The sequence below is a fragment of the Triticum aestivum genome, chromosome 4D (genome assembly GCF_018294505.1).
Source record: "Triticum aestivum cultivar Chinese Spring chromosome 4D, IWGSC CS RefSeq v2.1, whole genome shotgun sequence".
NCBI classification, from domain to species: Eukaryota; Viridiplantae; Streptophyta; class Magnoliopsida; order Poales; family Poaceae; genus Triticum; species Triticum aestivum.
This window is the reverse complement of record NC_057805.1, coordinates 330,619,759-330,763,937: the sequence shown is the minus strand read 5'-3', so window position 1 is coordinate 330,763,937 and position 144,179 is coordinate 330,619,759.

The window sequence follows — 144,179 nt, the reverse complement described above, 5'->3', positions numbered from 1 at the left end:
CTTCACCATTATTTGGGCCTAGGGGAAGGCATTGGGAAGTAATAAGTAGATGATGGGTTGCTAGAGTGACAGAAGCTTAAACCCTAGTTTATGCGTTGCTTCATAAGGGGCTGATTTGGATCCATATGTTTCATGCTATGGTTAGGTTTACCTTAATTCTTCTTTCGTAGTTGCGGATGCTTGCGAGACTAGGTAATAATAAGTGGGATGCTTGTCCAATGAAGTGCAGCACGCAAGCACCGGTTCACCCACATATCAAATTATCAAAGTAACGAATGTGAATCATATGAGCGTGATGAAAACTAGCTTGACAATAAGAGTTTGTCCAGGCTTGTCCTTTGTTAAAAAAAGGATTGGGCCACCTTGCTGCACCTTGTTTACTTTTGTTGCTTGTTACCCGTTACAAATTACCTTATCACAAAACTATCTGTTACCGATAATTTCAGTGCTTACAGAGAATACCTTACTGAAAACCGCTTGTCATTTCCTTCTGCTCCTCGTTGGGTTCGACACTCTTACTTATCGAAAGGACTACGATAGATCCCCTATACTTGTGGGTCATAAGTTCTCCTAAAGTGATATCCATAAAAGTGCCTCCCGCGGCCGAATCTAAAAGATTTCTAGAAGCAAAATTCAATCCGGCATAAAATTTCTGTATAATCATCCACAAATTTAAACCATGTGTAGGGCAATTACGTATCATTAATTTCATCCTCTCCAAGCTTGTGCAACATGCTCATGATCAAGTTGCTTAAAATTCATAATATCGTTCCTAAGGGACATGATCTTAGCGGGATGATAATACTTAGAGATAAAAGCATCTTTGCACTTATTCTATGAATCAATACTATTTTTAGGCAAAGATGAGAACCAAGTTTTAGCACGATCCCTAAGAGAAAATGGAAATAGCTTCAATTTAACAATATAATTATCCACATCTTTATTCTTTTGCATATACACAAATCAATGAAGTTGTTTAGATGGGATGCGGCATCTTCACTAGGAAGGCCCGAAAATTGATCTTTCATAACAAGATTCAACAAAGCGGCATTAATTTCACAAGATTCAGCATCGGTAGTAGGAGCAACCGGAGTGCTAATAAAGTCATCGTTGTTGGTGTTTGAAAAGTCACACAATTTAGTATTATCTTGGCAATCATGACAAGCAATTAATCCAACACACAAGCCCACAAGAAGCAAGCGAAAAGAGACGAGCGAAAGAGGGGCGAAGAAAAGGCAAAGATTTTCGACAATCGTTTTAGAAGTGGGGGAGAGGAAAACAAGAGGCGAATGGTGAATAATGTAATGCAAGGGAGAAGAGTTTACGATGGGTACTTGGTATGGCTTGACTTGTCGTAGATCTCCCCGGCAACGGCGCCAAAGATCCTTCTTGCTACCTCTTGAGCTTGCGTTGGTTTTCCCTTGAAAAGGAAAGGGTGATGCGGGAAAGTAGCGTAAGTATTTCCCTTAGTTTTGAGAACCAAGGTATCAATCCAGTAGGAGACGACGCACAAGTCACCGAATGCCTGCACAAACAATCAAGAACTTGCAACCAACGCGATAAAGGGGTTGTCAATCCCTTCATGGTCACTCGCAAAAGTGAGATCTGATAGAGATAATAAAGTAAATATTTTTGGTTTATAGATTGGAAAGTAAAGATTGCAGAATAGTAGATCAGAAACTAGCAAGATGTAAACGAGATTCAATAATATGGAAAAGAGACCCGGGGGCCATAAGTTTCACTAGTGGCTTCTCTCGAGATAGCATATATTACGGTGGGAGAACTAATTACTGCCGAACAATTGATAGAAAAGCGCATAATTATGATGACATCTAAGGCAATGATCATGAACATAGGCATCACGTCCCTGTCAAATAGATCGACTCCTGCCTGCATCTACCACTATTACTCCACACATCGACCGCTATCCAGCATGCATCTAGAGTATTAAGTTCATAAAGAACGGATTAACGCATTAAGAAAGATGACATGATCTAGAGAAATTAACTCAAGCAATATGATGAAAACCCCATCTTTTTATCCTCGATGGCAACAATACAATACGTGGCTTGCTGCCCCTACTGTCACTGGGAAAGGACACCACAAGATTGAACCCAAAGCTAAGCACTTCTCTCATGGCAAGAAAGATCAATCTAGTAGGCCAAACTAAACCGATAATTCGAAGAGACTTGCAAAGATATCAAACCAAGCATTTAAGAATTCAGAGAAGAACCAAATAATATTCATAGATAATCTTGATCATAAATCCACAATTCATCGGATATCGGCAAACACACCGCAAAATAGTATTACATCGAATAGATCTCCAAGAACATCGAGGAGAACTTCGTATTGAGAATCAAAGAGAGAGAAGAAGCCATCTAGCTAATAACTATGGACCCGAAGGTCTGTGGTAAACTACTCACGCTTCATCAGAGAGGTAATGGTGTTGATGTAGAAGCCCTCCGTGATCGAATCCCCCTCTGGCAGATCACCGGAAATGGCCCCAAGATGGGAACTCACGGGTACAGAAGGTTGCGGCGGTGGAAAAGTGGTTTCGTGGCTCCCCCTGATGTTTTTAGGGTATAAGAGTATATATAGCCGAAAGAACTAGGTCGGTGGAGCTACGAGGGGCCCACGAGGGTGAGGGGCGCGCCTACCCCCTGGGCGCGCCCTCCTGCCTCGTGTCCTCCTCGTTACGTCTCCGACTTCATCTCCAAGTCTTCTGGTTTGCTTTCAGTCCAAGAAAGATCATCGCGAAGGTTTCATTCCGTTTGGACTCCGTTTTGTATTCCTTTTCTGCAAAACTCTAAAATAGGCAAAAAAACAGAAACTGGCACTGGGCCCTCGGTTAATAGGTTAGTCCCAAAAATAATATAAAAGAGCATATTAAATCCCATTAAACATCCAAAAAGAAAATGTAATAGCATGGAACAATAAAAAGTTATAGATACAATGGAGACGTATCACGTCGCTTTGCGAGTTTTCATCTGTTTGTGCGAGAAGCGGGGAGAAGTTTCAAACATTTCGGCCGCGAGGTGCGGCCACTGACGTAGGCCTAGTTGATATTTTAAATTCGGGAAATTTAGATGGAGTCCGGACATCATCAAAATCGATGTGTGCCCGTGGCATGCTCTCACGACCCCGTGGAAAAATATTGGTAAAGTTCGACAAAAGTTTTGATGATCGCTCCTTCTAAACTGGAGCATCTCACATGAAGGATCATGGTTTCCAAAAGGAGACGTGTCAATTCAAACTCTAGTGGCCGGTGACTTCAACATTTGGCCTCATAAAAATTTCCATGGTACGCAATCACCATTATACCACGGGTTTGATTTCTGGCGCATTTCAGGTATCGTTAGCTATATTTAAGACATTTTTTGAGTTAAACGTGCATTTTGTGCATAAAAATAAAATTACAACCGGAACTGCATGTGCTGTCGAAAGGGATGAGGATCGTCGTTCGATCTGGGAGCATCCAACGATGTAGACATACGATCCGTGGGGTTTGGGTTCTGGCCAATCAGAAAGCACGACTCAGATCGCGAGCGGGGTTTGGTCGGCACACGGCTTTCATCAACGAACCGTGTGCTATTCGCAAACCAGATTGCATATTTTTGTTCATGCATACTGTAGTGAGATCAATTGAGTGTGCCACCTCTATGATATAATAATAATAATAATAAAAAACTGTTCATATTCATTGCCTGAGCTGACTGCATATCAAGGTCGACATATTAACGGTTCTTACATCAACAGAAAACCAGGCATAACTCACAAATTCAGTACACGCGACAGTTCTAAATTGAACGAATTAAGTTGCATGGTAGGTATAAAGACTTGTCTTACGGCTTAATTCCCATGTACATGGGGGAGCTGGGATCATTATGTTGACCCCGAATGAACTTGGGTTTTCTGATGATTTTCCGCTTCTCTGTTACACGGGTACGTGATCCCTTGGCTGGCAACTCAGCAAATTCATCGCACTCGTCCTCATCGGCAACATCATTGACTCCCAGTACCCTCCTCTTGCCATGCATCACTACATGGCAGTTCTTACGCAAGGGGTCTTCCGCAAAGAAAATCTGGGTAGCATCGCTAGCAAGAATGAACGGGTCCGCGTGATATGCCATCGTTGTCCTGTTAACACAAGTCTTCCTGTAATCATCGACCTTTACATGACCAAGAGGGATCCATGCGGACCTGAATAATGCCACCTTAACTTTCACATAGTCAAGCTCCCAAATCTCTTTGATGGTTCCATAGTATACCCTTTTATCAGCTTCATCTACAGTCATGCATTCTATTCGAATAGAGCTCTTCTGATATGAGGTCTTTGATGGTTCCATAGTATCCATTTATGTCATATGCTTGGTACGTCAACACCGTAGGTGATGGTTTTGTGCCAACCATGTAGCAATGTCATCGATGGATCCTTGTGCCAAACGATTCTCCAGCCATTCGGCGTAGTTCTTAGTGTGCTCCTTCATCTCCACATCTGATAAAGGCACCATTGGTAAGAAGCTTTGGCGTATCCCCACTAAGTATTCTTTGGCATAAGTGCTGAGAACCAGGCTGTTAAGTAGTACCATCAAATGGGCTTTCTCTGCCAATTCTTTGGGTGCAGCAATTTGCGTGCCAGCAAGGACCGGCTTACCTTTTAGCCTTCCCTCGTGGCGAGAGAGGGGAAAACCTATAGATCTTTGTTTCATGTATTTGGTGCAAAACTCAACCACCTCCTATACGGTATAACCTTATAGGATGCTTGCCTCTAGATGGTTTTGGTTCCGACAAAAGCTCTTTAGTATTCCCATGAACAACTCAAAGGGATACATGTTGCGACGAAACACAGGACCACAATACTTTATCTCGTCGACAAGGTGCACAGTGAGATGGACCATGACATGAAAGAATGACAGTGGGAGAAACATCTCTAGGTTGGACAATATTCTTGCATATGATCCAACTCTTCAGGATCTAGAACTTTCTGCCATAGTTGGTTGAACAAATCACAGAGCTCAATGAGTGTGTTTCTTATATCTTTGTCCATCAGATTCCTGATGGCCACCGGGAGGATTTGTGTCAACATTACATGGCAATCATGTGACTTCATGTGTCCCAACTTCATTTTACCTGAGCTCAAATCCACGAGACTTCTAATATTTGCGGAGTAGGAAGAGGGTGTCTTAACTGACAACAAATAGGTGAAGAACTGTGTTGCTTCTTATGTACTGAAAAAATTGTAACTCTGGCGAACTTTGATGAATTTGTCATCATCTTCTGCTTCACTCTTTCGTTTTGATTGATCAGCAAGCATATCGAGCCGTGAACCCTCACCATCCCTTCATTTACCTTTAATCTTGAGAAGAGTACCAAGGATTCTTTCACATATGTTCTTCTCTACGTGCATCACATCGATGCAGTGACGTACACGTAGAATCTCCCAGTAAGGTAATTTCCAGAACACCGATTTCTTATTAAACACTTGACACTTGGGTGTTTGTTTCACCGTCAAAGCATGATTCTTACCAAGAACAACATTAATTTGTTTAGCCATGTTGTGGACCACCTCCCTATCATAGGGTCTTGGGTCCACACCTACCTCTGACATACCATCAAATTCAGCTTTGATCTTTCGGTATGGGTGATTTTTCCGTAAGAACCTACAATGACACAAATACGCGGTTTTGCGTGAGTTCGAACGTCTTCTGCCTGGCTGTCCTATCCATGCATGTGACACACCCTACATCTCCCTTTGTTTTCTGCCCGGATGTGTTGCCTAATACCGGCATATCTTGAATGGTGTGCACCAGCATCGCATGTAGATCGAAAATCTCCTTTCTATAAGCATCATAACATTTTACAGTAGGTGCATCTATCCACACTGTCAGCAGTTCCTCTACAGTAGCTGAAAGTAAATGCGATGTCATTTCTAGGTTACTTCGGGCCTTGGATAATCAATGACATCATAATGTATTTTTTCTTCATACACAACCAAGGAGCTAGGTTATATATGCACAGAAGCACCGGCCATCTGTTGTGATTGGTGCTCATATCACCAAAAGGATTCATCCCGTCAGTACACTCCCCAAGCCTTATACTTCTAGGATCCTTAGCAAAGTCTTGAAACTTGTTGTCGACTAATTCCCACTGAGCCCCATCTTTCGGGTGCCTTATATACTTATCCGAAATTCGCTCATCATGATGCCACCGCAACCTCTTGGCCTCTCTAGGGTTTGCAAACAAATGCCTCAACCTTGGAATTAAAGGCAAGTACCAAACAACTTGAACGGGATTCCTGTCTTAATCTTGTCGTCCAATTTGTACTTGTCCTTTGCCCTCCTGCGCTTGTATCGTGCATGCTTGCATTTGGGACATGCACGCAAATCTTTGTACTCACCATGGTACAATATACAATCATTCACACAAGCTTGTATATATCTTCTGTACTTCAAGTTCCAACGGGCAAACAATTTCCTTCACTTCATTTGTGCTTCTCGGGAGCACATTTTCTTCTGGAAGAATTTCTTTGAAAAGACCTAACATCTCTGTGAAGCCCTTGTTTGATAGACCGTTTGCTACTTTAAATCTGAGAAGCGCCAGGGTGGCACTCAACTTGGAATATTTCTTTTTGCAACCAGGATACAATTATTTCTTGGAGTTCGCATCAATGGTTGGCAGATCCTTGTACCCAATCATATCCTTTTTTGGGCGCTCAAAATCTACAATCATAGCAAAAAAATATGGCATATCAAGATCATCTTCATCTGCGTTGATGTCTTGGTTTTCCAGTGGGCGTTTCGACTTTCCAGTGTTCCATTGGTAGCTTGACGCCTCCACCCCAATGTTAGATTCAACATCCATGTGACACTGATCGGGGTTTGTCATCTCGCAGCCTTGGGTATCTTCATCCATGACCTCCTCTTCACCATGTCTGGTCCAATGTGTATATCCATCCATGAATCCCCGAGACTAAGTGCCACTGCACATTTGCATCTTCTTGTGACAATGTATTGGCACAATCAGTACATGGACACAGGATGTAATCCGCATCACCAATTCTCCTCTTTGTACTTTCAGCCAAATTCATGAACTCTGTCACGCCACTGATAAAATCTGTGGTTTTCTGATTCTTCATCCATCGAGTTTGTTCCATCTGCACCACACGAATGGTAATTAAAAACAAAACAACAACATTAATACACAGATTAACTGCTGCCCAAAGATGCGTGCATAAATCACAAGGTTTTATTTTCATAATTAAATAACAAGGGCGCTCCATATTGTTATCCAGACGTGCAATGACAAAAATTAATGGCCAGTCAATTTACACGCAGAATACTAGTACAACACTAACCTTAGGAATTGAATACCTTAATTAAGCCACTCATGAAAAGAATACCTTAATTAATTAGCCGCGCGGCGACCTCCACCCAGCAGACAGAGAAGCGCGATGTGGCGGCACGTCGAGACAGCAGGTTCAAGGAGCAAAGCTTAGTGCGGCTGCCGCCTGAAGTTCGACCTCCACTATCCCGCCATTGACCGCGATGGATGTGCTCATATCACGCCGCCGCCGACCTCGATGGTTGAGCTCCTCCTATCTCCCACCGCAGACCGGGGATTGACCTCCTATGACACAGCCACTACCCATCGACCGAGGATTGACCTCTTCTCTGGTAGCCACTGCCTAGGCCGCCGCCGCCATCTCTATATGCGGGGCGGCTGTTTTTTACGGATATCCGCAGACCGGCTGTTTACATGGAATCACTTTAACTCAATTATATGTACAGGGTAGTATATCACATACGGTTATGTAACAGCAACCATGTCTCACCTACATTGTCTTCTCAGACGGTTTGGTGCGGAAATCGTGTGTGATGTTGTAATACCAAACACAAACGACATGTATAAACAATGTGCCGTATACAACATATAGTGCCATAAGTAGTTCCCAACCGTTAGGTTATCCCCACAGTTTCCCCATTTCCCCCAATCCCTAGATAGCCTCCAAATTCCCTCACGTGACACTGACATTGGGGGAATGTGGACGAGTGGTACTGATGGTTTCGGTGCGGCTATTCTTGCTCGTATCGCCGCCACGATGGCGGTCGCCACCGAGCACTTGCCTAAGGTGATCAGAAGGCAGGTGTACTACGGATCTGAATCGTCCTGTCAGGTTCCAATCTATCCCGATCTTTTTTATCATGTCTATTGTAGCTCCTTGCTGAATCTGTCCTGAATGACCCCCCAAGGAATGCGATATGTCGCCGGATCCAGAGCATGACTCCAGACTCCCGCAACACAAGTTCGACTCCGAGTTCGGCGCCATCGAGAAGTACCAAAAGCTGATTTGTCTGCACGGGCACACTCCCGCTCGACGTGTATGCATGGAGGGATTCGACATTGGCAGGCAGTTTCTCAGTTGCTCCTTAGAGGTTAGTGCTAAGTTCATCATTTTACTTGAGGTAATGCCACCGCTCATCCTGAATACTATTTAACAGGGATATGAGGCTTGTGCCTTTGTTAGCTGGCTGGATGAAGAATGGCATGGCAAGGCTCGGTGTGTTATCACCAAGCTCGCAAAAGATAACGTAAAACTGAAGAAGAAACTGGTTGATCTAGAATGTACAATCAGTACGATGAAGCAAGAAAGAATCAATCACAGGCAATAGATGAAAGCAAGAGACAAGAAGGAACTAGCATGTGTAGTTGTGGTTGTCGCATTAGCCATGTTCTATGCGCTGTTTGCAATGATGATTAGGGCTTTTATTTGACAGTTCTGCTAAAGCACATCTATATGTGCTCTAAGTAATGCACATCTAGGTCCTACGCCATTGTTGTTACGCGAAGATTCGTGCAGATATTTTCCTTTGTCTTTTTTTCTTTTCCTTTGTAGTTTGATTGTTACTGGCTTTATCAATAAGACGAGCTCAATGGTTTGCTTGCCAACTGTCCTAGTCCGTTCCGACCGGTACCGGTGCATAATCCCAAAACTCATTCCTTGTTTTTGTCCTGAAAAAAGATACCAGCCAAATAACCAATAGGAGGCCTGCACAACCCCGGAAATTTGGAGCGACTGGGTACAAATAATTGCGGTTGATTATATCAGCGGTTAGATAATACGTCAACCCCCCACTTGAATTGGCAGTTCCTCTTCTCTGCATACCCCGCTTAAGTGTCAACCATCTTCATCATCCCCGGCAGGCTGTGCTACACACTCGCACACACCCTGCAGCCATGTCGAGTCAGAGCGAGGACGACAGTTCGGCCAGCAATCTGGCGCCCGATGATAGGTCAATATCAGAATCATCCCGCTCGTCTTCCATGAGTCTGGCGTCGAGCCCAGACCTCGATTATATCCGGATCATGGAAGGGACGCCACCTCCAGAGTCTTCAGACAACAACCAGACGGACAAGGAGCCGTCAGAGGACGACGATGATGATTACGAGGAATGGTCGAACAAGGAGGAGGAGGACGACGACAGCAACAACGATGACAACAATGGCGGCGATGAAAAGCCAACGGTCAGCGGCAAGAAGCGTCCTCGCCAAGACGATGTCGCGGGGCCATCCAACAACAACAACAAGAAGAAGGTCTAAATTAAGTAGACTGTATATATATTTGTTTCCGTTCGCTCATATTAATTTGTTATCTCTGTTTATCCTGTCAATCTCATCACATACGGTTAGTAATACGTATTCGATAGAGATCTTCTACATTATCGCCCACAGGTTGGTTTGCTGAACTGTGTGCCCTGACAAGAACACAATTCACAAAAAAAAGTATGGGCTGTCTATAATGATGGCACACATTTCTGATTACCGACCTGTTTACCGGGTATCACACACATCTTGTTCTGCCGAATCATTTGTGTTCACCTCGATCATTGCAAACGGTTCATCGGAGCAAACTGTTGCCGTATATCGCACACACCTTGATCTGGCTACCCGTTTCTGTTGTTCTATCTCATCGCAAATAGTTCGTATGGATCAACCGTATGCCCCGCATCGCACACACAACTAAAATCTGAACTGTGTTTGATGTATCATTCATCGCAAATGTTTTGCGTCTTTTTTGACGGTTTTTTTACATCACTATTTCGATTAATTCATCGCACACAGTTTTGTCATAGGATCTCTGATCATAGAGTCGCGTTAGCATCATCCTGCAGTAGTGGTGGCTAACTGAACCCGAGCGATCGCACGTTACTGAACCCGAGCGATCGATCCCTTGGCTGTTAACTGAACCCGAGCGATTCATTCGTTGCTGACTGAACTTGAGCAATCGATCACTGCTACTGCTTACTGAATCGATCGAGCCCCCGTGTGAGACGTAGCCAGCCGGTGTTGGGTTGCCTCTCGATGAACAGTGACCGTTGCTACCTTGCGCGCGGTACGTAGAATGAGTCGAGAGGTGGTGAGTCAAGTCGGTTGGTTGGCTGTGGATGAACAGTTCCCGGTGGGTGTTGGATGAACAGGGCCCCGTGGTAGTAGGCCATTGCCGCTGGATGAACAGGACCCCGAGGAGGCCACTGCACCCCAACTGGTTGGGGGTGGATGAACAGGACCCCGTGGAGGCTGGATGAATAGTACCAGGTGGAGGCTGGATAATAGTAGCCCTGGATGAACAATAGTTGGTGGAGGCTGAAGGAAGTCGACGGTGGATGAACTGCAGCCCGTGGAGGCTGGAGCGAGGAAGTAAACGGTGGATGAACATGACCCCATTTTGACCATAGGCGCTCCAACAGAAGTCTGTTTCCTCCGTTTTGCGGTACGCCACACCCCTCCCTATCAACAAGACCCCGTTTCGACCGTAGGCACTCGAACAGAAGTCTGTTTCCTCTGTTTTGCGGTACGCCAGACCCTTCCCGATGAACGGGGCACCGTTTCGACCGTACGCGGTCGAACAGAAGGCCGTTTCCTCCATTATGTGGTATGCCAGACCTCGTTTCGGCTGTTCCGTCCAAGCCAGTTGGCTCCCGATGAACACGACTCTGTTGCTGCTGTCCGCTGCCTCTCCATGTACACGAGCCCTGGCCGTACGTATGCGTGAGTAGGCGTTCGAGACCCTGCCCGTATGTACGTGTGTGGCTGTATTTTATGGCATCTGGCTGTACGTATGTTTACCCAGTTTAGAAGGAACTGCCTGAACTGCTACGTCGGGGGCTCTACTACTACACATGCTGCTGCTTGATAACCCACAAGTATGGGGGATCAGTTGTAGCCTCTTTAGATAAGTAAGAGTGTCGAACCCAACGAGGAGCTAAAGGTAGAAAAAATATTCCCTCAAGTTCTATCGACCACCGATACAACTCTACGCACGCTTAACGTTCACTTTACCTAGAACAAGTATGAAACTAGATGTACTTTGTAGGTGTTGTAGGATAGGTTTGCAAGATAATAAAGAGCATGTAAATAGAAACTAGGGGCTGTTTAGATTAAGAAACAATTAAGTTAGTTTAACGAGTGTGGAAAAGTTGTGGTAGGAGCTAAGCAATTGACTACGTTACTAGACCGATAGCAAGTTTTATGTGGGAGAGGCCACAACTAGCATGTCATCCCTTACTTGGAATTCTATGCACTTATGATTGGAACTATTAGCAAGCATCTGCAACTACTAACGTTCATTAACGTAAAACCCAACCATAGCATTAAGATATATTGGTCCCCCTTCAATCTTGTATGCATCAATTTCTATGCTAGGCGGAAGCTGCCATCACCCTTGCCCTCCAATACATAGTCCTATCAACATACAGCTAACCCTATGGTGTGATCCACACGCGCGCTCATATGATGGGCATGAAAGGACAACAACATAACCACAAGCAAATTAAACCAATCATAGCAATTCACCAATCACCGACAGGACAACAAAAACCTACTCAGACATCATAGGATGGCAACACATCATTGGATAATAATATGAAGCATAAAGCACCATGTTCAAGTAGAGGGTACATCGTGTTGTGAGAGAGTGGACCGCTGTAGATAGATGGGGGAAGGTGATGGAGGTGTTGGTGAAGGTGATGGAGTTGTGGGAGTAGATCATCGTCATATGATGATTGCCCCAGTTGGGTTCCGATGCCACCGGGAGAGAGGGGGAGAGAGCCCCCTCCTTCTTCTTCTTCCTTGACCTTCCCCCTAGATGGGAGAAGGGTTTCCCCTCTGGTCCATGGCCTCCATGGCAGCGGAGGGGCGAGAGCCCCTCCGATATTGGATCTCTCTCTGTTTCCTTCTGTTTCTGCACTCTCAGATTCTGGCCTTTCACCTTTTCTTAAATCCCCGAAGATCCGTAACTCTGATTGGGCTGAAATTTTAACACGATTTTTATCTGAATATTAGCTTTCTTGCGGCCGAAGAAGGGCACCAACCGCTGTACGGAGTGGCCACAAGGGCCCAGGGCGCGCGCTACCCCCTGGGATGCACCCCCTGCCTTGCTGCCACCTCGGGCATCGTCTCGTGTTGATTCCACTTCCCAAAATTCACATATATTCCAAAAAAAATCTCTGTAAGTTTTTATCCCGTTTGGACTCCATTTCATATGGATTTTCTGCGAAACAAAAACATGCAACAAATAGGAACTGGCACTGGGCACTGGGTCAATATGTTAGTCCAAGAAAATCATATAAATTGTTGCCAAAAGTATGTAAAAGTTGTAGAATATTGGCGTGTAACAATCAAAAAAATTAGATACGACGGAGATGTATCATTGCTTGCTCGGCCACGGTTCATTGTTACAGAGAGACCGACCGACCATTATGTATGTACACGTTCGCGACAATGCTACGTATGCTTCGACCAGGTGGGTCCTAGCTGTCAGGGAGTATAAGGATGCACTTCCTTGTGTGCGAAGATATAGCTGGTGGGTCCCGGCTGTCACGGGGAGGAATCATTTTTATTTTGCGAGTAAAAAGGAGACACTTCCTTAGTTTCGAAGATGTAGCTGGTGGGTCTAGCTTTCAGGCTCGTAGACTAAAGTGCACTTCCGATGGCTGTCGTTCGTTGATGTCGTTGACCATGAGGAGCCGAGAGCATCAAGGCGATGGACGACAGCGAGGCCTAGGAAGGGAATGACGAGGATCCAGAGAAGATGAGGTGGGTGGATGCCCACACGGAGGGGAGTATGAGGGTTCACTGGTTCAGCTGCGTGGTAAAGGCCATCATCGCCGAAAAATAATAGGGGGTGTGGGTGAGTAGAGGGAAGGTCTGGCCATTCGTAGTATGGTCGGTCCGTGAGGCCTGCGCGGCGGCACAACCGGCCACGGGAGACTGGAGCAGGCGGTATGGCTGGCCTGGTTTGGGCGGCTGGAGCAAGAAGACCAGAGGTTGAAGACGTGGCATGGCCATTGATTTAACAGCCAATGGTCAGTGCAGCTAGAATCGTTTTGTCTAAGTTGACAAAGCCCGTACGCGTCAACTTAGTTGGCCCACAACTCAGCGTCCAAATCTGGTGGGTCCCAGATAGCAGGGGGAATCATTTTTTTGCTCGTAATAAGGTGGCACTTCCTTGCGTGCGAAGATGTTTTCTAGGTTTTTTAATTTCTTCTTTTTTGAGTTAGAATAAAAAGAAAACAATTTGGCATCTTTGGTCCATTATATCTTTTCACGAAATGGATCATAATAAAGCTGGTGGGTCCCAACTGTCAGGGAGAGCTAACTTTTTTCCATGTAATAAAGGAAACACTTCCCTGCGTGCGAAGATGTAGCTGGTGGCTCAAACCTGTCGGGGGGAGAAATCATTTGTTTTTGCATAATAAGGAGGGACTTGCTCGCGTGCGGCCATGGGCCATGCAGGTCCCTACTGTCAGCCACTCCACGTTCATGCCTCTTCTGATGGCGGTCGTTTGTTGACAAAGTTGACCACGCCGAACCGAGAGAACCAACGCGGTGGACGATGGCAAGGCCTAGGAAGGGAACGACCTGAAGTCGGCGAAGACAGAACTGTTGATGCCCACGTGGAGGGGAGTATGAGGGTTCACTCGTCCGGCCTCTGTCTGAGGCTCTCGTCGCCGGAGAAAAATAAGAGGTGTTGGTGAGTAGTGAATGGCCTGGACGGCGATGGGAGTAGGGCGGGCCGGTGAGGCCTGCGCGGCAGCCCAGCCGGCCAGAGGAGGTGCTAGCAGGCGGTACTACCGGCGGTGGTTTGGGCGGCTCAAGCATGAATATCTGAGATTAAAGAAGCACCACGGTCGTTAGATGGACATCCAACGGCCACTGCTACTAGAATCGTGTGTTGACTATAAGTTGACAAAGCCTTGCATACGCGTCAACTTAGTAGGCCCATAAGTGACCATCACATCTGTGGCAGAGTACATATAGCCCATTTGTGATTTGGTATAATGTAGAACCCACTTATAATTTTAATGGAATTTACTCAGCCCATTTATTGTTTGTTAAAATTAGAGCCCATTTTGTAGCCAGGACTACGGTTAATAATTTCAGCCAACCGCTTAAAAAAATCAACAAAATTTCCCACATTTTGATGGGATCCGAAATATTTTTTTAACCCGAAATTTGGAGTCGGATTAAATATAATTTCAAAATAAATTTGTATTAGGCAAAAATCCAACGTAATTTTGCGCGCGCAGCAAGTAACAAAATTAAAAAATGTACCCGTTCGGTGTTTTTTTATATTTACAACTAATTTTTTGAATTATAGCCCATTTGTTATTTCTTCAAGCCCATTTTCTTGGCAAGTCAAATGCGCGGCGGAGAATAACAAGTTGACCTGGGTTGGGTATTCCGCAAAAGAAGTATAGTTGGGCTAGCCATTTTCACATTGAAAAATTAATATCTGGGCTGGATATTTGGTCGACATAAAAGAATAGCCTGGGCCAGACGGGCCACAACCTGCCCAGTTGATACCCTGCTCCTCTGACCAACAACAAAAACATCGCTCAAGAAAAACTCTGCTCACACCTCTAAAACACAAATACTGCTTGAGCTGCTGGGTCCCAGCTGTCGGCCGCACCTTGTGCAATTCTCTCGTTTATTGACTATATAGATTGACAATGGTGTGGGACCGTGATGTCAGGAAACCAGGAGGAAGCAAAAAAAATATAGTCGTATATAATAAGGAGGCACTTGCGTAGGTGCGGCTATGGCCCTGGTGGGATCCACTATCATCATCTCCAACTAAAGTCATGTCCTAATTCCTCATGTTCGTTGACCATGTTGACAACGCGAGACGGCGGTGCCACAGCGAGCGCAACAACTCGAAGTAAGACGCAGAGGGCCTCGCGAGCCCTATGGATGGTCTGATATAGCACCCGCTGCTCATTCAGGAAGCCAGGATCATAGGGCCACATGTCTGCAACGGCATTGTCGTTTGCTCGTTCGCCGGCGATTCGTCCTTCCGCGAGCCGGTGCTCATTGAGGAGATGGAGGTTTCAACACAGGTCATCCTGTACTGGTAGGTCTTCCGCCATTAGGGCGTCGAAGTGCGGCCACAACTGCTCTATGGTGAACACGACATGAACCGGCTTGGGTGGTGATGACCCACAAGTATTGGGGTCAAGTGTAGCCTTTTCGATAAGTAAGAGTGTCGAACCCAACGAGGAGCAGAAGGAAATGACAAGTAGTTTTCAGCAAGGTAATTTCTGCAAGTGCTAAAATTGTATGTAGGGGAGTAGTTTGATAGCAAGATAATTTGTAGCGAGCAAGTAACAATAGTAGTAACAAAAGTGCAGCAAGGTAGCCCAATCCTTTTGAGGCAAAGGACAGGCAAAAACGGACTCTTATGATAAGCAAAGTGCTCTTGAGGGTACACGGGAATTTCATCTAGTCACTTTCATCATGTTGGCTTAATTCATGTTCACTACTTTGATAATTTGATATGTGGGTGGACCGGTGCTTAGGTCCTGTTCTTACTTGAACAAACCTCCTACTTATGATTAACCCTCTCGCAAGCATGCGCAACTACAAGAAAAGTATTAAGAATAAATTCTAACCATAGCATTAAACTTTTGGATCCAATTAGTCCCTTACGGAATAGCGCATAAAGTGGGGTTTAAGCTTCTGTCACTCTCGCAACCCACCATCTAATAACTACTCCACAATGCATTCCCTTAGGCCCAAATATGGTGAAGTGTCATGTAGTCAACGTTCACATGACACCACTAAGAGAATGACAACATACATATCATCAAAATACCAGACACATATCAAGTTCACATGATTCTTGCAACATGATTTCTCCCGTGACCTCAAGTACGAAAGTAACTACTCACAAATGATAATGATGCTCAAGATCAGAGGGGTATTAAATAGCATAATGGATCGGAAGATATAATCTTCCACCAAATAAACCATATAGTAATCAACTACAAGATGTAATCAACACTACTAGTCACCCACAAGCACCAATCTATACTTTTGGTACAAAGATTGAACACATGAGAAGAACTAGGGTTTGAGAGTAGTTGGTGTTGTTGAAGATGTTGATGAAGATAGCCCTCCCCAAGATGGTGATGAAGATAGCCCTCCCCAAGATGGTGATGATGATGATGATTTCCCCCTCCGGGAGGGAAGTTCCCCCGGTGAAATCGCTCCACCGGAGGGCAAAAGTGCTCCTGCCCAAGTTCCACCTCGTGGCAGTGGCGCTTCGTCCCAAAAGTCCTCTCCTGATTTTTTTCTAGGTCAAAATGACTTATATACCAGAAGATGGGCACTTGAGGTGGGTCGAGGAGGGCAGCACCCACTAGGGCGCGCCTGTGCCTCCTAGCGCGCCCAGGTGGGTTGTGCCCACCTGGTGGCCCCCCTCTGGTACTTGTTGGCTCCAATAATTCTTAAATATTCCATAAAAAATCCTCGGGAAGTTTCAGCTCATTTGCACTTGTCCAAAATAGGTAGCTTGCGTAGCTTTTTCAGGTCCAGATTTCCAGCTGCCAGAATTCTCCCCCTTTGTGTATACCTTGCATATTATGAGAGAAAAGGCATTAGAATTACTCCAAAAAGCATTATTATACAATAAAACATCAAAAATAACAGTAAGAAAGCATGATGCAAAATGGACGTATCAACTCCCCCAAGCTTATCGCTTGTCCTCAAGTGAAAACCGGAATCGAAAAACATGTCCACATGCTTAGAGAGAGAGGTGTCGATAAAAAAAATGTGGACATAGAAGCATCATGAGACTTATTATAACAGCAACAAACTTTAACATAAAACTTTTATCATAGACTTCTCATGAACAAGTGACAATTCATCACAGCATCGAAGTATGAAGCATAAACTCTATTGGAAACCAACAAACTATGTTCTTAGTCAACTTTGCAACTACAATTCATCATCTTTTCAGGAAGGGTCATGTATCGGAGCCTTTAGGCATGTCCACATACTCAACCATCATTTAGTCTTCTATAATTGCTAACACCCACCGCGTACACATGAGCAAAACGTTTAAACTGGACACATAGAAAGATAGGGTCTTATAGTTTCGCATCCCAACGCACTCACCTCAAGGGTGATGTCAACAATAATAACTCATGGTACCCATATTCAACTGGATATATGTGCCTAGATCTTTCCTCACCACATGATGCTTGCCAAAGTAGAAAAATAAAAGGAATAGAGAGAAAAACTTTGACTCTTGCATGAAAGTAAATACATGAAAGTAAAAGATAGGCCCTTTGCAGAGGGAAGCAGAGGTTGCCATGCGCTTTTTATTTGTATGCTCAACCCCTTAGTGCAAGAGAACGTCACGTTATATTGCCCCTTGTGATGGCAACCTTTATTATGCAATCTGTCGCTTTTATTCTTCACCATCACAAGTTCGTACAACGCTCAATTTTCCCTTACACTAAATGATCTCACACTTTTAGAAGCAATTTTTATTGCCCTTTTCTCACCGATGACAGCTTACTTGACGGATCTTACTAAATCCATAGGTAGGTATGGTGGACTCTCAAACAAGATTTGGGTTTAAGTGTTTTGGACGCACAAGTAGTATCTCTGCTTAGTGCGGAGTTTTTGGCTAGCAAAGATAGGGGCAAGCACCACATGTTGAAGGATCTATGAAAATATAACTTCTATCTGAATATGAACAAACATAAATCATTAAGTTGTCTTCCTTGTCCATCGTCAACAATTTTGGCATATAATATTTTGATTGGTGCTCACAATCACAAAACATTTCTAGGATAGTGTATTTGTATGTGAATCTTCTCTTCCCTTATTAACTTTTTCATGAGTTGCATCATTGACCAATGCTATGTTTGTCAATCTACAACAAAATTATCTACTTATACTTCTCCTTGTGTAATGTCATCACCTACCATAAGTTTAGCATATATCTTCTTCATTTATTTCCTTTGTTTTTTATTGCAACAAGAAAGTAAAGAAGGCAAAACTCAAACTAACCTTTATTATATATCTCGCACACGATTACAAAGATTGATCACTAAGCAAATTCATGAAAAGAAAGGATCGAACTAAACTTTTATTCATCTAATAGAAAAAGATAACCATGGATCGAACTAAGAAAGTAAAGGCAAAAGATAGTGGAGATGATACGATACCGGGGCACCTCCCCAAAGCTTGGCGAAAGACAAGGGGTGTGCCCATACCCGATACTCAGTTCTCTTTTGCTGATGAAGAAGAAGGCGGTGGTGGTGATGAAGTAGAAGCGAACCGGTCTTTATGGACCAAGAGACTCTCCAATCTTCGGATGACGCTCCACAGGGAAGCAATGTCCTCCATATGCAGAATATTTTCACAAGTGAGATACTTATTTTGTATACGAACCGTTTCAATGATCCTCAAAGGCTGCAATCTCTGTGGGGGTAAGATGAGCATAGTAAGGTTTAAGAATATCTTCCTCTTCCTCATCGGTGGGCAAGGCATGCTTGTCCATCGGCACTTGATCTCCGGTGGCCTCCTTGCTCTTGTCCTCTTTAATTAGCTGCTCCAACGGGGTCTTCTCTCTTCAGCTCGATCTTCATCAACCAAGCATCCTCTTACATATGATCAGAGGGAGAAGAAGACAAGATGCCTGGCTCAATAGATCTGACAGAAAACAGTAAGAAAAGAAAACAGGAGATTTCTCCACGATACGGAGGTCAACAGGTTCGGGAGGTATATAAAGATTTTTTTTATCTTGGAGAACAAGCAGAACAGAAGAAAAACGGAGTCCAGAAAGTACCCGATATGGGCACAACCCACCTCGGCGCGCTTGGCATGCTGTCACACCCTAGCTAGTTCATACATTAGAGTGCTTGCATCATGTCTATCTATCATCAGAAACTTGAAATGGGAATGACAGAACCCCCAGCACCCCCTGAAACTAACTAGGGTTTACTAAAAATATTTTCAATGAACCTGAAATGCCCTTCTAAAATGTTCATCATCTTTGCCTTGGTCCTAAACCTCTGACAAAAATGGTGCACAAATTTCTAGGTCATCCTAAGGTCACTGGATTAAATCATTAGTTATTTGAATTTGGGCATTTAAATACTATAAAATATTTCAGATGCCCAAATAATCCCAAACTAAAATGTTCCATGTTGGATATATTCCAAACATTGGCCATGTGCAGTTTGGTGATTTTTGAAGATGCCTAAGTATTTTTAGAAATACCACAAACTTACAGAAATAAAATAAAACAGAAATAAAAGGAAGAAGCCACTTACCTGGCCGAACCCACCATCCAGCCCACCTAGCGGCCCAGCACTGTGCTGGCCCATGCCAGTCAGCTGCTTCGTCCCCGCCAGGCAGGCAGGGAGGTGACGCCGACAAGCGCGAGCTCGCCACGACGCCACCTGCTTGCCGCTTCGCCCCTGGACGAGCTGGTCGACCTCCACGTCGCCCCCTCGACCCCCTGGACACGTCCATTCTTCCCCAACGCCTCTCCCTCGCTCCCCTCCGCCATGGCCGACGCAACCGCTGCCACCTCGCCGTCGTAGACGTGGCCACTGTCGTCTAAGCGTCGCCTCGCCGTGTCCAGCAGCTTCGCCGATGTCCTATCCATTGAGCAGGCCAAGCCCCTAGCGCTCGCTTGCCCCGAAGGCACTGCATCAACCTCGCCCAACTCCGCCACCGCCGGAGATCCCCTTCGCCGTCACCGCCGCAGCAGCTCGTCCCCGACCGCGCCGCCTAGCTCATCGAGTTCGCCGTGAGCTTCTGCCCCTTCCCATCCCTCTCGTTCTCACTGCCGTCCTCTGCTCCGACCTTAACGAGCTTCACCGCACGCGCCGCCGCCTGAGCTCGTCGCCGACAATGCTCCGGCCATCTAACAGGCACGCCACCATGTCCAACGAGTTCGCCGCATCATGTAGACCACGTGGGAGCTGGCCTTGAGCCTCCAAGATCACCACAGTAGCGAGTTCGACTTCACTCGAACTCCGGCAGCCGCACAACTCGTCGCCGGCGATATTTCCGGCAACCTGGAGCTCAACCACCGCCACCATTCGACGCGGCTCACTCCCAGCTACCCGTAGAAGGTCTCCACCGTCCATTTGGTCATCGGAGGACAAATCCCGCAGCCTCCGCCGCGTCTGGACGTCGCCGGCGGCTAAACGCCGTCGAGTCAGCGTAGTTTGACCATGTGTTTGACTCCCCTGAGTGTGACAAGTGGGCCCCGCCGATTGGTCAAACCTAGGTTAGCACTAAACTAATCCTAATTAAACTAGTTAATTAGCAGAGACACTGACCAGTGGGTCCCACTGGTCAGGTTTGACCTGGGCGCCCCTGTTGACCTGCTAATGCAATGCTGACGCAGTAACTCCTTTTTCTATTCAGGAAATTCCAGAAAATAGTGCAAACTTCAAAATTCATAGAAATTAATCTGTAACTCCAAATGCAAAGTGTTATATATGAAAGATGATCAGAAAAATCCAATCTATCCATCTGTACTGGCTTCATGCATGTTTGAACAAGTTAAATTCATGTTTAGTGCAAAACATGATAAAGCACTATTTAAGATCACATATGAGTTTGGAATTTGAATCTTTGGTTCAAAATGGCTCAAACTCATCTGGTCATAGTTGCATTAGCCCAATACACTCATTTTGCCATGTCTCATGCATGCATCATATTGTTGCACGTTGTTTGATATTGATTGTATATCGATGCTCTCTGCGATAGGTTCTGCCCCAGAAGAGTATCGCGAGTATCCAAACGAGGAGCAATATCAGACTACGGACCCACAAGGCAAGGAACCAACCATTTGATCATATCGATACAATCCCATGTTCTCGCTTCTGCTCTCCTTTACTGCATTTAAGAGAACGCATTTCAAACTGCTGTGTGCTACGGTAGTTGAACCCATTTCCTTTGCATGACCTGTCATTGCCACAGTAACTAGATGAAACCCACTAGCATGTGTAGTAGTTGTTTGAGCCATGTGTTTGTGTTCCTACCTTGCTATGCCTGCTATGCTTAGAGTTGTGTCAGGTCTGGTTCATCTGGGTGATGGGCTAGAGTGAAATGCTCATATCGGTAATGAGAGTGATGTGTTGAACACGATTTGGTAAAGGTATCCATGAGAGGCCATGTAGGAGTACATGGTGGGTTGTTTCAATGGAACCATCCTTATGCACTGAGATCTGTATGTGTGATTTAAGAATCAGCTACTACCATACATTGATCCTTAATTGACTCGCTCGACTTCTTATCCTTCCAAGTCCTCTGTCCAGGAGTTGCATGTAGTTTCTGGTGTTCGTAACTTAATGGAGGCCGTGGGCAGCGCTGACCCTCGGGGTGGGCTATGATGCGGTAGGTACGTGGCCGGGCATGCCGGGCACCCGCTAGGTGTCTCGGAACCCTGTACACATCGTTCGGGGCCATATGTGGAAACCTCGGCCGGACTCCCTGCGGATGGAACCTGAATAGGCGATAAACCTGGACTAGAGACTTAGGTGTTTAGGTTGGTCGTGGTCTACACCCACGTCGGCTATTCGAATAGCCGCGTCCGCGGTAAAGCACTACTTGGTTGCCTATACAGTTCATAGACAAGTAAATGGATACTACTAAAAGCCTCAAGATAAGCGTGAGTGCTGAGGATGGCTCTTCCGTAGGATGACGAAGGTGGATCCTCGGTAGTGTATTGAAGTGGTGTGTAGTGGACTCGAGTGCGCAAAACAATTACAAGTTGGTGTCTCGTAAGATACCTTAGCCAAGAGTCAAAGCTGGCTTGCTGCAATAACCCCACCATCCCTTCTTGATAATATGCATGTATGTAGGATCTGATGTAAGTCTTGCTGAGTACCTTTGTACTCATGTTTGCTCAATTTACGTTTTACAGAAGATGTTGCAACCCCTTATGATGGGTTCTTTATAGACGTTGATGTCGACGAGTAGGCTGGACCCCAGGTGGTGATCCTGAGCACACGATGGACCGTGTAGGATAACTAGGCTTCCTCAAGCCTCTTTTATTTTCTAGATGTCTGTACTCAGACATGTTACTGCCCCTGTTGGCTTGTATGTTTGTATGACTTGAATGCTGGGTCATGTGACCCGTACTTGTGTGTATGATATGTATGGCTCTCTGAGCCTTTAAATAAAGTACTTGAGTTGTAGAGTCATGTTGTGATGCCATGTTGTATTTGCACATATCGAGCATATTGTGTGTATGATTGAAATGCTTGGTATGTGTGGGGTCTGACTATCTAGTTGTTTATCCTTGGTAGCCTCTCTTACCGGGAAATGTCTCCTAGAGCTTCCACTGAGCCTCGGTAGCTTGCTACTGCTCCAGAACACTTAGGCTGGCCGGCATGTGTCCTTCTTCGTTCATGTGTGTGTCCCTACGGGGAAATGTCACGCGATGACTTCCGGAGTCCTGTTAGCCTGCTACAGCCCGGTTTACTAGAGTCCTACTAGCCCAGATGCTACAGCCCGGATTCACTCGTTGATGACAGACACGTTCGTTGCTGGGTCATGTATGCCTGTCCCTGTAAGTTAGTGCCACTTTGGGTTCACGACTAGCCATGTCAGTCCGGGCTCCTTGTCATATGGATGCTAGCAACACTATCATATACATGTGCCAAAAGGCGCAAACGGTCCCGGGCAAGGTAAGGCGACACCCGTGGGGATACCGTGTGTGAGGCCGCAAAGTGATATGAGGTGTTACGTGCTAGTTCGGTGTGGCATTGAGTCGGGGTCCTGACAGCGTGGGCATCAGAGCCGGACTGCCTGTAGGTTCTTCAAGCCAAACTGGTCGATGTTGAGTCTAGAAATGCTTTAGTTATATGTTGGGGAATTGATTGTGGGATGGAACGTAAGGTTCTTTTTACTCCTTTAACTCATGGCATTCTGATCTGAGTCAGTCTATTCTTCCATCGGGGGTTAAGGACTAGGATCTCTTCTCTCTATCAGGTTCACGTGTTACTAATCCGTAGTACCTTATAGGATTGATGGTTACAAGCCTAGTTCAGTTCTACTACTCGAATATGTTGTTAAGTTGGACCCAGAACCTTGATATGATGTTACTGAGTGTCTATGCAATATTTTGCAAAGTGTCTCAAAATCCTTTTTGAGCATTTACAGCCGTTATGCTGTCCAATTTCTGCTAGAAATTCTAATGTCTTTGAATTATTGGTGTTAAAGATGTCGTGTCACACTGTTCACCAGGTGGTTTGACTGACCCGCGGCATTGACGTGCCCGGGCATACAGCCATGTTAGTACGGGTGATGACTGGGACCGGCTACAGATGGTATCCTGAGTATACCATCGAGGAGCAGTTCCGTGACTTCAATCAGAGTTAGTTCATCTGTACTGTGCGGATTTTCCCATCCTATCCGAATTCTACCGAGCCTCTGCACTGGTCCTATGGGCTTGGTATCACCATAGAGATGTCCGCGCAGGACACTACCTACTCTATGATTTCCATCATCTGAGCTGGGTTTGCATCGCTTAATGATTCTGAGTTCCGCTATCTGCCGGTGGCACGCACTGGCTCAGAGGGCTACTGAACTGGACTATATGTTGATGTTGCTCATGAGGAGCCACTTCTTCGCACTACTACCGAGATGCTAGAGGAGAGAGATCGAGAGAACCGTGCTTTACGCATGGAGTTGTACAACACCCGCCAGGACCACTGGGCTACCCTGACGTGGCTTGGTCCAGCCGTTCGGACGGGCTACCTGGATATGCGTGACTTGTACCCTGTCCGCACACGTCTTCCGGCTCGCATGGATTATGCAGATGTTGGAGGTATCACGCCTCCGCGCGGGCGCCGTCTTCCACCCTTCGTGGGGTCGAGGCCTCATCTGAGTCCGTATGGTCCACAGTCCCGACGTGATCGAGAGTTCCCGGATCCACACGTCCCGCTTCCAGGCTATGCGGGGGATCTCTACGAGGACTACTACGGAGCTGGAGATGACTGAGTTAGATCTTGACACTAGTAGTTTGTCGTAGTCGTATTTCTACATTCCTGCGCGTCTGGTGGAATATGACGTAGTTTGTACTAGATTCTGGAGGTGTAGAAAAATAATGTATAGGATCTTGGGATGACTCCGATGAGATGTGATCTTCGTTTCACCGTAGTTGTACTTAGTTTGGTCTTGTACTAAACCATGTATGGTGTGTATGACGATGGAATAAATGTGGCATTTTTTGTATTACCATGTCATACGGATGATCATCTTGCATTCCGAGTTATCCCTTACATTCTGCGCTTCTATGTCAGAATTTTATCATCCTTGTCTAAACTGTTGTCTTGCTTTCCTAGGATGGTCAACACCCGCAACAACCCTGCTGCCCCAGAGCAGGCTGAAGGCAGTGGGGCTAGAGATGCAAACCTGCCTCATCCTCCTTCTCTGGATGAGGTCATGCTGGAGGCCAAGAGGAACAAACGGGAGACCAACCGTTTGCTGGAACGCATCGAGCAGAACACAGCACTGCACCAGAGGAACAACTTGGTGTCTCTCAGTGACTTCATCAAGTTACACCCACCCACCTTCCATCACTAAGTCGAGCCCCTCGACGCCGATGATTGGCTTCGCAGCATCAACCACAAGCTACGTTCTGCACATGTAGCCAAAGCTGACAAGGTCACATATGCTGCCTATCATCTTGAAGGCCCCGCCAGTCTTTGGTGGGAGAACTATGAGGCCATGCGCCCAGCTGGCCAGGTCACTACTTGGGCAGAGTTCAGTGAGGCCTTCCGTAAACATCACATCCCGGAAGGTCTTATGGATCGCAAGCGTGAGGAGTTCTGCAATTTCACCCAAGGTAGACTCACCGTGGATGCATACAGTAGGGAGTTCGGGAACCTAGCACGTTATGTAACTGAGGAAGTTTCCACCGATGCCAAGAAGCAGGCAAGGTTCCGCAAGGGACTTAGCCTCGAGCTTCGCCGTGATCTCAGTCTGCACGAGTGCACTTCCTTCCAGAAGCTTATGAACAAGGCTATCAGTGTTGCGACAGGTCAAACTGATTTTGATGCTTCACGCAAGCACGACCGTGACACTGGTTCCTCATCTGGTTCTGGTTCTCAGAAGCGCTGGGTGTGGGTGCCTAACACCGCTCTGCCACCCAGATTCACACCGAGGCCATCCTATCAGGCGCCTCGCCCAACCCAGTAGTATGCACCGGCCAAGTCCTATGCTAGATCAACCAACAATGCTTCCCCACGTACCAGCGCTGTGACATGTTTCAAGTGTGGAGAACCGGGCCACTACATGAGAGAGTGTCCCTAGATCAACCCCAACCCCAACCAGTTCGGAAAGGCTGTTGGCCGTGGCAAGCCAACAGGGAAGGTGTACTACGCCAAGCCGGCCACCGCTGCAAGTGGCCATGTGAACTGTGTCTCAGCTGAAGAGGCTCATGATGATCCCAACGTCGTTCTTGGTACACTCCTTGTTAGCTGCCATCCGGCATCTGTTCTTTTCGATACTGGAGCATCTCATTCATTTATATCCGAGAGCTATGCTCGTTTGCATAACACCGCATTTTTTGACATGCCCTCTACCATGGAAATTTCTACTCTTGGTTCTAGATGGCAAACTTCTAAAGTAATCCATGGGAATGAAATTCAGGTCGATAGACTTGTTTTCCTTGCGTCTCTGATAGCTCTCAAATCTTCGGACATCAATATCATCTTGGGTATGGACTGGATGTCAGCCCATCATGCCAAGATTGATTGCTTCTCTAGGACTATTCAACTTACACACCCATCCGGAGAGGTAGTTAATGTCTTGACCCCAGTAGCTAAGCGACAGCTATATTCTCTTAATGCCAGTCCTTTGCCAGACCTCGAAGACATTCCGGTAGTCCGTGACTTTCCGGATATTTTTCCAGAAGAACTGCCAGGTGTTCCACCTGACAGAGATGTCGAGTTCGTGATAGATCTTATCCCAGGAACTGTCCCAATCTCTAGAAGACCCTATAAGATGGCACCACTAGAACTAGCCGAGCTTAAGAAACAACTCGATGAGTCCTTGAAAAAGGGTTTCATCCGTCCTAGTTCGTCTCCATGGGCTTGCCCCGTCCTCTTCGTCAAGAAGAAGGATGGTACGGATCGGATGGTTGTAGATTATCGACCCGTCAACTTGGTCACAATAAAGAACAAGTATCCGCTCCCCAGGATCAACGATCTGTATGATCAGCTCGCTGGATCCTCAGTCTTTTCTAAGATGGACTTGAGGTTGGGCTACCATAAAATCAAAATCAAGAACAGGGACATTCCCAAAACGGCCTTTGTTACTCGTTATGGCCAATACGAGTACACCGTCATGTCCTTCGGTTTAACCAACGCCCCAGCCACTTTCTCTCGGTTAATGAACTCAATCTTCATGGAGTATTTGGATAAATTCATCATGGTTTACCTTGATGATATACTTATCTACTCCAAGAATGAGGAAGAACATGCCGAGCATCTAAGGCTAGTGTTGATGAAACTTCGAGAGCATCGCCTTTATGTCAAATACTCTAAATGTGAATTTTGGTTGCCAGAAGTGACCTATCTAGGCCATGTAATCTCTGGTAAGGGTATTGCTGTCAATCCCGAGCGAGTTCAAGCCGTTCTTAATTGGACTCCACCTGAATCGGTCAAGCAAGTTCGGAGTTTCCTTGGCTTAGCGAGCTATTGTCGCCGCTTTGTCGAGAACTTCTCCAAAGTTGCTAAACCTCTAACTGAACTCCTCAAGAAAGATAAAAAGTTCGAGTGGACCCCATAGTGCGAGCACAGTTTTCAGGAACTGAAAAGACGCCTGACATCTGCTCCCGTACTGGTACCACCAGATTTCTCCAAGGACTTTGTTATCTATTTCGACGCCTCGCGACAAGGACTAGGTTGCATATTCATGCAAGATCGTCACGTAATTGCCTATGCTTCACGACCATTGCACCCACATGAGGAAAGTTATCCTACACACGATCTAGAGCTTGCAGCTGTAGTCCATGCACTCAAGACCTGGCGACATTACCTTCTCGGTAATCGTTGCGAAATCTTCACCGATCACAAAAGTCTGAAGTATATATTCACCCAACCGGATTTGAATCTCAGGCAAAGACGTTGGGTCGAGTTGATCACAGATTTCGACTTAGGAATAACTTACACCCCGGGAAAAGCCAATGTCATGGCTGATGCACTAAGTTGTAAATCGTACTGTAACAACCTGATGTTACAACAAAGTCAACCACTTCTCCATGAGGAATTTCGGAAGCTTAACCTTCACATAGTTCCTCAAGGATTCCTTTCTACCTTGGTGGCGAAACCTACCGTTACGGATCATATCATAACCGCTCAGCGGTATGACAACGGAATATCCAGGATCAAGCAGAACATTGCTAGCGGAGATGCTAAATGTTTCTCTATAAATGATCAAGGTGTTGTATACTTTGAGAACCGTTTAGTGGTTCCTAAGAAGCGGCAACTACGACAACTGATCCTTAAGGAGGCTCATGAATCTCCTCTCACCATTCATCCCGGAAGTACCAAGATGTATCAGGACCTACGCCAGAGGTTCTGGTGGACTATGATGAAAAGAGACATTGCTTAGTTTGTTGCTAATTGCGACGTCTGTCATCGTGTTAAAGCAGAGCATCAACGGCCTGCTGGCACCATTCAATCTTTAGCCATTCCTGAATGGAAATGGGATAAAATTGGTATGGATTTCATCACCGGTTTTCCCAGGACTAAGAGAGGGAATAACGCTATCTTCGTCGTTATCGATCGTCTTTCCAAAGTGGCCCATTTCCTGCCTGTTCGTGAGAGTATAACCGCTAGTCAGCTAGCAAATCTATATGTCTCCCGAATAGTGTCCCTCCATGGTGTTCCTTTGGAAATTAACTCGGATCATGGAAGTCTCTTCACCTCTCGATTTTGGGAAAGTTTCCAAAATGCTATGGGAACTCGTCTTTCCTTTAGCACCGCCTTTCACCCTCAGTCAAGTGGTCAAGTAGAACGCGTCAATCAGATTCTAGAAGACATGCTTCGAGCTTCTGTTATCTCATTCGGAATGGATTGGGAGAAATGCCTTCCATTTGCCGAATTTGCTTATAATAATAGCTATCAATCTAGCTTGGCTAAAGCTCCTTTTGAAGTTCTCTATGGACGAAGGTGTCGAACGCCCCTTAACTGGTCAGAACCCGGGGAAAGACAATTCTTTGGCCCGGATATGATCCTGGAAGCAGGAGAGCAAGTTTTCATCATTCGTGAAAAGTTGAAAACAGCCCAATCTCGTCAAAAGAGCCAATATGATCGTAAAAGTAAGGCTAAGACTTTTGAGGTTGACGAGAAGGCTTACCTTCGGGTTACTCCTCTGAAGGGAACCCATTGCTTCGGTATCAAAGGCAAATTGGCTCCTCGCTACATTGGACCCTTTCGCATTCTTGCCAAACAAGGAGAAGTTGCCTACCAATTCGAACTACCTCCGCACATCTCCAGAGTCCACGATGTCTTCCATGTTTCTCAACTCAAGTGTTGCTTCTCGGATCCTATCCGTGGAGTGGACCACGAAACGCTTGATCTCCAAGATAATCTCACATATCAGGAATACCTCATTTGTATCCTCGATCAAGCCGAGCATACCACTCGACGCCATAACATCAAGTTTCTCAAGGTTCAATGGTCGCATCATTCCGAGATAGAAGCACCTTGGGAAAGGGAGGATCGTCTTTGACTTGAGTACCCCGCTTTCTTTCCGGAGGATCCTAAATCTCGGGACGAGATTTTTCTGAGTGGGCATGAGTTGTCACACCCTAGCTAGTTCATGCATTAGAGTGCTTGCATCATGTCTATGTATCATCAGAAACTTGAAATGGGAATGACAGAACCCCCATCACCCCCTGAAACTAACTAGGGTTTACTAAAAATATTTTCAATGAACCTGAAATGCCCTTCTAAAATATTCATCATCTTTGCCTTGGTCCTAAACCTCTGACTAAAATGGTGCACAAATTTCTAGGTCATCCTAAGGTCACTGGATTAAATCATTAGTTATTTGAATTTGGGCATTTAAATACTATAAAATATTTCAAATGCACAAATAATCCCAAACTAAAATGTTCCATGTTTGATATATTCCAAATAGTGGCCATGTGCTGTTTGGTGATTTTTGAAGATGCCTAAGTATTTTAGGAAATGCCACAGACTTACAGAAATAAAATAAAACAGAAATAAAAGGAAGAAGCCACTTACCTGGCCGAACCCACCACCCAGCCCACCTGGCGACCCACCACTGTGCTCGCCCATACAAACCAGCTGCTTCGTCCCCGCCAGGCAGGCAGGGAGGTTATGCCGACGAGCGCGAGCTCGCCACGGCGCCACCTGCTTGCCGCTTTGCCCCTGGACGAGCTGGTCGACCTCCACGTCGCCCCCTTGACCCCCTCAACACGTCCATTCTTCCCCAACGCCTCTCCCTCGCTCCCCTCCGCCATGGCCGACGCAGCCGCTCTCACCTCGCCGTCGTAGACGTGGCCACCGCCGTCTCTGCGTCGCCTCGCCGTGTCCATCAGCTCCGCCGACGTCCTCTCCATCGAGCAGGCCGAGCCCCGAGCGCACGCTTGCCCTGAAGCCACTGCATCAACCTCGCCCGACTCCACCAACGCCGGAGATCCCTTCGCCGTCACTACCGCAGCAGCTCGTCCCCAATCGCGCTACCTAGCTCATTGAGTTCGCCGTGAGCTTCTGCTCCTTCCCATCCCTCTCGTTCTCGCTGCCGTCCTATGCTCCGACCACAACGAGCTTCACCGCACGCGCCGCCTCCTGTGCTCGTCGCCGACGATGCTCCGGCCATCTAACAGCCACGCCACCATGTCCAGCGAGTTTTTCGCGTCACGTAGACCACGTAGGAGCTGGCCTTGAGCCACCAAGATCACCACAGCTACGAGTTCGACTTCAACAGAACTCCGTCAGCCGCACAGCTCATCGCCGGCGAAGTTTCCGGCGACCTGGAGCTCAACCATCGCCACCACTCGACAGGCCTCACTCCCAGCTACCCGTAGAAGGTCTCCGCCGTCCATTTGGTCACCGGAGGACAAATCCCGCAGCCTCCGCTGCGTCTGGACGTCACCGGCGGCTAAACGCCGGCGAGTCAGCATGGTTTGACCACGTGTTTGAGTCCCGTGAGTCACTGACAGGTGGGCCCGGCCGTTTGGTCAAACCTAGGTTAGCACTAAACTAATCCTAATTAAACTAGTTAATTAGCAGAGACACTGGCCAGTGGGTCCCACTGCTCAGGTTTGACCTGGGCACCCCTGTTGACCTGCTGATGCAATGCTCACGCAGTAACTCCTTTTTCTGGATTTATTCTTATTCAGGAAATTCCAGAAAATAGTGTAAACTTCAAAAATTCATAGAAATTACTTGTAACTCCAAATGCAAAGTGTTATATATGAAAAATGATCAGAAAAATCCAATATATCCATCTGTACTGGTTTCATGCATTTTTTAACAACTTAACTTGCTGTTTAGTGCAAAACATGATAAAGCACTATTTAAGATCACATATGAGTTTGGAATTTGAATCTTTGGTTCAAAATAGCTCAAACTCATCTGGTCATAGTTGCATTACCCAATACAGTCAATTTGCCATGTCTTATGCATGCATCATATTGTTGCACGCTATTTGATATTGATTGTATATCAATGCTCTCTGCGGTAGGTTCTGCCCAGGAAGAGTATCGCAAGTATCCAAACGACGAGCAATATCAGACTACGGACCCACAAGGCAAGCAACCAACCATTTGATCATATCGATACAATCCCATGTTCTCGCTTCTGCTCTCCTTTACTGCATTTAAGACAACGCGTTTCAAACTGATGTGTGCTATAGTAGTTGAACCCATTTCCTCTGCATGACTGTCATTGCCACAGTAACTAGATGAAACCCACTAGCATGTGTAGGAGTTGTTTGAGCCATGTGTTTGTGTTCCTACCTTGCTATGCCTGCAATGCTTAGAGTTGTGTCAGGTCTTGTTCATCTGGGTGATGGGCTAGAGTGAAATGATCATACCGGTAATGAGAGTGATGTGTTGAACACGATTTGGAAAAGGTAACGATGAGAGGCCATGTAGGAGTACATGGTGGGTTGTTTCATTGGAACTGTCCTTAAGCACTGAGATCTGTATGTGTGATTTAAGAATCAGCTACTACCATACATTGGGATCCTTAATTGACTCGCTTGACTTCTTATCTACCCTAGTCCTCTGTCCAGGAGTTGCAAGTAGTTTCTGGTGTTTGTAGCTTACTGGAGGCCGTGGGCAGTGCTGACCCTCGGGGTGGGCTGTGATGCGGTAGGTATGTGCCGGGCATGCCGGGCACCCGTTAGGTGTCTCGGAACCCTGTACACATCAATCGGGGCCATATGTGGAAACCTCGGCTGGACTCCCTGCGGATGGAACCTGAATAGGCGATAAACCTGGACTAGAGACTTAGGTGTTTAGGTAGGTCCTGGTATACACCCACGTCGGCTTTCGCTTGAAGTCTGCCGAGCACATGTCGTGTGCAGACCCTAAGTGGTCGAAACATGTATGAAGAAGTACACCCCTGCAGGGTTAACATCATCTATTCGAATAGCCACGTCTGCGGCAAAGGACTACTTGGTTGCCTATACAGTTCATAGACAAGTAAATGGATACTACTAAAAGCCTCAAGATAAGCGTGAGTGCCAAGGATGGCTCTTCCATAGGATGACGGAGGTGGATCCTCAGTAGTGTATTGAAGTGGTGTGTAGTGGACTCGAGTGCGCAAAACAATTACAAGTTGGTGTCCCGTAAGATAACTTAGCCAAGATTCAAAGCTGGCTTGCTGCAATAACCCCACCATCCCTTCTTGATAATGTCCATGTATGTAGGATCTGATGTAAGTCTTGCTGAGTACCTTTGTACTCATGTTTGCTCAATTTACGTTTTACAGAAGATGCCGCAACCCCTTCTGATGGGTTCTTCATAGACGTTGATGTCGACGAGTAGGCTGGAGCCCAGGTGGTGATCCTAAGCACATGATGGACCGTGTAGGATAACCTGGCTTCCTTAAGCCTCTTTTATTTTCTAGATGTCTGTACTCAGACATGTTACTTCCCATGTTGGCTTGTATGTTTGTATGACTTGAATGCTGGGTCGTGTGACCCGTACTTGTGTGTATGATATGTATGGCTCTCTGAGCCTTTAAATAAAATACTTGAGTTGTAGAGTCATGTTGTGATGCCATGTTGTATTTGCACATATCGAGCATATTGTGTGTATGATTGAAATGCTTGGTATGTGTGGGGTCTGACTATCTAGTTGTTTATCCTTTCTAGCCTCTCTTATCGGGAAATGTCTCCTAGTGCTTCCACTGAGCCTTGGTAGCTTGCTACTGCTCCGGAACACTTAGGCTGGCCGGCATGTGTCCTTCTTCGTTCCTGTGTCTGTCCTGTTAGCCTGCTACAGCCCGGTTTACCGGAGTCCTGCTAGCCCAGTTACTACAGCCCGGATTCACTCGTTGATGACCGACACATTCGTTGCTGGGTCATGTATGCCTGTCCCTGTAAGTTAGTGCCACTTTGGGTTCACGACTAGCCATGTTAGTCCGGGCTCCTTGTCATATGGATGCTAGTGACACTATCATATACGTGTGCCAAAAGGCGCAAACGGTCCCGGGCAAGGTAAGGCGACACCCGTGGGGATACCGTGCGTGAGGCCGCAAAGTGATATGAGATGTTACATGCTAGATTGGTGTGGCATTGAGTCGGGGTCCTGACATATGCCAGGCGCCCCCTGATGTATCGTGCCCACCAGTGTCACTTTCCTGGAAGTTTCTTATTTTCCTAATTTTTTAAATATTCCAAAACTGACAAAAAATATTTTCGCGGATTTTTCGGAGTCCGTTTACTTACCGTATCACGTACCTCCATTTTTTCATGATTCTAGAGTGTTCCGGAAGGTTTCCCTTATGTGTTCTTCGGGTGTCAAAGTTTGGGTAATATTGCTTTCAACATTAATGGTCATACCCGAGATGTAGTGTTTTATTTGTTTCCCATTGACAACCTTCGGGTTAGTGCCTTCGGCATTAATAATTTTGATAGCTCCGGACTGATAGACCTTCTAGATGACATAGTATCCTTCCCATTTGGCGAGGAGTTTTCCTGCAAAGAATCTGAAACGAGAGTTGTACAAAAGAACAGATTCCCCAACTTTGAACTCACGCTTTTGGATTCTTTTTTCATGCCGTCTTTTAACATTTTCTTTGAATAACTTTGCATTTTCATAAGCCCGGGTTACCCATTCATCTAATGAGCTAATATCAAATAACCTCTTTTCACCAGCAAGTTTGAAATCATAATTGAGCTATTTAATTTGCCAGTATGCTTTATGTTCTAACTCAAGAGGCAAATGACAAGCTTTTCCATAAACCATTTTATATGGATACATACTCATAGGATTTTTATAAGCTGTTCTATAAGCCCAAAGTGCATCATCTAATTTCTTAGACCAATTCTTCTGGGACCTATTGACAGTATTTTGTAAGATTAGTTTTATTTCTGTATTGCTAAGTTCAACTTGACCACTAGACCGAGGATGATAAGGTGATGCAATTCTATGGTTAACATCATACTTAGCAAGCATTTTACGGAAAGCACCATGAATAAAGTGTGAACCACCATCAGTCATTAAATATCTCGGGACTCCAAACCTTGGGAAAATAACTTCCTTAAGCATTTTAATAGAGGTGTTGTGATCAGCACTACTGGTTGGAATAGCTTCTACCCACTTAGTAACATAATCAACAGCAACCAAAATGTGTGTGTACCCATTAGAGGAAGGAAAAGGTCCCGTGAAATCAAATCCCCAAACATCAAATGGTTCAATAGCAAGTGAATAATTCATAGGCATTTCTTGATGCTTACCGATATTACCTATTCTTTGGCATTCATCACAAGACGAGACAAACTTACGGGCATCTTTGAAGAGAGTAGGCCAATAAAAACCAAATTGCAATACCTTATGAGCAGTTCTGTCTCCCGCGTGATGTCCTCCATAAGCTTCAGAGTGACATTTCCATAGGATTTGTTCCTGTTCATGCTCAGGTACACAACGCCTAGTAATACCATCTACTCCTTCTTTATAAAGATGTGGGTCATCCCAAAAGTAATGGTGAGTCATCCCAAAATTAATGTCTTAAATCATAGAAGAATTTTTTGTTGTGTTGGTATGTGTAGCTAGATGGTATGTATTTAGCAACAATATAATCAGAATAGTCAGCATACCAAGGTGTACTATTAGAAACATTTATTGCAGCTAATTGTTCATCAGGAAATCTATCATTAATAGGTTGTGGGTCATCAAGAATATTTTCAAGCCTAGACAAGTTATCAGCTATGGGGTTCTCTGCTCCTTTCCTATCAGTGATATGCAAATCAAATTCTTGTAGCAGAAGAACGCACCTAGTGAGTCTAGGTTTAGAATCATTCTTTTCCATAATGTCAAATTTCGGGTTCCTCAAACCCTTCAGAGGTTCGAACTCTGGGGTGCGTGCAAAGATCTCACTCTCCCCAGCCTACGTACTCGTCAATCTCACAGCCTAGCGCGTCGAGGTCAAAGGAAATGGGTCACAACAATTTACCCAGGTTGGGGCCACCTTGCAGTGTAAAACCCTACTCTTGCCTTGTGGTGGATTTGCCTCGAGGGGCTGAGGAAGAACTAGTACAGTGGAGAACAACCTCAGAAGGTGTGTTCTTGGGCTCAAGTGAGCTGGTGAGCTGGTGAGGGTGGAATGGTTCCGATCCCTCTCCTTGGTGGTGGCTAGGTCCTATTTATAGTGGCCTTGGTCCTCTTCCCGAATGGAGGCAGGAAGGGATCCCACAACGGCCAAATTTGAAGGGAGACAACAAGTACATCTTATCCTGACTAAAGTGGTCTTGCCTGCAAAAGCCTCCGGTTGTGACGCTATGGTGGGCTCGGCGATGACCTCCGTCCGGGCGGTCTTGGTCTTGTTGCACGGGAATGGAAACCTTTGGCTGCTTCCTCGGGACTCCGCGCCTGCTGCTTGCCTCCTTTGCACCAAAGAGCAAACTGGTACACTACGCCCGCTGGCACCCGCCTGGCCCCGATCGTCATGGCTCACGTCACCCGAACCTCATGAGGTGAGCCTTGCATAGAAATCTCCGCTCCTCAGGAGCCAGCTTGAGGAGGCTAATCCCCCTAGAGGTCTTGCTGTCATCCGCCTCGCGAGGCTTGGCCCCTCGCGAGGGTGTCGGTTTGTCGATGTCGAAACTGGGTTATACCAGGCCGTCGATGGAGCCACGCTGCAGGTTGCAGGCAGGCAAGTCTGGGTACCCCCGTATCCAGAACGCTGACAGTAGCCCCCGGGTCCAAGGCGCGCTCGGACTTGGCTTCTAGGGGAAGCCAAAGGGCAAGTGTGGAACGCCGCGGGCCCTAACCGCCCCCAGCATTGGTCGACGCGTGGCGATTGATGGGACATGGGCGTCCCCACTTCCCCATGCTGCCTCGGCAACTACCTGACTTGACCAGTCGATGCTGCATGCAGAGAAACCATCATTGCGCGGGATCGTGGAGGCCAACGGTTGGCCTCCCTCCGGCTATAAATGAGGGGGGAGGGGCAGAGCCCTCCTCACTCATCTCTATCTCCATCTTCTTGCTGCCCGTTCCTTCTTCTTCTGCACCTTGCCATAGTTGTGAAGCTCATGGCGCCAGCGAGGAGGTTCACGGCCGCTGAGAAAGGGAAGGTCCCTAAGGAGGGGCCAGCTTCGCCACAGCCCAAGAGGGGGTTGCGGCCGTCCCTGCAAGCATGCTGCGACCCCGGCGGTGGCCTCCAGGGGGCGCAAGCGCGCTTCTCCGGGAGCCGGTGTCTCCCTTGGCGTCCGCGGTGGTGCTTCTTCTCGTGGCGGGGGCCACCGGCCATGGGGCAGCCCCTGCGACGAGGGGAGGCGCGCCATGGTCGCCCGTCCCCCTCGACCGCGCTTCCCCTCGATGGACGCACTCCCAGAGTTCATCGTGTGGTCGGAGAAGCCCACCAGCACCTTGCTCCGGCTCCCACGCTTCTTCACCGGCGAGCTGCCGGCCTCAGGGCTCGATGGCCTCTGGCTGCAGGCTGACGGCTACTGCAGCAGGGTCTCGTGGATTGGGTTCGGGGTCACTGCTACAGGCAGCATGGTCTTGGCCCGCAGCTGGCAGGCGTTTGCCTGCGCGCGAGGCCTGAGCGGGAGGTGCACCCTCCACTTCAAGTACGACGGCCTTGCGACCCTCTTCGTGAGGGTGTTCAGGGAAGACGGCCATCGCGCGGGGTGCTGCCCAGAAGACGACATCGGCGACTATGAGCTTGGCCTTGACGTTGGCTGCGTCGGCGACGAGGGTGAGCTTGGCCTTGATGACGTACACACTTCCTCCAGCAGCGGTGGCTCTTCTTCGGGCGAGAGCTCCACCAGCGGCGGGTACGACCAACCTCCACGCCGCCGAGCTCGCATCGAGGAAGGCGGCGGATCGTCTCGCCGCCACCCCCTGGTGAAGCAGGAGGAGGGCCCGATCTGAGCTTGGGGCCGCTGATCTTGGCTTTAGGAACCGCTGCGGCCTTGCAGGCCACTTCTGTTTAACCTTTCCTTTCTTCTACAGTTTGAAAAAGTAGATTGCCCCGCTAGGGTGTGTAATGAACTATGGCAGTTATGCCCTTATTATCTTAATGCTATGCCGTGATATATGTGTTATGAGTGTGCACGGGTAGGGTAACTTAGCTTGACATGCTCGCGGTAACTTCCCACCTCGCGAGGGCACGGCCCTTGATGCCTGGCGGAGCCCCCTTTCCTGATGACTTGGGAGCCATTGATCTCGGGAGGCGCCGTAGAGCTGCTGCAGAATTGTTTAAAGAAAAAACTTTAACGGGGCATCTCATTCTTCCTTGCGTCAGCCCCCTGCCACGGGTTTCGCTATGGCTTAACGCACCGCGTCGTGCTGCCCGAGGGGCATGGACATGAGAGGGCGCGCATGCTCACGAGCTCGATCGAGGTTATCTCGCGAGGATTAAGAAAGCCGAAGCACTGGGGCAACGGGGTTTCGGCGAGGCGTGCTTGCGTGCGGGTGAACCCGAGCGCACACACCTGCCTAGCCCCCACGCACGGGACGCGCGAGGAAGAGCGACAGGCAACTGCCGCCCTTTCCTCGCCAAGGCTAAGAACGAGTGAAGCGAGAGGAGAGAAAACCCAACTTGGCGAACCAAAACGCGAAAATTCCAAATTCATTAAGAAACTGCGAACCAACTACAAAAAGCAAGCAAATGAACAGCCATGTCCGGCACCTAGTCTAGTCTTCTCACAAGCGAGGAGCTAAGTGCTTCCACTAGGACGTGGGACGGAGCCCCCGTGAGGCCCGCGGGCGACACTCAAGAGACTCTGGGGCGTGTACAGCCCCACTCATTATTACGTGAGTGTGTCACGAGCGGAGACCTTCACAGGCGTCACTACAAAAAAATACACTTCCGTGATGATACGTGTTTGTCACAGTAGGTCACATTTTCTATCATGCATGTACATCCATGAAGATTTTATGATAGAATCCAGATAGTCATACCTGTGCTGTCGTAGAAGTGTTCCATGACATTACCAGAATTATCATCACGGAAGTGTCCACTTCCATGATGATAAATCGCGCGTCATAGAAGTGCTTTCGTCAAGGGTGACCGACACATGGCATCCACCGTAACGGGACGCCGTTAAGCGCCGTTAAGCTATCGGGTCCGGTTATGGATCCGATAACCCGCTAACAGCCACGACCAATGCTGGTTTTCCACATGTAAAATTCTCATTGGCCGACGGAACCACGCGTCAGCTCCGCATTGGCACAGGTGTCACTCATCCAACGGTCGAGATGGGCCTATGATATGTTGACACGTGGACGGGCCCAAAAGTGGCCCATAAAGTCTAAATGGGCTGGCCCAACTAAAGGCCCATAAGATTTAGCGGGCCATAATGGGCCGGCCCAGCTAAAGGCCCACAAGATTTTGCAGACCATAATGGGCCGGCCTAGCTAAAGGCCCACAAGATTTAGCGGACCATAATGGGCCGGCCCAGCTAAAGGCCCACAAGATTTTGCAGACCATAAAGGGCTGGCCTAGCTAAAGGCCCAACATTCTCAGTTAAGGCCTGTATGGCTAGTGTCAAATCGGCCCATCAACGGCCTGTCCTAAACTTGTCATCATCGTGGCCCATGGTCACTTCTGGCCCGTTAACAATCCGCTAAGTATTTGGGCCGAATTACGGCCCGGTGTATTTCCGGCCTGTTAAAGGTCCTGCTTCATTTGGGCCCATTTACTAGCCATTGAAACTTTCGGCCCATAAACGACCGTGAAGGATTTGGGTCATATTCGACCATGTCTGACATTCGGCCTGTTAGAGGCCCACTATAGATTTGGGCCACTTTCGGCCTGTTGTGATTTTCGGCCTGTTAACGTCGGACGAAATCCATGGGCCATATGTGGCCCAACGTCACATCAGGCCCATTAACGGCCCATATAAAAATGACGCTAATCAAGCCCGACCAAAATTTCGGCATGTTAAAGGCCCGTGTATTAGGTCGGTGCATTTACGGCCCATCCGAATTTCGGCCTGTGAAAGATCCGCATTGTAAATGGGACACCATTTCCGCCTGCTAAGACCAGTGGGTTATTTGGCACAACCAGGGCCCAATCTCACTTTCGGCCTATTAAAGGCCCATGTTTTTATGGGCTCGAGATATTTACACCTGTAAACGGCCTATTGTTACCGAGGGCCCAAATTATGTTTAGGCCTGTTAAAGGACCATTATGGACACACGCCTATCAGAAAAATATGAATGCTTACGCTTATTTAGGCCCAGATATTTTTAGTGGGCTACATGCAAATTTCGGCCCATAACCGTTTTTAGCCCAATTGGAATGGGCCCGACGAATGTTGGCATGTTGGGCTCCTATGAAGCTTTCGGCCGAATACATTACTAAGATAAACCTACACTACAAAAATAGCGTCATAATTACTGCAGCCTTTGGCAGCATCATAAATGATGTATCACAACAAAATAAATTCCAACCATACAACAAAAGGGCTATTGGCATAAAGTTTACAGTCCTTGAAGATAAAAGCACCACCAGATGTATAGAAGCACATATCATTTACCATGAGTGCTAATGTTTCAGGCTGTAGAATCTGATGGAGCAGCAGGATCTTGACCTTTTTTCCGCCATTTCTCTTGAACAATGAAGCGAATGTCTGATAGTCTGGTTTCAAAACCATTCATATCTTGACGACATTTGTCAACCACTATTCTTGTTTCCGAAACGACGTCCATTAGCGACTGGACATGTGTCTGGAGCATAGATATATCACTCAGGCTAGCCGGAAGATTTTCTTCAGTAAGCGATTTGGACGAGGTTACTGTCGATGTCAAAACCGGTGGATCTCGGGTAGGGGGTCCCGAACTGTGCGTCTAAGGCTAATGGTAACAGGAGGCGGGGGACACAATGTTTACCCAGGTTCGAGCCCTCTCTATGGAGGTAATAGCCTACTTCCTGCTTGATTAATCTTGATGAATATGAGTATTACAAGAGTTGATCTACCACGAGATCGTAATGGCTTAACCCTAGAAGTCTATCCTATGAGGTTATGATTGTTGTGGCTAAACCCTAGAAGTCTAAACCCTCCGGTTTATATAGACACGGGGGGGGGGGCTAGGGTTGTACAAAGTCGGTTACAGAGAAAGGAATCTACATATCCGAATCGCCAAGCTTGCCTTCCACGCCAAGGAGAGTCCCATCCGGACACGGGACGAAGTCTTCCATCTTGTATCTTCATAGCCCAATAGTCTGGCCAAAGTATATAGTCCGGCTTTCGAGGACCCATTAGTCCAGGACTCCCTCAGTAGCCCCTGAACCAGGCTTCAATGACGATGAGTCTAGCGCGCAGATTGTTTTCGACATTGCAAGGCGGGTTCCTTCTCCGAATACTTCAAAGTAAATTCCGAACACAAGAATCATGTCCGGCTCTGCAAAACAAGTACCACACACAACTGTAGAGAGTATAATATTTCACGAGTCCAATTCAGTGACAATTTTGGTAGTACGACATTATGTCATTACCCGGCCATTATGTTGAATCGTTTTCTAGCCTGCTACCCCATGTTTCGGGGGGCGGTGTTTATTGGCACGTCTTGTCAAAGCAGAGATCGTGTCCCCTTATTACAGGATTTTCATCAACACGGGCGTGGGTAACCCAACCATTTTGTTGGCATAATTCCTCGGGAATAGGCATGTTTTAAGGCCACGGAAGGGATGCTTGATATTCGTCGTCTTTATAAAGGGGTTAAGGCCTGTCCTTTTTCCTTCCATGCAAGTTCTTTCCTTCACCCCCCACGTCAAGTTCCAACACCCAAGGGTCCATCCAGTTGCTTTGAGCTTCCAGCCATGTCCGGACCCGGCCTTTAGGGCCGGTGGATGGCCTCTTCTGTCACAGAGGAAGATATCTCGAAGCTTAGGGAGGCAAGATACTTGACTGCGGAAATTTAGCACAGGCTTCCTACTCAAGGGCAGGTTATTCCTACTCCCAGATCCAATGAGAGGGTAGTGTTTATCTCTCACTTCCTTCGACGGCTCGGGTTTGCTCTCCATCCCTTCGTTCGAGGGGTCATGTTTTATTACGGGATAGATTTCCACAATCTAGCCCCGGACTCCTTCCTCCACATCTCGGTGTTCATCACCACATGCGAGGCCTTCCTCCGTATTTCCCCACACTTCGGCTTATGGCTTAAGACCATTAACGTGAAACCGAAGGTAATCGACGGGAAACAAGCGGAGTGCGGAGGCGCTTCAATAAGCAAGCTTATCAACTCCACTTGGCCAAAGGGCTCCTTCGCGGAATCTTCTGATTTATGGCAACGGGAGTGGTTTTACATCACCGAACCCCGCAGTACAAAGCGGGTAGCTGCTCTTGCATTTCGGTCCGGCCCTCCGCCACAGCTCGCATCGTGGATTTACAAGGGGCTGGACTGGGGATCTACAGATGAAGTGTGGACACTGCAAAGCCGCATCCGGAGCCTCATTGAGAAGGACACCGGTCTCATCGATGTAATCCAAGTAATGCTAGTCCGTCGGATCCTACCCTGTCAGCGACACCCTCTCCGCATGTGGGAGTTTAATCCAGAAGGTCCACGGACTCTTCAACACCTCTCTGGCACGATGCTCATAGAGATGTGGAAATTGTTCTTCGGCGCACGAAAAAAGTGGCCGGATACTACATAAGACATCTGTCTTGACTGCAACCATACGGATACTCGGGTAAGTACTCGACCCCCGAACATGATTTAGTAAAATTATCCATGACAATGTACTGATAAAACTCTATCCGGCCAGGGCTGGCTATATAAGGCGGAGAGAATCAGGTGTTCGGCTCCACTTCCCGAAGATACCGCCGATCCGTTATTAACAAGGATGATGGCTCCGGCGCCGTATCAAGTGCCGGCGGGGGAAGATAAAGAGGAGGACAAAGAGGCCCAAGGCAGCTTCCACTCTGGGGGCTCACCAGCAAATTCGTCCGGGGAGATTAGAACTCCCGCTTCCAAAGGTGGAAGGGAAGGGCGAACTGACATCCCTTCTCCCCATGGGAAGAAAAGGGCCGCTTCCGAAGACTCGAAAAGAGAAGCTTGTAAGCGGGGGAAGGTATCCCAGTCAGGGGGTGATATTGACATGCAGTCACCCCGCAAAGATAGGCCCTCAGCCACATCGTAAGTGAATCCGGGTGTTCTAAACATGTCCCGTTCTTTCCTGGCTATAAGGGTAAGATTTTAAACTCATGTTTAAAGTCCAGCACGCAGCCCTCCTCAACAGTCCTCCTCTTCGGGGGATCCACTTCCGGAGATGATGGAGAGCGAGACGCCTCCACAGGTCTCCCTGCCTGATGAGGCAGACGACGCCGAGGTGTCGTCCCGGAGGATCCTTCCCGATTTGCAAGCGGCGCAAGGGACAGTGAGGACCGGGGCCAAAGGTAATACTTCGGCCACCCAGGGTTCGGGGTGTGCGGCCCCTATAGGGAACAACAAAAGTCCCGGACTATCACATGTCCAAGGGACGCCGGATGCATTGATGAACATTTTGCAACATGCCTCCATCTCAGAGGAACATCGTACCTTGATGGGTACGGTGTTGGAAAGAGTTCGGTCCGCGAAAAGCGGATTGAATGAAGCCTTTTCTAGCCAACTATGAGGCTTCGAGGTAAGTAGTGTAATTTCAGTTGTATTGTAAGTGCAAATTGCACATGTGTATAGATAGTAGCCCTTGAGACTCTGGTTGGCATCCAAAGGAATGCGATCAGAGGATCAAATATATGCCCAGGAAATGATATGACTAATTGAAACACAGGTTTTTACATCCGTGGGGACTGCCCAAGCTATCGAGGTAGCACATTTGAAGCAGAAAGTTGATGTGCCAGATGATGACATCACGCTTATGAACAGGCGGCTCGACGAGGTGCATGGTATGCCTCTAGGGTACTCAGTACATGCTAGTATTGTGAAATGAGCGTGATACTGAAAAGGTGTATATGCATAACTGCAGATAGTGCCGCCGCATTTGAGACCCTTCAGGCGGAACTTGCCCGGGCCAAGGAGCAAGCCAGGATGAGTAATGCGGCTGCCGAAAAGTCAGCCGCCGAATTAAAAGTGGAGCAGACCGCTCGGCGTCAGTGCGAGGAGAGGATATCCACCATGGCACTTGAGTTGAAGAATGCCACTAGCCGATGCCAAGATCTTGAGAAAGATAACAAAGCCAAAGCGGCCGAACTGGACAAGGCCTTACAAGAGGCGAAGGAAGCCCGGTCTGAGTCTAGAGCAGCTCGGGAGGCGATCCGACAAGCTGGGGAGATCACGGCTGGTAAGCCCTTTTTATTGCAAACTAAGTTTGGCGATCCGAAGTATACGCTGCTGAATCAATGGTGGAGTTCTCCGGACCTCTTTATGGACCTGCCGAAGAGTGCTGCCGATGTGAATCAGTTTTTCCACGCGCAAGAAGGACATGCAATGGAAAAGCCGTTTTGGTCGCAATTTGACACGCCAAAGCGTCCACTATTGAACGAACAGATGGCCCAATGGGCCGAGCTCCACAAGATGTCCGGCACTGCCATGAAGGACGTCATAGCCCGGCTGTGGCCAATTGAACCCATTCCAGATAGTTATTTCGGTTTGGTGCGGCAGCTTGTTAATGCGGTGCCGCGTATCGACACTGTGAAGCGTTCAACGTGCATAGAAGGTGCATGGATGGCCCTTGCCCATGTCAAGATATACTGGGCGAAGATGACGGCCAGCGATATTGCAGCGCAGAGTCCACCCGAAGGCAAGGACCTTAACATGCCAGAACATTACTTTGAAGATGTCCTAGAGGATGCCCGCTTAATAGAGGGTCAGTGCTCGAAAAATATAATGTTCCAGTGAGGTGTATCAAAATTGTAATAACAATATTATGATACATTTAAGGCTATGTTTTTATACTTTTTGCCCGAAAAGTTTTAGTGCCTCCTGTGCGGCTGTCTTTTTATATATATTCAATCTGAAAGTTTGCAGTCGTCGGCTTCAGCCCCCTTGCGTATAATGTAGGGGTGTTCGGAAAAGCACTTGATCACACTTGACCCAACGTCTTGGTCCGTTAAGGAGGTGTTAGTGCGGCGAATGATGCGATTGGACTATAGAGCTTTAACACTTTCACTTAGCCATAGGAGTTTGATGGTGGGGCTACTATATAGCCCCTGGTATGTCCGCGGTTACCCGAATACGGTGCGATTACATATGTGACCAGAATAATGGTCCTTCGTTTAATACGGAGGGAATCACAATTCCGATGAGTCATCGAGTGGTTGACCAGCTCTCGCTGCATCATGACAGTCAGTTTTCAGCTTTCTCTACTGAGGTGCTCATCCGGGCTAGTCGGGACACAATCGCAGTAGGTCTCCCTTTACTACCCTAGCCGATATAGCGGAACGTAAGGTAGCAAGCACAGGAACCGGGCAACCCAACTATTGACCAAAGACATGATTCGGAGCTGATGCATATAAGGCAAAACTCGCGACGCTGAACACTCCCTATAGGTGTCCGGACTTTACAATATACACCGGGCTGAATACAGCCCCTGGTGATAAACCCACGGTATGAAGGCACATGTGGCAATCCGACGTGGGGGAAGAGTGCGGGTTGTGAGAGCATAAATCTCAAAACACAATATGAACCGGGCTACTTCTATGACATCCACTTTAGTACGGCGAGCCGTATGTTTACAGATGATGCCGGTATCTTTCTTGGACATTTTACATGCCAGGAAAGTATAAAACAACAAGAGATAAAAAAGGTTTACACAGGGTCTTAATCTAAAAATAAACCTTAATGTGTGGCCCTGCTGCACGTCTGCACCTTTGTCTCCGTTGTGAAGTGTCCTTGAAGGGTATAGTATGATGGCCATCTGTAAAAAAAGGAAGAAGAAGAAACCACGTAAAAGAATATGGTGTGGCCGTAAGTGAACGTGGTTCGTTTTAATGAACCGTGAAGGATAACTTCTAGGGTCCGAAGAGGGTCGAGCCGAACTATGGACCTTTTGTGTGCAGAGTGCCCCCGAAGCCGCCCAAGAAATTTTGCGTATATCTCTCTATGGCGCGGTTGATGGGGGCGTAGCTGCTAATCGAGCTTAGGTTTATCTGAGCTGCCACACTGAGGTGTGCGCCGGACGCGTTTAGCTATGTCTGCGGTTTTAACGACCGATGAGCTGTTCGGCTTGAATAGGTCGTTTTCGACTGCTAGAGCCACCGCGTATTCCTCTGTGCGAAGAGAGCGCTCCATATTTCCACTGAACGTAATGACGCCACGAGGTCCAGGCATTTTGAGTTTCAGATAAGCATAATGTGGGACTGCATTAAAACGGGCGAAGTCCGTTCTTTCGAGTAGTGCATGATAGCCGCTTCGGAATGGAGCAATGTCGAAGATTAGTTCTTCGCTTCGAAAGTTGTCCGGAGAGCCGAATACAACATCCAATGTTTAGAGAGCCCGTGCAGCGGGCTTCCATGCCCAGTATAACTCCTTTAAAGGTAGTGCTGCTTGGCTTGATTCTTGGCGGGTCTATCCCCATCTTGCGGACAGTGTCCTGATATATCAGATTGAGACTGTTGTCGCCGTCCATGAGGACTCGAGTGAGGTGGTATCCGTCGATTATTGGGTTCATCCTCGTCTGCTGGCGAGGTTCATCCTCGTCTTCGCTCTGAGGTCCCTTCCCTTTGTATTCGGCGTTGAGTTTGCCGGCCTGCTTGAAAACACAACATTCTCTGTTGGTATGTTTGGCTGGTTTATCCGAAGTGCCGTGTATCTAGCAGGACTTGTCTAGAATTCTATCCAGGTTGGATGGACCATCCTTGTTGCCTTTAAATGGCTTCTTCTGTTGACTGGGTCTGGAGCCCCTGAATCCGGCGTGTACCGTTGTATTATCTGGGCTTTCTTCATTGTTCTGACGTTTGTCTTTGTTGCGTCGTGGTTTTCCATTGCCATCCCTGACCTCGGAGGTGCCGGGATCACTGGTGCTGCTACGGGCTAACCATCTGTCTTCGCCCGCGCAAAAGCGTGTCATGAGTGTAGTTAAGGCAGCCATTGTCCTTGGCTTTTCCTGTCCGAGGTGTCTGGCCAGCCATTCATCCCGGACACTGTGTTTGAAGGCCGCTAAGGCTTCGGCATCCAGACAGTCGACAATTTGGTTCTTCTTAGTGAGAAACATGTTCTAAAGCTTACGTGCTGATTCTCCGGGTTGTTGGATTATGTGACTTAGATCATCTACATCCGGAGGCTGGACATAGTTCCCTTGGAAATTGGCCCGGAAAGCATCCTCAATTTCTTCCCAGCTTCGGATGGAATTTTCGGGGAGGCTTTTCAGCCAGTGCCGAGCTGGTCCTTTTATCTTGAGGGGTAAATATTTAATGGCATGGAGATCATCTCCGCGAGCCATGTGGATGTGAAGAATAAAGTCTTCTATCCAAACTGCGGGGTCCGTCATTCCATCATATGCCTCTATGGAGGTAATACCCTACTTCCTGCTTGATTGATCTTGATGAATATGAGTATTACAAGAGTTGATCTACCGCGAGATCGTAATGGCTAAACCCTAGAAGTCTAGCCTATGAGGTTATGATTGTTGTGGCTAAACCCTAGAAGTCTAAACCCTCCGGTTTATATAGACACCAGGGGAGCTAGGGTTGTACAAAGTCGGTTACAGAGAAAGGAATCTACATATCCGAATAACCAAGCTTGCCTTCCACGCCAAGGAGAGTCCCATCCGGACACGGGATGAAGTCTTCCATCCTATATCTTCATAGCCCAACAGTCCGGCCAAAGTATATAGTCCGGCTGTCCGAGGACCCCTTAGTCCAGGACTCCCTCAGTTACCTTGACAACCAACCCAGAATTACGCAGGAAGGTGCTTTTGCACTGTTAGTGGAGAGATACTGACGCACTGCAGCAAGAGGTGACATTGTGCCTGTGGTAGCCTCGTCACCTTCAAGTGGTTTTGGCTGTTTAATCATTTGTTCCATAGCTTGATGAAAGTTTGAACTTGTAGATTAGTGTACCAGATAAGTTACTAATGAGGCAAAAACAAACAAAGGAAGTTACACATTTATACATAACTTATTTTGGTGAACTACTGTAATACATTAGCATGTATTGTAGTGCCAAGTACATAATAAAATCACTTTCGGAACATATGTCCATGTAGCATGCCTAATGTATTGTCTATTTCCTCACATTTGTTGACATCTAAGGATAAAGAGACATGGTTTAAAGTAGGATGAACATAGTATGACATCATTCATATCATGGGCAAACAGATATAAAACAAACAGGCTATTTTATCATTGTGTGCGCACGTGAACATAACAACTAGATTACAGATCAAGACCAAAAGAATATCCTTCATCTCTTTTAAACCATGTAAGGTGAAATGATACATTAAGACAACTATGTATAAAAGTCAACAGAGTAACTCACATTGGCTGCAAACCAAGTAGTTAAATGAACACATCACTGTACCAATCAGTTCAAAGACAGGAGGTGTAAGGACTAACAACAGGGGCTTGAACTGGTGTCCTCATGCCCTTCATCTTGCTGGTGTGGCAATCCTTGAAGATTTGCACTGCATTCGATTCAGGTTGTTTTTGGTCCGCACGGGCTTTCCTCTGTATTTGGAACAAGTCAATATAGATATGCTAATATGGCACAGAAAAAAGAAGGAAGTAGTAGCTATTTACAAGAGCCTCGTAGTGTGCAACATAGCTACGAGATCCTGTTGTCTGTTGGAATTTCACTTTAGAACGGTTGTTCTTGTTCTTCAAACAGTTAGCCTAGAAGAAGATACACTTGTAAGGCACATACATAAATACAAGTTCAATATGTGGTCTGATCAAATACATATAGCTTACCTGATACTTTGGATCAAACCAGTATTTAACGACGGTTGTCTAGTGTTCATCTGTAATATATTCCACTGGAGATGTTTGGGCAATTTCATTGTTAGTCTTGCCTTCAAAGTGAGATTTTCTAAGGTGGTGCCGATACTGTGGCAGAGTAGACTGAAAAACATGAGTGCATGCTTTTTTAGTTGCATCATCTTTCGGATCCAACTTGAACCTCATCTGTTGAAAAAAGAATGTGAGTCTTATTAGGAGGAAGCTAGAAAGTATGGGACAGAGCAAGACAATATTACTAATTGCGATGAATAACATTACTTACGGATAAATGGTCAAGAAAGGTGTTAAACTGGGTATTGTCTTTCTCATTCCTGTACTGGATCCACGTTGGGAGGATATGTGCATGACACCTAACGACAACGGCTACCTCTGATACTAACTTGGCTCACTCTGTAGCATCACGTGGCCTTTTTAAATCTGCCTCAAAATGGATCTCCATTCTTCCTCCTTTGATTTTGTTAATCTGTTAAGCATTATCCCTGATGTCTGTTTCCACTTGCGTCGTCGTGCTAGTTCAACAATGAATATGGAAAGTGTTAGTGTACATCAAACTGTGAGAGTACATATAAAGGAGCATGCAAGTGCAACTTGACTCGGTCAGGTACCTTCTTGGTGTTGATGCTCATGAGGTTCATCTGATCATGCCAAGTCTTGTTGTGTCATCAGTGCTTCGGAAGTAGTGTTAGGTGTGAAGGCAGCTTGGAAACTGACCAGTTCCGGAGCAAACGAACGAGTAACTCATTGAGATGCTGGTACAGTTGAAGCGGATGCTGCAGCTGGTGGAGCAGGTGATACTGTGTTTGTAGATTTAGCCAGTGGACTTGGACCTTCTACTGCACTATAAGTACCAGCAGAATCTCGACGGCAGATCCTTTTCCATTTCAACCAACGAGTAACACCACTCCCTACTATATTATTTTCCTTGCTATGTTTTTACTTAGCCATGTCAAGCCATACCCACAACACAAAAGAATAAAATCGCTCTTCAGAACTCATTGATGCATGATACAGACAAGCAATACTTTGATGTAAGACAACCGTATGAGGATGGAATATGTAAGAAAAATAGGACGGCATGACATATTCACAGCTATGATGTGTAAACTAAGCAGAAAGATTTTCAAGAAAATAGAAGTAATGCAAGCTAGACACCATATGAAAGATGCAACCAATATTACTCTGCCAAGTTAAAAGTGTCTTGTCATAAGTGGCAATTTGAAAAATTAGAAGCAGTACAACATAGAAATCAATGCAAGATGCAACCACTATCAAACTGCCATGTTAAAAGCGTCCAATCATGAGTGACTGATGCGGGATACACAACAGCAGTACTTTGATGTAAGAACATGGTATGATAGATAGATGCAGTGTATTCTAGACACAGAAAGCCATGTATGCACATGTATAACGTATAAACTCAGCAGGTGCAATTTAATCAAAATAGAAGAAATACAGGCTAGACAACATATGCAACATGAAACCAATTATCACACTGTCAACTTAGAGCAAGCACCTGCGATGGTGGAGTACGGGAGATGAACTCATCATGTAGACTTGAGACTTGAACTTCATTAGCAGTAGCAGTGGAAAATCTTTAGAGTATCTGTTTGCGTCGGTGCGGAGGACCACCAACATCCCCTAACTTACTCTTTTCCTTCCTATTTTCTGATATTGCCTTATGAAGTCAAAACCACAAGAAGATGAATAAAATTAGCTCTGCATAACTGGTTGATGCATGATACAAATGAACACTACTCTGATGCAAGGCAAGCGCAGGATAGGAGGATGGAATATATACAAAAAAAGATAGCGTTGCATATTCACACGTACGATAGGAGGATGGAATATGTATGAAAAAATAGTAAGCGGAAGGCATTTCAACAAAATTAGAAGAAATGAAAGCTAGCCACCATATGAACATGCAACCAATATCACTCTATCAGGTAAAAATTGTCTCGTCGTATGTGCCATTTCAATAAATTAGAAGTAGCACAAGCTAGAAGACAATGCGAGATTTGCTACCTCTTGAGCACTGCGTTGGTTTTCCCTTGAAGAGGAAAGGGTGATGCAGCAAAGTAGCGTAAGTATTTCCCTCAGTTTTGAGAACCAAGGTATCAATCCAGTAGGAGGCTCCTCAAAAGTCCCACGCACCTACACAAACAAACAAGAACCTCGCAACCAACGCGATAAAGGGGTTGTCAATCCCTTCACGGTAACTTGTGAAAGTGAGATTTGATAGAGATAATAAGATAAGATAAATATTTTTGGTATTTTTATAATATAGATTGGAAAATAAAAGATGAAAATAAAAGTAGATGGGAGACTTATATGATAAAAGATAGACCCGGGGGCCATAGGTTTCACTAGTGGCTTCTCTCAAGATAGCATAAGTATTACTGTGGGTGAACAAATTACTGTCGAGCAATTGATAGAAAAGTACATAGTTATGAGAATATCTAGGCATGATCATGTATATAGGCATCACGTTCGTGACAAGTAGATCGAAACGATTCTGCATCTACTACTATTACTCCACACATCGACCGACTCCTGCCTGCATCTAGAGTATTAAGTTCATGAAGAACAGAGTAACGCATTAAGAAAGATGACATGATGTAGAGGGATAAACTCATGCAATATGATGTAAACCCCATCTTTTTATCCTCGATGGCAACAATACAATACGTGCCTTGCTGCCCCTGCTGTCACTGGGAAAGGACACCGCAAGATTGAACCCAAAGCTTAGCACTTCTCCCATTGCAAGAAAGATCAATCTAGTAGGCCAAACCAAACTGATAATTCGAAGAGACTTGCAAAGATAACCAATCACACATAAAAGAATTCAGAGAAGATTCAAATATTTCTCATAGATAAACTTGATCATAAACCCACAATTCACTGGATCTCGACAAACACACCGCAAAAAGAGTTACATCAAATAGATCTCCAAGAAGACCGAGGAGAACTTTGTATTGAGATTCAAAGAGAGAGAAGAAGCCATCTAGCTAATAACTATGGACCCGAAGGTCTATGGTAAACTACTCACAACTCATCGGAGAGGCCTTGGAGATGATGTAGAGGCCCTCCGTGGTCGATTCCCCCTCCGGCGGGGCGCCGGCGAAGGCTACAAGATGGGATCTCGCGGATACAGAAGGTTGCGGCGGTGGAAATAGTTTTTCGTGGTGCTCCTGGATGTTTTCAGGGTACGTGGATATATATAGGAGGAAGAAGTAGGTCGGTTGAGCCACGAGGGGCCCTCGAAGGTGGGGGGCACGCCCACCCCCTTAGGGCGCGCCGGGAACCCTCGTGGCCACCTCGTTTGCTGCTTGACGTCCACTCCAAGTCTCATGGATTGCGTTTGTTCCAAAAAGATCGCTCCTGAAGGTTTCATTCCGTTTGGACTCCATTTGATATTCCTTTTCTTCGAAACACTGAAATAGGCAAGAAAAACAGCAATTTGGCTGGGCCTCCGGTTAGTAGGTTAGTCCCAAAAATGATATAAAAGTGTAAAGTAAAGCCCATAAACATCCAGAACGGGTAATATAATAGCACGGAACAATCAAAAATTATAGTTACGTTGGAGACGTATCAAGCATCCCCAAGCTTAATTCCTGCTCGTCCTCGAGTAGGTAAATGATAAAAATAGAATTTTTGATGTGGAATGCTACCTAGCATATTTCTCAATGTAATTTTCTTTATTGTGGCATGAATGTTCAGATCCAAATGATTCAAAATAAAAGTTCATATTGACATAAGAAATAGTAATACTTCAAGCATACTAACTAAGCAATCTTGTCTTCTCAAAATATCAAGGCTAAAGAAAGTTCATCCCTACAAAATCATATATTTATATGTTTCATTTTCATCACACAATAATACTCCCATCAAGAACAACCCCGGTTTCAGCCAAGCAGTTGGTTCATACTTTTTAACGCGCTTCAGCTTTTTTTTCAACTCTCACGCAATACATGAGCGTGAGCCATGGATATAGCACTATGGGTGGAATAGAATACGATGATGGAGGTTGTGTGGAGAAGACAGAAAAGGAGAAAGTCTCACATTGACGAGGCTAATCAATGGGCTATGGAGATGCCCATCAATTGATGTCAACATGAGGAGCAGGGATTGCCATGCAATGGATGCACCAGAGCTATAAATGTATGAAAACTCAACAAAAGAAACTAAGTGGGTGTGCATCCAACTTCCTTGCTCATGAAGACCTAGGGCATTTTGAGGAGGCCCATCGTTGGAATATACAAGCCAAGTTCTATATGAAAAATTCCAACTAGTATATGAAAGTGAGAACATAAGAGACTCTCTATAGGAAGAACATGGTTCTACTTTGAAGCACAAGTGTGGAAAAGGATAGTAACATTGTCCCCTTTTTTATTTTCTTCTTTTTTTGGGCCTTTCTCTTTTTTTTCCTTCTTTTTCTTTGGCCTTTCTTTTTTTTCTTTTTGGCCTTTCTCTTTTTTTATAAGGGACAATGCTTCAATAATGATGATCATCACACTTCTATTTATTTACAACTCATTAATTACAACTCAAAACTAGAACAAGATATGACTCTATATGAATGCCTCCGGTGGTGTACCGGGATGGGCAACGAATCAAGAGTGACATGTATGAAAAATTATGCGTGGTGGCTTTGCCACAAATACGATGTCAACTACATGGTCATGCAAGGCAATATGACAATGATGATGCGTGTCATGAAAAACGGAATGGTGGAAAGTTGCATGGCAATATATCTCGGAATGGCTATGGAAATGCCATAATAGGTAGGTATGGTGGCTGTTTTGAGGAAGATATAAGGAGGTTTATGTGTGATAGAGCGTATCGTATCACGGGGTTTGGATGCACCGGCGAAGTTTGCACCAACTCTCAAGGTGAGAAAGGGCAATGCACGGTACCGAAGAGGTTAGCAATGATGGAAAGGTAAAAGTGCGTATAATCCATGGACTCACATTAGTCATAAAGAACTCATATACTTATTGCAAAAGTTTTATTAGCCCTCGAAGCAAAGTACTACTACGCATGCTCCTAGGGGGGAGGTTGGTAGGAGTTAACCATCGCGCGCCCCCGACCTCCACACAAGGGAAGGCAATCAAAAGAGCACTCTATGCTATAAATTTGTTACATAAATTTTACCATACGTGCATGCTACGGGACTTACCAACTTTAACACAAGTATTCTTTAAATTCACAATTACCGAACTAGCATGACTCTAATATCACCACCTCTATATCTCAAAACAATTATGAAGCATCAAATTGACCATAGCATCCAATTCACTTCCTATGATAGTTTTTATTATACCCAACTTGGATGCCCATCATTCTAGGACCAAATTTATAACCATAGCAAATACCATGCTGTTCTAAAAGACTCTCAAAATGATATAAGTGAAACATGAGAGATCAACAATTTCTACAAACTTAAGCCACCGCCGTGCTCTAAAATATATAAGTGAAGCACTAGAGCAAAAACTATCTAGCTCAAAAGATATAAGTGAAGCACATAGAGTATTATAATAAATTCCAAATCATGTGAGTCTCTCCCAAAAGGTGTGTACAGAAAGGATGATTGTGGTAAACTAAAAAGCAAAGGCTCATATCATACAAGACGCTCCAAGCAAAACACATATCATGTGGTGAATAAAAATATAGCTCCAAGTAAAGTTACCGATAAACAAAGACGAAAGAGGGGATGCCTTCCGGGGCATCCCCAAGCTTAGGCTTTTGGTTGTCCTTGGATTATCTTGGGGTGCCATGGGCATCCCCAAGATTAGGATTTTGCCACTTCTTATTCCATAGTCCATCAAATCTTTACCCAAAACTTCAAAACTTCACAACACAAAACTCAAAAGGAAATCTCATGAGCTCCATTAGTGCAAGAAAGAAAAACCACCACATAAGGTACTGTAATGAACTCATTATTTATTTATATTTGTGTTAAACCTACTGTATTCCAACTTCTTTATGGTTCATACCCCCCGATACTAGCCATAGATGCATCAAAATAAGTAAATAACACACGAAAAACAGAATCTGTCAAAAACAGAACAGTCTGTAGCAATATGTAACTTTCGAATACTTATGGAACTCTAAAACTCCTACCAAAATAAGAAGTCCTGGGAAATTTGTCTATTGATCTACCTCAAAAAGAATCAACGCAAAAGCACGTTTCTGTGATTTATTAAAATTATTCTCGTGCGCGCAAAAGTTTCTGTTTTTCAGAAGAATCAAATTAACTATCACCGTAGGTTATCCTATAGGTAATACTTGGCACAAACACTAATTAAAACATAAAACCACATCTAAACAGAAGATAGATGAAAATTTTATTACTAAACAGAAGCAAAAGGCAAGAAACTAAAATAAAATTGGGTTTCCTCCCAACAAGCGCTATCGTTTAACGCCCCTAGCTAGGCATAAAGGCGAGAATAGATCTAAGTATTGCCATCCTTAGTTTTCAGTTTTTTAGCGGAGTCATGCTCAAATCCAGGAGGTTCTTTACGTTTCCCTTCATACTCGAAAATGTTTAGATCTAAAGAATCCAACCGCTTATTGCAAAGAGTAATCAACATATTCATACGGTGAAGATTTCCGCTAACACTCTTAAGAGGTTCAAGAGACTTTTGTTAGATTTTTGTTACTTCGCAAATCTTTTCAAAAACTTGTGTCTCTTCTTGGGTATGATGTGGCCCCCCTTTTTGAGGTAGTGTTCCCACTATTTCCTCTATAATTTCATTTGCAATACTGGGACCAATTTCAATAAAATTTCCTTTGGCAATGCAATCCAAGAGTTGTCTATAGGACATATTTAGTCCAACATAAAAATTGCGAAGTAAAATTCTAAAATTCACCTCTAGGGTGCAATTACGATAAGATTCCATCATCCTATACCAAGCATCTTTTAAGTTTTCTCCTTGCCTTTGCTTGAAGTGAAGAACTTCAAACTCGGGAGACATAGGAGCAGATAAGGGACTAGCTATGACGACGAGATAAACGATCTAACACACGAGCACACAAAAGGCAAACGAAAGAGAGAGTAGAACGGGAAAGAGAGGGCGAATAAAACGGCAAGGGTGAAGTGGGGGAGAGGAAAACGAGAGGCAAATGGCAAATAATTTAATGCGAGGGAGATGAGTTTGTGATGGGTACTTGGTATGTCTTGACTTGAGCGAAGACCTCCCCGGCAACGGCGCCAGAAATCCTTCTTGCTACCTCTTGAGCACTGCGTTGGTTTTCCCTTGAAGAGGAAAGGGTGATGCAGCAAAGTAGCGTAAGTATTTCCCTCAGTTTTGAGAACCAAGGCATCAATCCAGTAGGAGGCTCCTCAAAAGTCCCACGCACCTACAAAAATAAACAAGAACCTCGAAACCAACGCGATAAAGGGGTTGTCAATCCCTTCACGGTAACTTGCAAAAGTGAGATCTGATAGAGATAATACGATAAGATAAATATTTTTGGTATTTTTATAATATAGATTGGAAAATAAAAGATGCAAATAAAAGTAGATGGAAGACTTATATGATAAAAGATAGACCCGGGGGCCATAGGTTTCACTAGTGGCTTCTCTCAAGATAGCATAAGTATTACGGTGGGTGAACAAATTACTGTCGAGCAATTGATAGAAAAGTGCATATTTATGAGAATATCTAGGCATGATCATGTATATAGGCATCACATCCGTGACAAGTAGATCGAAACGATTCTGCATCTACTCTTATTACTCCACACATCGACCGACTCCTGCCTGCATCTAGAGTATTAAGTTCATGAAGAACAGAGTAACGCATTAAAAAGATGACATGATGTAGAGGGATATACTCATGCAATATGATGTAAACCCCATCTTTTTATCCTCGATGGCGACAATACAATACATGCCTTGCTTCCCCTACTGTCACTGGGAAAGGACACCGCAAGATTGAACCCAAAGCTAAGCACTTCTCCTATTGCAAGAAAGATCAATCTAATAGGCCAAACCAAACTGATAATTCGAAGAGACTTGCAAAGATAACCAATCACACATAAAAGAATTCAGAGAAGATTCAATTATTTCTCATAGATAAACTTGATCATAAACCCACAATTCATCGGATCTCGACAAACACACCGCAAAAAGAGTTACATCGAGTAGATCTCCAAGAAGATCGAGGAGAACTTTGTATTGAGATTCAAAGAGAGAGAAGAAGCCATCTAGGTAATAACCATGGACCCGAAGGTCTATGGTAAACTACTCACAACTCATCGGAGAGGCCTTGGAGATGATGTAGAGGCCCTCCATGGTCGATTCCCCCTCCGGCGGAGTGCCGGCGAAGGCTCCAAGATGGGATCTCGCGGATACAGAAGGTTGCGGCGGTGGAAATAGTTTTTCGTGGTGCTCCTGGATGTTTTCAGGGTACGTGGATATATATAGGAGGAAGAAGTAGGTCAGTTGAGCCACGAGGGGCCCACGAGGGTGGGGGGCGCGCCCACCCCCTTAGGGCACGCCGGGCACCCTCGTGGCCACCTCGTTTGCTGCTTGACGTCCACTCCAAGTCTCATGGATCGCGTTTGTTCCAAAAAGATCGCTCCCGAAGGTTTCATTCCGTTTGGACTCCGTTTGATATTCCTTTTCTTCGAAACACTGAAATAGGCAAAAAAACAACAATTTGGGTTGGGCCTTCGGTTAGTAGGTTAGTCCCAAAAATGATATAAAAGTGTAAAGTAAAGCCCATAAACATCCAAAACGGGTAATATAATAGCATGGAAGAATAAAAAATTATAGATACGTTGGAGACATATCAAGATTCAACCTACATCACAGTCCCAAGTTAAATGTGTCTTATGGGTAAATGATCATTGCAGGTATAAGTTGTAGGCTATGCAGATGCAATTCAACATAATCAGAAGCAATACAAACTAGACATCATACGGAAAACGCAACCACATATAACAGTTCCAAGTTAGAGCAAGCACCTGTGATGGTGGAGTAGGGGAGACGTGCTCATCATGTACACGTATGTTCTAGAAACAGGAACACTTGTCATATTCACAGGCATTATCTGTAAAGTAAGCTGATGCAATTCAAAAAAGTTAGAAGCAATACAAGCTAGACATCATACGCAACATGCAACCACATATAATAGTGCCAAGTTAGAGCAAGCACCTGTGATGGTGGAGTAGGGGAGATGTGCTCATCATCTACACAGCTACGTTGAGTGTCCAGCCTTGTGTTGTCTTGTGAATCTTGTTGGGAGGATGACGGAGTAGAATTTGTAGAGACCCCCTGTTTGAGTTGCTCCGAAGGACCACCATCATCCACTTCCGGACTAATTTCCTTTAGATGTAATGATTTTGCATTGTGAAGTCAAATCGATAAGAAAAAGGAATAAAATTCGCTCTTCAGAACTCATTCATGCATGATACTGACGAACACTACTCGGATGAAAAGCAAACACATGATGCGAGGATGGATATGTACGAAAAACAGGATGGCGTGACATATTCACACCTATGATGTGGTAACTAAGCAGAAGGCATTTCAGCAAATTAGAAGCACTGCAAGCTAGACACCATATGAAAGATGCAACCAATATCACTCTTCCAAGTTCAAACTGTACGGAGTTTCAACAAATTAGAAGCAGTACATGCTAGAAATCATATGCAAGACACAACCAATATCACAGTGGTGACTTAAAGGTGCCTTATCATAAGTGACTGATGCGGGATATGCAAGAACAATAGTCTGATGCAAGAACATGGTGTGATCAGATATAGTATGTTCTAGAAACAGGAACACATGTCATATTCACAGGCATTATGTGTGAAGTAAGCAGATGCAATTCAACAATGTTAGAAGCAATACATGCTAGACATCATACGCAACATGCAACCACATATAATAGTGCCAAGTTAGAGCAAGCACCTGTGATGGTGTAGTAGGGGAGATGTGCTCATCATCTACACACCTACATTGACTGTCTAGCCTTGTGTTGTCTTGCGAATGTTGTTGGGAGGATGGCGGAGTAGAATCTGTAGAGAACCTCTATTTCAGTTGCTCGGAAGGACCACCATCATCCAATGCCTTGCCAATTTCCTTCGGCTTTATTGATTTTGCATTGTGAGGTCAAACTGACAAGAAAAAGGAATATAATTCGCTCTTCAGAACTCATTCATGCATGATACTGACGAACACTACTCTAATAGGCAAAGTCATGATACGAGGATGGAATATGTACGAAAAACTGGACGGCTTGACATATTCACACCTATGATGTGGTAACTAAGCAGAAGGCACTTCAACAAATTAGAAGCACTGCAAGCTAGACACCATATGGAAGGTGCAATCAATATAACTCTGCCAAGTTAAAACTGTCTCGTCATAGGTGGCGTTCATCAAACTAGAAGCAATACATGCTAGAAATCATATTCAAGACGCAAACCAATATCACACTGCCAACTTAAAGGTGTCCCATCATAAGTGACTAATGCAGGATACACAAGAAGAGTAGTTTCATGTAAGAACATGGTGTGATAGACAGATATAGTATGTACCAAAACAGGAAAGCGTGTCACATTCACACGTATCATGTGTAAGCTAAGCAGATGCAGTTTACACTAATTAGGAGCAATACAAGCTAGACACCATATGCAACATGCAACTAGATATCACACTGCCAAGTTAGAGCAAGCACCTTGGATGGTGGAGTAGGGGAGCGGAGACTTGCACCTTGTAATGCACTAGCATTACAAGGAGAATCCATACAGATGCTCCGTTTACGTTGCTGCAGAGGACCACCATCATCGCCTTCCTTACTCTTTTCCTTCCTCTTTCTTGATTTTGCCTTGTCGAGTCAAACCCACAAGAAAAAGGAATAAAATTTGCTCTTCAGAACTCATTGATGCATGATACTGTCGAACACTACTTTCATGTAAGCCAGCCGCATGATAGGAGGATGGAATATGTATGAAAAACAGGACGGCGTGACATATTGACATGTATGATGTATAAAGTGTAAACTAAGCACAAGGTGTTTGAACTTGATAGAAGCAATGCAAGCTAGAAACCATATGAAAGATGAAACCAATATCACTCTGCCAAATTAAAAGGGTGCCATAACAAATGTATTTCACCAAATTAGAAGCAATACATGGCAACAGGCTAGAAATAATATGCAATATGCAATGAATAAAGGTGACTCATCGTAAGTGATTGATGCAGGATACAAAAGAGAGGTAGTTTCATGTAAGAACAAGGTTAACACATAGATGTAGTGTGTACCAAAAATAGGAAGGCATGTCATATTCACAGGTATAATGTCTAAACTAATCAGATGCAATTTACCCTAATTAGAAGCATTAAAAGCTAGACACCGTATGCAACATGCAACCACATATCACATTGCGACGTTAGAGCAAGCACCTGTGATGGTGGTGTAGGGGAAGTGCGGTCTTCAAGTGCAGAGCTACGTTCAATATCTTCATTTAGCATGTGGAGTGGATAAAACTGCATTCTTTATAAGAGTAGCGCGTCTCATACTAACCCACGGGCGTGACTGTCTCATCATAAGCGATAGATGCGGGATACACAAGAACAGTAGTTTGTTGTAAGAACATGGTGTGATAGGCAGATGTAGTATGTACCAAAAACAGGAAGGTGTGTCATATTCACATGTATAATGTGTAAGCTAAGGAGATGCAATTTAAAAAAATAGGAGCAATACAAGCTAGGCACCATATGCAACATGCAACCAGATATCACACTGCCATGTTAGAGCAAGCACCTTGGGTTGTGGAGTAGGGGAGATGAGATTTGGAACTTGCACTGCAGTAGGAGTAGCAGGAGAATCTGCAGAGATCATCTGTTTTGGTTGCTCCCGAGGGCCATCATCATTCCGTGCCTTCATCCTTTCAGATTTTGCCTTGTCAAGTAAACACACAAGAAAAAGGAATGAAATTCGCACTTCCAAATTCGTTGATGCATGATACTGACGAACACAACTTTTATGTATGGCAACCACATTGTAGGAGGATGGAATATGTATGAAAAACGCTAAGCAGAAGGCATTTCAACAAATTGGAAGCAATGCAATCTAGACACCATATGAAAGATCCAACCAAAATCACTATACTAAGTTAGATGTGTCTCATTATAAGTGGCACTTCAACAAATTAGAGGCAATACATGTTTGAAATGATATGCAAGATGCAACCAATATTACATTGTCAACTTGAAGGTGTATCATCAGAAGTGATTGATGAGGGATACACAATAAAAGTAGTTTGATGTAAGAACATGGTGAATAGAAAGACGTAGTATGTACCAAAAACAAGAAGGCATGTCATGTTCACAAGTATAATGTGTTAACTAAGCAGATGCAATTTACCCTAATTAGAAGCATTACAAGGTAGACACCATATGCAACATGCAACCACATATCACATTGCCAAGTAAGAGCACGCACCTGCGATGGTGGTGTGGGGGAATTGAGGTCATCAACTAGAGAGCTACGTTGACTATCTTCATTTAGCCTTGCTGTTTCTTGAGAATCATGTGGGGAGGATGACACTGCACTCTTTAAACGAATAGGGCGTCTCACAGTAACCCACTGGGGTGATTGTCTCATCATAAGTGATTGATGAGGGATACAAAAGAGAATTAGTTTGATGTACGAACATGGTTAATAGACATATGTAGTATGTATCAAAAACAGGAAGGCATGTCATTATCAAAGGTATAATGTGTAAAGAAGATGCAATTTAACCAAATTGGAAGCAATACAAGCTAGACACCATATGCAACATGCAACCACATATGACAGCGTGAAGTTAAAGCAAGCACCTGGGATGGTTGTGTGTGGCAATTGAGATCATCAACTGCAGAGCTACGTTTACTGTCTCCAACTGCTGACACCGCACCCTTTAGAGAGCTGAAACGCCTATTGCTTATCTTCCAATTACACTGGAGCGACTTCTGCCCTTTCTTTTCTACATTCATCAACACTGCGTCAGAGTCTGAAATACCCATGCATAAAAAAACAATAGTGTGAGTATGGGTGAAGTGTGTGCACAATTAGTACAGTGTAAAGGTAGCAGATAGCAGGTCGGCGAGAAATAAATGACGGCAAACATATGATAGCTCTACAACATGCATAGCACACTAAATTACTACAGGATTCTATGAAAATAATAGTCGACTGAAACAAATAGGTCAGTCCATTTTTTTCTACACCGTCTGATGTACAAAGAACGGGCAGATCGCCTTCATGTACCTCCAGCCAGTCAGTGTTGACGATCTTCCTCGAAACGCCAGTGACCACTGGCCCAGTCCCCTGCCTCCGCCCTCCCCTCGACCTCACCGCACCGCCGTGCTTGGCACCGCCCCCCGGCCATCCATTCAAGCCCCGCCGACCTCCAGATCGGGCGCAAGCAGATCCTGCACCCCACACCCCTATGATAGACACCGATGCGCCGCTACCCCGGCGAACGGGCGGACTAGGTGCTCCGCGCGCCTAAGCACGTGCTGCTTCTTTTAATTGCAATTTGACTGACCCTGAATTGAAATCCAGGCGGGCTACTGAGCTCTAGCAAAGGTGAAATAGTAAAGGGAGGAAACCTTGTGCATTTAGTATCACGAAGAAGATGCAGTAAGAAGCGCTCAACTAGTTTCTTTCGTGGGATTGTGAGAAGAGACGTAAGATTTGCACGAATAAGGGAAGAGGAGTACCTCTTTCTGCTGGCAGTGATGTGTCCTCCTTCTGTTTTTCCAACGATATTCTTGTGGTTCGCTGGAAACGAGAAGTTGTGGAGGATGGTGGAGCCTCGGACGAACCCATGGCCAAGCTGTTGAGTGTGGTGCGGTGGCCGTCTGTCGGCGGCGGGGAACCAGATCCGAGGCGGCGAACAACGGCGTAGCGGGAACAGCTCCGGTGCAGTGGACGGTTATGACAGTGGAGCGGCAGCGGTGAGGCGCAGGACGGCGTGGTCGAAGTGGTTCTGGTACGGCGCACGTCGGCGTCGGCATCCTGGAGGCAGCTCTGCCTCGGCTTCAGCTGTTAAGTCCTTGAGGATGTTGCGGCTGCGATTGCGTTGGACGACAACGTCGGGGTACTGGCTCCAGCGTGATGGAGGAGGGCTGCGGTGGATTGGGCACTATGGTGTGGAGGACAGAGGAGGCTGGGATTTCGCGGCTGGTGGAGAGGGCGTTTTGGCGCCCACGGAGTATGAATGGGGAAACTGAGGGAGGGGGGAACTAAGGGGGAACAATGTTTCGGTTTGGGACGCGCTTGTTTGAAATTTGGGGAAAGGTACAAACTTTGCCCCCATCTAAAATTTCGGACATATTGCGAGTTGGGGGTAGGACAGTAACCTCAGGTGTCCCAAATGTGTGCGGGATAGATTTCGGTAGAGCGCATGGGTGTTTAGGCGCCCACGGCGTATGAATGCTTCTCGGAGGCAGTTGAGACTGGCGTCTTGGTGAAGTTATGAACCTACCCCGGTTTAGACCTTTGGACATCGGGTCGATAGGCTACACGGGCCAGAGTCAGGACAGTAATTTCCTACCACCAAACATTAGTCTCACGCAATTTCGGGTGACCAGAGGCTTATTTGGCGCTTCGTTCAATATTTGGGAGCAGAAGCATTAACGTTTTCGGTCCTCTTGAATTGAACTTTCAGGATTTGTCCAACTTCATAAATCTTTACTCTTGAAAATCCTAAAGCTACAATTATTTTGGAATGGAGGGGGTACATCTGAATATACATTGTACACAAGTATATATTAAAAAATATGCAACTTACCTCAGTTCATGCATGGTTCCAGATATTGTCTCCTTGGTTGCAAAAAAAGTTAGACATGCGTATGAATGTATAGCATGTTCAAACGCACAACAAAGATTGATGCCCCCTTTTAGATCTGATTTACAAATGCCATTATCTCGGGTTCAAATAGATGAATGCACTTCCTATGAATTCGAATCTTCGCAATCCCCTTTATGTTGAATTCAACATGTATTCTATTTTGTAGCTAGCAATTTGGAATGTATCCATGCAAGTGACAAATATATAAAGTGCTTCACACTAACAACATGGAGTGCACTAATTAATGTTCACATATGAATTGCAAAAGCAATCCATTGCCTGTATTTCAAACCGCTCTCACTCTATGGATCGATAATATGAAATAAACACATGCACATGCTAGAATTCAATAGAGTATGGGTGTCTGATAGACCGATTTTCGTCCATACGCAATTTGCAAAATTCAGGATCTCATCCAAAAATAATAATGCCATTTATATTTTAATTTAATAAGTAGAACCGCCTTTTACACGTAGATGCACTATGCCTCGGCCCGTTCTCACAAACGCGCTATATATCTCTCTAACGCATAAGTGCACACAGTTTATATGCATCGGGATTTCTCTTTCACACATGCTCACAATCTCTCCCGGGGTGTCGGGGTGTCTCACGCACAAGCTCTCTATATCTCTCTCTCTCCCTCTCTCTCTCTCTCTTTCTGACTACTATGTACCACTCTTTTCACTAATCTCAGTTGGAAAACACTATTTCTCTCACATGCATATATACACACGCACGATCTCTACTAGCCCTCTATACGCATATATATGTTCCTACGTGTCTCCCGCACGTACATTATCTTTAGGCCTCTCTCGCACACATTCCCCCGACCCCCCCCCCCCAAACACACCTCTCTCTTAGTAGTTGGCAGATATGATTCCATCATATCATTCCGTAGGATATCCCCGACTGTTAGGCTGGATTGCAATACGAGGCAAAGTTTTACCCTAGTTCGGACCCTTGCAGTTGAGGAAAAAGCCTACTCTTGGTACTGTATATTAGTGATAGGGGTGTGTACAAAGTACACGTGAATACCAGGCATTGTGCGTGTGTGTATACTATCGATGAACTAGCCCCCAAGCTTCTATAACATAATCGGGGCCTAGGGTTACAAATCATATATAGTCGGCTTATCACTAGTGGGGATAGAGTCCTCCATGACTCTGGTAGCTTCGTGTTGTACGCCGAGTCCTCCACATGGGTCTTCGTATAATGCGGTTCCGTCCAACCTATGTGGCGCAGGATGGAACCGACCCATGAGTCCTCCTCTTTCTACACCACTTTCACGTACGCACACAAACTATCTCTCGGCCCTCTAAAAGTATGCATGCCCACGACACATTCACGCGTGACAGTCACTGTATTTCAAGCTAAAGCACTATACGGTCACTGGACTTTAGAATATGCTCATTACGGTTACCGTATACATTCTCGTCATGATCATACGGTATCTAGCAAATGATACGTCTTCGTATTTTCTTGATGACACTGACGGACTTTGCATTTGATGCATGCTCCATATTTTGTTGACAACACTTACGGTCATTGTATTTGAAGCGAAAGCACGATATGGTCACTGGACTTCAGAATAAGCTCATCATGGTCACCACATACATTTTGTCGTGCTAACCAACATGTGGTTGGATGGTTAGGAGGACAGTTGTTTCTCCAGCCCAGCAGGGTTAAAGTCCCGGTGCTCGCATTTATCCTGGGTTAATTTCAGTATTTTCCGGCGATGTGCGTTCAGTGGGAGGAGACGTTCCACTCGACTACGAGGCACCTATGGTGACTTCGTAAAATCTCAAGATCATATGCTGGCTCACTCTCTCGAAGGTGCTCATATGGGTAGGGTCTGCATGTGTGCGCTTATAGCAGTGAGTGCTTGCGCGTATATATGAGCCCTTGCGTCTGTAGCATGTTAAAAAAAGACATGTCATGATTATACGGTCACTGGCTCACCCGTACAACTCCGTATTTTGTTGATGACACAATCAATTGACCAGTGAAATGTTCCACGTGGCACAACTAGTGTTGCACCATCGGGGCGCGTAACCGTGGGGCCCACCTGTCAGCCCGTATATGAAAGAAAGAAATGGTAGTTTGAGTCTGTACTGTGTTAATAAAATACATTTTAGTGTGATCGTACGGTCACTGGCTCACCATACAGCTCCGTAATTTGTTGATGACACGATCATTTGACCAGTCAAACGGTCCACATTCAGTAGCGCACATTACCATAGGGCCTACCCGTCAGCGCGTATATGAAGGACCGAAATGGTAATAAATTAGTGGTCGGTGGGTATTCGAAGTCGTGAGACCTCTGGTTGGCAGTTGCCGGCGGTGGGGGGGCGCGGTGATTGGGCGGTGGCCTGGGGATCGCTGGAGAAAAAGCTCGGCTTGGGGGGCCTAGAGGGATGGCCGGTGCGGCGGCGGACCGGCGGTGGGGAGTGGTTCCGAGGCGGGCAGGGCGGCGCGGGCCGACCGCGGGTGGTGGGGGCCGGCGGTTCGGCCGGTTGTGGCTGGTGGCTCAGGGGGTGGAGTTTGAAGATAAACTGCAGGCCCTTGATTTTGTATCCAACGGCTGGAAAATCTAATGACCAGAGATGAAAAAGTCAGTCGACTGACGTGTAGCCTCACCCCGCACGTACACATGCACGCACGCAACACACGCACGCATGCAGGCGTCAACACTGACACGTACACATAACGAACACACGCACGCATGCAGGCGTGCAACACTAACATGTACACATGCACTCACGAACACACGCACGTACGCACACATGCATGCAACACTGAAACGTACCCTTGCACGCACGCAACATTCGCACGCCTACATGCACACAGCACACGACGCAAGACACACGCTCAACCTATACATGCATGCACCCTTTGTTCAGGACATGGATTGTTACGGGTATTAATCAATATTATCTGTGATAAGCAGAACATTGATGTTTGCAGCGGTCTTTATGAATCACAACGTATCAAACGGGCTATCAAAATAGTAGGCTTATCTACAAGAAATAGATGACGTCACACTCAATGAACAATCATCGATTTATGAAATGCCCGTTTCTAACCGCCCTGGCCCACCAAAAGTTCCTCTGCTGTGCGCTGCCTGCCTTGGGTCACTACATGTAGGCCATGTACCCAAAGAGCCCACAGGTCAGTGGAAGAACGGCGTGGTGTCGCACGTCAGAGTCGAGGGCGCCACTCGCTGCACATCCGGCTGAACACGCCTCCTTGCCGCATTCAAACGCCTCCATGAAACCCACCAGTGTGGAAGCCGAGAAACCCACTCTGGACACACATCCGTTCATGATCGGGCTGGCATTAAACGCAACACCAGCCGAGCTCCTCCCGTCCGCCGTCTATTTAATCTCCTATTTAAACGAGGCCAAATGCCGGCCAAGAATCGCACACCTCCGCCGCTCCCCTATCTCCTCCTTCACCATTTTGTCCACTCTTACAATGGCTTACGAAGAGTAGTTATCCCGCATCGAAGCCGGCTGGGTGGCCCGCCGAGCACGCCAGATATGAGCTATGCAGCTCACTGATCCACCTCCCTTCCCTCGGCCGATGGAGCCAGTTGCCGCCCCAAGCCGGCGCGCGGTTCAGCAACTAGTTGCTCCAGGCCAACTCGACGAGGAGCGGCGCACGGGCATCGTTACTACCGTCCACGCCGCTACCTCGTACAGAGACTCCCGTGTCTACGACCGCATCTCCCGTTTCTGTGGCCGAGACTCCCATGCCTGCGGCCGCGCCATGCAAGCAGCAACAAAAGCCGGGTGCGCGGAGAGCGATGATTCGCTGGCCAGCGCCTCCCGCGTCCGCTGCCATCATCGAGGAGAAGTATAACATAGGAGGCCGCTGCCACTTGGGTCCCATGAAGGCCACCGCGGAGGCGACGCCGGCGTACACAGCAGGTGTCTTGTCGGATCCTTTTGTTGCGAGGACCTTCGTCGACCCTGCATGGGCTCCACGGAAGCGGGGAAGCCCCCTTCCACCATCATCTTCGGCATCAGCCAATGATATCAGTTGGGCCGTGGGGAAGCGAGCCGTCCTTTGCGCTGAAGCATATACCTCCGGGGCTCCCGGCAGTCCGGTGATCGTGCTGCCGGACATGAGGAACACAAATGGATCGGCAGGCGACCATTTAGGCCAGGCATTATATACTTGTGCTGTCCAGAACTAGCACCGCGTAGTTCATTTGAATGTAATTAAATCCATCATATTTTTATGAAAACTCGGTATTTTATATGATTTCCGCCATTGTTTATATGAAATATCGCCATGTTTGTATGAATTTCGTCCGTTTGGTTGAGTTGTTGTCATAATGTGTGCGGCTACGGTTGGATGGCGTGATTTGCGGGTTGCCGATCGGTCTGCGGCCGGCTCGGGCGGCGTGGTGGGACAAAAAAAACACAGCTCGTGCGAGCTCGTCTCCAACATGCGCGCTGGAGGATGGATGAGCACCGGGCCATTCCTCGTTCATCGGTGGCAAAGGCACCGGTGCACAAAAGGGTCGCCAATATTTTGGCTACCCCGGGCAAGATCCAAACAGCCCCTCCCAGCAGATTCAAATCCCTCGTTCGCCGTGGAATTTTGCCACATGTTGTTTTCATGGACTAGCAAGATGCCCATGCATTCACGGAACATCAAGATGCATTTTTTTACCAAACACCTGTTGTGATTTACCCATGCAGGAGTAATCCCATTTGAAAAACTAATGATATCTCGATAATTTTATCGGAAAAATGGTATCTCGAGAATTTTATTGGACTCCATTTTTGTATACAAGGCCACAAACCCATATTACAGGTACCAAGGCAAAAATTAATGTCTTCTAACTCAATGTTGCAAGCCACCTTGTTTCCTTGTTTGCCGTGTAAATTAATGTGTATTCTTCTCTTTCATGCACATCAAGCCAATGCTCACACTCCCGCATGCATGCAAGGGATAATTAATGTACTCCTTGTATATCTGCAAATTGTAATATTGATAGTGGCCTTGTATATAAAAATGGAGGGAGAAAGATGAGAGATAAGGTGAGGAGGAGTGGGGCGTGGTGGTGACTGGTGGTCGGACTAGGCGGAGGCATGGGGATGGACGGCGCATTATGTCTAGGTTTGTATATCTCTCACATACACCCACGTAGGTGGGGGCGTGCACGAAGAAAAGAGGTGCATGCACGGCGCACGTACTCCCGTCTCTTTCCCAACCACACCTGCGCGAGTACACGGTGGAGCTCATTTCTGTACGAATAGGCAGCCCACGTGGTAATTTGACACGTGTACTAGTTGTCCACTTGATGGAGGGAGGATCGTCTACCACGGGTGAACAAAAAATTTGCGACTTGACGCATTATGTTAAAAAAGAGGCAAACCATGTGGGGCCTACCTTAGTGGCAAGGCTGTATACGCTGGAGTACTTTTGATGTGTCCCGTCAACTCGCAAAACGAAGAGAAGCTTGCTTAGTACGCCATCTCCCCCGCCCATGGGCGCGGTGGCTTGCCGGATGAGGTGAAGCTTGCTTACTAGTATTGTATGCCTTACGCCCGCTCCCTCGCCCATGCGCGCGGTGGCTCGCAGGACGAGGAGAAAATTTTACTACTCCCTCTGTTTACTCCTCGTCCCTACCTTGGTTAGAGAGATTATCATATTGTTTGGAATATATATGTCCTTTAGTACTCTCTCCATTTACTTATACAAGGCCACTATAAAAAAATACAATTTGCATCTATACAAGGCCACAAATAGTAATCGAGACAAAAGTTACTACTCCCTCCTTTCCAGTTTATGGCTCAATTTCAAAATCTCTCCAACCAAGGTAGACGGTGAGTGGTGGAATTAATTTCGTAGTTTGCACAAGTAATTAGTACGCTCGTTTTTCTCAAGAAGTTATGTTTATCGAGGCATTAATTAGAACGAATGCATGCATGACCACTAAATTTCCGTAAACTTCTACATGCATTGGTGAGTTTTCTCTTGACACTGCTTGCATCGGGTGATTTAACGCACCTAGAAATCCAACATGTGATGGTACTACTACTACTATAGTAGAATTGAGACTTATAAAATGGAAAAACGATTTTCTTTAGATGAGCCCTATAAACCCTAGTGGGTACGTACTCCGGAAAATCAGATTTTCCCAAAACTAAGTCGCTCAACCTTTATTTGCTTGTTTCCCTTCCTGCCTCCTTGCCTCGAACAGACTATGCCGAACTCCCTGCCTGCACATGGGTAAAGACCCGCCCTCGCCTTTTTTTAGTCCGGGTTTGTATCGATGGATCGCGCGAAGCAGCAAAAACCAAGCCGTGTCTTGTACTCCTCCGTTGACGCTCACTTTCATGAATTATGTACTTCCTCTCGCCGACATGTGGGAAATATAGCAACCGGGTCGACATGTCAAGCACCAAATAACAGTGCAGAACAGCAGGGGGGCGCACCCCAATCGTACCGCCCAGTAGTAGTAATGAGCAATGAGCAATGAAGCAACCATTATTTCACACTTCGGTTCGCCATCATCTCAAACCACGTAGTATTGCTTCTGCCTCAAGAGGGACACGCACATCGCCTTGGTACATCATGACACGTGGGACCGCATGACAGGCCATTCTCTCTCGCCGATCGCTCGGCAAAATCACCTCATTTTTACTACTTCCTCCGTATCGGTTTACATGGCATGCATGTCGTTCTAGGTTGAGAATTTATCTGGCTATATATGTGATGAACAGTATATGTTTAGAAACTACATCCGCTTAAGAATCCAATGATATACTTTTGTGACATAGTAACTCATATTTAGTTAGTCAAATGGATGACCTAGAACTACGTGCACGCCCTATAAACCGAGACGCCTTAAAAAACAATACGAAGAGGGTAGTACAGTATGTATCTTTTTAGATCAATATAGTCGGGATTCACCAAGGAGCAAAACCAAGTGGTAGGCTGCTCCTGTCGTGTTGGCGTAGCAACTCAAGTAGGGCCAGTCCGCACACGAAATGGCGACACACTTAACAGGACCCCTTTGGCCGACATGTGGCTCATCCACCGTCTTGTTTGACGTCCGATGCACCAAATTACAGTTCAGAGTAGCGATTGGAATTGGAGGCACCTCGGTCATAGCCCCGCAGTAGTAGAAAATGAGCGATGAGGGGTCAAATCACAAAGCCCCACCTTTCCCGCATTAAGTTGGACGGATGAAGCAACCATCATTTCACTCTAGGACGCAAGAGCATAAAGAAAAGAGAAAACCAATGATGTGTGCGGCAGCTACCTAGGGCACCCTAGGGTAGGGGTCTCCACTACACATCCTTTGTTTTTGAAAGCACCTACACTACAAATAGGCCTCTCCCTCGTCCTCTTGAAGAAAACCGATGACGCGTGCGGCGGTAGGGTTTGTAGGAGTACTACAGCGTGCGGGGCCACGTCATAGTAAATGGGAGAGGGATTGAGTTCGAGTCAACGCATTAAATATGTGTGGGCCGCTTGGTTTTACAGGAACGAGGCGGCATTTGGGGTTCGGGGACCAGTGGAGATATACGTACAAAAAATTGTGAACGTAGGTTCGACCAAAGGCAATGATGCATGGGCCTTGCATTTTGATATACACAGGGCCGCGTGAAATTTGCTACTCTACTCAAAACTAGTAAGGTACACATGCATTGAATGCATGAGATTTGGAAAGCAAATTATGAATAAATACACACTATAGCATGTAAAGCTTTGAGTCATATATGCATGATGTAGATGTTCGTTTAGTTCTTATCGTTCATCTCATTCAAAATCAATTAGTTTTATGAAAATGTTAAGATTCATGGGGTTGTGCATTGTAAACACTACAAAAAAAGACACATCCGTGACATTTTGGGCCGAACGAAAAAAAATTCTGTCATAGTTATGACACTTCTATGACGATAACTGTGACAAACCCGGTATCATCATAGATGTGGTGGGCTCCTACTTCTATGACAAAAAATCATGACAGAAAATGGGCTTTTCGTCCTAGGTGGTCCGGAGACGCAGCTGCATGACATTCTTTGGGCCGTCCGTGACGGAAAAAAACCGTGGTAGAAGCAAGGGCGAGGAAAATATCGGGGTGTTCCCGGTTACGGTGGGTGGTCGGGGCCGAGCGATGCACGTTTCTCTCATACACGTACGCGCGTGTGTGCGAGGCGTTGGGCTCTAACTGAACCCGAGCGATTGCACTGCAGGCTATGCGTTACTGAACCCGAGCGATCGATCGATGGCTGTTAACTGAACCCGATCGTGCGATTCCTTCTCTACTGCTGCTAACTGAGGCCGATCGATGCTGCCTCTGGAGGAACGGTGAGCGTTGCTGGGGGGGTTTGGATGAACAGTTCCAGGTGGGGGTGGATGAACAGGACCCCGTGGTGTTGCCTCTGGATGAACAGGACCCCGATCGATCGAGCTGGTTGGGGCTGGCTGAACAGGACCCCTTGGAGAGCTGGATGAACAGGACCCCTTGGAGGGCTGGATGAGTAGGACGACCCCGTGGACAGCTGGATGAACAGTAGACGGTGGAGGTGTGGATGAACAGTAGCCCGTGGAGAGGGCTGGTTGAACAGTAGCCCGTGGAGAGGGCTGGTTGAACAGTAGCTAGTAGCCGGTGGAGTAGCGCACGGTGGAGGCTGGATGAACAGGAGCCCGTGGATGAACAGTCGCGTGTGGAGGCTGGAAGAGGTCGACGGTGGATGAACAGTAGCCTGTAGAGGCTGGAGGAGGTCGACGGTGGATATGAACAGTATTCCGTGGAGTCCCATTTTGCGGTACGCCACACACCTCCCGATGACCAGGACCCCCGTTTCGACCGTAGCGCTCCAACACAAGTCTGTTTCCTCCGTTTTGCGGTACGCCACACCCCTCCCGATCAACAGGACCCCGTTTCGACCGTAGGAGGTCCAACACAAGTCTGTTTCCGCTGTTTTGCGGTACGCCAGACCCCTCCCGATGAATAGGATCCCGTTTCGAACGTGGCCGGTCAAACACAAGGCCGTTTCCTCCATTTTGAGGTACGCCATGCCTCATTTCCATCGGCTGTTCCGTCCAAGCCGGTTGGCTCCCACACGTTCCGTTGCCTCCCAATGAACACGACGCATTTTGTTGCCTCCCGATGAACACGACGCATGCCGTTGCCTTACCATGAACACGACGACGATGCAGTTTCTCCATTCTGACCCAGCCATGTACACGAGCCCTGGCGATACGTATGCGCGAGTAGGCGTTCGAGACCCCGCCCGTATGTACGTATGTGGCCGTATTTTCTTTCTTGCACACTGGCCGTTGTACGTACGTGTACATGCTACGTGCGCGCCTCTACTACGACACGTGCACGCCTCTACATCGACGAGTATGTACGTACACGTTCGCGACCAGAATGACAACGCTACATACGCTTCGACCATGTGGGTCCCGACTATCAGGCACTTCCTTGCGTGCGAAGATGTAGCTGGTGGGTCCCAGCAGTCAGGGGGCGAATCTTTTTTCCGTAATATGGACGCACTTCCCTGCTTGCGAAGATGTAGCCGGTAGGTCCCGTCAGTCAGGGGGGAAATGTTTTTTCGCGAAATACGGTGGCCTGTCCGGTGGGTCCATGCTATCAGGTGGAGGAATCATTATTTTTTGCGTAATAAGGAGGCACTTCCTTGCTGCGGCCATGGACCCAGCTGTCAGCCTCTCCACATACAGTCCACGTCCGATGGAAGTCATTCCTTGACCACGTTGACCACGACGCGCCGAGAGCACCAGGGCGGTGGACGACAGCGAGGCCTAGGAAGGGGACGACACGGAGCCGGGGAAGATGCAGCAGTGGAAGCCCGCGCGGAGAGGAGTACGAGGGTTCACCGGTTCGGCTGCGGTGTGAGGATGTCGTCGCCGCAGGGCCTGGCCAGCGGTGGGAATAGTAGGGGGCAGTGAGGCCTCCGCGGCAGCACAGCCGACCACGGGAGGCAGGAGCAAGAAGACCGGCGCTGCTTTGGGCGGCTGGAGCAAGAAGAACAGAGGTTGAAGAAGCACTATGGCCGTTGGATGGACATCGTACGGTCACTAGAGCTAGAATCGTTCATACTGACTAAGTTGACAAAGCCCTCCGTCCCCGTCAACTTAGTAGGCCCACAAGTCAGCCACCCACTATGGTGGGTCCCAGCTAGCAGGGGGTATTCATTTTTTGTGCGTAATAAGGAGGCACGTCCTTCCGTGCGAAGATATAGCTGGTGGGTCCGACCTGTCAGCGGGGGGAACGTTTTTTTTGCGAAATACAGAGGCCCTTCCCATGGGTCCTAGCTTTCAGGTGGAGGAATCATTATTTTGCGCGTAATAAGGAGGCATTTCCTTGCGTGCGGCCGTGGACCCAGCTGTCAGCCTCTCCACGTACAGTCCACTTCCGATGGATGTCGTTCATTGACCACGTGGACCAGGCCATGCCGAGAGCACCAGGGCGGTGGACGACGGCGAGGCCTAGGAAGGGAATGACACGGAGCCAGGGAAGACTCGGCAGTTGTTTCCCACGCGGAGGAGTACGAGGGTTTACTGGTTCGTCTGCCGTCCCCGAAGAATAACAGTAGGTGTGGGTGAGTAGAGGGATGGCTAGGCCAGCGATGGGAGTACGGTGGGGCGGTGAGGCCTGCGCGGTAGCATAGCCGGCCTTGGGAGGAGGGAGCAGGCAGTCCCGCCGGCGCTTGTTTGAGCGGCTGGAGCAGGAAGAGCAGAGATTGAAGAAGCACGACAGCCGTTGGATGGACATCCAACAGTCACTGTTCTCGTGTGTTGACTAAGTTGACACGGCGTTGTGTGTGCGTCAACCTTTTTTTTAGGAAAGCATAAGCGTCAACCTGTAGTAGGCGCACAAGTCAGCCTCAAATATATGGAAAATAGCATACGACCCATCTGCCATTATTTCTAATAATGTACAACCCATTTGCTAATTCTTAAGAATTTTTTGGAGACCATCTTCTTTTTGTTAGCATTACACCCCTTAATGTGGCCACGGTTAAAAAGTATACGAAATTTTGCATATTTCGGTGCGGTCAACTATTTTTAATCCCGAAATATCGATTCACATTCAAATTATCTTGAAAAATAATTTATTAAATATAAAATCCAAATAATTGTCCACGGAATTTAAAATCTTGTAATGAAAAAAATTGAAACTAATTCCCGGTTAGATGTGTTTTAAAAATGTACAGCCCATTTCTAGGCAAACCGAATGAAACTCTCCTCGTCTTGAAAGATTTGCAGCCCAGCAGGGCTGATAAAGCAAGTAGGCCTCGTTTGGGTATTTCTTTAAAAAAGTAGAACTGGGCTAGCCATTTTCAGCAGGAAAAAACACAACTTGGTTCATGATGTCATAAACATAAATAAAACCCTGGCTAGATGGGCCACAACCCCCACACAGCCCCGTTGTTACCCTGATCCATCGCTAAAACTAGTATAAATAACAACTGCTTGTTCCTCAAAAAAACTGCGCGACCTGCTGGGTCCCTGGTGTTAGCCGCTCGTAGTGTAATTCTCTCGTTTATTGACTATGTTGACAATGGCTTGAGCCCCAGATGTCCAACCATTAGGAGGAACCATATTTTTGGGCTTGTAATATAGAGGCACTTGCTTGCGTACTGCCATGACGCTGGTGGGTCCCTACTTCATCCTCTCCACGTACAGTCATCTCCTTGTTCCTCTCGGTTGTTGACGACGTTGACAACGCAAGAGGGTGGCACACCACGCACGGCAAGCGAACCAAGGCCGCAAGGCGGAGGACGACGGCGAGGCCTCGGATGGAACGAACAGGGCGGAAGATGAGCCAGTCCAGTCGCAGGCGGAGGGGGGTACGAGGGTTGACTGGTTCGGGTGCGGGTGCGTGTTGGGGCTGACGTCGTCGGAGAATAACATGACGTGTGGGGGAATAGAGGGAGGGACTGGCCAACATTGGAGGGTACATAGGGTAGGGCGACGGAGGCGCAGCCAGCCATGGGAGGCGGGAGTAGGCGGAGCCGACGGGGTGGTTTGGTTTGGGCGGCTGGAGGAAGAAGAAGACAAGAGATAGAAGATACACGACAGATGTTGGATGTCAATCCAATGGCTGGTAGGCAGAATTGTTTGTTGACTGGCTAGTAAGTCGACACCACATTGGATAGGCTATTTCCTCGCGGGTCCCAAATGTCAGAATCGAAATCTGTCACGGTCATGCAGCCTTTCCTATGAAAATTTACAGCCCATTTGATGTGCTAGTTCGAAATAAGTTTGTGGGTGCTGGTGGGGGCTAATCGCTTGGCTTTTGTAATGTACAGTGAGCTCAAGCAGCCGGTGAGAGTGATGTTATTTCTCTTGGTTGGGATTTGTTACAATATTTCACTCTAAATTAAACGAATGGCAAGCCATTTGCCTTGTTTCAAAGAAAATATGATAGTCACAGCCGAGTTGAAAAGGGCAAGAACATCTAACTCCAGCTTACAAACTGTACAAAAGCACGAGGGTTAATTGTTCATCAGGTTTACAAAAAAACCAGGTTGAAAAGGGCAACAATATCTAACTCCAGCACTATTTTCGGCAGTCACAGTCAAATGGATCGGTCAGGTCCATAGAATGAACATCCTGGGTCGTAAATTTACTGGATTATGACCACAATATGTTGTATATAGAAGCCCGGCACGTTCAGAAGCTCTTTTGCCCACCTGAAACTCCTTTTTTTGCTCTTCGACATACCCATCAGTCAAAACCATGCTGCTGATAAACTTAAGCCTGTTGGACAATAGTAACCTCGCATTCAGCAGGAAGAATGTGACAAATCTAGTGTTTGCACGGTTGGCTACATATCATTCTAGCGTTATTGTCTTCAATCGTATCTCATGAGAAGTGAGAAAATCCCAATGCTTACGAATCCACCTATTGGTTATAACTTTCTTACCCCGTCCTGTTGCCTAAACAGTTAAGGTCTAAAAAAAGAGTGTCGAAAGAGCAACAACTGAACGGTTAATTCTAGTACACTATATGCGGGCTTCCAATGTGTGTGAAATTATCACCTTTATATACAACTTCTCCAGACATGGAAAGCATTGCAGCAAGCCAATAATCTTGTTCAGATCAAAACTATTCATTTGGATATATAAGATCTTGACAGAATCCAGCACCATTGATAGGCCATCCATGGAGAAACTCTTCATTGAGCATAGAACATAATAATAGTACAAAATGTGTACTCCAAGATGATATATTACTTATGCGCAGAAATTTAAAATGCAGCTTATGGTTACAAGTGTAGATGATAATATAAAGTACCTAAAGAACCGTGGGGCCAAACACCATATTGAAATGAGCACAGAGATCATGTATTACACCCAAGGTCTCCAGTTTAGGCGCAGAGAGGGTGGTTATTTGCAACGGTGAATAACTAGAATCAAGGATCAACCTTTGAAGTGAAGGGGCATCATGGATGATGAGCAGCCTTCTGTCAAAAGAAATTCCAATTCTTACAAGGTTAGGCGACTTTATTTAGAGACAACCGATTCTAACTGTGAAAACAAGCACCAAGCACTCCAGGGCAGGGCAACTGGAGTGGATGATGTTGTGCAATGAGGCCTCGGATATACGAACGCGCACAAGTGAAAGTTTCTTGAGAAATGGGAGTCGAATGTTTAGTACCAGATTGTCTGGTAGGTAGCATAGCGCAAAGGTGGCGGTGTCGAGAGAGGAGGAAAACCGTGAGATGGACATCGGTGTTGAGGGCACACGTACATGGCGTTCGGTATGTGGTATGCGATTTCCAGGGGAATAGTAGAACTCAAGCAGCTGTAGTTCTATGAATTCAGGCGATTTCAGCCAGGCATCCACCGTGCAGGGCATGGTATGCTTGCTCAGGTAGCATGACGGGATGCAGAGGCTTTGAACGGAGCCCTGGTGGGAGGAGATGATGGCCCTGGGGATTTCAAAATCATTGAAGAGAGATAGCTGACGACAGTCGAGATTAAGGGGCACGGCGCGCCATAGAGGGCGCCACCGAATTGAGAGGACTTGGGCGCGGCAGCAATCCTTTGTGGGGAGAAGCGAGATGATCTCCCCAAGGACGGCGTCCGGGAGATCGCTGATGCGGTCCACCCGAGATTCTACGGGTTCCTGGGATCCGGTGGGGGCGGGGTCGCCGCTTCTCCCCGCGCTGCCAGGTGCGGGATCTACAACAAGCGTCGCCGCTGGTGGGAGCCTCATCTTCTTGGCGCTGGGGTCAGCCGACTCCATTTTCCTCGAGGGCGTCGCGTCGCGCTCACGGATTTGAGCAGAGTAACGAATGACGAGCCTAGTTGTAGTGCGAGTGAAGAAGAAGGGGAGCTGGGGGTTTTCTGTAGTAGTGAGGAAGAAGGGGAGCTGGGGTTTTCTGTAGGAGTGAGGAAGAAGGGGAGCTGGGGTTTTCTGTAGGAGTGAGGTGAGGAATTTGGGGGTACGAGTGGAGCAAGCTGACGTGAGGTGGGTGGGAGTGAGGAGGAAGAAGAGCACCCAGGGTCTTTTGGGGGGCGGTGTGCTGGGTGTGGGTAGCGCCTCTCATTCAGTAAATATATGGGCTTTTGAATTGATTTTACTATTTACTAGGGTGGATGTGCTGTTTTGTCTTGGGCCCAGAGAAACAATTACTACTAGTACAGTGGAGACACTCTATAGCTACCCAGAAAAACAATTACTACTAGTACAATGGATACAATACCGCTTCTGGTTCCTCCTAGGTCATCGAAACGTCTCCCTCTACTGAATGCCGTTATACTTTTGTTCACCGACGTGCGGGCCATGCAGCGCGCGGGCCCAAATGCCATCCACCAAATTAGAGGGCAGTATGCAGGCGGAGAGTCACCCCGATCGTAGTGCGGCAGTAACAAGCCGTCGTATCACGAAACCCCACCTCCCCGCTGTCTAAGTTTGACGGACGAAGCAACCATCATTTCAATCTTCACTGAATCCCCTTCTCCCTTACCGTCTTCAAGAAAGGCAACACTCGCATCTTCCACTGTTCTTCTCTCCCAACGAAGGGAAGGTGAGCGGATCCGTGATGTTGGTATATTTTCGTTCAGAGAAAAAAAAGAACTTCTGCAAAGCAGTAACCGATCCTCACTCTCTTTTTTGTTTCATTGTCATTGCGATTGTGTTTTCCTTTCAGTGGTCTCCTAGTATTCATCAGTTTCATGATGGACCAAGGAGAACCAGGCAAAGATCTGCTGATATTGGAGCAGACGCGGGAGGCTGGTCCCCACGAGACAGAGAGCTCCAAGAAGATGGAGGCAGCCACCAAGCTGACCCCAGATACGCTCACGGCCACTACTGATATGGTCAACGCCCCGTTTGAGGTTACAGCCCCCGTGGCACTACAGCAGCAGTTTTCCCCCTTCGAGGATGTGTCCCCCCCCCCCGCTGAGCTGCCCAAGGTGATTTTCTTCTTTGCCGATCTCGATTGTGGTTTTTCATCTAAGTATGTGGTGATGAATAATGCAAAATTTTATTAGCTTTGATGCCATGCTATACATACTGGTTTAAATAACTTGTGTTCCTTATACTGGAAAGTAATTCAGAAATTTTTTCTGTTTCAATTAGAGCCCTGATGCAGACAAGGATTGTGTGGTTGTACATGTCACTCGCTATGAGGCGGATGACCTGAATATACGCACTGGGAAAACAGAGTTCTTAGGCTGTTGGATCCTGGAAGCCATTTGCGCTTATACCAATGAAGAGTTGTATTCCAGCCTCACTGTTGCCAGGCGTGTTTTCCAGGGTGTAGAAGCACAAGAAGTTCAAAGCTACTCCTTCGTTTGTGAGGCATACTGTCCTTGTCAAGCTTACGCAGGAAGACGACGTGGCATGCCTCCACAAACAAGTTTATCAGTGGCAAGGCCACAAGGTTGTCTTCATGAAGGTTCACAGGATTGATCTGCTGCGCGACGTCCTCGATGATGTTCATGGCAAGGTCCATCTTGTGTCCAGCCCAAATTAGATCAAGGCATGAAATAGTAGCCCCAGCTAGTGTTTAATAGTAGTTTGGATTGTGTCTAATTATCCGAACCTTGCCTATTATCGAGCCCTCTAGGGCTAGTACTTTGTTTGAATACGCCTATGGGAACTACTGACTTTTGTGTGCCCGTGAATCATGTGAGAACAATCGTAATTGTTGCTGAAACAGATGCGTCCTCACTAGTTTTTTCATGAATATGGCATTGTAAGACATAAGTTGTCACGGTTTATTATACGAGCAGTGTGTGTTTTGATGAAATAGAGTACTCGTTCGAGAACTTTGCGCTGACGTATACATAAGTACTTGTAAACACTGTTGGTGCTACCCCACTTGTAAGCGGTTGTGCAAAAGACGACACATTGGCTCAGCTCGCTTCAACACTAGGCTATCGACCAGCTAAGAATCAACAATCTGCTGTCTGACATATAAGCAACTATGTATCTTGTTATAGTGGTTCATGCAGTTAACTGAGGCCACAATGTAAATTCCAAACGTTCACACGCTAGTCCAGCGCTCATGTGGAACACTCACATTAAACTCGTCTTCATAAAAAACTTGAAAGGCATAAGTTAAGCAATTTTATACATCTCAATGATTCATAGAACATAACAAACATATACTAGTTCACATCAAAAGACAAAGTTGTGAGAAGGTTTACAAATCAGGAAAAAACAAGCAACGCTTCTCTAAGCAAAGGGCCTCCCGGCAGGCTTAAATTTCCTGGAGTTCACTCTGGTTTTTTCTTGTTGCCACCATCCAGGGTTAGGTTCTCTCATTCCAGAATAACCAATTATAATTGTGGTCTAAGATGGAATGCTAAACTGCACCATGCAGTGTACTGACCAGGTGAAATTCTTGTGCATTCCACTAAATTTAAGCAGCGCTATTTGCAGAAATAAGCAGACCACAATGCCTCTTGTCCGCGCACCTGTCCAACAAACCGCCGTGCAGCCGTGCCAGCTAGTCCTTGGTCCATGGATGAACTGGTAGAAAGTGCATTCCAGACTAGGATGCAGTTGTTTTCGCTCGTCCCTACACTGCAATCAGGAAGTAAAACGTACGAATCAACTTCTTTTAGATTGCGTAGTCATTCTACCTAGTAACTACCAAACTAGAAATACCTGGAAGACGGGTGGTTAGACGACGGCAGCAAGGGATAGCCATCTCATTTTGCGCAGTTCTACTAAAACTGAGGTGTGTGCTTTTGATTGCGCGGATAGAAACGATACGGAGACAGACATCTCGAAACGATATGGAGCCAGACATCCCTGTTTGTGCAAATAGGAAATACGGTTATTTAAACAGTGACAGATATTTGTAGTGGCGTATGATTAACAGCAGCATCTATTGTGTTATAATTGGCACTAGATTGACAGTATGAAAGTGTCCTTAAGTAAGTAGCATCACATCACATCAACACTGCCACTAGATTAACATGCAGAACAATAGCATTAGTATTACTGTCATGAGAGTAGCACATGGTCAGTAAATGTGCAATCAAATTTGTGCAGTTCCACTGGGATGAAGCAATGTTAGCGGTGTGAGATTTAAGTGTAACCGCAAAAGCACAATTCATGGGAAATAAAGCAAGACGGAAGCACTTATTAAATGGTGGTGGCATTGCTTAAATTTATCGACGGCACTAGACCATTACTTATAGTGACATTAGGTGGCATTGGTTAATGCTTCATGTGATTTTACATTAACGGTAGCGATATGGGCGTAGATACAGCAGGGGCATAAAGTGGTGAGGCAAATGTGGCTGCCGAGAGCGGCAAACACTCAGGCAGCATGTCTGCATTTGTCCCATTTTTTATTTCCTCGGCGACATTTTCCTATGTGAGCACAGGAAATATAGACCTGCTCATTCTCATTTGTGTTGTCCCCCAACACCCGTCACTTTCTTTCCTTTTTCAACCAAGAGATAGGTCCACTTCCCCCCACCCTTCGCCATCCACCATGCTTTCTTTGTCTTTTCAACCAAGAGACCGGTTGGGTAGCCAATATCTACTACTTTCCCCCGTTTCCTCTTAGAACCGAGTCCTAGATTCATGCTACAACTTTCCCACTTTCTTCCCTGTTTGAACCAACTCTTAGAATCGACTGTATGAACTAGATTTACCTCTAATAATAGTAAAAGTCTAGGTGGCTTTGGAACAGCGGACGGAAGTAGAAAAAGATCCACACAAAGCCAAGTGGGGAGCTGGGGTAGTAGAGCAAGGCAGGTTTCGAAGGAATATATACCTGAGGGTCGTCGGCATGTGGCAAAGACGGTGTTGGGAAGCCGCATCTTGGCCACAATACCGCAGGGAGGAAGATGGGGTCGGAGGCCCTCCCGATCCGGCGCGTGCTCTCTCGGAGAGAATGGCACAGCCGCCGATCGGGACGCGCGGGCAGCCGTTGGTCTCCTCCCTCGCCGCCAACGACAGCGTGAACGATGCACCTACACCCCTGCCCCGGTCGAGGTTGTCCGGCCGGATTTGTGACCAGCCGTGAGCTGAGAGAGTGTGGCCACCTATGTCTTGCTTTGATCTGGAGAGCATGAGAGAGTGAACGAGAGGAACCCTAGTAAAGCAAGCGCTAAGGCTCCTACTTATATATATAGTGGAGTGATTTTGTTGTACCAGCTTCAAAAAATGCGCTCCTACGTGTACCCGTGAGTGGGTTGTCAGGACCGGTTTTCGGGATATTAATTTCCCAGAAAATGGCCCTTGTGCTCACCAGGCCCAGGATTACTGTTAGCTGATGAGGCACCAACTTGGTACAGAAATTCCAAGCAAAGTACAAAATATGTAGTACAAGACCATTGTGGCCTATGAGTACAACAATTGGTTTCTAGTGGTTGATGGCGGAAGCGGTTTGTTTTTCATCTGCGTCTATGGGACTCCATTTCCCACAGGAACAGCTGACCAGGATAACTCCAATCTTCGCGAGGCTGCTATCATCATTGCGTAGGTTCCGGGGCTGTCATCGCAACGCTCCTCTCCATGCAAGAAATCTGGCCATGACAATAGCCAGGGACAAGCCAGTGAGTACTTTTGAATGTACTCGCAAACATTATGAACACGGGTATAATATAACAAGGGATAATCATGCTCCGAAATATTCTATGATCATAACGTCAGTCACGAAATAAACAAAATCCATGAAGCACGCATGCAGGTTGTTCATATAAAACATGAATATGCAATATGGAAGTAGAAATAGAATGCACCGATCGGGTGTCTGAAGCGACGCCTCGAAGGGATAATAATATAAATCATGCCTCAGTCGGGCGTCTGAGCGACACCACATCAAGGGCTTATAAATAAAAGAAATAACAAGCATGCCACAGTCGGGCGTCTATGCGACACCACATAAAGGGCTTATAAATAATTTAAATAACAAGCCTGCCACAGTCGGGTGTCTGAGCGACACCACATAAAGGGATTATAAATAAAAATAATAACAAGCATGCCACAGTCGGGCGTCTGAGCGACACCACATAAAGGGCTTATAAGTAATTTAAATAATAAGCATGCCACAGTCTGGCGTCTATGCGACACCACATAAAGGGCTTATAAGAGAATAATCGCAGTGAGTATCCAGGAGGTAGAACCGTCCCAGGGACACTCAATAATTCAAATAATGTAAATGGTTAGTCCACAATAATAATAATAATAATAATCATAATCCTCATATGTCACAGGTCATAATCAATGTGCTGGTTTAGCAGTTTTTCCTCCGAAGACCGACACTAAGACCGACACTTGACCCATCCCAGACTGTAGTCCTTACCCATGGACACGGCTATTCGAATAGATGTTAATCTCTGCAGAGGGTGTACTCTTTACCCACGAGTAACGGATTTCTTTAGTCCATCGGGACTAATTCCTCCTACGGTCTTTTAATCAAAAACACACCTGACCGCACACACCAGCCTAACTTACCGGTGTCTGGAATCACCCACGACACCCATTAAGCAAAACTCTAAGTGGGGAGGCTATAACCTTGACTTAGCATGGGATCACAAAATTTATACTGCGCGCAAACTAGGGGAGCTACCCCCCTCGGCTCCAACCGGAAACACCCATGCCCCCGGACCAGGTGGCATGCCTACCGGATGCCTCCGGTATCTTCCACCATGGCCTCTCTGTACGGTGTGTACTTGGTAAGGGGTTGACAACTTATTGAACCGTACCCTACCTGCGGCAGGGGCAAGTGGTAGTACGAAACAAGTATGGGGGTTACTGGAACAAGACTCGATCTACGGCCGACTCAGGAGGTTCAAGTATTCCCTGTATGATTAGCATGACAATTATATTTCAATTAACAGATAGAATCCCCACTCATCATACCTCATCATGCCATACCGGACACACTCGTCTCGACGAGGGACTAGGGACAAGCTCGTGTCTACCCAAGACAGAGACTTTCCTGGCTTCCTTCCGGTAGGCATGAAAGGCATACGAAGATGATTATTATCACAAGCATATCCAATTCTAACAGCAAAGAATCTTCATTATGCACCCATGCGTATGATCGCATCGTCACATAAAATAACGAATGCTCCATGTCAAGGTGGTGTTGTAACCGTATCAAACAACACACAAAAATATTATGCCAGGGTTCAGAATGCTTGCCTTCAAGTTGTGGAGAGGTAGGGTGCATTCCAAAACTTTTGAAAGTTTTCTTCTCTCTCCAACAAATCCTATTTTTGAAAATATTCAAATTAATACCAACTTTAAAAGCTGTACAAAAAGTTTTCCTAATTATTTTTGAAATAAATCTTAAAATAAACTAGATGAAATTTGAGGGAGGTAGGAAAAATAATCAACTCATTTGGAGTTATATTAAAAAGGTTATAGCCAGTCAAAGTTTCAGTCAAATTCTGTTTTTAAAAAATAAAAGAAACTGAAAAAGAAAAAACGGTTCGAGGGGGAAAGCGTACTCGAGACTTTACGCTTTCACTTATCCAGCGTGGACGGCGCGTGGGTCAGTGACAGTGGGTCCACGGGGCCCACTGGTCAGGTTTGACCAGTCGCCTCTCCCTCCTCTTCCTCTGCCCGAGCGGAGGCGGGACTCCGACGATCACCGTCGACGAGCGGCGTCTACCCGCGGGGTCCTGAGGGCGGGGATGGATCCGCCAGTCCAGGGCGGTCCTCCAGGTGGTCGCTAGGCAGGTGGGGACGGAGGGAGTAGCCGGCGGCGAGCTTCGCGGCGGAGATGGCTTCGGGTGGATTTGGTGGCCGGGGCTATGGTGGTTCCCGAACGCGTTGGAGGGTCTGAGTGGTTCCGCAAGGTTGAGGGGAAGATGATGGTGGCACTGGGAGGGCAAGGGGGCTCCGGCTACGGCGAATTTAGCTGCGGGACGGCGACGGCCGAAGTTGCCGGAGGCGGAGAAGACGGTGTTTTCAGAAGAATTTGAGCGAGGGGGTGCACTCTATGTCTTGCCTGAGGATGCTCGAGCGAGGCCTCGGGACATTTATAGCCGGGGAAGGTCGGTTCCGCCGCTGCTGGGGATAAGATCGCCGGCCGACCACTTCTGTTGTGGCAGGGCGATGTGGCGATGGCCGGAGCAGGGTCGGTGCTAGCGAACGGGCTTGGAGATAAGGACGGCCTGCTCACGTGGGCAGCTGGCGAGGAGTTGTGGCTCGGGCGGCGCCGTCCATGGCAGAGGCGCACTGAGGACGCAGGCGTGCCGCCAAGAGGGCCCTGACGGCGGCGTTGTAGGGCGCCAGGGGAGGGCTTGGAGGGTTCTGGCGAGCGGATGAGGACGGGCGCGGCTCTGCGGGCGAGCAACGGCCAGGGGCGGGACGCGGCGATCCGTGCGCACGCACGTGCAAAACGCGCGCTCTTGCCACGCCCAGAGCACGCACGCCAGGCGTTCGGCAAAATGCCAAGGCATGCTAGAGGGCTTGAATGAGGCTGGGGATTAACAGGTCTAGGTTAGAGTTAGCTAGGGGCTTAGTGGACAAGCTGGATGGGTCAGGGGCTCAAGTTCATAATGCAAACTAAAAATCATGCCAAAACTGTTCATGCACACAAGGTGTTCGACAGAATGCCATGGGCATCTAAGCAACTCTTGGGGTGGCCAAAAACTCCAGGTCATAGTCTCTTTAGATGCTAAAGAAGGTGGTAAGGTTAGTTGATCAAGACTAGAAACTTGATAGTGCAAGTTTTTGAGAAAACCAATTCTGGGCAGAAACTAAAAGCTATCATTTCATGGACCAAAATTACTCCAATGGGTCCACTCTCCTGGACTTAAGGGTTTTGCAGGGTGGTCTATAAGTAGGAAAAAGAGTCCTGGGTAAAAGAGCAAGTTAAAATATGGTTGCAGTAGAAAATGCCAAACTGAACCAGAGAGCAAAAAAGGATGATTTGCTTAAATTTTTCAAAGCACACACATAGGTTTTTGCATAAAGTTGAATAATATACTACTACTAACATCCTCCAAATTTTTGGAAGTTTTAAAGGAATATTTAAATAGGTTGTAGTGCAAATTACAAACTGGACCAGATTTGAAAACTTGAGGTAAAGCTCAAAATCTCCAAATGACTAAAAGAGATTTTGCATAAAAGTGATGTGGGAACATCACATGACATCTCCAAGTTTTGGTGGGAATTTTAAAGAAGTATTTGAAAGGGTTGTAGTGCAAATGAGGCTCTAAAGCTTATAAAAATCATTTTTAAAAGAATAAAGCTCAGGAAAAACAATTATGCAAATAAATCCACTGATAAAAGACTTGAGAGGGTATACAAGTCCAATAATATTTTTGGAAAGTTTTCACATGGGGGTAAAAACTCCACAATATTAAAGAGAAGAGGGGTTCTGAAATCAAAAGATAAATCCAGAAAATAAAAATTTAATTTCCTGGCAAAATTTTAATTAATAAAACAAGGTCAAAATTTTGGGGTGTTACAACACAACCCCCCTTAAGAAAAATCTCGTCCTCGAGATTTGTTAAAAGCTGTTTTGAACAAACATCGCTCTTAGCAAAAAATCATCCTACTTATGCAATAAAATGTGGCTACAGTGAGTGAGCAATAAGTGGTGTAAAACTACAGTGTGGTATACTGGCGCTGTGTGGAAAAATCCATGGTTGGGGAAAAACGAGATATTTCTACGTTGGATATAGTAAATTTAGAATAAATTCTAAATTTCTAAAATACGCTGGTCGTACCCGAGAGCACAGTGCTCCCTCTGGCTGACAGGTGGACCCGGGGCCCACTGTCGGCCTCTTCTTCTACCTCTGGCTCTCTCCTCTTCCTTCTCCGCGTGCTTTCCCGCGCTTTCTCCACCGGCGACGTCTAGCGCGTAGGGCATCTAGGCCGTACTGCGGTAGTGCGCGGAGTGCTAGCTGCCGGTGCAGCGTGCACTCACCTCGCGGGCCAGTGCACTGTCGGCACTGCTCGCGGATTCGCCTCCGAACACCGGCGATCGAGCGACGAGCGGCGCTGGTGGACCTCGCCCACCGTACACCGATCTCGAGCTATAAAATGATCGCGGTGCTCCTTTCTTATTCCTCACACCTGGCCTCGCTTCTCCTTCTCCTTCCTTCTCCTCCATTTCTGTTTGCAGGAGCTCGAGACGAGGCTCTAATGGCGGAGGTGATGCCGGACTGGTACGTGGTCCTGATGTGCGGAGGGTTGGCAGCGTTGCTGGGGTTCTCCGTGCTCCTGTGCGTGATGATCCTCGATGATCGTTGTGATATTGCCGCTCGAGTGTTAGCCCTTCGCGGTGGCGGTGATCATGAGAATTAAGTGCGGTGTCGGGCGCTAACTGTTGTCAGTGTGCTGGAGGCCACTTACACCCGAATAAATTACTCACAAATCTCTCCTACTGAGACTGTGGTGGGCTCGGGTGTGCTCAGTTAGGTGCAAAAATGTGCACGAGGATTTGTAATTAGCGCACGTGGTCTAGTGGTTGTGGTTGTGAGTCTGCTGTTATGGTGCTGCGCGAATAAAAATCTATGTCGTGAAGAGGTATACGTTGCAGCAACTCAGGGAAAGCCTCACTTCAGAATTTATCGCGAGTGAAAATTAGTTAAATCAAAATTAACAGCAGTAAAACTGCTCACATAATTGAAACCAAATATTTGATCCGTCACAGAAACCTAGGGTACCACATAAGTTGCAACACATAAATAAATGCTGGGATAATAAACATAGCGGTGACGTCTACAATGAAAACGGTAAATGGACAGGGTCCTGAGAAAACGTCTCTGGTACTGGGGCACACTCCTCTTCTATCGGGGAAGCGGATTGACTAGCCGATGAATGCGTCTCTCCTGGTCGGGTCTCAGTGGTCTGCCAATAGCGATCTGAGGATTTAAATCAGCGAGGCTCTGGAGATAACCCATTACCCGCTGAGTCAAACGTTCTTGAGCGATAACATACTGGGCAAGGTTGGCCAGTACTGGGTCTCTTTCGATTCGTCCACGGGGAAAAGATGCTACTTCTCCGGGTGCTGCATGACTCGGAAAGTAATAATACCCTCGTTCGCTGGCATAGGGTACCGCGAACCGAAGACGAGCAAGCGCTTCGTATGCGGCAGCTTCTATGGCCATATGCGGAGTCGGCATGGATTTCCCGACGAAGGAGACTTCCGTTGGGTCTTGGTTTGGGTTTGCGGGAGGGATGTGCACCACTGCCCAATATTTCGAGGTGGATGGGGTGATCCTCGATTTGAGCAACTCGTACTGGGGTGGATGGATGGCACTCATGGTACTGCAGGTAAAGTCCCACAATATTTTAACAAAACTACCCGGGGTTGCGTCTGGAGTTCTCAGATAAATACTAGGGCTCGGCATGGCAAGGAATGGCTGTGAAAGTTGTCCACGAGATGAGGGATACTTGGCAAGGTCACGAGGTGGCCTTTTATATAGCATTGGGGCTGGGTTATTTACCGTGGTGAAGGGTAGCTAGTTTGTCGGTTCTGCTCTATGGGGTCGGGGTCAAAGCCACAGATACACATATCTCATAAATGTGACGCATTGCTGTGGGTGTCGTCGGGGTGGTTTTGGTAGCTACGCCCGGAATTTAAAAAGGCAACTGTACGCTGACGTACTTATGCATGGCTACTCTTCAAAAATATGGGCGCACAAGTAGACAACATTTAATTATGGTGGTATAGGATTACACAATTTCAAGGCATAGAAATACTAAGGCTCGATACTACTCGAGCGACTTAGTCTACTTCGTTCATATCTAGGCGGGCATGCCTTGTGGACGTCGAGGCTTCTCCACGGGTTTCACCATCGGGGTTAGCTGGATGAGGTTGAGGGGTTGCAGGGTCGGGGTAGCGATGATGACCGTCGCGGGGGTTGTTGGCCACAATCCCGTTGGAGCGTGTTCCCAAAAGGCGACGAAGCACTTCTGGGGACACCAAAGTATTTTGGTCGATGGCTGGGGCAGACCTCAAGGACTCGATCGGGTGTCCGAACAGCACGACTGGGTTGTCGGCGTCGGGCTCATCTTCTCCTCTCGCCGGGGCTCGGCGAACCAGTTCTCCACGAGCTGCGATCAGATCAAGGGTGATCTGATCGAACAGTTCCTCTAGTGCACTTACATAGCGCACCAGATGCAACAATGCAGGATCCGTCTCGTGATCTCCGTTGGCAACCTGGGGTGGCCTACCATACCCGTCACGGCTAGGGTAGTAGTAGAACGAGCGACAGTTAACTCTGGGCGACAAGTGCCGGAGTTGAACTATAGCCTCTCGAGCTGCTAGCTGGATGGCTTGTGGCTCAAAGGAAGTTGTCCTTCCAGTGAACCTGTAGGGGCGTTCTGGCGATAGACCCCTACCATAGATGTGTACAGTGGCCCAGAATTGACGGCTCTCACCGCTCATGGGTCCTTGGTACACAACATATTCTGGGGGCTCTTCTAATGCATAGGCACGGCGGGTGAGGTTTGCGAGCACGGTCACAAAACCTCCAAGGTTGGTGGTTGTGGTCTCATTGTGCACAATAGGGCCTGGCATTATGCCTCGAGTTGGGGGAAAAGAGGCTGTGCTGTGCTGTGTTGAGGCTAGCGTGCCCTTTTTATAGAAAAGGGGACGCGGTCTTCCTTCGCACGGTTGCGAAAGAGACTATTTAGGTGCCGGTCACTGGCGCGTGATCGACAGGCTAGGCTGATAGGTTGGGCACCGACTGCCAAAAGCGTCTGGGTCACTGTGTGGCTATCTTACACGAGAAGCTTGGCTGGGGTTAGGCTAAGGTCTGGTGGGTTGGTTAACCTATGTTTATTGACCTGGCTAAGATAGGATTAGCCAATGGTCAGCCTGGCTCTGATACCAAGTTTGTCAGGACCGGTTTTCGGGATATTAATTTCCCAGAAAATGGCCCTTGTGTTCACCAGCCCCAGGATTACTGTTAGCTGATGAGGCACCAACTTGGTACAGAAATTCCAAGCAAAGTACAAAATATGTAGTACAAGACCATTGTGGCCTATGAGTACAACAATTGGTTTCTAGTGGTTGATGGCGGAAGCGGTTTGTTGTTCATCTGCGTCTATGGGACTCCATTTCCCACAGGAATAGCTGACCAGGATAACTCCTATCTTCGCGAGGCTGCTATCATCATTGCGTAGGTTCCGGGGCTGTCATCGCAACGCTCCTCTCCATGCAAGAAATCTGGCCATGACAATAGCCAGGGACAAGCCAGTGAGTACTTTTGAATGTACTCGCAAACATTATGAACACGGGTATAATATAACAAGGGATAATCATGCTCCGAAATATTCTATGATCATAACGTCAGTCACGAAATAAACAAAATCCATGAAGCACGCATGCAGGTTGTTCATATAAAACATGAATATGCAATATGGAAGTAGAAATAGATTGCACCGATCGGGTGTCTGAAGCGACGCCTCGAAGGGATAATAATATAAATCATGCCTCAGTCGGGCGTCTGAGCGACACCACAGAAAGGGCTTATAAATAAAAGAAATAACAAGCATGCCACAGTCGAGCGTCTATGCGACACCACATAAAGGGCTTATAAATAATTTAAATAACAAGCCTGCCACAGTCGGGCGTCTGAGCGACACCACATAAAGGGCTTATAAATAAAAATAATAACAAGCATGCCACAGTCGGGCGTCTGAGCGACACCACATAAAGGGCTTATAAGTAATTTAAATAATAAGCATGCCACAGTCGGGCGTCTATGCGACACCACATAAAGGGCTTATAAGAGAATAATCGCAGTGAGTATCCAGGAGGTAGAACCGTCCCAGGGACACTCAATAATTCAAATAATGTAAATGGTTAGTCCACAATAATAATAATAATAATAATCATAATCCTCATATGTCACAGGTCATAATCAATGTTCTGGTTTAGCAGTTTTTCCTCCGAAGACCGACACTAAGACCGACACTTGACCCATCCCAGACTGTAGTCCTTAACCATGGACACGGCTATTCGAATAGATGTTTAATCTCTGCAGAGGGTGTACTCTTTTCCCACGAGTAACGGATTTCTTTAGTCCATCGGGACTAATTCCTCCTACGGTCTTTTAATCGAAAACACACCTGACCGCACACACCAGCCTAACTTACCGGTGTCTGGAATCACCCACGACACCCATTAAGCAAAACTCTAAGTGGGGAGGCTACAACCTCGACTTAGCATGGGATCACAAAATTTATAACGCGCGCAAACTAGGGGAGCTACCCCCCTCGGCTCCAACCGGAAACACCCATGCCCCCGGACCAGGTGGCATGCCTACCGGATGCCTCCAGTATCTTCCACCATGGCCTCTCTGTACGGTGTGTACTTGGTAAGGGGTTGGCAACTTACTGAACCATACCCTACCTGCGGCAGGGACAAGTGGTAGTACGAAACAAGTATGGGGGTTACTGGAACAAGACTCGATCTACGGCCGACTCAGGAGGTTCAAGTATTCCCTGTATGATTAGCATAACAAATATATTTCAATTAACAGATAGAATCACCACTCATCATACCTCATCATGCCATACCGGACACACTCGTCTCGACGAGGGACTAGGGACAAGCTCGTGTCTACCCAAGACAGAGACTTTCCCGGCTTCCTTCCGGTAGGCATGAAAGGCATACGAAGATGATTATTATCACAAGCATATCCAATTCTAACAGCAAAGAATCTTCATTATGCACCCATGCGTATGATCGTATCGTCACATAAAATAACGAATGCTCCATGTCAAGGTGGTGTTGTAACCGTATCAAACAACACACAAAAATATTATGCCAGGGTTCAGAATGCTTGCCTTCAAGTTGTGGAGAGGCAGGGTGCATTCCAAAACTTTTGAAAGTTTTCTTCTCTCTCCAACAAATCCTATTTTTGAAAATATTCAAATTAATACCAACTTTAAAAGTAGTACAAAAAGTTTTCCTAATTATTTTTCAAATAAATCTTGAAATAAACTAGATGAAATTTGAGGGAGGTAGAAAAAGAATCAACTCATTTGGAGTTACATTTAAAAGGTTATAGCCAGTCAAAGTTTCAGTCAAATTCTGTTTTTAAAAATATAAAATAAACTGAAAAAGAAAAAAAAAACGGTTCGAGGGGGAAAGCGTACTCGAGACTTTACGCTTTCACTTATCCAGCATGGACGGCGCGTGGGTCACTGACAGTGGGTCCACGGGGCCCACTGGTCAGGTTTGACCAGTCGCCTCTCCCTCCTCTTCCTCTGCCCGAGCGGAGGCGGGACTCCGGCATTCGCCGTCGACGAGCGTCGTCTCCCCGCGGGGTCCTGAGGGGGGATGGATCCGCCAGTCCAGGGCGGTCCTCCCGGTGGTCGCTAGGCAGGTGGGGACGGAGGGAGTCACCGGCGGCGAGCTTCGCGGCGGAGATGGCTTCGGGTGGATTTGGTGGCCGGGGCTATGGTGTTTCCCGAACGCGTTGGAGGGTCTGAGTGGTTCCGCAAGGTTGAGGGGAAGATGATGGTGGCACTGGAAGGGCAAGGGGGCTCCGGCGACGGCGAATTTAGCTGAGGGACGGCGACGGCCGAAGTTGCCGGAGGCGGAGAAGACGGTGGTTTCAGAAGAATTTGAGCAAGGGGGTGCACTCTATGGCTTGCCTGAGGATGCTCGAGCGAGGCCTGGGGCCATTTATAGCCGGGGAAGGTCGGTTCCGCCGCTGCTGGGGATAAGATCGCCGGCCGACCACTTCTGTTGCGGCAGGGCGACGTGGCGATGGCCGGAGCAGGGTCGGTGCTAGCGGACAGGCTTGGAGATAAGGACGGCCTGCTCACGAGGGCAGCTGGCGAGGAGTTGTGGCTCGGGCGGCGCCGTCCATGGCAGAGGCGCACTGAGGACGCCGGCGTGCCGCCAAGAGGGCCCTGACGGCGGCGCTGTAGGGCGCCAGGGCGGCTTGGAGTGTTCTGGCGAGTGGTCGAGGGCGAGGCGTGGCTCTGCAGGTGAGCAAAGGCCAGGGGCCAGACGCGGCGACCCGTGCGCACGCACGTGCAAAACGCGCGCTCTGGGCGCACCCAGCGCATGCACGCTAGGTGCTCGACGAAATGCCAGCGCGTGTTAGAGAGCTCGGATGATGCTGGTAGTTAACAGGCCTGGGTTAGGGTTAGCTAGGAGCTTAGTGGACAAGTTAGTTAGGTCAGAGGGTCAAGCTCACAATGCCAACTAAAAATCATGCCAAATTTGGCCATGCACACAAAGTGCTCGACAGAATGTCATGGGCATCTAGGCATCTCTTGGGGTGGCCAAAAACTCCAGATCATAGTCTCTTTAGATGCTAAAGAAGGTGGTAAGGTTAGTTTGGCAAAAATAGAAACTTGTTAGTGCAAGTTTTTTGAGAAAACCAATTCTGGGCAGAAACTAAAAGCTATCATTTCATGGACCAAAATTACTCCAATGGGTCCACTCTCTTGGACTTAAGGGTTTTGTTGGGAGGACTATAAGCAGGAAAAAGCACATGGGCACTCGAGCAAATTAAATTAGGGTTGCAGTAGAAAAAGCCAAACTGGGCCAGAGAGTAAAAGAGGATGATTTTCTCAAATTTTTCAAAGAACACTCCTGGGTTTTTGCATAAAATTGAATCATATGCATCTACTAACATCTCCAAACACTTGGAAGAATTTTTAAAGAAATATTTAAATAGGTTGTAGTGCAAATCACAAACTGGACCAGATTTGAAAATTTGGTGTAGAGCTCAAAATCTCCAATGGCCAAAATATATTTTTGCATAGAAGTGATGTGGAAACATCACATGACATCCCCAAATTTTGGTTCAAATTTTCAACAATTTTCTGAAAGGGTTGTAGTGCAAATAGAGCTCTGAAACTTATGAAAATCATTTTTAAAAGAATAAAGTTCAGGAAAAGCAATTATGCAAATAAACCCACTGATAAAAGAAATGTTTTTCTTGAGAGGGTATACAAGTCCAATAATATTTTTGGAAGGTTTTCACTTGGGGTAAAAACTTCACAATATCAGAGAAAAGAGAGGTTCGGAAATCAAAAGATAAATCCAGAAAATAAAAATTTAATTTCCTGGCAAAATTTTAATTAATAAAACAAGGTCCAAATTTTGGGGTGTTACATGGGTGTGAGAGAACTAGTGCGTGTGTGCACCGCTTCTCTTCGTGAGAGTACAATATACTATGCCCAAAGAACGTTCGCCACAAGAGTAATTGTCGGATATCGGGTTCCGGCAAAACCCTTAAGGTTCGAACACTGGGGTGCGCACGAAGATCTCTCCCTACCAAAACACGCCTTCAGCCTCGCCGCGATCCCTAAACTAGATCGATGAACAACACAAGAGACGCAAGATTTATACAGGTTCGGGCCACCGTTGTGGTGTAATACCCTACTCCTGTGTGTGGTGTGGTGGATTGCCTCTTGGGCTGATGATGAACAGTACAAGGGAAGAACAGCCTCGCAAGAAGAGGTGTTCTTGTGCTTGATGGTGTGTAGATGAACTAGGTTCGGGTCTCTCTAGATCAGATGCCTTCTACTGTGGTGGCTAGCCCTATTTATAGAGGCTGTGGTCCTCTTCCCAAATATTGAGCGGGAAGGGATCCAACAACGGCCATTTTGAAAGGGGACAGCTAGTACAAGCTATCCTGACTAAAGGTGTTCTTCGCCTGCCAAAGGTGCTGGTGGTGACGCCATCTTGGGCTCCATGGTGACCTCTGTCCTGCCGTTCTACTGGTCTTGGTCTCGTTGCACTCATAAGGAAACCTTTGCCTGATGCCTTGGTACTCCACGCCTGCGCTTGCCTCCTTTGCACCAAAGAGGAAACAAGGACACTGCACGGGCTGGCGCCCGCCTGGTCTTGATCGTCATGGCTTGCGTAACGAGGACCTCGCGACGTACCCCTTGCCTTGATCTCTCTGCCTCCTTGCGAGCCTGCCTGGCGAGGCCGCCCCTGAGGAGGCCTTGTGTTGTCCGCCCCGCGAGGCTTGGCCCCTCGCGAGGGTCTTGAGTGTTGGGTTGGTGAAGACGGGTCGTACTGGGCCACTGGTTGAGCCACGCTGCAGGCCGCAGGCAGGCAAGTCTGGGGATCCCTGTTCCCAGAACGCCGACAGTAGCCCCCGGGCCCAAGGCGCGCTCGGACTTGGCTTAGCAGCGAAGCCAAAGGGCAAGTGCAGAGTGCCGCGGGCCCCTACAGCCTGCGTCCTTGGTTGCCACGTGGCGACTGATTGGACGTGGCTGTCTTCGCTTCCCCACGCTGCCTCGGCAACTCCCCGACTGACAAAAGGCTGGCGTGGGCAAGGCTTGCCTTCATTGCTCTCCTTCGTCTTGCTCCAGATCCCGTTCCTTGCTTCCTTGCTTCCGAGATCTCCAGATCTGCTCCACTCTGTCGGTGGGAAACGACACCTATGGGATCACAAGAATCCCTACTACGGTCGCGGGGCGCAGGGTTGTGAGAAGAGCAGGTTTAGTAATTGGCACAAGGATCATTTACGCAGGTTCGGGCCACAAGGATGCATAAAACCCTAGTCCTGCTTGGTGGATGTATTGAGTGTTCTTGAGCTCTCGAACTAGATATGGGTGCTGCGTGGTTCGAAAGAGCCGAATTCTTCTCCTGGACGCCCTGGGTCTCCTTTTATAGACAAAGGGAACGCCACAGTGGCACCTGGAGGTGGAAATGCCTACAGTGCTACGAGTTTATCGCCTGTATTACAGGACAAGACGCATTTAATGCGTGGCTTAGGTGTCCTCTCGCTTTATCAGGGGCGGGAACGAGGTCCGTCCCGTCCGCCGCCGCTCCTCCTCGCTTCGGCACGCGCCCTGGCCAGCGATGCATGCGGCGCCATGTAGGCAGGCAGGCAGCTGAAGTGGCGCGGTGGCGGAGCCTTCACGAATATCTGCATGCCGCCACACAGGCGTGTGCCGAGTTGGCCTGGAGGCTGCATGTTGCCAAGCAGGTGCCTGCCCAGCTGGTTGGGCTGGCAGCTGCATGCGAACGGCGGTGGAGACTTGGTTGGTGCAGGCCTGGCTGTGGCCCTGTTGACGCCCTTGGCGAGGGCCTTGCCGGGTGCAGGGTCTTGCCGGGTGGCCCGGCAAGGGTCTTGCCATGGCGCGCTGGCGATCCCGGCAAGGATCTTGCCGGGGGTCTTGACGGGTGGCCCGGCAAGGGTCTTGACGAAGATCGTCTCTTCTCAATCCTCAACTGATTTGGAACCTTCTTTTGTCTTCACAAAGATCTGCATGCCACCATGGAGGTGCCTCCCGAGCCCTGGCCCAACGTGGTTGATGGCGTTTGGAGACCGTGGGCTCGAGGGTGGCCCGCTCCGCTGGTGTGGGCGAGCCGCCCCGGCAAGGATCTTGCCGGGGCTGCTGAAGCTGCCCCGGCAAGGGCCTTGCCGGGGGAAACCTGCTTCGCCCATCTGCTCTCTGTGGTCTTGGCCTTGGTGTTGTCTCCCCTGCCTTGCCAAGTGCGGCCGTGGCGTATGGCTTCGACTGCCCGTGCACAAGTAAAGGGGTCAAAAGGAGAGCCCCTACTTTTGTACACCGACACACTCCTTCCCTTTCAGTAAGCGATGGCGCCCCGCAAAGTCAAGGTCGACGCGCTGCCGGCTTGGTATTCGCCGGCCCTGGATGCCCCCAATATGTCGGAGAAGAATCTCGCCGCCACACGCCTGATGACGGCGGTGGAGGGCAGCGAGAGGGGGGAGACCGAACTCCGGGCTGGCTCTGCCAAGCCGGAGGCTAAGGGGAGCACCTTCTACCCCCTCCTCATGAACGCCATCGTCGCAGGCCTGGTTCCTCCCTTCTCCGACTTCTTCTACGCCGTCCTTCGCCATTACAGGTTGGAGGCCCTTCATCTCCATCCCAACTCCGTTCTCCTTTTGTCGATTTTCGCCTACTACTGCGAGGCACATGTTGGGGTGATGTCGTCTGTGGCTCTGCTGCGCCACTTTTTCTCTCTCCGAATCAACGGCGAGCACACCTCAGCGTGCGCCAACTTCGTCGCGTACGCCAAGGCCAATGCGATCTCGAAGGCCGGGAAGAGGGCCGAGAACTTCCGGAGCAAGTGGGTCATGGTGAACACCAAGTGTGTCCACCCCTGGGTGGTGCTACCAACAAAGGCGCCCCACCCTGACGAAGGGTGGTCTCGCGCGAAGCTTGCCGACGACCTGGCAAAGTTGGTGCTGGAGAAGATGAACACCAACTTGAAGAAGGGCAACGTGAAGGCGGCGAAGCTGACGGGGGCCACACTACTGAGGGAGTTCCTGCGCAGTGGGTGGCTCCACTTCAGGCGCACTCGCGCCCCTTATGGACGCTTGGGGATGCAGACGACAAGCTTCGCCTAAATCCGGCGGCTCTGGCTAATGATGAACTGGCCTCAGCTCTTCGCCTCTTGGTTGGAGACGACCAGGAAGGTCTAGAGGGTGCCCCTGCCCCCTTGTTCCTCCGTGAGGACTGGGCACAGGTGGCGGATGCTATGCCCACCTTTGATGGCCGCGTCCTGGTGCCGGTGGCGCCTCCTGCGGTCCAGGGGGGAACGACGCCGGTGGACGTGTCTTCAGGTGACTCCCGCGGGGGAGGGGAGGAAGAAGAGGTAGAGGAGTGCGACTCGGAGGCGACCTTTGAGGGGACGGGGGAGACCACTCCCCCTTGCAGGACCAACATCCTCCACACCTTGCCGGACGATGATGAGACCGATGCCACATGGGAGGAGGAGGATCCACCCGCGATCCCGAAGAAGGACAGGTCGGCGCTGATCTCCCGAGAGGCTGCTTCTGCCCAGGCACCGCCTGGGGCCGCCTCTAGCCCTTCAGTTGCGCCCTCTTCTGCTCCTGGACCTCTTGCAGCTACGCCCCAGGCCACGAGGCTCTCGGGCTTCAAGCTCGGCAAGAGGACGGTGAACTATGCCGCGTGATATGTCTCCGTCGTATCTATAATTTTTTATTATTCCATGCCAATATTTTACAACTTTCATATACTTTTGGCAACTTTTTATATTATTTTTGGGACTAACATATTGATCCAGTGCCCAGTGCCAGTTCCTGTTTGTTGCATGTTTTATGTTTCGCAGAAACGGGATAAAAACGGACGGAGATCATTTTTGGAATATTTATGATTTTTGGGAAGAAAAACCAACGCGAGACGGTGCCCGAGGGGGCCACGAGGCAGGGGGCGCGCCCTTGACCCTCGTGGGCACCCCGTAAGGCGGTTGATGCTCTTCTTTTACCGCAAGAAAGCTAATTTTCGGAGAAAAATCTGGGCGAAAGATTCAACCCAATCAGAGTTACGGATCTCCGGATATAAAAGAAACGGTGGAAGGGCAGAATCGGAGAACGCGGAAACAAAGAGAGATAGAGAGACAGATCCAATCTCGGAGGGGCTCTCGCCCCTCCCACGCCATGGGAGCCAAGGACCAGAGGGGAAACCCTTCTCCCATCTAGGGAGAAGGTCAAGGAAGAAGAAGAAGAAGGGGGGCTCTCTCCCCCTTTCTTCCGGTGGCACCGGAACGCCGCTGGGGGCCATCATCATCACCGTGATCTTCACCAACACCTCCGCCATCTTCACCAACATCTCCATCACCTTCCCCCATCTATATTCAGCGGTCCACTCTCCCACAACCCTCTGTACCCTCTACTTGAACATGGTGCTTTATGCTTCATATTATTATCCAATGATGTGTTGCCATCCTATGATGTCTGAGTAGATTTCGTTGTCCTATCGGTGATTGATGAATTGCTATGATTGGTTTAATTTGCTTGTGGTTATGTTGCTGTCCTATTGTGCCCTCCGTGTCACACATGCGTGAGGGATTCCCGCTGTAGGGTGTTGCAATATGTTCATGATTCGCTTATAGTGGGTTGCCTGAGTGACAGAAGCATAAACCCGAGTAAGGGGGTTGTGGCTTATGGGATAAAGGGGACTTGATGCTTTAATGTTATGGTTGGGTTTTACCTTAATGATCTTTAGTAGTTGCGGATGCTTGCTAGAGTTCCAATCATAAGTGCGTATGATCCAAGAAGAGAAAGCATGTTAGCTTACACCTCTCCCACATAAAACTTGCTATCGGTCTAGTAAAGTAGTCAATTGCTTAGGGACAATTTCACAACTCCTACCACCACTTTTCCACACTCGCTATATTTACTTTATTGCTTCTTTATCTAAACAGCCACTAGTTTATATTTACGTGCTCTTTATTATCTTGCAAACCTATCCAACAACACCTACAAAGTACTTCTAGTTTCATACTTGTTCTAGGTAAAGCGAACACTAAGTGTGCGTAGAGTCGTATCAGTGGCAGATAGGACTTGAGAGAATATTTGTTCTACCTTTAGGTCCTCGTTGGGTTCGACACTCTTACTTATCGAAAGAGGCTACAATTATCCCCTATACTTGTGGGTTATCAGGACCTTTTTCTGGCGCCGTTGCCGGGGAGTCATAGCGTGGGGTGAATATTCTCGTGTGTGCTTGTTTGCTTTATCACTAAGTAATTTTTATTTGTTGTTCTAAGTTGTTCTCTATCTTTAGTTATGGATATGGAACACGAAATACCAAAAAAATTAGGTGTACTTGCTACTCATGGAGATGGGGAACCTCCTAAAACCCTCGATGCTCATTATGTGAAAGATATTATGTACTACTTTGATAATCCTGAGAAAACCCCATTCAATTATGTTATGGGAGACACGTTGGATCAACATGAATAATTTAGGGATTATCGCTTGACACAAAAAGGAAAACTATTATGGGATCAAATTTATATGTTGTATTGGTATGCTAGGCAACTATGCTTGAGATATGATTATACTTGTTGCGATAGGATGAAGGCTCCACACCTTCCCTTTTCATGCAAATTTAATGATAATAAAACCTTAGCTTCTTTTGCTAATGGTATATATGATTACTATGATGTGGAACAAATAGAAGAATTCGTTGGTTTTATGGGTGCTTATGAAATTGAATCTTTGTTTAAAGAGTGTGAAAATCTTGATGATGATGTTTACAGACCTGAAAATTTTGCTATACTTAAATATTGCTATGAGAATTATGAATTCAATTCCGATATTGATGTATTTATTGAGGAAGTCTCTGCTGTCCAAGAAGAGACTAATATTTCGCAGGAGTCTATGGAACAAGGAATTGATGAAACTATGAATTCATTGGATGAAAAAGATAATGAGGAGAGCGAAGAACAAAAGGAGGAAGAGCGGATTAGCTACCCGTGCACACCTTCTAATGAGAGTAACTCTTCAACACATACATTGTTTAATTCCCCTTCGTGCTTACCGAAGGATGATTACTATGATGATTGTTATGATCCCGTTGATTCTCTTGAAATATCCCTTTTTGATGATGCTTGCTATGCTTGTGGCCAAGATGCCAATATGAATGATGCTTATGGAGATGAACTTGCTATAGTTCCTTATGTTAAACATGAAATTGTTGCTATTGCACCCACGCATGATAGTCCTATTATCTTTTTGAATTCTCCAAACTACACTATATCAGAGAAGTTTGTGCTTATTAAGGATTATATTGATGGGTTGTGTTTTATTACTACACATGATGATGTTGATAGATATAATATGCATGTGCTTGCTGCTCCTACTTGCAATTATTATGAGAGAGGAACTACATCTCCGCCTCTTTATGTTTCCAATATGATAGAATTGCAAGAAATTGCTTATACTATGCATTGGCCTTTACTTGGTGTGCATGAATTGTTCTTTTATGACATGCCGATGCATAGGAAGAGAGTTAGACTAGGTTGCTTGATATATGTTACTTTGTGCTCACTACTAAATTACAAATCATTGTTAATTAAAATTGGCTTTGATATACCTTGGGATCCGGTGGATCCATTACTTGAGCATTATATGCCTAGCTTAATGGCTTTAAAGAAAGCGCTTCCAGGGAGACAACCCGGAAGTTTTAGAGAGTCATTTATTTCTGTTGAGTGCTTTTATATAGTGTAAAAACAAAAAAATAAAGAGGGGAACCCAAAACTTTCCAAAAAGGAAAGTGAAAGTGAGAGAGACAAGCATTGTTGAAGTGGGAGAGCTCCTTGAACTTTGTTCATGCTCACGGAAACTTTGTGATTCTTGATTACAGAAACTTTTCATCAAAAATAATTATCCCCTTGTAGAATTCCATTGTATTATAAAAATAATGTGCCAGGGTTTGCCTTTAGGATGTTCACAATGCTTGTTGGTTTGTGCGGTGCAGGAAAGAAACTTTGGCTGTAGTGCGCAATTTTACATTTTTTTCTGGAACATCAAATGATTCTGATTCTTTTTGCACTGTCTTTCTATGCAAATTGTTTATTTTTCCGAATTTTTGGTAGAATTTTTGGGGTAACAGAAGTATGGTGAATGTTCAGATTGCTACAGACTGTTCTGTTTTTTACAGATTCTGTTTTTGATGCATAGTTTGCTTGTTTTGCTGAATCTATCAATTTCTATCAGTGGATTAAGCCATGAAAAAGTTATATTACAGTAGACACAATGCAAAAACAAAATATGAATTGGTTTGCAACAGTACCTAGAGTAGTGATTTGCTTTATTATACTAACGGATCTTACCGAGTTTTCTGTTGAAGTTTTGTGTGGATGAAGTGTTTGATTGAGGAGGTCTCGATATGAGGAAAAGGAAGAGAGGCAAGAGCTCAAGCTTGGGGATTCTCAAGGCACCACAAGTAAATATTCAAGAGACTCAAGCATCTAAGCTTGGGGATGCACCGGAAGGCATCCCCTCTTTCTTCAACAAGTATCGGTATGTTTTCGTATTCGTTTCGTTCTTGCGATATGTGCAAGTCTTGGAGCGTCTTTTGCATTTAGTTTTCACTTTTATTTTATGCACCATGCTGGTATGAGATAGTCCATGGTTGATTTATGGAATGCTCATTGCACTTCACTTATATCTTTTGAGTATGGCTTTATAGAATGCTTCATGTGCTTCACTTATATCATTTGAAGTTTGGATTGCCTGTTTCTCTTCACATAGAAAACCGCCATTTGTAGAATGCTCTTTTGCTTCACTTATATTTGTTAGAGCGTGGGCATATCTTTTGTAGAAAGAATTAAACTCTCTTGCTTCACTTATATCTATTTAGAGAGATGACAGGAATTGGTCATTCACATGGTTAGTCATAAAATCCTACATAAACTTGTAGATCACTGAATATGATATGTTTGATTCCTCGCAATAGTTTTACGATATAAAGATGGTGATATTAGAGTCATGCTAGTGGGTAGTTATGGATTGTAGAAATACTTGTGTTGAAGTTTGTGATTCCCGTAGCATGCACGTATGGTGAACCATTGTGTAACGAAGTTGGAGCATGAGGTATTTATTGATTGTATTCCTTATGAGTGGCGGTCGGGGACGAGCGATGGTCTTTTCCTACCAATCTATCCCCCTAGGAGCATGCGCGTAGTACTTCGTTTCGATGACTACTAGATTTTCGCAATAAGTATGTGAGTTCTTTATGACTAATGTTGGATTATACGCAGTCTCACCCTTCCATCACTGCTAGCCTCTTCGGTACCGTGCATTGCCCTTTCTCACCTCGAGAGTTGGTTCAAACTTCGCCGGTGCATCCAAACCCCGTGATACGATACGCTCTATCACACATAAGCCTCCTTATATCTTCCTCAAAACAGCCACCATACCTACCTATTATGGCATTTCCATAGCCATTCCGGGATATATTGCCATGCAACTTCCATCATCATCATATTCATGACTTGAGCATTCATTGTCATATTGCCTTGCATGATCGTAAGATAGCTAGCATGATGTTTTCATGGCTTGTCCGTTTTTTTATGTCATTGCTATGCTAGATCATTGCACATCCCGGTACACCGCCGGAGGCATTCATATAGAATCATATCTTTATTCCAGATATCGAGTTGTAATATTGAGTTGTAAGTAAATAAAGTGTGATGATCATCATTATAGAGCATTGCCTCTAAAAAAGAGAGAGGCCAAAGAAGCCTAAATAAAAAAAGGGGCCAAAGAAGCCCGCAATATATATATATATAAATAAATAAATAAAAGGGGCAACGTTACTATCCTTTTACCACAATTGTGCTTCAGAGTAGCACCATGTTCTTCATATAGAGAGTCTCCTATATTGTCACTTTCATATACTAGTGGGAATTTTCATTATAGAACTTGGCTTGTATATTCCGACGATGGGCTTCCTCAAATGCCCTAGGTCTTCATGACCAAGCAAGTTGGATGCACACCCACTTAGTTTCAGTTTGAGCTTTCATACACTTATAGCTCTAGTGCATCCGTTGCATGGCAATCCCTAGTCCTCACATTGACATCAATTGATGGGCATCTCCATAGCCCGTTGATTAGCCGCGTCGATGTGAGACTTTCTCCTTTTTGTCTTCTCCACATAACCTCCACCATCATACTCTATTCCACCTATAGTGCTATATCCATGGCTCACGCTCATGTATTGCGTGAAAGTTGAAAAGGTTTGAGAACGTCAAAAGTATGAAACAATTACTTGGCTTGTCATCGGGGTTGTGCATGATTTGAATATTTTGTGTGATGAAGATGGAGCATAGCCAGACTATATGATTTTGTAGGGATAACTTTCTTTGGCCATGTTGTTTTGAAAAGACGTGATTGCTTTATTAGTACGCTCGAAGTATTATTGTTTTTATGTAAAATGATAGACTATTGCTTTGAATCACTCGTGTCTTATATTCATGCAATGATTAGATATATGATCAAGATTATGCTAGGTAGCATTCCACATCAAAAATTATCTTCTTATCATTTACCTACTCGAGGACGAGCAGGAATTAAGCTTGGGGATGCTGATACGTCTCCGTCGTATCTATAATTTTTTATTGTTCCATGCCAATATTTTACAACTTTCATATACTTTTGGCAACTTTTTATATTATTTTTGGGACTAACATATTGATCCAGTGTCCAGTGCCGGTTCCTGTTTGTTGCATGTTTTATGTTTCGCAGAAACCCAATAACAAACAGAGTCCAAACGGGATAAAAACGGACGGAGATAATTTTTGGAATATTTATGATTTTTGGGAAGAAAAACCAACGCGAGACAATGCCCGAGGGGGGCACGAGGCACGGGGGCGCGCCCCAGGGGGGCAGGCGCGGCCCTGACCCTCGTGGGCACCCCGTAAGGTGGTTGATGCTCTTCTTTTGCCGCAACAAAGCTAATTTTTGGAGAAAAATCTGGGCGAAAGATTCAACCCAATCGGAGTTACGGATCTCCGGATATAAAAGAAACGATGGAAGGGCATAATCGGAGAACGCGGAAACAGAGAGAGATAGAGAGACATATCCAATCTCGGAGGGGCTCTCGCCCCCCCCCCCCCCCCCCCACACCATGGGAGCCAAGGACCAGAGGGGAAACCCTTCTCCCATCTAGGGAGAAGGTCAAGGAAGAAGAAGAATAAGGGGGGCTCTCTCCCCCTTGCTTCTGGTGGCGCCGGAACGCCGCCGGGGGCCATCATCACCGCGATCTTCACCAACACCTCCGCCATCTTCACCAACATCTCCATCACCTTCCCCCATCTATATTCAGCGGTCCACTCTCCCACAACCCGCTGTACCCTCTACTTGAACATGGTGCTTTATGCTTCATATGATTATCCAATGATGTGTTGCCATCCTATGATGTCTGAGTAGATTTTCGTTGTCCTATCGGTGATTGATGAATTGCTATGATTGGTTTAATTTGCTTGTGGTTATGTTGCTATCATGTTGTGCCCTCCGTGTCGCGCAAGCGTGAGGGATTCCCGCTGTAGGGTGTTGCAATACGTTCATGATTCGCTTATAGTGGGTTGCTTGAGTGATAGAAGCATAAACCCGAGTAATGGGGTTGTGGCGTATGGGATAAAGGGGACTTGATGCTTTAATGCTATGGTTGGGTTTTACCTTAATGATCTTTAGTAGTTGAGGATGCTTGCTAGAGTTCCAATCATAAGTGCATATGATCCAAGAAGAGAAAGGATGTTAGCTTATGCCTCTCCCACACAAAACTTGCTATCGGTCTAGTAAAGTAGTCAATTGCTTAGGGAAAATTTCACAACTCCTACCACCACTTCTCCACACTCGCTATATTTACTTTATTGCTTCTTTATCTAAACAGCCCCTAGTTTATATTTACGTGCTCTTTATTATCTTGCAAACCTATCCAACAACACCTACAAAGTACTTCTAGTTTCATACTTGTTCTAGGTGAAGCGAACACTAAGTGTGCGTAGAGTCGTATCAATGGCAGATAGGACTTGAGGGAATATTTGTTCTACCTTTAGCTCCTCATTGGGTTCGACACTCTTACTTATCGAAATAGGCTACAATTATCCCTACACTTGTGGGTTATCACCGTGATTGACCAGTAAGTGCTCGAACCCCATCTTGTTCTTGATTATGCTGTCGGGGCTTGACATTCTCCATCAATTGGTTAGGACGCCGCCTGCGGCGAAGAAGAAGGGGGACACGGTGACTCCATCTGGGGCAGACTCATCTGCCGCGGCCGCTCCTTCATCCGTGGGAAGGGGAGGCGGCGATGTTCGCACCTTCCCTGCCCGATCATCCTCGCGAGGCCAGGAGGAGCGCCCTGGCAGGGTGCCAGCCCCTGCGGCCCCGCTCGCTCCGGAGGTGCCGGTGCCTGATGCTGCTGCTGAGGTACCCAAGGCTCAGGTGCCCCCAGTCTCCCGAGCCATGGTGACGCTGCCGCCTCGTCCTCCTGCACCGCTAGTTCCGGGTTCTTCTGCCTCCTCCGCCTTCTTGGACCGCGCCCTTTCCGAGTTGGGCCAGCTGCGAGAATACCTCCAAGGCACCGACTCCCACCTGGTAGCCGGGCGCCTGGAGCTGGTCTCCGGCTGGCTTCACTCTGATGCCTCTGTACGAGCGGCGCTGAGACGGGCCGCGGCAGCTTCTAAGGAGGAAAAGCAAGCCGCCACCTAGGCCGCAGCTACTCGCGAGGCGGCATTGAAGGATGTCGCGGTCGCCCAGGACCGCTGCAAGGTGCTAGAGGCCGAGCTGCAGGTTTTGCGCGATGAGCACGCCAAAGAAGCTCGTGACCGCCAGGCGAAGGAGGAGAAGATGAAGGCTCGGGAGGATGCCGTCAGGGACCGCGACGCTGAGCTGACGCAGATGGCCGAGTCGCAGACCGCTGAGCGCGGCCGGCTGGAGATGCTGGAGCAGAAGTTGAGGGCAGAGAGGGCCGAGCTGGACGCCAAGGCGAAGGTCCTGGCCGAGGACCGCGTGGCCTTCGCACTCCTCGAGAAGAGGTCTCACGTGGCACTGAAGACGCTTTACGAGAACGGCTTGGAGAAGCCGTTGGCTTGCGCCAAGGACGGCCCCACCCAGCTGGTTCCCTTCTTGGTCGAGGCGCTCGAGGAAGTCGTGAGAGGCGTCGGCCCCATGGCCGAGGTAGAAGCTCGCGTCCTTTCTTCTACGACGCCGACACGCGTCTTCAGCCACGTCCACCTTCGCGACCCTGATGCTAATCTTGACGAGCTGCTGGAGCCCGTGGACAGCGAGCACTTCGCCGCTGCTGCTGAAGCTGTGAAGAGCCAGGTGGAAGCCTTGCTGGGGAAGTTCCGCGCCTTTGCTACTACGCCCACGGCAGGTGCTGTTGATCTTGCAGCCTCGGGAGGTGGAGCTGGTGAGGGCAACACCACCACGGGGGTGGAGCCCCTGGTGAATGACAGCGTTGTCCAAGGGTGATCTTCTCGCGGCTTCTTTCCTGTTTTAACTCCTGCAATGTGCACCATGCCTCGTGGAGGCGTTTAAACTTGTGTTTGGTATTGTGAAGACAATTATGGTTTGTAATATTTGCTCCAGGATTTGCTTCGAGATTTTGCGGTTTCCTTCCTATTTGCTTTATGTTTTACGTAGGCAGAGCCCGGCCCCGCGCATACCTCAACCGCCGTTAGCCCCGATCGGATCACCAGGACGGGACCAAGAAGTGAGGGGCTATGTGGCAAGTTAGGCTCCTAAGTCGCGATGCTCAGGAGTCCCCCTTGACACGCAAACAGCAAATAGGGAGGGAACATAGGAGTAGATCTGGCGTTCTACGTCGGCAAAGCCCGGCCCCGCGCATACCTCAACCGCCATTAGCCCCGACCGGATCACCAGGACGGGACTAAGGAGTGACGGGCTACGTGACCAGTTAGGCTCCGGAGTCGCGATGCTCAGGAGTCCCCCTTGACGTTCAAACAGCCTTCATACCTTGGCTCCGCTCGGGGAGGGGCGCGCGACAACCAAGTCCGGGGGACCTGGCTGGGTGGCGTGCGCTCGGGCGTGACCCGGGCGCAGCCCCCGTGTCCAGCCCCCTCGCATGACGCTCCCGAGGGGAGGTGTTGCGATGAGGCCAGACACTGAGCTCTGGGCTCCCTGGGGTTGATACGGCTGTGGAACGCCCTCAGTTGTTTATCACCAGTGCGGAGCATAGCACTTCCGTATGTGTACGGGCATAGCCGCTCCTCAGCAGTGTCGTCAGCCAGCGCGGAGCATGGTGCTTCCACTGGTGCGTGGGAGGGGGGCCCCCTCCGGGAGGAGCCCCCGGGCGTGTACAGCCCCGCCCTAACACGTGCCTTGCACGGCAGGGCTAGACGAGGTGTATCTGGGCACTCGTGAGCCAGCGTGGGACTCACGAGGCGCTACCTCAAGGCGGGTTGCGCCTGGTCTTGAGTCTTGGACAGCTATGTGTTCCTGCGAGATGGTTAGATACAAATGCTCTACGTCCTCAGGTCCTGGCCCTCGAGCGAGCTCAGCCGCCGCTGGTATGCCAGGTCGCGATGCCATGGTCAAGGCCAGGGGGTGAGAGCTGGAGAGCCAGTAAGAGCTCCTGAGTCGCGATGCTCGGGAGCCCCCCTTTTAACGCGCAAGCGAATTTCATGAGAGAGAGAGGAGGCCCGTAGTAGGCGGCAGGTGATAATCACAGGCAGGTTAAGCATGAAAGGCAAATCAGCTTAGGCAAATGCAGGAGGGATACATGCCACTGGGTCAGGCCCGAGCAGCTTGGGGATGATGCAGCCCGAGGGGCGCCCCCAGCAAGGTAAACTAAAGACACAAGCAAAAGGGATACATGCCGCAGGGACGGACCCATGCGGCCTGGGAATGATGCAGCCCTGAGGGCGCTCCCAGCTGAAATGAACTTGGAAGATGTCACCTGGTACCATTGTAGAAGGGGTGTTGGAGTAGCTGAAGATGCGCGGTGAAGAGGCCGACCCTCACGAGCCACTGGAGCCCTGAGCCTCGGGAGGCTCTGGGGGTCTAGGCGGTTCCTCGAGGACCATCTCCATCTCCGCTAGGACCGCGTGGTGCCTGGCCTCCTGAGCCACCAGAATGCTCCACAGGTGACGCTGGAAGGTGGCAGCCGCGTTCGGCAGGCCGAAAGGCATGCGAACGTAGTTGTGCGGCTTACCCTCGCAGCATCCCACACGCGAAGGCCAGAGGCGTTCCTGAGATGCGGCTCGGTTGAGCCCTGGGACGTCGATGCAGACGCGCAGCCCGCCATCCTCGCCTGGATGGGGAGCCACGCCAGGCAAACGGCGATCCCTGCGCATGGCTCTTGCTTCTTGAAGCTCCTGAGTGGTCTTGGTGATGAACTCCTGAGGGTTGGGCTTTCCACGCCCTGTGCCTTCCTGAGGGAAACGTGCTGCGAAGCACGCCTCCAAGTGGTGCCCGAGTGCCTCCCTCGTGATTTTGGCAAAGTCCGAGGCCCTCCAGAAGAGAGCCCCCGAGCCCTGCCCGAGGAGGGCGCCGAGCGCGCCTTCCTATGCAATGGAAGGAGGCTCCCCTTGCACGGGCGCGGATCCTGATGTGGCACCTCATGAGATGCCAACCTCCTGAGGCCTCGAGCTGAGTGGTGTCTTCTTCTTCTTGGGGACTGCCTCAGGTGGGTTCTCGCCCTTGATGTCCGGGTCCTCGATTGATGCAGCTTGGAAGGCGCGCTCGAGGGAGGACACCACATCTCTTTCCTCGCAGGGGACCGTGATGATCCCGCCGCTTCCTGGCATCTTGAGGACGTAGTAGCCGTGGTGGGTCACCGCCATGAACTTGACCAGGGCCGGCTACGCGAGGATGGCATTTTACGGCAGGTGGATGTGGGCGACGTCGAAGTCTATGAGCTCGGTGCGGTAGTTGATGCGCTATCCGAAGGTGACAGGGAGGCGGACCTGCCCTATCGGGGTGGTGGAGCCGTTAGTAACTCCTGAGAAAGGCTTGGTAGGCTGAAGTTGATCATATGGCACTTGAAGGTTGTCGAACATCTCCACGGACAGGACGTTAAGCCCTGCGCCACCATCGATGAGGGTCCTGGTGACTTGCACGTTGCTGATGACTGGGGAACAAAGCATCAGGAGGACGCCAGCGGTAGGCGCACCCTTGAGTTGATCTGCTGAGCTGAAGGTGATGGCGCACTTGGACCACCTAAGAGGGCGTGTGGCCTCGAGCCTGGGGAGGACTGCATTCACCTCGTGAGCAAACTGCTTGAAGATGCGCTGAGAGGCTGGGGCCTGAGCTCCGCCCAAGATGCAAGCGATAGCTCGCGGCTCCTGGAAGTCCCCAGCCCCCTCGTCCTGGTGATGGTCGTCATTCCTCCTCGGCGGTGGCGGCAGAGGAGGAAGACCTGCGTTGCCCTACGGGCGGTCCTCGCGAGGCTGACCCCTCCAGGCTCCCTCGCGAGGCTGATCCTGCCAGTGATCCTCACGAGGTCAGTCACGCCACTCCTGGCGAGGGCCACGGTCGTCCCATTGTCCTCCGGCTCGTCCTCCTCCTCGGTCGTAACCCCGGTCGTTGCGCTCGGGGCGTCGACCGAAGCGTCCTTCTCGAACGTCCCTGAGCTCTTGGCATTCGTTGGTGTTGTGGGTGTGTAGGTTGTGGTAGGCGTAGAACGGTCGACTGCCGTTGGACGACTCCGACTGGTCCCTGCCGCGCTTCGTGTCTGGTTCTGCTGCAAGCACGGCTGCTCCTTTGCGCTTCACGTCCTTGGCCTTGGCCTTCTTCTCTTCTGGGTCAGCAGTTGGAAGCTCGAGGAGGGAGAGGCGTTCTTCCTCGGCTCTTGCGCACTTGGTCGCTAGGTTGAATAGCTCCAGGGATGTGCGCAACTCCTCGTGGATGGCGAGCTCCTCCTTCATCTTGACGTTGCGGACGCCATCAAAGAACGCTGAGATGATGGCCTCGTCCGTCACCTTGGGGATCTTCAGGCAAGCACTATTGAAGCGTTGGATGTATTTCTGCAAGGTCTCTCCAGGCTGCTGCTTGACGCGGCGCAGGTCACCCGCGGCCGGGGGGCAGTCGCGAGTGCCCTGGAATTTGGCGATCAAGCGGCTATGCATCTCGTCCCAGGAGGAGATCGAGCCGGGAGGCAGGTTCAGGAGCCAGGTGCGGGCACCATCCTTGAGCGCCATGGGAAACCAGTTCGCCATGACCTTCTCGTCTCCGTTGGCCGCCTCGATGCCGAGCTCGTAGATCTGCAGGAACTCCGCGGGGTCGGTGGTACCGTCATAGCGAGGAGGCAGGTCCGGCTTGAACTTGCCCGGCCAGGCAACGCTACGCAGCTCGATGGTGAAGGCACGGCAACCTGTTGTGGCCACCGGAGCCCTTTGCTGACGTGGGGCTTGCTCTTGGTGGTACCCGCGCACTGCCGCCAGGGGCAGCACGGGGTCTTGGCACGCCGGTGCAGGGAAGCGGTCTTGTCGTGCTGGTGCAGGAAGCACGGGAGCGCCTTTTTGAGGCCATGGGATTTCTTGGCAGCTTCTTTCTTGTCGCGTGGGCGCTGGATGTGGTGGGTCATGTCCAGGGGCCGCGCGCCTTGGATCCAGGGCGCCTTCTTGGGGCGGAGGTTGCAGAGGCGCTCCCTGAGCCGCGTCGCCCATGCCTGGCGGAGGGCGAGGCAGCGAGAGGGACGGCGCGGGAGAGCCCCTGCGGCACTGACGAGCTCGGTGATGCGAGCGAGCCACTCTTCATAGAGGTCGTCGACAAGGCGGTAGTGCAGGAGCTCACGTGCCAGGAGCAACGCGTCCTATGCGTCCGTGGGGGCGTGATGAGCGTGAGACGACGAACCAGTTGGGGTCAGCGACGGAGTGGCGGTGCGGCCTTCCCGCCGCACCAACGGGTGCAGCGAAGATGCTTGCTGCTCGTTCCCCGTCGGGCCGGTGGCGGCGTTGGCGGCAGGCGATGGAGAACGATGAGGAGGCCCGCCAACGGGAGCCGTCTGGGTGACGCGGGCGGCGAGAGCTCGGCGAGCGTCCGCCATGGATGCGACGAAGCGATGGGACGCAGATCAGCGGAAAGAAGATTCCGGCGCACCCCTACCTGGCGCGCCAAATGTCGGATATCGGGTTCCAGCAAAACCCTTAAGGTTCGAACACAGAGGTGCGCACGAAGATCTCTCCCTACCGAAACACGCCTTCAGCCTCGCTGCGATCCCTAAATTAGATCGATGAACAACACAAGAGACGCAAGATTTATACAGGTTCGGGCTACCGTTGTGGTGTAATACCCTACTCCTGTGTGTGGTGTGGTGGATTGCCTCTTGGGCTGATGATGAACAGTACAAGGGAAGAACAGCCTCGCGAGGAGAGGTGTTCTTGTGCTTGATGGTGTGTAGATGAACTGGGTTCAGGTCTCTCTAGATCAGATGCCTTCTACTGTGGTGGCTAGCCCTATTTTTAGAGGCCCTGGTCCTCTTCCCAAATATTGAGCGGGAAGGGATCCAACAACGGCCATTTTGAAAGGGGACAGCTAGTACAGGCTAGCCTGACTAAAGGTGGTCTTCACCTGCCAAAGGTGCTGTTGGTGACGCCATCTTGGGCTCCGTGGTGACCTCCGTCCTGCCGTTCTGCTGGTCTTGGTCTCGTTGCACTGATAAGGAAACCTTTACCTGATGCCTTGGTACTCCGCACTCGCGCTTGCCTCCTTGGCACCAAAGAGGAAACGAGGACACTGCGCGGGCTGGCGCCCGCCTGGCGCCTTCCTGGTCTTGATCGTCATGGCTTGCATCACGAGGACCTCGCAAGGTACCCCTTGCCTTGATTTCTCCGCCTCCTCGCGAGCATGCCTGGCGAGGCCGCCCCTGAGGAGGCCTTGTGTTGTCCGCCCCACGAGGCTTGGCCCCTTGCGAGGGTCTTGAGTGTTGGGTTGGTGAAGACGGGCCGTACTGGGCCACTGGTTGAGCCACACTGCAGGCCGCAGGCAGGCAAGTCTGGGGACCCCCGTTCCCAGAACGCCGACAGTAATAGTATAAGCGTGTGACGTGTGAGCTAAAATAAAATGTGCACGACATCTTTTGTTTTTTAGAAGTTTTGAGGGTAGGGTGTGAAGAGCACATATGTGTGTGACGTCTACCTGTAGATAGACGGTGGGTGCGAGAGGACTCGGGAGAGTCGTGACTCATGAGGGTGCGTGTGTGTGAGAGAGAGGGGGGCACGTATCAATGCAATGCATGTGTCCGTAAATCATTATCCGACAAACATTCGCCACAAGCCTTTTCCTGACGAACGTCGTAAGAACCGTTAGATCGGCATCCGATAGTGTCAGTTTTGCCATGTCATTAACAGAACAGCCACTCCTCCTACACACAAATCTTCCACGTGAGTGTTAGCAACTGTTGTATGCTCCCTCCGTTCCAAAATCAGTGCATATAGCTTTATTGAAAATTCAAACCTCACAAACTTTTACCGAGTTTCCGTGTACCAAATTGCACATGTAGAATACCCTATATATATATCTTTTCATTCATCTTCGAGAGGTAACTATAAAGATGGGGGAGGAGTCTACAAAGAAAGACCATCGTATCACCTGCAGCAATTTCAACCATCCTTTGGTGTGGAGGAATATCATAGGAACTCTATATGATATGATTTTTATAGGATTTTTTCCTTTAGAGCCAATTGGTTCATAGGAATAGATTCATATACTCCACATTTCAAAGGAAATAAACATGATATCATTTCTATAGCTTTAGAGCCTCTTGGTTCATATGAATGGATTCCTATACTCCCATAATTTCAAAGGAAAATAAACATTAGCGTATATTCAATAGAAAAGTTCCTATGATATGAACCAAATTACATCTCTTTTATAATCCCTCCTCATAGGAATTGAGATACATGTCATCTCTAGATTCAATAGAAAAGTTCCTATGATGTGAACCAAATGACATCTCTTTTCCAATCCCTACTCATAGGAATTGAGATACTCCATGTCATCTCTTTCTCTACAACTTCCATGTATACATCTTCTATTCCTAAATAGCTAGTACAACCCACTAGTAGCTTTTTTCCAAGACATGCAACTATGGCACAAGAACTATATAGTGTGCGAATAACTTTGAAAGATGGCCGCTGGATGAAGCTAATCCGACAGTGCAGAGATGGCAAATCCGAGCACTACTGGCCATTGGATATCATCAACATTCCACCAGATCTGCCACATGTGCAATTTAGAAGACTCCATGGTTGAACTTAAGCATAATGCACAAACCTCAAAACACAAGCACTTCTCCTTTGTTCTAGAATCTTCCGTATCATAATTGAATTTTTTTTCTAAGTGAATTGCCATTATTTGTTTTTTACTTTATGCTTTACAATGCACAACCCCATGAATCTTAACATTTTTATAAAAGTAATTGATGTTGAATGAGATGAACTATAAGAACTAAACGATCATCTACATCATGCATATATGACTCAAAGCTTTACATGCTATAGTGTGTACTTATTCATAATTTGGTTTCGAAATCTCATGCGTTCAATGCATGTGTACCTTACTAGTTTTGAGTAGAGTAGCAAATTTCACGCGGCCTCGGGTATGTCAAAATGCAGGGCCCATGCATCATTCCCTTTCGGTCGAACCTACGTCCATAATTTTTTGTACGTACTATATCTCCACTCGTCCCCGAACACAAAATGCTGCCTTCTTCCCGTAAAACCAAGCGGCCCACACATATTTAGGGTGTCGACTCGAACTCAATCCCTCTCCCGTTTACTACGACGTGGCCCCGCACGCCATAGTACTCCTACAAACCCTACCGCCGCACGCATCATCTGTTTTCTTCAAGAGGACGAGGGAGAAGCCGATTTGTAGTGGAGGCGCTTTCAAAAAAAGGATCTGTAGTGGAGATCCCTACCCTAGGGTGCCCTAGGTAGCTGCCGCACGCATCAGTGGTTTTCTCTTTTCTTTATGCTCTTGCGCCCTAGAGTGAAATGATGGTTGCTTCGTCCGTCCAGCTTAATGCGGGAAAGGTGGGGCTTTGTGATTTGACCCCTCATCGCTCATTTTCTACTACTGCGGCGCTACAACCGGGGTGCCTCCAATTCCAACCGCTGCTCCGAACTGTAATTTGGTGCATCGCACGTGGAACAAGACGGTGGATGAGCCACATGTCGGCCAAAGGGGTCCTGTTAAGTGTGTCGCGATTTCGTGTGCGGAATGACCCTACTTGAGTTGCTACGCCAACACGACAGGAGCAGCCTACCACTTGGTTTTGCTCCTTGGTGAATCCCGACTATATTGATCTAAAAAGATACGTACTAAACTACCCTCCCTGTCTCTTTTTTTAGGCGTCTCGGTTTATAGGGCGTGCACGTAGTTCTAGGTCATCCATTTGACTAACTAAATATGAGTTACTATGTCACAAAAAGTATATCGTTGGATTCTTAAGCGGATGTAGTTTCTAAACATATACACCCTCCGTCTAGGTGTGTAAGTCGTCTTACGAAAACCAAATAATCCCAAAACACTTAGGCGCGGTGCATTTACTTCTACCTCGTTTCTTGTTTCTTCACATATCAACCACAGAGACGAGGGGTGTGCATGCTTTTAATGACTTGAGACTACCAAACACGACATGCAATGGTTAGTTCATTGCATGCGATTCTATTAATTAGCAAATAAACATTAAGGTCTCTTGTTTTCCCCTCCTCCTTGCTCACCTAGACGAAGGGAGTATTTAAAAGTCGAGGGCGGGGCTTTTCCTTCGCGGTAGGAGGGGCATTTCTGCCTAGTCGGTTCGACAGAGACGCGAGAAGATGAGGGAGTAGGCTACTGCAAACGTAGGGCTGTGTGATTTGACAGCGAGTTACTGCTGGACAGGTGGGGCCCCGTGATTTGACTTGCAATTATCATTTTAACTGCGGCACAACAACCAGCGTGAGTCTCCTGATTCCTGACCACCTCCATACAGGTGCCTCTCCCAATGCTCCACCATGTAGAGGCTGGCTCTTGCATGAGAGCCCACTTCTCCACTTTTTCCTTGCCTCTCTTTCCTCCACATATGCAAAAATGCCATGTAAAGCGGGCTTATAGCCCACTATTGTACTTACATGCTCCTACAGGTGCTAAGCTTGCCACATAGGCATAAAGTCTGATGTGGCAAGTTAATTTAGAAGAGAGAGACTAGTTTGGTGACCCAAGGAAGAAATGGTGCTAAGCACGTGTACCTAGGTGAAAAGACTATTTTGAGTCTATAGCTAATTAAATGGAGCAAACTTAGCAACAAAAAACTAATAAGCACCTATGCATTGGGGACTTGATTGCTAAGCCATTTAATGCCCTTAGCACCTCATCTAAGCACCATTTCATTGGAAGAGGTCACTCCTTGGCAAATGCAATAAATACTACGAAGAAAGAGATTGAGAGAAGTAAAAAATACACTTATAGCTAACCTTGTTGTAGTATGAGTGACTAAGTGATGACTATGTATGACATGCCAACATCAGATAGCCTAACGCACCATGTTAAATCTCCAAGGGCAGTCGTGGTAGGCGCGACTATGATACGGGCTATTGGAAGCCCTTGGATCTGAGATCGAACGGTCGCATCCTATGTTGCTGAAAATTTGCAGAATAACCCTCCAAGATAGGATATTCACCCATAGGTCTAGAATCATGCCATCCAACCGTTCGATCTCAGATCCAAGGGCCCTCGGAAGCCCGTATCATCGGAAAATGGAAAGCCACTACCCTGCCGTTCGCACGCTGGCAGTTCGCTCCTACTCGTCCCTGCACGTCCTTTAATATTACGGCAATTCGCTCCTAGTCGTCCTGTCCTTTCACATTACGGCAGTTCCACTAATCCTAACCCTCCTCCCAAATCCATGGCATCCCAAATCTCCATGTTCGGCGGTGATTACAAGGTTAGAACCATCACCGGCGATGAGTTCGACGTCATCTACACCCGTTCTTCCGCGACGGTGAAAGGATGCCTTGCTCGCTTCAGATGCATGTTCGAAAACTCAAATGTTGAGTGAGTCGCTGGGCTAGATTTTGAGTACACCATAGTCCTGGGATGAGAGAAGGATCTAAAGGAGGAAGATAGGAAGAAGCCCGCCGTGATCCAGGTTTGCGTGCATGACTTATGCTTGGTCTACCACATATGCCATGCCGACGTTGAATGCCAGGATTTTAAGAACTTCCTGAAGAGCGACCTAGTCAAATTCGTTACTGTAGACTTTACGAACGACGAAAGAGACCTTGGTCAGATAGGCCTCATTGTAGGCAACCCCTTCGACCTCCAGAAGAATCGGCTGCTGCCCTCCAGTGGTCAGCCTTCAATGCTGACCCTGGCAGGAGCCATGGTTCATCCTTCGTACGGTAAACTGGAGAAACCTCCGTACACGTTTCATCGTCATGCATAGCAGCAGAATGTACTAGATATAGACCACATCCACTATGCTGCAATGGATGGCTACCTTTGTTTCAATATCTACATGGGTGGGATGAAGAGCAAGAGCCAAGTGTGCGGTTCAAGCAAAGAAGTATCGGCCAAGAGGGAGAGGGACAAGGACGAAGTCGATGACATGGACGAGGACTCCGAGTAAGGTGGCAGTGTCGTTGCTCATGGTGGTTCTAATGCAGTGTCTACCGGATTAGTTGCATAGTTTAATTTCATGTGTGCTTAGTTTAATTTGAGGGGTGTGTTGTGCTGAGCCCCCAGCAGAACTATGTTATGTTTCTTCTCGTTACTTTAACTCTTCAGTACGTACATACTAGTATTTCTTTAATAGAATTTAGCACCCCATTGATGCACGTACTAGCTTTTTTAATAGTACTATATGCATAATTTGGCGACGAGCGCTCTCTATATGTACTACCTTTTCTTAATTTCAAGTTTTGCTCCATGGCGCAATCCGTCGATACTACTACTGTACAAAAGTATACATTTTTTAAAAGGCTAGGGTACTGTTCATCACATATATAGCCAGTTAAGTTCTCAACCTAGAACAACGTGCATGCCATGTAAACCGATATGGAGGAAGTATAGTAAAAATGAGGTGATTTTACCGAGCGATCGGTGGGGGAGCATGGCCTGTCATGCGGTCCCACGTCTCATGATGTACCAAGGCGATGCGTGTGTCCCTCTTGAGGCAGAAGCAATACTACGTGGTTTGAGATGATGGCGAACCGAAGTGTGAAATAATGGTTGCTTCGTTCGTCTGGGAAGGTGCGGCATTGTGATTTGACGTCTCATTGCTCATCACTACTACTGGGCGGTACGACTGGGGTGCATCCCCCCTGCTGTTTTGCACTGTTATTTGGTGCTTGACACGTTGACCCGGTTGCTATATGTCCCACATGTCGGCGACAGGAAGTACAGAAATTCATGAAAGGGAGCGTCGACGGAGGAGTACAAGACACGGCTTGGGTTTTTGTTGCTTTGCGCGATCCATCGATACAAACGCGAACTATAAAAAGGCGAGGGCGGGTCTTTTCCCGCGCGGCAGGCAGGGGAGTTTGGCATAGTCTGTTCAAGGCAAGGAGGCAGGAAGGGAAACAAGCAAATAAAGGTTGAGCGACTTAGTTTTGGGAAAATCTGATTTTACGGAATACGTACCCACTAGGGTTTATAGGGCTCATCTAAAAAACATTCGTTTTTCCGTTTTATAAGTCTCAATTCTACTATTAGTAGTAGTACTCCCTCCTTTCCGATTTATAGGGCTTATCTCAAAATTTTATTTTTTCCATTTTATAAGGCTCAATTTGGTTGTTCCCCATCATAAGTTCAGATTCTAAGGTGCATTAAATCATTGCATGCAAGTATTAAGAGAAAATTGACCAATGCATGTACTTTATGCATGCATGTATTGCAACTAATGCATTGGCAAACATAATTTGTTGAGGAAAACAAGAGCATTAATTGGGTGCTTTTGCAAACTACAAAAAGTATTCCACCACTCACCATCTACCTTGGTTGGTGAGATTTTTGAATTGAGCCCTATAATCCAGAAAGGACGGAGTACCATCACATGTTGGATTTCGAGGTGCGTTAGATCACCCGATGCAAGCAGTGTCAAGAGAAAACTCACCAATGCATGTAGAAGTTCATGGAAATTTAGTGGTCATTCATGCATTCATTCTAATTAATGGCTCGGTAAACATAACTTCTTGAGAAAAACGAGCGTACTAATTACTTGTTCAAACTACGAAATTAATTCGACCACTCCCGTCTACCTTGGTTGGAGAGATTTTGAAATTGAGCCATAAACTGGAAAGGAAGGAGTCGTAACTTTTGTCTTGATTACTATTTGTGGCCTTGTATAGATGCAAAATGTATTTTTTTATAGTGGCCTTGTATAAGTAAATGGAGGGAGTACTAAAGGACATATATATTAGCAACAATATGATAATCCCTCTAACCAAGGAAGTAGGGACAAGGAGTAAACGGAGGGAGTATTAAAATTTTCTCCTCGTCCTCCGAGCCACTGCGCCCATGGGTGGGGGATACGGCGTGCTAAGCAAGCTTCTCCTCATTCTGCGAGTTGACGGGACACATCAAAAGTACTCCAGTGTATAGAGCCTTGCCTCTAAGGTAGGCCCCACATGGTTTGCCTCTTTTTTAACATAACGCGTCAAGTCGCAATTTGTTTGTTCACCCGTGGTAGACGATCCTCCCTCCATCAAGTGGACAACCAGTACAAGTGTCAAATTACCACGTGGGCTGCCTTTTCGTACAGAAATGAGCTCCACCATGTACCCGCGCGAGTGTGGTTGGGAAAGAGACGGGAGTACGTGCGCCGTGCATGCACCTCTTCTCTTCGTGCACGTCCCCTACCTACGTGGGTGTGTGAGAGAGAGATACAAACCTAGACATAATGCACCGTCCATCCCCATGCCTCCGCCCAGTCCGACCACCAGTCAACACCACGCCCCACTCCTCCTCACCTTATCTCTCATCTTTCTCCCTCCATTTTTATATACAAGGCCACTATCAAAATTAAAATTTGAAGATATACAAGGCCACTAACACTAATCGATGCAATATTAATGGTGTTTGCCTCATAGTACTAGCAAAGGAGGACATTAATTATCCCTTGCATGCATGCGGGAGTGTGAGCATTGGCTTGATGTGCATGAAAGAGAAGAATACACATTAATTTAAATGGCAAACAAGGAAACAAGGTGGCTTGCAACATTGACTTAGAAGACATTAATTTTTTCCTTGGTACCTGTAATATGGGTTTGTGGCCTTGTATACAAAAATGGAGTCCGATAAAATTCTCGAGATACCATTTATCCGATAAAATTCTCAAGATATCATTAGTTTTTACAAAATGGGATTACTCCTGCATGGGTCAATCACAATAGGTGTTTTGTAAAAAAATGCATCTTGATGTTCCGTGCAATGCACGGGCATCTTTCTAGTCCATGAGAACAAGACATGGCAAAATTCCACGGCGAACGAGGGATTTGAATCTGTTGGGAGGGGCTGTTTGGATCTTGCCCAGGGTAGCCAAAATATTGGCTACCCTTTTGTCCACCGGTGCCTTTGCCACCGATGAACGAGGAATGGCTCGGGTGCTTATGCATCCTCCAGCGCGCACGTTGGACACGAGCTGTGTTTTTTTGTCCCACCACACCGCCCGAGCCGCCCGCAGACCAACCGGCGACCCACAAATTATGCCATCCAACCGTAGCCGCACACATTATGACAGCAACTCAACCAACTGGACAAAATTCATGCAAACACGGCGATATTTCATATAAACAACGACGGAAATCATATAAAATACCGGATTTTCATACAAACATGACGGATTTCATTAAAGTCAAATGAACTACGCGGTGCTAGTTCTGGACAACACAGGTATATAATACCCGGCCTAAATGGTCGCCCGCCGATCGATTTGTGTTCCTCATGTCCGGCAGCAGGATCACCGGACCGCCGTATGCTTCAGCGCAAAGGACGGCTCGCTTCCCCACTTCCCAACTAATATCATTGGCTGATGCCAAAGATGATGGTGGAAGGGGGCTTCCCCGCTTCCGTGGAGCCCATGCGAGGTCGACGAAGGTCCTCGCAACAAAAGGATCCGGCAAGACACCTGATGTGTACGCCGGTGTCGCCTCCGCGGTGGCCTTCATGGGACCCAAGCGGCGGCGGCCTCCCGTGTGCTACTTCTCCTCGATGATGGCGGCGGACGCGGAGGCGCTAGCCACCGACTCGTCACTCTCTGCGCACCCGGATTCTGTTGCTTCTTGCATGGCGCGGCCGCCGGCATGGGAGTCTCGGCCACAGAAACGGGAGACACGGTACGAGGCGGCGGCGTGGACGGCAGCAACGACGCCCGTGCGCCGCTCCTTGTCGAGCTGGCCTGGAGCGGCAAGTTGCTGAACCGCGCGCCGGCTTGGGGCAGCAACTGGCTCCGTCGGGCGAGGGGAGGGAGGTGGATCAGCAAGCTGCATAGCTCGTATCCGGCGGGCTCGGCAGGCCACCAGCCGGCTTGGATGCGGAATAACTACTCTTCGTAAGCCATTGTAAGAGTGGACAAAATGGTGAAGGAGGAGATAGGGGAGCGGCGGAGGTGTGCGATTCTTGGCCGGCATTTGGCCTCGTTTAAATAGGAGATTAAATAGACGGCGGACGGGAGGAGCTCGGCCGGCGTTGCGTTTAATGCTGGCCCGGTCATGAACGGACGTGTGTCCAGAGTGGGTTTCTCAGCTTCCACACGGGCGGATTTCAAGGAGGCATTTGAATGCGGCAAGGAGGCGTGTTCAGCCGGGCGTGCAACGAGTGGCGCCCTCGACTCTGACGTAGGACACCGCGACGTTCTTCCACTGACGTGTGGGCTCTTTGGGCACATGGCCTGCATGTTAGTGACCCAACACAGGAAGCGCACAGCACAGGAACCTTTGGTGGGCCAGGGTGGTAAGAAGCGGGCATTTCATAAACCGATGATTGTTCACTGAGAGTGACGTCATCTTTTTCATGGAAATAAGCCTACTATGTTGATAGCCCGTTCGATACGTTGAGATTCATAAAGACCGCTGCAAACATCAATGTTCTGCTTATCACAGATAAGATTGATTAATACCCGTAACAATCCGTGTCCTTAACAAAGGGTGCATGCACGTATAGGTTGAGCGTGTGTCTTGCGTCGTATGCTGTGTGCATGCAGGCGTGCCAGTGTTGTTTGCGTGCAAGGGTACGTTTCAATGTTGCATGCATGTGTGTGTACGTGTGTGTGTTCGTGAGTGCATGTGTACGTGTCAGTGTTGCACGCCTGCATGTGTGCGTTTGTTCGTTATGTGTATGTGTCAGTGTTGCACGCCTGCATGCGTACGTGTCTTGCGTGCGTGCATGTGTACGTGCGGGGTGGGGCTACATGTCAGTCGACTGACTGTTTCATCTCTGGTCATTAGATTTTCCAGCCGTTGGATACGAAATCAAGGGCCTGCAGTTTATCATCAAACTCCACCCCCCTGAGCCGCCAGCCACCACCGGCCGAACCGCCGGCCACCGCTGCCCGCGGCCGGCCCGCGCCGCCACGCCGCCCCGAAACCACTCCCCACCGCCAGTCCGCCGCCGCACCGACCATCCCTCTAGCCCCCCCCCCCCCCCGCGCGCCGAACTTTTTCTCCGGCGATCCCCACCCCACCGCCCAATCAACGCCCCCACCACCGGCGACTGCCAACCAAAGGTCTCACGACTTCGAATACCCACCGACCACTAATTTATTACCATTTATGTCCTTCTTATACGTGCTGACGGGTGGGTCGTATGGTAATGTGCGCTGCTGAATGTGGACCGTTTGACTAGTCAATTGATCGTGTCATCAAAATATTACGGAGCTGTATGGTGAGCCAGTGACCATATGATCACCCTAAAATGTATTTTATTAACACAGTACAGACTCAAACTACCATTTCTTTCTTTCATATATGGGCTGACAGGTGGGCCCACGGTTACGTGCCCCGATGGTGCAACACTAGTTGCGCCACGTGGAACGTCTGACTGGTCAATTGATTGTGTCATCAACAAAATACGGAGTTGTACGGGTGAGCCAGTGACCGTATAATCATGACATGTATTTTTTAACATGGTACAGACGCAAGGGCTCATATATACGCGCTAGCACTCACCGCTATAAGCGCACACATGCAGACCCTACCCTTATGAGCACCTTCGAGAGAGTGAGCCAGCATATGATCTTGAGATTTTACGAAGTCACCATAGGTGCCTCATAGTCGAGTGGAGCGTCTCCTCCCACTGAACGCACATCGCCAGAAAATACTGAAATTAACCCAGGATAAATGCGAGCACTGGGACTTTAACCCTGGTGGGCTTGAGAAACCACCGTCCTCCTAACCATCCAACCACATGTTGGTTAGCATGACAAAATGTATGTGGTGACCATGATGAGCTTATTCTGAAGTCAAGTGACCGTATCGTGCTTTCGCTTCAAATACAATGACCGTAAGTGTCGTCAACAAAATACGGAGCACGCATCAAATGCAAAGGCCGTCAGTGTCATCAAGAAAATACGGAGACGTATCGTGAGCTAGATACCGTATGATCACCACGAGAATGTATACGGTGACTGTAATGAGCATATTCTAAAGTCCAGTGACCGTATAGTGCTTTAGCTTGAAATACAGTGATCATCACGCGTGAATGTGTCGTGGGCATGCATACTTTTAGAGGGCCAAGAGATAGTTTCTGTGCGTACGTGAAAGTGGTGTAGAAAGAGGGGGTGTCCGGTGGAGACAAGGAGAGATATGCCCTTCGTTTCTCTTTCCCGTGACTAATATTTTAGGAGAATATATAAACATTCACAATGCAGAACAAATATTTTTGGATGCACCATGCAATTAACATTCATGTATAACATTGTACTATTGTATATGCTTATTTTCTTAGTGGCCGATTGCATGTGTGGTGTGGTGGGCACATCATTTCCAGTTGTGGTGGGTCAACATGAGGACTCATGGGTCGGTTCCATCCTGCGCCACATAGGTTGGACCGAGACGCGATATATGAAGACCCATCTGGAGGACTCGGCATACAACACGAAGCTACCAGAGTGGCGGAGGACTCTATCCCCACTGGTGATAAGCCGACTATATATGATTTGTAACCCTAGGCCCCGAGTATGTTATAGAAGCTTGGGGGCTAGTTCGTCGATACTATACACACACGCACAATCCCAGGTATTCACGAATACTTTGTACACAACCCTGTCACTAATATACAGTACCAGGTGTAGGCTTTTTCCTCAACTTCAAGGGTCCGAACTAGGGTAAAACTTTGCCTTGTATTACCATCCAGCCTAACAGTCAGGGATATCCTACCGAATGATATGATGGAATCATATCTGCCAACTACTAAGAGAGAGGTGTGTCGGGGGGGCAATGTGTGCGAGAGAGTCCTAATGATAATGTGCGTGCGGCAGACACGTAGGCACATATATGTGCGTATAGAGGGCTAGTAGAGACCGTGCATGTGTATATATGCATGTGAGAGAAATAGTGTTTTCCAACTGAGATTAGTGAAAAGAGTGGTACATAGTTGTCGGAGTAAATGGCCACGGGTAGCCTAACCGACTCCCCCTGGCTCTTCAAAAATTATCAGGCCATTTAAGCCTTCAAGCATACAAAGCATAGGGCCGCCTTCCCCCGGCCGGCTATCCCCAGGGCCGACTCCCAGAAGGCGACCCAGTCTCAGAAACCTTCCCCAAGAAAGCTACGAGATGGCCGACTCCAGGAAGCCGGCCCCAAGAGGCCGACTCCCAGAAGCCGGCCATGAAGAATGCCGACTCCCAGAAGCCGGCCCAGACCGCACCCACCAAGACTGCATCCACATAACGGTGATAAGACGGGGCGTGGCCGCAGTACAGCCCACTACCCCCGAATCCCGAAGCAGGCATGGCCACAGGACGCCGTACGGGTCAGCCATCTCCCGTCCGGCGCGGCACTGTAGCCATGTTGACCTCGACGTCACCCACGACAAGCGCCAGTACGGCCCGCCGGCAGCGGGCCCCTTTAGCCAGACAGACGCTCGAAGGCGGCCCGGCCTCCCCTAGTCGGCCAGGGGCGTAGCCGGCTCCCAAGAGCCGGCTACCTCCCTCCCTCGAAACATGTGCCTCATTAAGGAGACAAGACGAGGTAAGGCTACAGTGAGAGCCCGCAAGGCGGCTGCACTGTAGCCATGCTTACCTCGACGAAGCCCTCGTCATCAGGGGCGAGGCAACAGTAACCAGCCGCCGACAAGACCCCCAAGCGGTGGGGCCGGCCTATCGACCAAGAGGCCGGCAGCCGGCGGGACCCACCAGTCGGCGGGCCCCAATGACCGGCGGAGAAGCCGGCGAACATAGGCACTGACGGCTGGGACCCGCGTCCAGCCGGATTACTATTGTACCCCTGGGGGTAGGCCTATATAAACCCCCCGGGGCACCCATGCAAAGGGTTGGTCTCATAGAATTACACACACCACATAGAGAGAAAGGAGAGCTAGCCTGGCCCTTCTTCCTCCTCAAACCCGACAGCTCAAGGAGCGTTTGTAGCTACTCATTCTGATCTAGTGATCATGCGGAGACCCCGCAGAGCAGGACTAGGGGTGTTATCTCCACGGAGAGCCCCGAACCTGGGTAAGATTCGCCGGCGTGCATGTCTTCGCCTCATCCCGTTTCCAGGCACCGGCGACGTCTTACTGGCTCCCACAATGATAAGCCACCCGTTGGCATATGTCGCACCTACCACCCGACATTTGGCGCCCACCGTGGGGCCAGGTGCACCGTCGTCCGGAGACCTGTTCTGGACGGGAACCCTTTTCCTCCCCCGCGAGCGTAGCCAGCCTGCTGCGCCCGACGGCGTTTGCCCCGACACGCTGCAAGGCGTCGACGACGCCTGCGCAGCGAGCTGCCTCGCCGATCTGCTCGGCGAGACTCGCATCTCCGACGAGCCCGCGTCCGACGCGGGCACGGACTACCCCGAGAGCCGCCTCGTCAGCCTCCTCGACCAACTTCACGTCTCCAGCGAGCCTGCTGTAGACTTGGAGTCGGTCAGCTCCACCGACCCGATGCTTGTCGATTCCGACACGGCATCGCTCGACGCCTACCCCTCCGACGTGGTAGTCTTCGACGACCCTCTCCCTCGAGCTAACAGCGGCAGCAGCGCTGTCACCGAAGTGCTGGTCATCAGCCACGTCGCCAACTCGGGCGAGAACGCCCACGACGCCCTGCAAGCGGCGATGCATGACTTATCCGTCCCCATCCCGGCTGACGCCGACGCCGAGACCTTGGAGGCACGCCGCCTCGCCCTCATCGCGGAAGGCCAGAAGATAGCCTCCATGAGACGCCTCCCCGAGGCTCACCAGCGCGAAGTCGACCGCGCCACCTTTGGCACGCCGCCTCATGGCGGGCCGAGCCGAGCCGGCCTCGTCCAGAAGCGCGGCGCGGCCATCGCCAGCATGCTGGGGGCGGACCGCCCCGTCTACGCCACCCCGCTCGAGAATCTGCGAGCCGCTCAGGCGGCCGCTGAAGAGCTAAATGGGCTGGGAGCCGATGAGCTCCCCTACATGACAAGGCGAATCCAGCAGCTGATCGATGCGGCCGCGGAGCGGCATGAAGCCGGCGCCCGCGCTGAGAGTCCTCCCCCGCGCCGAGAGCACGCTGCGACATCCCGGTCGCCGACTGCGAGTGGCGCCCGCGCGAGGAAAGACAAGGAGCCGGCTGCTAGCCGCAGCCGGACTCGGATCACCATCGAGCGCGACGCGGAAGGCCGCCCTCGAGCAGTGGAGCGCCAAGGAAATCCGCCTCCTCCCCCGCCTCGAGGGGAGAGATATCCCGCCCCGCCGCCTGTCACGCATCCGACTCTTGGTGGCCGACTAGGCCACCGCGAAGGAGTCGGCGAGAACGACGCCCGCCACCGGATCGACCGCCTAGCTCGATCCCTGGCGCTAGAAGAAGAAGACGATGTCGGCCCGCCATGCTTTGGCCCCCGCATCCGCGACGAGCCCTTCCCCAAAGGGTTCTCGCTCCCCAGAGACACGCCCAAGTACAACGGCTCCATGAAGCCGAAAGATTGGCTCATTGACTATTCTACTGCTGTCAGCATAACCAACGGTAACAGACGCGTAGCCGTGAAGTACGTCCCCCTCATGCTGCAAGGCACGGCGCGCACCTGGCTCAACAGCCTCAAGCCCTACAGCGTCAACAGCTGGCTGGACTTCACGGAAGTCTTCATCCGCAACTTCACCAGCACGTACAAGCGGCCTCCCAAGCCTCGCCAGCTCTCCCTATGCATCCAAGGGCCAACGAGTCGACCCGCGACTACCTCATGCGGTGGGCCGAGCTCCGCAACTCCTGCGAGGGGGTGCACGAGGTCCAGGCCATCGAGTACTTTACCGCCGGGTGCCGAGAGGGCACCCTCCTCAAGCACCGACTCCTCTGCGACGAGCCGGCTACCCTCGACGAACTGCTGATCATCGCGGACAAGTACGCCACGGCCGACTCCTCGATGAAGACCGAGCTCCGAGTGGACGCCTCTAGGAAGGTGCTCGCTCCGGCTCCCAAGACGCCGGCTGGCGAGTCCAATCGGCGCCCCTACCAGAATGACCACAAGCGTAAGGCCCCTATGCCGCCTTCAACCAGTCGGCAGGTGGCCACAGTTGAAGATGAGCAACCCGAAGAACGGCCCGCTCCCAAGAAGAAGGGCGGCAGGCCGGCTTGGCAGCCGACTTTCTCCTACGAGCAGACTATCGATGCCCCCTGCAAGTTCCACAGCGGCGCGAAGCCGTCCAACCACACGACCCGAAAGTGCCACTGGCTCACACGGATCTCCAAGGGCGAGGGGCTGGTGCCGCCTCCGCCTCCCGGCCCGCCGCCTCCAGCCCCCAGCAGCCGGCTGCTAGACCAGCAGTCGGAGCCATTCAAGATGAGTTCCCTGAGGAGCACGCCGCCTACGTCGTCTTCACAAGCCAAGTTGAAGACAAGCGTAGCCGGCGCCGACAGCACCAAGAGGTCAACGCAGTCGCCTCCAGCAACCCCGAGTTCATGCACTGGTCCGAGAAGCCAATCAACTGGAGCCGGGCCGACCACCCAGAGGTGATGCCGTCCCCTGGCTCCTACGCATTAGTATTGGATGTCACCCTCGCAACGGAGAGGCGAGCTGCCCGATTCTCCCGCGTTCTGATTGATGGCGGAAGCAGTATCAACATACTGTACCGCGATACCATGGAGAAGCTGAACATCAAGGCAAAGCAGCTCATGCCAAGCCGGACCGTGTTCCATGGCATCGTACCCGGCCTATCCTGTTCCCCGATCGGCAAGATCAAGATGGATGTTCTCTTCGGAGACAAAGATCACTTTCGCCGAGAAGCAATCTGGTTCGAGGTAGTAGATCTGGAGAGCCCTTACCACGCCTTGCTTGGCCGACCTGCTCTGGCCAAGTTCATGGCTGTGCCCCACTACGCCTACCTGAAGATGAAGATGCCGAGCTCGAAGGGGATCATCACTGTAGCCGGCGACTACAAGAAGTCCATCGAGTGCGCTGCAGCCAGCAGTCGGCTGGCCGAGTCCCTCGTGGTGGCAGAAGAGAAGAAGATACTGGAACGAGTTGTGGCCATGGCCGGCAAGCAGCCGGCCTTGTCCCCCAACCCCAAGGATTATGATGCGCAGGGCTCCTTCCAGCCGGCCAAGGAGACGAAGAAGATACCTCTGGACCCGGAGAACCCAGAAAGGTTTGCAGTCATAGGTGCAAACCTGGACAGTAAATAGGAAGGCGAGCTCGTCGACTTCCTCCGTGAGAATCGAGACATCTTTGCATGGTCCCCAAAGGACATGCCGGGTGTTCCGAAGGATTTCGCCGAGCACAAATTGCACGTCCGAGCCGACGCGAAGCCGGTCAAGCAGCCCCTCCGCCGACTGTCAGAAGAGAAGCGAAGAATCGTAGGAGAAGAGATAGCCCGGCTCCTCGCCGCCGGCTTTATTATGGAAGTATTTTTCCCAGAGTGGCTTGCCAACCCAGTCTTGGTGTTGAAGAAGAACAACAAATGGCGTATGTGTATAGACTACACCAGCCTCAACAAGGCCTGCCCCAAAGATCCGTTTGCTTTGCCACAGATCGACCAAGTGATAGACTCCACAGCCGGATGCGAGCTGTTGAGTTTTTTGGATGCCTACTCAGGATACCACCAGATCAAGTTGGACCCAGCAGACCGCCTGAAGACCGCCTTCATCACACCATTCGGAGCTTTCTGTTACCTGACTATGACATTCGGCTTAAGGAATGCCGGTGCCACTTTTCAGCGTTGCATGCAGAAATGCCTCCTCAAGCAACTCGGCAGAAATGCCCACGTCTACGTAGACGATATTGTGGTGAAGACAGAGAAGCGCGGCACCCTGCTGGAGGACCTCAAAGAAACATTTGCCAACTTGCGCCGATTCCAGATCAAGCTCAACCCCGAAAAATGCGTGTTCGGAGTACCAGCCGGCCAGCTTCTAGGCTTTCTGGTCTCCGAACGCGGCATTGAGTGCAACCCTGTGAAGATCAAGGCCATTGAGAGAATGGAGATTCCTACCAAGTTGCGGGAGGTGCAGAAGTTCACTGGGTGCCTAGCCTCCTTAAACCGCTTTATCAGCCGGCTAGGAGAGAAGGCTCTCCCCCTGTACCGACTCATGAAGAAATCCACTCATTTCGAGTGGAATGACCAAGCAGACCAAGCCTTCCATGAGTTGAAGAGGATGCTGACTACTCCACATGTCCTAGCGGCGCCAACTGAGAAGGAGCCCATGCTCCTCTACATTGCCGCGACTAGCCGAGTGGTTAGTACAGTTGTTGTGGTCCAGCGCCCGGAAGAAGGCCGAGCCCAGCTAGTCCAGAGGCCGGTGTATTATCTAAGCGAAGTACTATCCAGCTCAAAGCAAAACTACCCGCACTACCAGAAGATGTGCTATGGAGTGTACTTCGCCGCCAAGAAGCTGGAACCCTACTTCCAAGAGCATCCCATCACGGTCGTGTGCACCGCCCCGCTTGCCGAGATCATAGGCAGTCGGGATGCATCCGGCCGGGTGGCTAAATGGGCCATTGCGCTGGCACCTTACACCATCTTCTACCAGCCCCGCACCGCCATCAAGTCCCAAGCATTGGCCGACTTCCTCGTCGACTGGGCCGAGACCTAGTACCTCCCGCCGGCTCCCGACTCTACCCATTGGCGGATGCACTTCGATGGGTCCAAGATGCGCACCTGCTTGGGAGCCGGCATCGTCCTCACCTCTCCCAAAGGCGACAAACTAAGATACACGCTGCAAATCCACTTCGCCGCCTCCAACAATGTGGCCAAGTACGAGGCGCTCATACATGGGCTCCGGCTAGCCAAAGAACTCGGCATACGCCGGATCCTGTGTTATGGCGACTCAGACTTGGTGGTCCAGCAGTCATCTGGTGATTGGGACGCCAAGGATGCAAACATGGCGAGCTACCGATTCCTCGTCCAGCAGATCAGTGGGTACTTCGAAGGGTGCGAGTTCCTTCACGTACCACGAGCCGACAACGACCAAGCAGATGCCCTGGCGCGGATCGGCTCCACCCGACAGACTATACCGACCTCTCTCCAGCGCCTCCTCATGCCGTCCATCAAGCCGTCTCCAGAGTCGGACTCTATCTTCGTACAACCTGCCCCCGATGCAGTCGGATCCGACTGGAGAAATCCAGCAGGCGGCACGGGGGCTTCGACAAAAAGCCCGGGGACTGCCGTAGTCGCACCCGGCTCGGGGACTTCAGAACCCAGCCCGGGGACTGCAGCAGTCGGCCCGGGGACTGCAGCGACACAAGAAGCGGTGGCCGACTCCAACTCTCCACCACCCCACCCACCCACCCGAGTCACGGTGGCCGTACTGACAGTAGAAGAAGTCACAGCTCCATCATGGGCCCAACCCATCCTCAACTTTCTAGTCAACAGAGAGCTGCCGGCTGATGAGATCTCGGCAAGACTAGTGCAACGTCGAGCCGGAGCATATGCAATAATAAACAGAGAACTTGTCAAGCGCAGCGTCACTGGAGTCTTCCAGCGCTGCGTCGAGCCAGAGAAAGGAGTGGCAATCCTCAAAGATATCCATCAAGGCGAATGCGGCCACCACGCAGCCTCAAGATCACTTGTGGCCAAAGCTTTCCGCCACGGTTTCTTTTGGCCGACTGCTTTGGAAGATGCCAAAGAGATAGTCAAGAGCTGCAAAGGATGCCAAGTCTTCAGTTCCAAGCAACACCTGCCGGCTTCTGCACTCAAGACCATCCCCCTCACTTGGCCCTTTGCCGTCTGGGGGCTGGACATGGTGGGCCCATTCAAGACAGCCCGCTGCGGCTTGACACATCTGCTTGTCGCCGTGGACAAATTTACCAAGTGGATCGAAGCAAAGCCAATCAAGAAGCTGAATGGGCCGACTGCCGTCACGTTCATTGCCGACATCACTACTCGGTACGACGTGCCGCACAGCATCATCACCGACAACGGCACAAACTTTTCCAAAGGAGCACTGGCACGTTTCTGCGCGACGCAGGGTATCCGACTGGACTTAGCATCCGTTGCCCACCCGCAGTCAAACGGCCAGGTCGAGCGAGCAAATGGACTCATCCTCTCCGGCATCAAGCCCCGACTGGTCGTACCACTGGAGCGATCGGCCGGCTGTTGGCTCGACGAGCTACCGGCTGTCCTCTGGAGCCTGCGTACTACCCCTAACAAGTCAACCGGCTTCACTCCGTTCTTCCTTGTATATCGTGCCGAGGCTGTCATCCCAACCGACATCGAGTTCGACTCGCCTCGGGTCACCATGTACACGGAGGCGGAGGCCAAGGAAGCGCGAGAAGACGGTGTCGACCTGCTGGAAGAAGGCCGGCTGTTAGCACTCAGCCGGTCCGCCATCTACCAGCAGGGGTTGCGCCGTTACCACAACCGCAAGGTCAAGCCAAGCTCTTTCCAACAGGGTGACCTTGTGCTTCAGTTGATCCAGCGAACAGCCGGCCAGCACAAGCTCTCGGCCCCTTGGGAAGGCCCTTTCGTCATCAGCAAGGCACTAGGCAACGACTCCTAGTACCTGATCGACGCACAAAAGCCAAGAGCACGCAAGAGGGACGATTCCGGCAAGGAGTCGGAGCGACCATGGAACGCGAACCTCCTGAGAAGATTTTACAGTTGAAAGCAGTATGTATCATGCTACCCTTTTGTATTAAGTACGAAACAACGGGCCCCCCGAGGAGCACTCGGGGACTGCCTTACTTTATCTATGAATGACGAGTACCATATTCATGAATGTATTATTACATTTGATTTCCTGTCTGGCACCGGGTTCGACTAGTCGGCCCGGGGACTGTCCGCCTCAAGTTATATTAAAGTTCTACCTGAAGTCAGACAAGTAGTGTGCCGGCTCCCGAGCCCTCTCTCATTGAAAGTCGCAGCTCGAAGAACCGACTGTCCGACTAGCAAGAGCCAAAGGCAGAAAGGATGCCCACACGAAAAACGGCTAAGGACTAACGAACTTATATAACGAAAAGACGGCCTTCAACCACGCTTGCCGGCTGTCAGAACCGCTGGCTGGCCGGCCTCCCAAACACTTCGCTATAATCCAACAAAGCTAGAGTACTTGCCCTCCCAACTGGCCAAACACCTCTCCAGCCACAGATTGCAGAGCAACTGTCCGACTGGGGAGGCGGCAACCAAGGGAGGGCGGCAAAGGAAACATCAGAAGGATGAAAAGCAAAGAACAAGGGAAAGCCAAACACATGCATAATCATATTTACATATAAGGCCCCCAACAGGCCGGCAATCAAGATAGTTCGGATACACCCCCAGTGGGTGGAATTGTGCAAACCTAACAAAATACTGTTCCAAGAGTGGCAAGACAGGAAAATAAAGGCGGCAGACTAGACTAAGGGCGCGGTGTGGGAGCCGGGTTGGTCGGTGGAGACGGCACCACCGGCTGGAGGAGTGGCCGGCTGGCGGGTCTCGGCTTGATCATCGCCGGTTGCAGGCGGTGCACCCGCGCGTGCCTCGTTGCTGGAGGCACGGTCAAGCTGAGGCTGACCGGCTGCTCCACATCCGGCCCGGCGTCTTCACCCTCCTCCTCCTCCTCGCCCTCGTCGCTGGAGTCGATCTCCTCCGCCGAGTCCTCGCCGTCTGCCGGGTTCAGCCCAAACCACTCCTCCGGTTGGGCAACACCGTTGTCGTCCACCTCAGGAGCGAAGGCACTGGTGTCGGTGTAGTCGGCGATCGCCGAAGCCCGCCGGATGATAGCCGGCCGCGCCGGCTCCAGCTCCGTGTCGGCCTGCTGCCGCCAGGTGGCCAGTTGGTCCAGACACAGCCCGGGATACCAGGCCTTGACGAACTCCAGCGCCCGCCTGGCGCCGGACCGAGCCGCCGAAGCCTTCCAGGCCTCGAAGCGGCCGACCGCCACCTCCAGCCAGTCGGCAGTCCGAGTGGGGGTGCGGGGAATCACTCCACCAGGCCAGAGAGCGGCCAATACCTGCGCCCCGACACGCTGAAGCCGGCGGAGCAGGCGACGAGCTGGCTGGAGGCGGGCCTAGATCGCCAAGAGCTGCTCCTCCAGCGACCGGCGAGCGTTTGGTGCGATCTCGGCCCCAGCCTGCCTTTGTGCCTCGCGGCGGGCCTCGACGACCTGGTTGGCGGCGGTAGAGTAGCCAGGGAAGTACTCTGCGGAAGGAAGAAAGAGAAAGAAGAGAAAAACACCAAGTCAGAAAACAAGCCAAAACGGCAAGCAGCAAGAAAGGACGAAGAGGAAGGCGGCTTACCGTCAACCAAGTCTTCGATCTGGCCATAGTCGTTCATCAGCGCCAGCTTCGCTTCGGCCCAACTGGCCGCCTCTGTTTCATACTCGGCTTGGAGGGCGGCCTCGCTGTCCCGCACCGCCTTCAGGGCCGCCTTGTGGCTCTCCTCCTGGTCGGCCAACCTCTTGGCCAGGCGGTCACGCTCCTGTGCCAAGGCGGCGAACTCGGCCTCCTTAGCGCGGAGGGTGGCCTGAGTCCCGCCCAGTTGCTCCCTTAGACTGGCGTTGGCCGCTGCAGGGATGGCAGAGAAAAAAGAAGCAATAAGAGGAAGTCGTCAAGGAAGATCCGACCCGACTGCTCAGCAGTCGGCCCGAATCTCGGGGACTACACCCAGTGGGTGCGCTGACGCGCCCCCACGTGAGATCAAAGACAAAGCACTTACCCCGGCTCTCAGATAAGTCAACATTCTTCTGGGTCAGCTCCCGAGCCTGGGAGTTGAAGGCAGCCGCGCGGAGGTTGTGGTAGTCCTGCAAGCCAGGCAGAAGAGCGAATGAGAACAAGAATAGCAAAACAAGGTCCGCTAGGAAGTTCCAAGCCGCCTGCTCAGCAGCCGACTCGGAACTCGGGGACTACACCCAGTGGGTGCGCTGACGCGCCCCCACGGAAGAAACCAAGATCAAAAAAGCAAAGACAGGAAGACTAACCCGGATGGCCGCCCGCGTCGCAAGGAACTCGTCGTTGTACTTCCTCAGCGCCGCAGCCTGGGCTTGAAGCCGGGTACGGACATACTGAGCGGCCACGTTCATCATGGCCGTCCCTCCACCCGGCGTCCACCCCGAGCTGGCGCTGGCCGCCTCCATGTCCTGGGCCGACGAGCCGGAGCCCAGGCCTGCTGTGGTTCCGATGCAGCCTTCTGTGGCTCTGATGCGGCCTTCCCCGCGCGTTGGCGCGACGGCGTCCGGACCACCAGATCAGTCCTCACGGCCGGCTCGCCCCCGGCCGATTGCGCAGGCGGCAAATTAGGCCGGCCGCCTTGGGTCGCCCCAGTCGGCGGGGCCGGTGCCGCCTCCCACTCCAGGACGACGACGTCGTCCTCCCTCTCCAGCCCCGGCTGGTCACCGCCGGCTTCTGCTGGCGGGGGCTCTGGGGCCTCAGGCGCCACAACGCGCAGAGGGGTGACTAGCAGGGCCCCCTCCGCGGTCGCCGCGGCCGCAGCCTCCGCCTGGGCCTTGGCCGCTGCTTCGGCGCGCGCCTTCGCCGCCTCCTCCTCTTGCGCTGCCTTGGCGGCGGCCACCCTCAATGCCTCCGCCTCCCGCTCCTCCCGCGCCTCCCGCGCGTTCCGCTCCGTCGCCGCCTGAAGATCGGCATGGGGGTCCGCGCGGCGAGTGGTGCTCCCGGATCCTCCCAGCGACCCAACGACGGAGGCGGCAGCAACCCGCTCGAGCGACAATGGAGCCCTGATTTTTTGAGAAAGGACAAGGATTCAGGAACTACCAGAAGAAAGAGGAAAGAATACATGAAGGAGTATATACTTACGCCGACACCGTCTGCGGCTGCTTCCCCGCCTTGCGGAAGCGGCCCGCCTTCGCGGCCGCCTCCTCCCGCCTGGTCGCCGCTGTCCCGCCCTTGGGCTTCTTCGGCCGACTACCGAACAAGCCCGACGCGGCACGATGCTTCTGCCCGCCGCCCCGAGCAGGCGGCGCAGCGGACGAACCTGCGCCCTGGCCAGACGCCGGCTGGCGGCGTGGGACGACTTCCGCCTCGTCGTCATCCGGCCAGTCGTCGAAGCTGACTCCAAGCCCGGAGCCGCCTGCCTCGCCGCCGGCTTGGCCGCCGCCCGCCTCGGTCTTGTCATCCATGGCGGCCGCCCCCAAGTCGGGGTCCTCCAGATCGTGCTCCGTCCGGTCGGGGACGAATCGGCGCCCCGCTTCCGACCCGCCTGCAGGCCGAAGGAGAGGGCTCTGTCAAGACAGGTCAACTAGTCAGAGTCGGCCAAAAGGAACTCGGCGACAAAACTAAGAGAAAAAAGGGAAAAGAGAACATACCGCGGGCGGAGGGTGAGCTCGGCAATATGGCTCCTTGCCGAACTGCCACTCTGCGGAGAGCTTGCAGTTGGCAAGGTAGTTCACCATGTGGGCCACTTCGTCGTGCGGCATGTCTTTGGTGCACATCCGGCTCGGATCGAGCTGGCCGCTCATCTGACAGATCAGATGAGGGCCGCTCTAAAGTGGAAGCACCCGGCGCGTGACGAAGGCGGCCAGCAGGTCGGGCCCGGTCAGGCCCTCCGACTGGATCATCACCCGCAGTCGGGCGACAGCCGCGGCTCCAGCCGGCGTCAGCGTCACGGCCCGATAGGACCACTGGGGCCGCCTACCCGCCGGAGGGCCGCCTACGTAAGCCGGCAAATTGACGTAGTCGCCTTGCGGGGCGAGGTTCTTCACGTAGAAGTATCACTTCTGCCAGAGCTTCACCGATTGGATCAGCGTGATGACGGGGAAGGGGTTGTCGGCTGTCACCCTCCGCATCGCGATGAAGGCGCCACTCTGAGCCGGCACGCCCTGCATGCGCGTGCCCAGCTTGGACTGGAAGAACTCCCCCCAGAGCTCGAGGGTGGGGAGGACGCCGAGATAGCCTTCGCACAAGGTGACGAAGGCGGACAGCAGCACCACCGTGTTCGGGGTGAGGTGGTGCGGCTGGAGTTGGTAGAATTCGAGAAAAGAGCGGAAGAAGGCGCTTGCTGGCAAGCCGATGCCGCGCAAGAAATGCGAGCGGAAGACCACCCGCTCGCCTTCCTCCGGCTCCGGCGTGATCTCTTTCTCCGGCGCGAGACGGACCCGCACCTTGTCCGTGCCGGGCAGCCGCCGCGTCTTGCGGAGGAACTCGATGTAGTCCTCATGGACGTTGGAGCCGTCCCAGTCCCCGCCATACTGCATAGCGGCGTGAGACCGGCGAGAATGAGCGCGGCGGCGGGAAAGGAATGGTGGGACGACGCGGCGGCGAGGCGCTGCTGCGAGGGAGAGCAGGAGGAAGAAGATGGCGGAGAGGAGAGGAGCGTGCGAGCGCCTGCCGCTTCCCCCCCTCCCCCTACTTATAGCCTCGTGCGGCGAAGCCGAGGAGGCGAGGCGTGGGGTGGGACGTGGGATTAACTGCACCCACTCCCCCCACGTCCCGCGATTACCGCGCCCTAAAGACGTGCCGAAACCGCCGCAGGAAGACATGCAGACGGCTTTGGGCCACAGAGAATCAGCGCCTGGGCCCGGGCGTAGGAGTGGTGGGCCCCCGACCTGCGGAGACGTCTTGTCGTGCACGTGGGCTGGCAGGCTTTTCAGCCAAGGGATGCCACGTGGTTCGCAGACGGCGAGCGGCCGGCCCGCAACCCGGCCCGCACGCCAACAGACTCCCGCCCTCCGACTTTAAAAAATTTCGCCAAGACGGCGCGCCCAACCGAAGCCGGCTCCCAGCTGCCGGCCCGTCAAGATAGGAAGCTGACCGAGCTTCTCGACTTCCATCCAACCTCGAAGCCCAATCAGCTTCGGGGACTACTGTCGGAGTAAATGGCCACGGGTAGCCTAACCGGCTCCCCCTGGCTCTTCAAAAATTATCAGGCCGTTTAAACCTTCAAGCATACAAAGCATGGGGCCGCCTTCCCCCGGCCGGCTATCCCCAGGGCCGACTCCCAGAAGGCGACCCAGCCTCAGAAACCTTCCCCAAGAAAGCTATGAGATGGCCGACTCCAGGAAGCCGGCCATAAGAGCGCCGACTCCCAGAAGTCGGCCATGAAGAACACCGACTCCCAGAAGCCGGCCCAGATCGCACCCACCAAGACTACGTCCACATAACGGTGATAAGACGGGGCGTGGCCGCAGTACAGCCCACTACCCCCGAATCCCGAAGCAGGTATGGCCACAGGACGCTGTACAGGTCAGCCATCACCCGTCCGGCACGGCACTGTAGCCATGTTGACCTCGACGTCATCCACGACAAGCGCCAGTACGGCCCGCGGGCGGCGGGCCCCTTTAGCCAGAGAGACGCTCGAAGGCGGCCCGGCCTTCCCTAGTCGGCCAGGGGCGTAGCCGGCTCCCAAGAGCCGGCTACCTCCCTCCCTCGAAACATGTGCCTCATTAAGGAGACAAGACAAGGTAAGGCTACAGTGAGATCCCGCAAGGCGGCTGCACTGTAGCCACGCTTACCTCGATGAAGCCCTCGTCATCAGGGGCGAGGCAACAGTAACCAGTCGCCGACAAGACCCCCGAGCGGTGGGGCCGGCATGTCGACAAAGAGGCCGGCATGTCGACAAAGAGGCCGGCAGCCGGCGGGACCCACTAGTCGGCGGGCCCCAATGACCGGCGGAGAAGCCGGCGAACATAGGCACTGACGACTGGGACCCGCGCCCAGCCGGATTACTATTGTACCCCTGGGGGTAGGCCTATATAAACCTCCCGGGGCACCCATGCAAAGGGTTGGTCTCATAGAATCATACACACCACATAGAGAGAGAGAAGGAGAGCTAGCCTGGCCCTTCTTCCTCCTCGAACCCGACAGCTCAAGGAGCGTTTGTAGCTACTCATTCTGATCTAGTGATCATGCGGAGACCCCGCAGAGCAGGACTAGGGGTGCTATCTCCAGGGACAGCCCTGAACCTGGGTAAGATTCGCCGGCGTGCATGTCTTCGCCTCATCCCGTTTCCAGGCACCGGCAACATCTTACTGGCTCCCACCATGATAAGCCATCCGTTGGCATATGTCGCACCTACCACCCGACAGTATTAGTCAGAAAGAGAGAGAGATACAGAGAGAGCATGAGCGTAAGACACCCCGACACACCGAGAGAGATTGTGAGCATGTGTGAAAGAGAAATGCCGATGCATATAAAGTGTGTGCACTTATGCGTTAGATAGAGAGAGATATAGCGCATTTATGAGAACGGGCCGAGGCATGGTGCATCTACGTGTAAAAGGCGGTTCTACGCATTAAATTAAAATATAAATGCCATTATTATTTTTGGATGACATCATGAATTTTGCAAATTGCGTATGGGTGAAAATCGGTCTATCAGACACCCATACTCTATTGAATTCTAGCATGTGCATGTGTTTATTTCATATTATTGGTCCATAGAGTGAGAGCGGTTTGAAATTCAGGCAATGGATGCTTTTGCAATTCATATATAAACATTAATTAGTGCACTCCATGTTGTTAGTGTGAAGCACTTTATACATTTGTTACTTGCATGGATACATTCCAAATTGCTAGCTACGAAATAGAATACATGTAGAATTCAACATAAAGGGGGTTTCGAAGATTCGAATTCATAGGAAGTGCATTAATCTATTTGAACCCGAGATAATGGCATTTGAAAATCAGATGTAAAAGGGGGCATCAATCTTTGTTGTGCGTTTGAACATGCTATATATATTCATACGCATGTCTAACTTTTTTTGCAACTAAGGAGATTATATCTGGAACCATGTATGAACTGAGTTAAGTTGCATATTTTTTAATATATAATCGTCTACAATATATATTCAAATGTACCCCCTCCATTTCAAAATAATCGTAGCTTCAGCATTTTCAAGAGTAAAGATTTGTGAAGTTTGACAAATCCTGAAAGTTCAATTCAAGAGGACCGAAAACGTTAATGCTTCTGCTCCCAAATATTGAACGAAGCACCAAATAGGCCTCTGGTGACCCGAAACCGCGCGAGACTAATGTTTGGTGGTAGGAAATTACTGTCCTGACTCTGGCCCGTGTAGCCTATCGGCCCGATGTCCAAAGGTCTAAACCGGGGTAGGTTTGTAACTTTACCAAGACGCCAATCTCAACCGCCTCCGAGAAGCATTCATACGCCGTGGGCGCCTAAACACCCATGTGCTCGGCCGAAATCTATCCCGCCCACATTTGGGACACCTGAGATTACCGTCCTACCCCCAACCCGCAATATGTCCGAAAATTTAGATGGGGGCAAAGTTTGTAACTTTCCCCAAATTTCAAACAAGCGCGTCCCAAACCGAAACATTGTTCCCCCTTAGTTCCCCGCCTCCCTCCGTTTCCTCATTCATACTCCATGGGCGCCAAAACGCCCTCTCCACCAGCCGCGAAACCTCAGCCTCCTCCGTCCTCCACCCCATAGCGCCCAATCCACCGCCGCCCTCCTTCATCACGCCAGAGCCGGTGCCCCGACGTTGTCATCCAACGCAACCGCAACCGCAACGCCCTCAAGGACATAGCAGCTGAAGACGAGGCAGAGCTGCCTCCACGACGCCGACGCCGACGTGCATCGTACCAGAACCACTCCGACCCCGCCGTCCTGCGCCTCACTGCTGCCGTTCCACTGTTGCAACCGTCCACCGCACAGGAGCTGTTCCCGCTACACCATCGCTCGCCGCCTCAGATCTGGTTCCCCGTCGACAGACGGCCACCGCACCACACTCAACAACTTGGCCATGGGTTCGTCCAAGGCTCCACCATCCTCCACAACTTCTCATTTCCAGCGAACCATAAGAAGATCATTGGAAAAACTGAAGGAGGACACAACACTGCCAGCAAAAAGAGGTACTCCTCTTCCCTTATTCGTGCAAATCTTACGTCTCTGCTCACACCGTATACATCCCACGAAAGAACTAGTTGAGCGCTTCTTACTGCATCTTCTTCGTGATACTAAATGCACAAGGTTTCCTCCCTTTACTATTTCACCTTTGCTAGAGGTCAGTAGCCCGCCTGGATTTAAATTCAGGGTCAGTCGAACCGCAATTAAAAGAAGCATCACCCGCTTAGGCGCGCGGAGCACGTAGTCCGCCTGTTCGCCGGGGAAGCAGCGCATCGATGTCTATCATAGGGGTGTGGGGCGCAGGAGCTGCTTGCGCCTGATCTGGAGGTCGGCGGGGCTTGAATGGATGGCCGGGGAGCGGTGCCAAGCACGGCGGTGCGGTGAGATCGAGGGGAGGGCGCAGGCAGGGGACTGGGCCGGTGGTCACTGGCGTTTCGAGGAAGATCATCAACACTGACTGGCTGGAGGTAGATGAAGGCGATCTGCCCGTTCTTTGTACATCGGACGGTGCAGAAAAAATGGACTGGCCTATTTGTTTTTAGTCGACTATTATTTTCATAGAATCATGTAGTAATTTAGTGTGCCATGCATGTTGTAGAGCTATCATATGTCTCCCGTCATTTATTTCTCACCGACCTGCTATCTGCTACCTTTACACTGTACTAATTGTGCACACACTTCACCCATACTCACACTATTGTTTTTTTATTCATGGGTATTTCAGACTCAGACGCAGTGTTGATGAATGCAGAAAAGAAAAGACAGAAGTCGCTCCAGTGTAATTCGAAGATAAGAACTAAGAGTTTCAGCGCTCTAAAGGGTGCAGTGTCAGCAGTTGGAGACAGTAAACGTAGCTCTGCAGTTGATGATCTCAATTGCCACACACAACCATCCCAGGTGCTTGCTTTAACTTCGCGCTGTCAAATGTGGTTGCATGTTGCATATGGTGTCTAGCTTGTATTGCTTCCAATTTGGTTAAATTGCATCTGCTTATTTTACACATTATACCTTTGATAATGACATGCCTTCCTGTTTTTGATACATACTACATATGTCTATTAACCATGTGCGTACATCAAACTAATGCTCTTTTGTATCCCTCGTCAATCACTTATGATGAGACAGTCACCCCAGTGGGTTACTGTGAGATGCCCTACTCGTTTAAAGAGTGCAGTGTCATCCTCCCCACATGATTCTCAAGAAACAGCAAGGCTAAATGAAGATAGTCAACGTAGCTCTCTAGTTGATGACCGCAATTCCCCCACACCAACATCGCAGGTGCTTGCTCTTACTTGGCAGTGTGATATGTGGTTGCATGTTGCATATGGTGTCTACCTTGTAATGCTTCTAATTGGGGTAAATTGCATCTACTTAGTTAAGCCATTATACCTGTGAATATGACATGCCTTCCTGTTTTTGGTACATACTACGTCTTTCTATTAACCATGTTCTTAAATCAAACTACTTTTCTTGTGTATTCCTCATCAATCACTTCTGACGATACACCTTCAAGTTTACAGTGTAATATTGGTTGCATCTTGCATATCCTTTCAAACATGCATTGCCTCTAATTTGTTGAAGTGCCACTTATAATGAGACACATCTAACTTGGTAGAGTGATTTTGGTTGGATCTTTCGTATCTTGTCTAGATTGCATTGCTTCCAATTTGTTGAAATGCCTTCTTCTTAGTGTTTTTCATACATATTCCATCCTCCTACAATGTGGTTGCCATACATAAAAGTTGTGTTCGTCAATATCATGCATCAATGAATTTGGAAGTGCGAATTTCATTCCTTTTTCTTGTGTGTTTACTTGACAATGCAAAATCTGAAAGGACGAAGGCACGGAATGATGGTGGTCCTCTGGAGCAACTGAAACAGATGATCTCTGCAGATTCTCCTGCTACTCGTACTGCAATGCTAGTTCCAAATCTCAATCTCCCCTACTCCACAACCCAAGGTGCTTGCTCTAACATGGCAGTGTGACATCTGGTTGTATGTTGCATATGGTGCCTAGCTTGTATTGCTCCTAATTTGTTAACTTGCATCTCCTTGGCTTACACATTATACATGGGAATATGACACGCCTTCCCGTTTTTGGTACATACTACATCTGCCTATCACACCATGTTCTTACATCAAGCTACTGTTCTTGTGTATCCTGCATCTATCGCTTATGATGAGACAGTCACGCCCGTGGGTTAATATGAGACGCGCTACTCTTATAAAGAATGCAATTTCATCCTCTCCACATGATTCTCAAGAAACATCAAGCCTAAATGAAGATATTGAACGTAGCTCTGTACTTGAAGACCGCACTTCCCCTACACCACCATCATAGGTGCTTGCTCTAACTTCGGAGTGTGATATGTGGTTGCATGTTGCATACGATGTCTAGCTTCTAATGCTTCTAATTAGGGTAATGCTTCTAATGTTGCATACGGTGTCTAGCTGTAGAGTGTCTCCACTGTACTAGTAGTAATTGTTTCTCTGGGCCCAAGACAAAACAGCCCATCCACCCTAGTAAATAGTAAAATCAATTCAAAAGCCCATATATTTTACTGAATGAGAGGCGCTACCCACACCCAGCACACCGCCCCCCAAAAAAATCTGGGTGCTCTTCTTCCTCCTCACTCCCACCCATCTCACATCAGCTCGCTCCACTCGTACCCCCAAATTCCTCACCTCACTCCTACAGAAAACCCCAGCTCCCCTTCTTCCTCACTACTACAGAAAAACCCCAGCTCCCCTTCTTCTTCAATCGCACTACAACTAGGCTCGTCATTCGTTACTCTGCTCAAATCCGTGAGGGCGACACGACGCCCTCGATGAAAATGGAGTCGGTTGACCCAAGCACCAAGAAGATGAGGCTCCCGCCAGCGGCGACACCTGTTGTAGATCCCGCACCCGGCAGCGCGGGGAGAAGCAACGACCCCGCCCCCATCAGATCCCAGGAACCCATACAATCTCGGGTGGACCGCATCAGCGATCTCTCGGACGCCGTCCTTGGGTAGATCGTCTTGCTTCTCCCCACCAAGGATTGCTGCCGCACCCAAGTCCTCTCAATTCGGTGGCGCCCTCTATGGTGCGTCATGCCCCTTAATCTCGACGGTCGTCAGCTATCTCTCTTCAATGATTTTGAAATCCCCAAAGCCATCATCTCCTCCCACCAGGGCTCCATTCAAAGCCTCTGCATCCCATCATGCTACCTGAGCAAGCATACCATGCCCTGCACAGTGGACGCCTGGCTGAAATCCCCTGAATTCACAGAACTGTAGCTGCTTGAGTTCTACTATTCCCCTGGAAATCACCTACCACATACCGAACGCCATGTACTTGTGCCCTCAGCACCGATGTCCATCTCGTGGTTTTCCTCCTCTCTCCACACCGCCACCTTTGCGCTGTGCTACCTACCAGAAAATTTGGTACTAAACTTTCGACACCCGTTTCTCAAGAAACTTTCACTTGTGCGGGTTTGTATATCGGAGGCCTCATTGCACAACATCATCCACTCCAGTTGCCCTGCCCTAGAGTGCTTGGTGCTTGTTTTCACAGTTAGAATCGGTTGTCTCCAAACAAAGTCGCCTAACCTTGTAAGAATTGGAATTTCTTTTGACGGAAGGCAGCTCATCATCCAGGATGCCCCTTCACTTCAAAGGTTGATCCTTGATTCTAGTTATTCACCGTTGCAAATAACCGTCCTCTCTGCGCCTAAACTAGAGACCTTGGGTGTAATACATGATCTCTGTGCTCATTTCAATATGGTGTTTGGCTCCACAGCTCTTTAGGTACTTTATATTATCGTCTACACTTGTAACCATAAGCTGCATTTTAAATTTCCGCGCATAAGTTATATATCATCTTGGAGTACACATTTTGTACTAATATTATGTTCTATGATCAATGAAGAGTTTCTCCATGGATGGCCTATCAATGGTGCTGGATTCTGTCAAGATCTTATATATCCAAATGAATAGTTTTGATCTGAACAAGATTATTGGCTTGTTGCAATGCTTTCCATGTCCGGATAAGTTGTATATAAAGGTGATAATTTCACGCACATTGGAAGCCCGCACATAGTGTACTAGAATTAACCGTTCAGCTGTTGCTCTTTCGACACTCTTTTTTTAGACCTTAACTATTTTCAATCTTGATGTCTATTTAGGCAACAGGAATATAACCAATCGGTGGATTCGTAAGCACCGGGATTTTCTCACTTCTCATGAGATTCGATTGAAGACAATAACGCTAGAACGATATGTAGCCAACCGTGCAAACACTAGATTTGTCACATTCTTCCTGTTGAATGCGAGGTTACTATTGTCCATCAGGCTTAAGTTTATCAGCAGCATGGTTTTGACGGATGGGTATGTCGAAGAGCAAAAAAAGGAGTTTCAGGTGGGCAAAAGAGCTTCTGAATGTGCCGGGCTTCTATTTACAACATATTGTGGTCGTAATCCAGTAAATTTTACGACCCAGGATGTTCATTCTTTGGACCTGACCGATCCATTTGACTGTGACTGCCGAAAACAGTGCTGGAGTTAGATGTTGTTGCCCTTTTCAACCTGGGTTTTATGTAAACCTGATGAACAATTAACCCTCATGCTTTTGTACAGTTTGTAATATGGAGTTAGATGTTCATGCCCTTTTCAACTCGGCTGTGACTATCATATTTTCTTTGTAACAAATCCCAACCAAGGGAAATAACATCACTCTCGCCGGCTGCTTGAGCTCACTGTGCATTACAGAAGCCAAGTGATTAGCCCCCACCAGCACCCACAAACTTATTTCGAACTAGCACATCAAATGGGCTGTAAATTTTCATAGGAAAGGCTGCATGACCGTGACAGATTTGGATTCTGACATTTGGGACCCATGAGGAAATAGCATATCCAAGGTGGTATCAACTTACTAGCGAGTCAACAAACGATTCTGCCTACCAGCCGTTGGATTGACATCCAACATCTGTCCTGTATCTTCTATCTCTTGTCTTCTTCTTCCTCCAGCCACCCAAACCAAACCACCCCATCGGCTCCGCCTGCTCCCGCCTCCCATGGCTGGCTGCACCTCCGCCGCCCTACCGTACCCTCCAACGTTGGCCAGTCCCTCCCTCTATTCCCCCACACGTCCTGTTATTCTCTGGCGACGTCAGCCCCAACACGCACCCGCACCCGAACCAGTCAACCCTCGTACTCCCCTCCGCTTGCGACTGGACCGACGCATCTTCCATGGCTCCTGTTCGTTCCGTCCGAGGCCTCGCCGTCGTCCTCCGCCTTGGTTCGCTCGCCGTGCGCGGTGCGCCGCCCTCTTGCGTTGTCAATGTCGTCAACAACCAAGAGGAACAAGGAGATAAATGTACGTGGAGAGGATGACAGTAGGGACCCACCAGCGTCATGGCAGTACACAAGCAAGTGCCTCGTTATTACAAGCCAAAAAATGGTTCCTCCTAATGGTTGGACATCTAGGGCTCACGCCATTGTCAACTACTCAATAAACG